A 144179-nucleotide genomic window follows, 5' to 3' on the forward strand; every position below is an offset into this window, starting at 1 on the left:
TTAAATGAGAAAAGAGTAAAAATGGTCCCTCAACTTTAATTCAATTGTAGCAATTATTATTCCAACATGACTTGTTTTGACAGAGTTGACGAAAAAAAACTATAGCCGCACATTTTGAGGAATTAAGAGATCAATAGTCATGGGTTTTTAGTTAGAAACTATTACTTCAATCAAGTAAAAATTGAAAGACAATTTCTACAATTTTCTTTAATTAATTTGACGAAAATTCTCACCAATGTCGAGGACAAATTTCAATCGAGGACCTGTTAAGTTGTTTTTTTTTCCTTGCGTAGACACAGATTCTCTCCGGATCTGAGCCTAGGAATCAATAGATCCAGACCATTAAAATTTGATTCAACGGCTACAAACAAGGGGCCCTCCTAAAAGTTATAATAATTGTAGTCATTTAATCAAATTTCAATAGTCCAGATCTATTGATCCCTACACTCAGATCCGAAGAGGATTTGTGTCATCCTTGCGTGATGTTTACATTTTATAATCTTTATATATGGGCCCCCTTCTCCTTAGTGGTGACTTTAGGGCTTGTTTGTTTATAGGTGAATTATGTTGACTTTGGTGCTTGTTTGTTTGTTTGTTAGTAAGTTATGTGACTTTGGAGCATGAATCCTGACAATTTCGTGGTTCATTGAACTAATAAGAATCCGAATAAAAAAAACAAAACCATTTTGTGTGCTACAACATTGGCAGAACGTCGGACATGTGATACTCGCCCACCATTGAAAGAGCGGAGCTACAGTTTGATGTACTTTGTCATTGGACTGAGAACGAAAGCATCAGGTTTGATAGGGAGATTCCCGAGTGTGTTTGTTTAGCCGTGAAATTTTGGTTAACCTCCTTTTCCTCCTTTTTTGGTTCAATTGCTTAAGTTGCTTGGGCTGACCTTTCCATATGTGGCGGTTTTAGAGATTCATGGTTAGGGTTAAGAATGATTTGTTGAATTATTGGGATTCTCTAACAGATTAGGAGATTTTTAGATTCTACGATAGTTTGTTAAGCACTGTTCTAAGACTGGTTGGTTAACTTAAGAATGTATTTTGTTTGGTTTGACCTCTTCTGCCACAGTGATTTTTGTCATGGATTCTTAGGAGTTGTCTCCACATCCATTTTTTTCCGATAACATCTACACATCTCTTTTTACTTACTAGAGACTATTCTTGATTTTTGGTTATTAGATCAAATGAATTGAAGAGAATCAAATAATTAAATTGATTTTTTTTTGAGTAATTACTCAATTTTCGGTCTGGTATTTTATGAGTAATTATTCATTAATTAAATTGGTTTTTTTTTTTTCATCTTAAATTTTTTACCAGAAGAATAATCTTACTCATGGTTCAGAGTTTTATGAGTAATTATTCATTAATCCAACAACCAATTTCCTCGATAGTAGTTTGGAAGTTGTAAATATTTTATTTTATTAAAATGATCAAAATGAGAGGTTTTAGGTTCGATTTAATAATACGGTCTAGTGATATTCCTTTTCACTTGTAAGTAAGAGATTTTAGGTTCAATTTTCACCAAAGGTGAATTAAACCAATTATTGTTAATTTATTGTGAGACTTAATCCACTATACTACTTCCTTAACGTAGATAAAATCGTTTATTAAAAAAGAATTAAAAAAAAAAAAAATCTCCCCATGAATAGACTCTCGCGTCACCACCCAAATAATTATAAAGCTTACATAAGATTCATTGTTGAATTTAATGATTAAACGAGTGCTAGAAACTTCCGAATTTAAAATGGTAGGATCTAAACCACTAAAAGACAAGGCATGATATAAATTGATCTCTGCATATTAGAGTGACGAAAAGTCAATTATTACGGTTGATAGTGATGGTTGATATGATTGCTTTTATTTTCCTTTTTTTATTTTTTATTTTTTTATAATTATTTTATTTTTTGGGTAAACTTTTGTTTTCCAGTTTACAGGTGAAAAGGAAGTGTGGGATATCATACCTGATATATTTGGTTTTTCTTTTTAATTAATTAATAGAGAAATTGGGTCCTCGGAGGAGGCAACATGGACGACATGCCAAGCACATTGCACATCATACCGTTTAAATGAGATTTCAATTATGCTTCTCTTTAACTTTAAGTAAGATTTGAAGCTTATTGAAAGAAAAAAAAAACGAATGCTTAAGGAGAATTTCTTATAAGTGGAATTATTTATAAACCTTTTATCATTTCATATTTTTTATTTATAATATTTTATAATATTAATTTAAAAATTAATGTTAAATTATGAAACGACAGCAAATTTCTCTTTAAAAGTCTCCTTAACATTACTTATGTTTTGCTCTTCCTCTTGTTTTTTTCTTTTCTTGACTTTCCTTTTGTTTGAAAGGTGAAAGATGAGGATGAAAGATGAGGTGTACGCATCACCGTGAGTGGTCGTTCTTGCTTCTTTTGGGTACACGTGTGACGTGTTGAACATTCCAATCTTCGGTTCCTTGTCGAGTTCAAATTTTAAATCATTTTTTCAGTTTGGTAAATTCAGGATTGGATAATCGTGACTCGTGAGGGTTCAAGTTCAATTTTGTTTTTTGTTTTCACCTCCTTTTGACTCCTTTTGATACTTTATGGTGTATGTTGGTTCGTGTAGTTTTTACTAATGGGAAGCTTTATTTGAACTCATATAATTTTTTTACACCTAATTTTTATTTTTTTTACATTCATATTATTAAAGGAAAACTAATAGAAATGACTTAAAACTTTGAGTTTTAATTAAAAGAACAAAAATGTGTTGTAAGTGAATAATACCAGGAGTGATTTTTTAGAGTAAAAATATCATTTTCGTTAAAAGTGAACAACACCAGAAGTGTTTCTTTAAAACTCTATATTATTAAAGTATATATAGTTTGATTCAATTTGACGATGGAGGTAAGTGTATTGTCATATTTTTTTTTGGTGTATATAGTTTGATTCAATTTTGTAATCTCCTTTCTTAAATAAATATCGTTACCTTACCATGTTAAAAAAATTGGTTTTGAATGTTTGATCCCGTTTTATGTTATGTTGTTTGAATTTATGATTTTACGCTTTGTTTTTGTTACATCACACATCGCCCAGTGGAGTGAATCCTGTAAGCCTTATATGTATATTTTCATCTCTACCTAGCACAATGCCTTTTGAGAACTCATTGGCTTCGGGTTACATCGGAACTTCGAAGTTAAGCGAGTTCGGGGGAGAGCATTCCCAAGATGGGTGACCCACTGGGAAGTTCTCGTGTGAGTTCTCAGAAACAAAACCGTGAGGGTGTGGTAGGGGCCCAAAGCGGACAATATCGTGCTACGATATACAATATTTGTTTTGCTTACTTTAATCCGATCCAACTTTTTTTTAAAATCCAAATTTACAACCTAAAGTACCCTTGCAAACTCAATTCAATATGTAATTTTATCTTTACACTTATTTAGAAAATAATCCCAAAATTAAACATTTGTTGGGTAGATCAATAAAGTTTGAATAATAACTGTAATTCCTTGAGAGAACCAAATATTGAGCCCTTATCTAGTTTATGGAGAATTTTACGGTTCGTGATTCTAATTTTTCTGGGAGATGTTATTGCTATTTTAGTGCAGACATCCCAAAATGAAACATTTACTGTGCAAATCAGTGATGTTCAAATAATAAACTGTAATTCCTCGAGACGAACCAAATATTATGCCTTATAGATTTGGAAAGATCTAGATGTATAGTTTATTTATAATTTTACGGATTGTGATTCCAATTTTTGTAGGAGACGTTATTGCTATTTTAGTGCAGACAGTGCATAATGATGATTTCCTGCGAATTTGGTGATGGTAGAGTTTGATTATTGGGTGTCAGTTTATTGATAAATTTTAATTTTATTGTTAATTTCATCTTGTACTTGATGGTAATTATGCAATACGTAAAGAAAAAAAACAATTCATATTTAAAATTTAAGTTGGGTGTAGAAAGAAGTTAACTGGGATCTTCTGCATCCATTTGTTTATATGGCTTCTCTATAGTTTGTCTAATTTGTGGGTCTATTAAATTTGAATTCGTATCAAAGGAGGTGAAACTTGCATGCCTTATTTAGAGTCAAATATGACTTTATAACTTTGGAACTTTTTTATTTTTCAGTGATAAAGTAAAATGACTAAATTATGAATTTGTAAATAAACAGTATCCAAGTACGAGATGCACCAAATCAATAAAAGAATATGGTTGAGTTTCCACAATATCCGCGAGAGGTGAAAACAATGGAAAGGGTAATAGTAGGCTTAGACTGATGACACATCATTTAATTTGCAAATTTAGTTTAAAAAATTGATCTCACTAGCATTACTTCATTAAGAATAGTAGGCGACTGGTGGCTAAATAACTTAGATGGGCAGCACGCGGAAACAACACGAGAAAAGAAACCATGGCACACAACACACAATTGGATATTCAATTCTAATTTCTCTGTGATAACCTTTGGGAGAGACGACGGGCATGTCGTCCTAATTTCCCTAAACTGAGTGGGCAACGTTGGAGAGATTTTTCAATGTGACCGAAACATGGGGTGGTACACCACGTGTCATTATATAAATAGTGAGATATGTGTCAAAAAGTTAATAACTTAAAAAAATGTTGTAGGCATAATTTACTAAACAATCATGGAGGCCAGAGCGAGAGGGAATGTGCGGCATAGAGAGAGAAACAGAGAAATGTGTAATTGTGTGATATGTTCTATTCCACCCCATTGTGCCTTTATTTATAGCATAGGATAGGTAAAATCCTTACCCTTTTAGGATTGCAACTCTTGATAGGTATATAAGAGATATTCCTAGATCTACTAGGATTTACATATTCACATTCCTAATCTAATAGGACTGCAACACTCCCCCTTGAGTGTGTAAATACTCAAGTAAATGACGCATTAGGTCTTCAGTGATGAAGCAAGTACAGTTGATGAAGTCGTCGACACAATGAGCAAATGCGAGTCTCAGATCAACGAAAGGATGCATAAAAAGTAAAACTCACAAAACCTCGCTATGGTAAAACCTAAGGTGGGAGAAAAACTCATAGACCAAGGAGAAAAGTGAGAAGTTGCATTAAGTTAAAACTATACGTCTTTTGGATGCAAGTAGAAGAGCTCACATGGGTATGATCAGCCTAGGTTGGGTGCCTCGTTAAAACCTAGTTAGGTAGCAAAAACCTAGTGGGAAAAATACTCCTATTCGTAGGGAAAAAGAGTACATTAAGATCAAGTGAGTATACTTCTGGATACTCCCCCTGAATTTGACATAACTTCCAAATGAGAACTACAAGCATTGCATATGATAGTTAGGCATACCAATTCCTCGGACAAGCTTTTGGAAGGTTGGCTTCAGCAGTGATGTCGTGTAGAGGTCGGCAAGGTTGTCTCAGATCGGCTTGCATGACTTCAATCTCCTGATGTTTTGCTGATGTAGATGTAGACGTAATATGTCTTGGCGTTGACTTTGTTGATGTATCATGGCTTGGTCGGGTTGATACATGCGGCATAATCTTCATGGATCGTCGTTGGGACTCAATGATGGATGAAAAACAGCAAGTACTTCGAAATGCTCAACAAGAACTCCTAACCATGTCTCACTTGTGACGTAGTGAAGTAAGGTGAGTCTTGGAACGATTCGAAGATTTCACAACTAAGCTCATATCATAGACCTCCAAGATATTGCGATATTCCTAATGGTAAAGACATAACCATTTGGGGATTTTTCCTTTTGCAAGTTTGATAAGTAACAAGCATCATCATAACAAATAAGGAAAGCATCATTCTGAGGATCGGGGGGTTGGGTTGGATCTGCTTGACATGCGTTGGGATTTGATTTGCCCAAATTTGTAGTACCTTTAGGGTACGTCTTTAATACCAATTCAATGGTTTCATGTAGGCACGGTGCTGCATCTTTACCAATAGATCAACATCGAAGGAGATGTCCTGTCTAATACAATGAGTTAAGTACAATGAAGTGCAAAGTTGAACTTTAGATATGAAATTTCGGATTTTATAACCTCTTCAAGGGTCTCATTTGCATATAATGTATGGACGATCATAGGTATACTCAAAGGTAACACATTCGGGGTGTAGTTCGACTGGTAGACCAAGGTACCGTCAGAATAATGCTTGAACTTCAGGTCAAGGCATAAACGAGTTTTCCTAAGATCCTTCATCTCAAATTCCATCTTTAGGTGCGAGACAGTTTTCTCAAGCTATTCCAAAGTCTTAGTGAGATGTATGTCAACGACATAAATTATAACTCTAGCAATTTGGAATACGACTTCATATTTTAACACGTAAAGGCATAATTCATATCCCTGACTAATCAAATAATCACTTAGACGGGTATACCACATCCGTCAGATTGTAAGTGAATGCCTCAAACAAGTTAAGAGGGTGTTCCGTGGTTTTGGAACTATTTGAACCAGTCCATGTAATTTTTCAGGAACTTACATGTTAATCTTTGTATCTATACCCCTATGGAGAAAACACTAACCACATTTCATAATGCTGCTATCAATCATAGGACGTTTGACAGAAACTTTGCACCGTAAAGCTTGCATCATATTGCACTATTTTATTCATCTCATAACGCTTTCTTTCCCACTTGTAACATAACATGGTTACCTTGGGCAGTGTAGGAATGAAAGCTCCAAACACACTTTGGTAAGGAATTTGACCTGGATTGTTATTTTGGTTGTCCAATCAGTTCTACGTTGTCACTTAATCAACGGAACACTGTTCGATATCGTCGCTTTTCATTTATGTTGGTAGCTACCATATAAGTGAAAACATCATCGATGGTAATCTCATTTCAATTCCATTTAGCTCATCCAAACTAGTATATTGGACCAAGAACTTCAAGTTTCGGGAGTAATATGGATTAATCTCATAAGATGGAAATGATTTGAGATATCGATTGAGTTTAGATTCATTGTTGTGTCGTGTCTTCCTCTTCTAGGGAAGTGAATCCTACGAATTGAGTGATCTGTCATGCTCCAGGCCAAGAAAGATTGATTGGCTATCCGCCGGTGTATCGGAACGTCCAACAGGGGCGGCACACCCTCTAGGGATGTTGACTCGACGTCCGTTAAGTACGTCTATCCTTGCAGACATGTTTGCAGCTGGTATATGATCTCATCGCTTTAGCTAGATCAGAGGAATGCGTCTGGAGCAACATTCTGAAAGCTAGAATTCTTTGCACTTGCTTATCACACTTGTGCGGTATGAGGATCGAGATAAGACATAGTGGGTAATGTCCACGTAACTTCGCGCCGTTCTACAGGAACGTTGACGTTCTTATCTCCTTCTAATAGCGGGAATACTGTCTCAATAAAGTGACAACTAGCAAATGAGTGGTAAAGAGATCATGTGCAAGGGCTCGAAGAGAGCAAGTGTGAAGGAGAATAATAATCGACAAAGATTCACATCCTTCTTTGAGGACCCATGTTGGTACGTTGTGGCGGCACAACTTGGCACATAGAATGCATACTCAAATGTGTAAATACGAAAATCGTCAGGTTCGTACCTAGTAACCAATTGTAACGTCAAACAGGTTAGGTGGCAATGGGCCTCAAGGCGGACCAACATAACTGTGTACAAGATTGCATAGGCCTAGGTAGAAACCAAAAAACTTGGTACATTCACCAAGATCCGGGCGATCATTTAAATTGCGCTTTATGATCGCTAGGTGAGGCTATTTGGGGTGAACATGAGAATTTAATGTTCAATTATAAACCCAAACTACATGCAGTACTTTATCGAAAGCCGTCGATATAAACTCTCTGGCATTATCTAGTATCCCAAACTTTATGGAATAAGTAGGGTGGTGAACCCTTAATTGGCCTAGAGGTTTAGCAGCAATGTGTGTGGACAAACATATGACCAGTTTGTAGATTCATCAACCAAAACCATAAGTATTTATACGGTCCACATTTTGGTTGGATTAGTCCACATATATTCCCTTGAATCTACTGTGAAAAGGGGGTGATTTCGTATCTTTGCGAGGAATGATATAGAAAATCAATTTCCCTAATGAGCAGGCTTGGCAAAGTGTGTTTGTAGGCACAAGATCCTTACTTCGGGTAAGGGGATGCATCGTAGCATCATTGTTCGACCTAAGTGTCCCACATGGTCATGCCAAAGCAAGTAAACTGCTAAATCACCCAGCTCCAGGCCGGCCATATATGGTGTGTGTCCTAGTTGGGAGACAACCCATTGGCCTTAAATCAAAGTTTCAAGCTCATTTTTGAAGGTGGTGTAAAGATATTTCACTCTATCTTCTTCAGTAATTTCATTCATGATCATTGTCATCTCAAATATCCTTTAAAACTCAACGACATAGAGAATTTAAGGTCCTTTAAATGGTAATTCAGTACCATTCATACAATGAGGAGCATGCTAATACTCTTAATCAGGTTGGATAGACCTGAAGTCGTTGTTAGAGATGTGATTTAGGCGTAAACTTAGTGTGCGTAGTATCGCATTCATCTAGACAACTAACTTCCCCACATTCTTACCTAATCAGGTGTTTAATTGAATTTGGTCACATGTATACAAGAAACATGATTCAATTAACTCATATTCGAGGACAATATCAATAAGATTATCCATAAATAAAACATACACCAAACTTGAATCCAAGAACATGGAAAAATGTTCAAAAAGTAAATGGTTTAATAAGGGAATTCGGCCAACAAGACCATCCATGTCAAAATTTTGCTCTTCCAACGATGTTTGGTGGAGCAAAATTAGTCTCATAGATTGGCTACGAGAATGGTACTCCTTAATGACATTGGTAGGGGCACGAAAATGTGTATAACCAATGAATTCCTTCGAGCTGGAAGTAGATTCTGCAGGGTTAAGGTTCGGGAATATTTTCCCTTATTCTTGAAGTTTTAGGTCTTAAGTGCCAAGGATCACGCTTCAGGCGTGGTGCCACACCTTGGCAGGCCCTGATTTTACCATATGTTGTAAAAACAAGCTCGAAATTGGATTGTGAAAGGGACAGACCCGAATTGGGTTTGGGAGGCTCCAGCCGAAGTTGGAGGGGTCTGTTCGGTATGTCTTTGCCGAAGCAGAGAAGTACCATTTGGTGCACATCTGCTGAATCATAGCATGCCCTTCGGTGCATCCCTACCAAAGCAGGGCATCACCATTCGGTAGACTCTGATCGAACTGGGTTATGCCATTCGGTAAACTCCAGCCAAACTGGGTCTATACCTTTCTTTCACGTTTATGGTAGTAATCAGATCCGAGAATTTTGGTAAACTTCCGCTTTCTACATTGCTGCTTCAGGGGCGAGTTAGAAATATGGAAGGACCAGAAAAGTATAGTCAAAATTCGATTAGATTTATAAACTTTAGAATTGTACTCAGTTATGTACGTAATCATGGTGTGCTTCAGGCAATGTCTTGTACCCCACATAAAGTGGTTTCTATTAGAAACGTCCAAATAAGGGAAATAGAATTTGTGATGGTTTGACAATCCATTGAATTTGGTGGGAACAAGATTGTGATTGGTGCTATGGGAATGAATTATCCATAAACATCAAAGTTAGAACATTCGAGTTCTAAGATGTGGTTTTCATGGGTGCATTGTTTTATGAAAACTTCGGGTTTCAAATGCACTAAATTTGAAACTACAGGTTTAATTTAGTTTATGAACGTTTAGTTCATAAAAGAGAGGTTCCTGCAAGGACACAGAATGCAATATGCTGATTTAAGTGTAGTGGATTTGAGTTGCTTTGGGAACTCAAGTGTGAGCGCTTTGGGACTATGAAAGTGAGTCAACGGTTCAAAGTATAAAAATAAATTATTGAATCGTTAATGTCCAAAAGTGATATTCAGGTCAATAGTTTTGGATTCATTTTCAGATTAATGGACTGCATGTCACTTTTAATTAATTCAATAGATTAGGACCAAACAGGGTTGATCGTAGAAGAAAAATATTGCTAAAATAATAACGTTGGGTCGAAAATACCATAGCCTAAAAATTGGGCTGGGTGCCGTGAGCAAAGGGCACAAGTATGGCTGCAATAGCAGCCTATGAAGTGTTTTCAGGCCACAGGCTTAATGACAGGAGCCCAGCAGCAAGCTGCTAGCAAGATTGGGTTGAGACCATAGCACAGGGGCAGGCTTAAAGGCCTACGGGTGCAAGAGAAACCTCAACAGCATCGGGGTTTCTGGTTTGGGTCAAAGAGAGGGCACGGGTCAGGCCTAACGAAGTGCTGGCCTACGGGTTTGTGTGCGCGAGGACTAAGTCCAGCCTCGTGGGTTGGCTGACTGAGGCACGAGCCGTGGGAAGAGACCTTGCCAATTGGGTTGGTGGAATGACTGTGGGTCAGGGCAACAACAAGGCCTAGTAAACACAAAGGCTTGCTGGTAGTCGAGCCAAAACGGTTTGGTGGGCGCGAGGCTTCAGGCCTTATCGAGATTGACCCAAGCTGAGGTCTGGTTGTTGTGATGATTAGCTAGGCTTCAGGCAAACGACTTTGCTGACGATGGTGGTGCCGTGGTGTCCAATTTCACACCCCTCTGCCCCAGCCTCCGCCTTTTTTTTTCTTCTCGAAATTGTTAGGGTTTTACAAACCCTATATTTGCTTCTAATTTATGAATATACTTTGACTCACATATTCCACATAGCAAATATAATTGCGTGATGCATGAAACAAATATATCTATATATTGACAAATATATAAACATATACAATATATATTGACAAATGTATAAACATATACAATATATACATATACATATACATATACATATATATATACACATATACATATACATATATATATACACATATACATATACATATATATATATATATATATTTATATATCGGAAGGTAAATATAAATGAAGGGGGTTCATGCATCATAGGGAATGTTTTCATGCTTCATGGTCGTTTCAAAAATCTTACTTTATTTTAAGCGTACCTGATTGACAGAAAACTACAAAAGCCTTTGAATTTGTAGAAGATCCTTCTCAGAAAGCCGAAATTGCATCTCTAGTGCGTTATATCATGTTTAACACAGAAAAATTAAATTGAATCAATAACATGTAGATCAATTCAATAACATAATAAATTAATCATAAAAGGAATGATTAAAATGTAATACTCCCCTAATTGAAGAATAAACTCTCTTTAGCGTAGAATAAAAAACATGCTAATAACATGTTTAGGCATAATTTATTGAACAATTATGGAGGCCAGAGAAAGAGGGAAGGTGCGGCATAGAGAGAGAAAGAGAGATATGTGTAATTGTGATGTGTGTTCTATTCCATCCCATTATGCCTTTATTTATAGTAGTAGAATAGGTAAAATCCTTACCCTTTTAGGATTACAACTCTTAATAGGTAATCAACTCCTAATAGGAATATAAGATATATTCCTAGATATACTAGGATTTACACAATCACATTCCTAATCTAATAGGACTGCAACAAAAATAAAAATTTCCACCACTTATATAAAAACACGTGGTATACCATCCGTATTCCGGTCACAATAAAAAATTTCTCGCAATGTTGGACCACCACCGCGGATGCTACACACACAATCACTATACACACGACACATACTGTATTTTAATGGTATTTTAATGATGATGTTTGACTCTTTGCTATCCACAACTTTTCTCTATGTCTTCCAAGCAACATGATCACAAATGGTTCCAAATAATCTGTGTATTTTTCCAGCTAATCAATGTATAGCTAGAGATTTTATAGTTCCAACATGTTTTCGGTATCGTTTAGAATATGAATCTCGTGTCAAGAAGATGAAAAATTTGCATGTGCTTACAAGTAGTTGAGTTATTCGTCAATTAATTTGATGGTGAACCTCAACTTCTTCATGACATGAATTTCACATCGAAAAGAGAAAGAACCTTGCATTACTTTTTCGGTACATAATAAAATAATCCCAGAAAGCTAAATATGTTAATACATTTTAAGGGCTAGTTTGATATTATTGAGTTTTTAAAAAAAGCTTATTCTGTTGTACTGTGAGAATAAATAGCTGTAAAATAAAGTTGTTGTGTGTTTAATAATAATTTTTTTTTTTTTTTTTTTTGTAAAAGTGCTTTTAACAAAGATAACAGTGTCTGAGCGTTTGGTAAACTTATATATAAATTGTTGTGAATATGTGACTAAAATGGATATGGTATTTAAAATAATTGTCAAAGACAATGATGTAGGGGTAAAGATTGTAGTTTTGTAAAATATGTGGGAGTATATTTGCCATTTGAAAATGTCATTAAATGGGCATTGATTTTATGCTTCGGAAAAAAAAAACATTTTTTTTTTAGAAGTATGGTAAACTCTGCTTCTGCTTTTCTATTGTCATTGGTAACAACTTTTTTAAAAAGTAGTTTTTTTTTTTTTTTTTTTTGTTTTACCAAACATATTTTACGTTCCATATTTTTTAATAAACTATTTTTTTTTTAAAGTACCACGATCCCAAACCAACCCTAAGTACATAATATATACAAAATTACAAGTGGAATCCCAATTCAGCAGCTTCTAGAACTTCCATAACTTCAAAAGGGTTCCCCACCCATTGGTTTTGGACGTCATGTTTTTGTGTGTTAAATTGGAGCTCATTAGTCTCACTCTCTCCTAATGTGTAAGAAAACAAGTCCACTCTCTCGTCCACTATGATTTATGAAGCAGCAAAACCAGAAAAGGAGTCAGTGCACTTTGTACACATTATAAAAGGAAGGGCATGGGAAAAGATCAATTAACATATTAATCTCTCAAAGCTTAATATGTTAATTAAGTTTGTTGATCCAAACCTTGAACTTATAGTGTCAAAGCTTTAATTCATTTGGTTTGAACTAAAGCTTGAACTTCTAGCCTCGATTGCAATGTTCGCAATTAGTGGTGGCAAGTCCACAACCGCCAATTGCAACGTTCGACTTGGAGCCTACTCTAAGGGCCCGGAAAACTTCGAGGGGTAAAAAGAACTGATGTGTTTTCACCTTTGAGTCAAGGCCTACATGTACGCAGAGCTCAAGATCAATGCTTTTACTAATTACTGCAGAAGCAAATGAGTGCAACGCTAAAATGTAGGCTTCAAGCAACTACAGTGCTCTGATGATTACGTTCTTCTTCTGTAGGTAGATCCGTTGACTGGCAATTGGGTTCCGTTTCACTTATTAATGCTGTGGAAGATATATGGGCATCGTCATATTCAGATGCAGACCTCGCATCCATGTCCTTTTCCGGTCTGTCAAGTTGCACACATTCAGCTACTTCACTCCCGTAATTTTCCAAGTCATGACTACTCCTGCTTGACAATGTTTCTTTCTTCACAACATTAAATACAATCCCATTATGTATCCTTTCAGGCTGCAAGAGATCGCCTTCAGTCACCGTAATGCTAGAACCGTTTACTGAAACCACGCTTCCAAACTCCCTCTTATCAAATTTTACGCCTTCAGGTCTTCTGTCAGGTATTGTACCGCTAGGGCTTTGATGGTAATGATTATTGCCTCCCATCTGAAGCGTCATTGAGTTCGGATTAGTCAGCACAATTATGTTCAATTCAGAATCAACATCCAAATCTTGGACAAAGTCGATTAGTTTATTTGCTGATGTTGTCCTCATCAAGGGTCCACCAGATCTTGTCCAAGAATTAAGATCAACGCTCTCGGATTCACTGTCTCTTCCATCATGCATATTACGGTGGGTTTGAAAGCTTTTACCAGAATGAACTCCACTGGCAGATGCACCAACACCATGATGGAATGAGGAACCACCGTCACCAATGTGGTATTCTTCAAGGGAACCGCTTGAATTCTCTTGAGCAATGCAATTCCAAGATGAAATTCTTCTAGATGCACTGAATTTGTATGAACTAGCTAGGCCATGAGAAGAAGAAGCCGCAGCTCTTTCTGCACTCCTTTTGAGTCTACGCATGTGGTTGAGAATTACGACACACTGATCAAGCGCAAGCTCAATGCCACAGTTTGCTTTTATGGCCGAGAGCTTCTCCCAAGTGCACCTTCTACCTTGGTTGGCTGCCTTTTGAAGCTCAATATATGTTGGATTTTGTATAATTTTAGAGTACCGGTAAATATGACGGTAAAACAAAACGCTACTTAGTCTCCATCAAGGATTATTAAAAAATGATCCAGATGATTAAAGAACTTTAATGTAAGTTTCCATGGAACCAATGACCAATTCTAATTCAGTAGTTAATGCCAAGCTGATACTCTGACCGTCATAATCATTATTTTCTCCGTGTACCTGAGCAAGTGTGGCCAGCATAACAACAGTAACGTCACCCTCCCAATCTTGAGCGAACAGCTTGGCAATTCCACCTAATGGAAAACCAAGTTCCAGGATGTGGTTACATCTATGCTTCACCTCCATTTCAGCAAGATGAGCAAGCTACACAGTTAAATACAAAACGGATTCATGTGCATCTCATCAGAAAGTTAACGTAACAAAATCATGTAACAGACTGAGCAAAATCCAAAGAATATGCAACCAATGCACAGATGACAATAAATTCTAGCTTAATGTTCCTGTACAGTCAATAAGATGCTTGCTAATTAACCAAGATGACAGGCTAATTCAATTGATCAAGAATGCTTTTTGCAAAGCCATTGGATAAGTCCATAAAGATATGGCCTGAAGCCTAGTTCAAAACAAATATTTCTTAAGCCGGTAAACCTAACCACATCTCGGTGATGCATCCAAGTTTTTTGCATCAGCTGTTATCCCAACTGAGGATCACCTATTTTTTTGGCTTGCTACTGAGGATACCTTTAGTGCTAGATAATCATACAACATTTCATCAGCTATAAGAAACATCACTTTTTCCTTCTAACTTCTACAAAGTTGTCAGGTACAGAAAAGAAAAAACAGCAATGAGAAGGCAGATGCATGCTGAAAAGCCTAAGACCTTTCATATTCCTAATTAACAAAATAATTAACATGACAGCGAGAGATGCCAAAAAATGGGACAAAATCATAAATTTCTAAAGAATCTGAATTGAGGTCTCACAAATTCCTTTAGCCTTAACAATGGTGCAATATGAGGATTTGCCTGGCTGACAATAAAATGATTAGCGTTGAACAGTTCTTTCAGCTGCATCATAGGTAAATCTATCTCCAAGCTACCATCCCTCCACCTACGCACTGTCATCGACCCCTCCTCTAGACCCAAATTAAATGGAGAATGATATGGAACAATCTCTCCACTTCTATCCTTTGCCATTAGTTCCTGAGCCTCAAAAAGGCCAGGAAAAGCACAAGAAGCTGTGACTGCACTCCATATGACAACATGAGGTGAAGTCAAGTAATTAAGGCATCTAGATGGCTCATGCTTCCTCGGGGAGCAAACAGTTATCCCAAGAATTCGACCTGTCATGTCATAAGCTTCTTGAAACGTCAGGTTACTCGTTAGATGCCTTAGCATCATTTTCAACTGCCTGATCTCATGAACTGCCCCGCATGTCATGACTCTCTTGACAACTGTAAAAATCCCACCCATCTGATAAAAAACTGCAATGAGTGCCAAGAATCCTCAAAAAAGCTCTGGAGCTCAGGCCAAGACCTAGTGGCAACAACAGATCACATAATGAATCCTACACTCGAACCAGCAATTATTCTCGGCAAAAGCTTATGTTTGACCAGTGTTTTAACCACACCAACATGGAAAGACCCAAGAGAAGTCCCCCCCACTCAAGAGCAAGGCAGTTCTCCCAAAAGCATGTCTCGTTTCATGCATGAAAGCCAGCTTTTCTTCCAACGAGAGCTCTTCCGAGTCTGAATCACAAACCATTCTCAACTGAGTTGGGACCTCATCTATGTATTCCTTGATGAGTTTAGGAACATGAAGTTTCTCCTGGTGAAGCTCAGGGTTGCACATATTACCGAGATTCTAACATGATCTGCTCGCATGCAGAACATGATATCTCTGAGAGAACCCTCTTCACGACGGTGGTGGAGCTCTTGAAGCTTGTTCCTAACTACTTCTTCGTCATAAAGGTCTGATTCGTTCATCTTTGGTGTCTCTTTATCAAGCATCCTAGTAGCATGAGCCCACTCCTCATAGGTCAATGCACTTCTCATCATATTTCTCCAAAATTTCCTTCGATAAGCCATTTCCGCCTTGACTTTGACATTCGTGTATCGTTTCAACAGAAAAAAAAAATGATTGTCACCCACCATTGCCAATATCCCTTGAGGGTTTCGGGGATGCAACCATGAAAACACGGGAGCCAAAAAGTTCTTGAATCTATAAACAAGACTCAAAAAGATACGAAATATTTGATGCCTCAAATGTCACATTGACTTGCAAAATAAAACCCTGAAAGCGATCGTCCGGCCAACAGTGGTTGAAGGTCCAATAGGAAATGGATCAACACTGGCCTCATTAGTCATTACTTATATCCATGTTTTTGGTGCAAGTAAAATGCCTATACTATCCATTTCTATGGCAACAAAGCTGAAGAGCTGTAAAACCTACAGCAACTTTTACAACTACAATACGGTTTTTGTTAGAGTTCATAGCTTTTGATATTTAATTTTATGAAGGTTTTGAGTGTTTGGGAAGAAGGAAAATTGCAGAGAAAATGCAGCTATGGTGCTACGAGAATGATGAAGGTTCTGATTGTATTTCACACTACACTAATCAAATATAACCGTTAAAGGAGAAAGAAGTGAGATTCTTCTCTAACAACTTTACACCAAGATTAAATCCTAGCCTTTGATTCTATCACCTTATGAGGTGATTACACTTGTCATAATCTATCACTTAAATCCTAGGCTAGAGAAGAGACCACTTGGACTATGATCCAATGGCTCAGATTACATAAAAAATTTAAACATATAAAAATGGAATTCAAAACTTGTGACTTTGGCTCCAAGATATCAGCTTAAAGGGTTAAACATCAACACTCCCTTCTAACCCTTTAGCTGATTTCACACCAAGCAATCCTCTTAGACACACAAATCGATCCTTTGGCAAAGCTTTAGTAAGAATATCAGCAATCTGGTCTTCTGTTTTCTAGTAGATCAGTTCGATTTCCTTTGCTTGAATGGCTTGTCTGATGAAGTGGAACTTTCGACTGATGTGTCTAGTTTTCTGATGAAGGACTGGATTCTTTGCTATTGTTATGGTAGAGGCGTTATCACATAGGATTGGTGTGCCTTCCACTTGTTATTCCCCAAAGTCTTCAAGCACAAACCTTAGCCATTTTGCATGTGATGTTGCTTCTACTGCACTCACATATTCTGCTTCTGTTGTTGACAAAGCTACTGTTTTTTGCTTGATTGAAGCCTATGAAAACACACTTGAGCCAAGTGAAAACACATACCCTGAGGTGCTTTTCATGTCATCCTCACTTCTAGCCCAGTCACTGTCACAGTTCCTTATTAGAGTAGTTGTTTTCCCTTTCACAAATTCAATTCCAAGATCAAGAGTGCCCTGAATGTATCTTAACACTCTTTTAGCTGTTCCCATATGTTTCTTTGTGGGATTATGTATGAATTTAGCAAGTATGCTAGAAGCAAACATTATATCCAATCTTGTAGCAATCAAGTATAGTAAGCTACCTACAATCTATCTGTATTCACTTTCATTTGCTGCTTCTGCCATCTTCCTTGCATAACTTCTCATTCACAGCAAGTGGTGTTACTGCAGATTTGCAGTCTTTCATCCCAAACTTCTCAATGAGTTTCATTGCATATTTTCTTTGGTGAATAAAAATGCTTTTATCTATTTGTATTACACCCATGCCAAGGAAGTGATGAAGTAACCCCAAATAAGTCATCTCATAATGTTGCATCATGTCATTCTTGAATTCTTCAAGTAATTTTGGACAGCTTCCAGTGTATACAATATCATCCACATAGAGTGAGACAATAATGATACCTGAAGCTTCACTAGTCTTGACACAGAGTGTTGCTTCACTAGAACTCTTCTTGAAACTTGCCTTGCTGAAATAGGAATCTATCTCATCATACCAGGCTCTTGGAGCTTGCTTCAACCCATACAAAGCCTTGTTCAACTTATACACCTTGGTTTCTTCATGTTCTTTCACAAACCCTTGTGGTTGCACAACATAAACTTCTTCCTTCAAGACTCCATTCAGAAACGCAGACTTTACATCTAATTGGTAGACTCCATTCAGAAACGCAGACTTTACATCTAATTGGTATAAGCTCTATTCATTCTGTGCAGCAAGGGCTATCAAGGTTCGAATTGTGTCCAACCTTGCCATTGGGGCAAATGTTTCATTGTAATCAATCCAGGCTTTTAGGAGTAGCCTTTTGCCACCAGTCTAGCCTTGTTCTTTTGCATAGATCCATCAAGGTTCAACTTTGTTTTATAGACCCATTTAGCACCAATGATTGGCTTGTCAAATAGTCTGTTAACTAGCTCCCATGTGCTGTTTTCCTCAATCATTTCCAGCTCATATTTCATTGCATTCTTCTATGACTCATCTAAAGCAGCTTCTTTATAGCTTTCTGGTTCCACTATGCACATACTGCATTGAGCCATGATCTCATTTATGTTTCTTCATTTCTGTGGTGTGTGATCGATTGCTTGAGAGCTTTCAAAGACATCCTCATTCAATGGTGTAATAACTTCATCCACTTGAGTTGGTGTATCCAAAGATTGGCTTGGTTCACAAACTTCAAACTGCTTATGTCCTTTATTGCAGTCTGCCATTTGATTCTCAGCAATCATAGGAACTCTCATTTCACTTTTATTTGTGTTCTCCCACTTTTATGAGGCATTTTCATCAAAGAACACATCTTTGGACAAGGAAATCTTTCTGGAGCTTGGATGAAATAATATGTACCCTTTTTCACAGATTCCATAACCCATAAAAATGCATTTGGGACTGTTTTCTTCAAGCTTATGCCTTAGTGCTGAAGGAATGTGCACATATCACAGTGATCCAAAAACTTTCAGATGTGCAATGCCTGGTTTTCTGCCAGTGTATGCTTCAAATGGAATTATTTTCTTGAGAGACTTAGAGGGATATCTATTAAGTATGTAGACTGTAGTGTTCACAGCCTCTGCCCAAAATGCATAAGGAAGGCCCTTTTCATGTCGTATGGACTTTGCCATTTCCACCATAGTTCTATTCTTCCTTGCAAACACTCTATTCTGTTGAGGAGAGTATGCCATAGTTAATTGTCTCTAAATTCCAAGCTCATTGCAATACTTGTCAAATTCATTTGATAGAAACTCTCCACCCTTATCACTACTTATACATTTCACCTTATATCCACATTGTAAATCAGTAATAGATTTGAACTTTTTGAAACATTCGAATGTACTTGATTTGTTCCTGAGAAGGTACACCCATGTCATTCTGGTACAATCATATGTGAACAACAGAAAATACCTATTTCCAGAGATAGATTTAGTTTGCATTGGTCCACAGATGTCTATGCGGACCAACTCCAATGGAAATTTAGCTCTCCAAGTGGATTCGGATGGAAAAGAATCTCTATGTTGCTTCCCCAGCATACATCCTTCACATACAACGGAAGTCTTCTCCAAATGAGGTAATCCATGAACCATTTCTTGGTCTTCAAGTAGTTTGATGCTTCTGTCATTTAGATGCCCCAATTTCTTATGCCATATATGCAAACAATGTGTTACACTTGCCTTGAAGGCCAACTGATTTGCGGGCATCATTGTAAGAGGAAAACACCTGTTGTTTGTCATTTGCACTCTAACCACAAGATTGTCCAGTGACCAACCATCAAAGATATTCACTACATTACCTCCAAACACCAGATAATACCCATGCTCCATCATCTGTCCAACACTAAGAAGATTCTCTTCCAGTCTTAGAACAAGCATCACTTCTTGAATATGCTTCCTTCGTAATTTGGTCTCTATCACTAGAGTTCTCTTTCCTGCCACCTGAACAATTTCTCCAGTTCCCATCTTCACTTTGGAAGTCAGATTTCTTTGAATATTAACTAGCAATCTTTCATCACTTGTTATGTGGTTACTACAACCATTATCAATGTACCATGAATGGTTCACCTTCACATCTGTCACTACATTACATGCATAAAACAAAGAACTAGTTTCTTCTATCTGATTTGCATAGTTCACCTTTTGTACACCCTTATTTCCATTGCAATCTCTGAGCACATGCCCAAGCTTCCCACAACCTATGCATTTAGTCTTCCATTCAAACTAACACTTGCCATAATGCAATTTATCACAATGTTTACAAGCTGTTTTGATTCCATCATGAGGGACATTCCATTTATTTCCTTTGGATTTCCTGAAATTTTTGATTTCTAGAATAACTTCCACCCTTAGGATTTTTACCTCCAACATTTAGACTTGTAAAAGCCCTATCTGTGGAGTTTTCAGCATGTCTATCCAATATGAGCTCAAAGCTTTTCAGAGAAGCAACTACCTTTTGAACCTCAAGAATTTCAAGGTCCTTAGAGTGTTCAATCATAGAGCAAATAGAGTAATATGATCTAGGCAAACTAATCAACAATTTATGCACAACTTTCTCCCTAGACAGATCCTCACCATAGGTCTTCATTTGATTCATTATATCAAATAGTCTAGCAAGATATACAGATAAGGATTCACTATCTTTCATATGTGTATATTCAAACTCTCGACGCAAACCTTGCAATTTTATGCTCCTTACTTGCTTATCTCCTCTGAACTCTTGCTTCAGAATGTCCCAAGCACCCTTTGAGGTCTCCTAGTTCACAATTTTGAGGAAGATTGGATTTAAGACTGCGTCTTGGATCAACCCAAGTGCGCGAGCATCCTTCATCAGGGTTTCAGTCATCGTAGGCTTCTCAACTTCAAAAATATTTTCTTTCTTATCTGTATCTTTTATCTTCTCATTCTCCTTCTTTGGATCTGAAGCATCAAACCCATTTTCAACAAGATCCCACAGACCATGAGATTTCAGAATGGTTTTCATTCGAATACTCCAGAACTCATAGTTTTCTCCATTGAAAACTAGCGTGCGAAGCTCAGCGGTGCTCGATCCTGCCATATTAGACATTGGATTCAAGAAATCACACCACCTCGATCGTCGAATGAGCTCAATCACAGCTTGAATCAATTCCAATTTTCCTTTCATAGATTCACGCCCAGTTTAGGCAACCGAACCTGGCTCTGAGGCTATGTTAGAGTTCATAGCTTTTGATATTTAGTTTTATGAAGGTTTTGAGTGTTTGGGAAGAAGGAAAATTGCAAAGAAAATGTAGCTATAGTGCTGAGAAAATGATGAAGGTTCTGATTGTATTTCACACTCCACTAATCAAATATAACCGTTAGAGGAGACAAAAGTGAGATTCTTCTCTAACAACTTTACACCAAGATTAAATCCTAGCCCTTGATTCTATCACCTTATGAGGTGATTACACTTGTCATAATTTATCACTTAAATCCTAGGCTAGAGAAAAGACCACTTGGACTATGATCCAATGGCTCAAATTACATCAGAAATTTAAACATATAAAAATGGAATTCAAAACTTGTGACTTTGGCTCCAAGATATCAACTTAAAGGGTTAAGCATCAACAATTTTTGAGCTCTCAAGGTTTTCAAAAGAACGACAAAACAATCTTGGATGTATGAAGAATTAAAAACACAAGTCAACAAGATATGATTCCAAATGTCCAACAAATAGATTTGTCTAATGCTTCAACCGTTTAGCTTAAATGAATTGAAAAACTAGTTGCAGGTGAAATATTAGTTACCAATTTTCCGAATCTTAAAGCTTTTCCAAATTCTAGATAAATCTTCCAAACGCAATCAAAAGACACAAACTCTGACCCCAAATCCCCAAATTTCCAGCACCCCTACCAGCTCAACAGCTAGGTGGGTACTTTCCAAATCCTCTCCAACCAAAAGCCCTAAGAAACCACCAAAATTTCAAATCCTTCAACTCCACCCAGAAAAACTTGTTCAGCAAACGAAACAAAAACAAACTTCCCAAATCAAAATTCCAATTGGGTTCCTTCCACCTCAAATCCCTAAGGCAATCACAAATGAGTTATTAGATTAGAACCCAAGTTTCTCAATTACCTCCAAAAACAACTCCAAGAAATTGAAACTCCAAATGACAAATAACAGGTAAGAAACGGATTGGATTGGATTAATGAACCCAATATACCATCCAATGGATTGGATTGGATGCCGCTTCGATCAGTTTGAATGGGATTTGGATTGGGAGAAATTTACAAAAATGTGGATAGGGTGGCAGAGAGAGGAGAGAGACATCTCCGCTACCTATCCGACAAAATTATTTGTTTGATGGAAGTTTCTATTTGTACTTCTATTTCTGGAAAGTTAACAAACAAAATGGAACGCCCAAAAAACCCAGATGAAACAAAAGAGTTTGCAAATGTTGGGATCTTCCATTGCGAAAAGTCTTAGATAATCTTCAAAGGATATGCCAAATATAGTATGTCAAAATTTTATTTGATGGCTGATGTGGCAAATTGAATATAAGTGCTAAATTTTCTTCTTTTCCAATGGATGTGTCAAATATTTATTTTATTATTTTATTGGGCCTAGAGTTACATTAACTAATAAAAAATAATCAAAATTAGTTTTAGTTTGTATTCTATTGGTTGTTAATGGGATCCATGCATTAAAAAAATTAAATTAAACATATTACTCCTACTTTGTTAGCTGTCACAAAAGGCAGCTACAAAGCAATGAGTCAAATGACTCACATGCCACATTATATATGACATATCTATTGGAGAACACTTGAATATCTTTTAATCATATTTGACATATTTGACATCTCATTTGGAGATGATCTTACTCTGGCTCTGGAGTACCAGATAATCCGAATTACCAAGAAAGTCTCGACTGATATTCAGAGTTGAGTTTTTGAATGAAAGAAAAATGCTTTTCGTTGCTTGCAAGATTAAAACAGTTGCGTCAATGATGACGAGTGAGCTACATTATAATATGAGATTTGATATCAGATGCGAAAATGGTTGATGTGCGCCATTGATGTTGAATAGTAGGACCAATCTCCCTCTATGCGGTGGCATCCGCATACCCGCACTTAACACCTCACAACTATCTTTGAAATAAGAGTGCGTTTTTGAAGAAAATTTTCATTGTGACTGAAACACAATAGACCACGTGTTTTTATATAAGTGGTGGAAAATTTTATTTTTAAAGTTATTAACCTTTTAACACACATATTCCACCATTTGTATAGTGACACGTGGTGTATCACCATATGTTCCGGTCACACTGAAAAATTTCTAGTGTTTTTGGGGTTTTTTTTTTTTTTTAAAATTTTTTTTTTATTATTAGAAAGAGGGGGAGATATTGAAAATATTATATTTACAATAATATTACGCATGAGTAGAAACTTAATACTCTATAGGATGATGGACCACATGCAAGAGTGCGCCCTTGCTTATCATCCTATTAATTAAGGTTAAAGACTTCCCATGATTCTTTTTTTATATGAGACTAATATAAACAAAGCCTTGCGTTGCTGCATTTTTAATATTAATTCCAAATGTGAGAGAGTGCTTTTTTGCTTATCATCTTATTAATTAGAGTTAATTGTTGTGACATTTGTTCTAATAGATAATGTGATTGTGTAAATCTTACGTAGAGATAAATTATGAATCCTTTGGGATTTGGAAGAATATTTCCTAATAGACTTTGAATTAATTGGAGAGCAAGTTTCTCTCCTCCTTATTACTATAAATAAAGGCATAAGGACTGGGGAATTGACACACAATTCCTCAAGCCTATTCTCCATCTCTCTCTACCCTTTGTAGCACCCCCTCAGTTAAATATAGGCCACAACACATTATCAGCATGCTACTCCGCTGTGCTAAGGAATCTAACGTGGTTATTCTTTAATCAGGGGAGTATTACATTTCAATTATTCTTAATTGATTAAATTTTGATTTTACTGAATTCATATACTTTTATTGATTCAATTTACACTTTTTTTTTCTTGAATGTGATATGAGCTTTGGAGATGGAAAGCCGAAATTGAAAAAATAATTTTCTGCATCAGACCAGTTCATCAACATCATCACATAATTAGGTTTTTCCAAAACAACGGTTTTTATCTCAATATTTTTGTAGTCCTGATAGCATGAACATTCACCATAATGCATGACCTAACTTTACATTTTTCGAATTTTAGATTCTACATAAAATGTGTATGCATTGTACTCATAATTTTAAATTATGTGAATTGATATTGCTATGAATTATATTGATTATGCATGAATTGAATTATATATTGTTATATGCATATAATTGAATTGAAAAAAAATTTAAAAACTAAGGTTTCGAGAACCCAACCCAGCGAGTTACAAGATTTGAGTGCGCCGCCGTGCAAGACATGGAGTTGCGATGCACTGGAGCACAGCTCTGCTATGCTGAGAACCCAAGACAACAACGTCGTTCTGGCGTCACCCCCAACCCAGAAAAACCTAGCCTCGCCTTAAGTCGAGACTACGAATTTGCTGCCATTCTTTTCTGGAAGCCACGACTTGCAATCGTGTTAGTTTAAGTTTTCATCATTGTCTGCAATGACGTTCTTTGAATTCCCCTTGAAATTCATTGAAATCGAAGATTCCCCAAATCGAATCCCGTTGGTTCTACACTTCCTCGACATCGAGGACCCTCCTCCGTCATTATGACTAGTTCTTGGATGAACCACCATGCATTTTGGCTCAACCCGAGGTTTTTCCTGACCTTAACACCACCGCTAAAAGCAATGGCGCTGGTTTTCTTCTCCGGTGCGTACACCTAGCTATGCTATGACGTTTCCCTTGGTCTCGAAGCCCTGTGGGCTTCACTATTTCCTTGGCTCGCAACCATGTTTTTCTCTATTAGGCTCGCTTGCTGCTGTGTCTCTAGCTCGCATCACACTAGCCCAATTGGGCTCTGGTGTTCCCGTGTCCCACGCCACAGTGGAACCCAGCCCGCGTAGCTGTTAAGAATTCCCTGCACTGCACCACATTGGATCCCAGCCTATGTGCTGGTACATCCATCTAGGCTCGTATCTACACCCTATATCTGTGCACATGGACTTGGCTTTTCCAGCCCAATTTTAGGCTTGCACCTTCCACCCGTGGGCTTTGTTCTATTTTGGGCCACTAATTTTAAACACCAATTTTTTTTTTTTTGGCACTACTGGTTTTTATTTTTCCTTCAAATTCTTCCTATTGGCCCAAAAACCAATAATTAATGAAATTAATGAAATCACTATCATAGGCCCTAAAAACCTACACGGATTTATTTGTTGCATATTTTTGTCTTATATATATTGTGTTTGTTTGCAGGTACTATGAACCTGAAGTTCGTACTTTCGAACCCGAAGTTTCGGAAAAGTGCCATAGAAACCTGAAGTTTCTTAAAATGCAACACTCGTGTATAGACCAAATTTCGATTGGAGTCTACTGAATGGTGGTGCCTTACTTCGGCAGGAATGCACTGACATGCATGCTCTGCTTTGACAGAGGTGCACTGAACGATATTGCTCTAATTCGGCAGAGGCCTACCAAAGAAACCCTTCTAGCTTTGGCTGGAGCCTACCAAACACAAGTCTGGGTCTGTCTCTCTTTCACAATCTAATTTGAGTTTATTTTACAAAATACGGTAGAATCAGGGCCTACTAAAAGATGGTATCATGCCTGAAACATGATCCTTAGTACCTAAAACCTAAAAATTTCAAGAATAAGGGATAGTATTCCCAAACCTCAACCCTGCAGAATCTAATTCTGTTTTTGACGAAATAAATCATTGGTCACATGTGTGGCTGTTATCCACAATCTGCCTTCTCCACACTAGTGGCTCGGATTAACAAGCTTAACGCTCACCATCATGATTATTTGATCAAATATATTCGATTGGGTAGTTGGAGAATTTACATCGAAAACTTTCGATGGATATTGCATGTCGGTTAGGTTTTGAAGTTGAACATCTAGTACCCTATGTTCATACCTAGAACGACCTAGCAGAAGCATTCATTAAATGTCTTCATATGATTGCATGATTGTTGGTTAAACGTACCAAGTTTCCGATCTCTGCTTGGGGCCATGCAATATTGCAATCGCTATGTTGGTCTGCTGAGGCTTGTCACGACCCAACCTCATAAAACGCGTCAGTAGGTTACCAGATACGAACCCGATGTATCATATATGCGCGTCTTTGGTTGTGTGGTCTATGTACCATTTGCGCATCCCTTATGTACAAAAAATAAGTCATCAGAGAAGGATGAAAATCTATGTTATGATTCTTCTTCTAATATTTGTTACTTTGAACCTTTAACAAGCAATCTCTTTATCGCTTATTTTGCAGATTGTCACTTTTATAAGACAATTTTCCTGCCGTTAGAGGGAGATACTAGACATTTCCTCTGATCTAGCAAAAGTGACGAGATCACATATACCAGTTGCAAATGTGCTTGCAAGATAAATGTACCAAATGTACAATGGAGTTTCGTCCCAAAAGCAGAAACGCCATTACTATGGCCGACCTTTATACATTGGCGGCTAGCCAATCAATTTGTCATACGCCAGAAGTGTGGCAGATCATTCGGTTTGAAGGATTCATTTCCTTGAAAATAGAGGAACATGGCACGAACGAATCCACCCCTCAATCGCTGTCTTAATCTTTTCCATCTCATGAGATTAAATCCGGATTACTCTCGAGACTTGAAGTTCTTGGTCCAGTATACCAGTTTGGATGAAATATGGAATTTGAATGAGATTATCATAGATGATGTTTCATTTATATGGTAACTACAGACATAAATGAAAAGCGACATTAACAAACTATTTTTCGTTGATTATTGTCAACATAGAACTGGTTGGTCAACTAGAAGAATCAATTCATGATGAATGAGATGAATGAAATAGTGCGATATGACGACTTGTGGCCCAAGGTTTTCTTATGCCTTGTGATTGATTGCAGAACCTTTAGGATCTTTATACGAAACCTACATGGAGTTTCTAAATGACTTACATGTACTAATTCAAATAATTCTAGACCACAAGAATACCTTTTCGGTTCTGACGAGGTCTTCACTTTGCGAATGCAGAACTATCCAGACGGATGTGATATATCTGTCTAAGTGAATATTTGATCAGTCAGGGACATATGCCCTTGCGTGTACAAAATTTGAAGTTGCTAGAGTTGAGAAAACTAACTCTCACTTGAAGTCGGACTCTAAGATAAATGATCTCGGGAAAACTCGACATTACCTCGACCTGAAGTTTCAAGCTAGTTCTAATGGTATTCTGGTCCACCAGTCGAACTAGACCCAGAAGGTGTTACGTCCCAGTATACCTTGATCGTCTATACGCTAGAAGCAAATGAGACCTTTACGGAGGTTATGAAGCATAAGGTTTCATATTAGAACGTGAGGCAACCATATCTAAGTACAATTGGTGTTTATTGTACTTAGCTGAGGGCACGATCAGACATCTTATGTGTTGATAATCTTTTGGTATAAAGCAGCACTACGCCTACACGCCACCACCAAATTTGGTGTTAAAGATGTTTTTCCGTTACTATGGATTTGGGCTTATTTGTCCATATGCATCTTAGAATAGATCACACCCTCTTGATCTTCGGAATGATGCTTACCTTGTGGGATTTGCTAAATTAGACTATCTATCTAACTGCACAAGGTACGCTTTCGAATGGTTATGTCTTTACCATTAATGAACACCGCAATATCTTGGAGGTCTGTGACATAGATCTTTAGTTGCGAAACCTTTGAATTGTTCCATAGATTCAATGTATGTCATCACGTGAGAGATATAGTCGAGAACTCTTGTTTAGCATATTTGAACTCCCTATGATTTTCATCTATTGTTGAGTCCCAACAACGATCTATGAAGATAACATCGTATTTATTGACCAGATCATGATACATCTAACAAGTCAACGCCAAGCATATTGTGTCTACATCTGCAAGAGAATCAGAAGATTGAAGTCAAGCAGTCCAATCCCAGACAACCTTGCCGACTTCTACACGACATCACTGCCGAAGTCTACCTTCTAGAAGCTTGTCCGAGGAATTGGTATGCATAACTTTCTTATTTGCGATGCTTGTAGTTTCATTTGGAAATACTGTCAAACTCAAGAGGAGTATCCAGAAGTATACTCACTTGACCTTAATGTACTCTTTTTCCCTACAGGTAGGAGTATTTTTCCCATTGGGTTTTTTGCTACCTGACTAGGTTTTAACAAAGCACCCATCATGGGTTGGTTATACACTTGGTGTACATTTTACTTACATCCTAAAGATGTATAGTTTTGATTGAATATAACTTCTCACTTTTCTCCTTTGACTATAGGCTTTTTGTCCCACCTTGGGTTTTGCCATAGCGAGGTTTTGTGAGTTTACCACCCATGCATTCTTCCGTTTGTTTTGGGACTCGCATCATCTACTTGTGCCGACTAGACGGGACTACTTCATCAACTACTTCTACATTTGCTTGAAAATCTGATGCGCCATCTACTTGAGTATTTGCACACTCAAGGGGAAGTGATGTGACATATGTTCTAATACATATATTGTGATAAGGAGCCACTTGCCCATTTTTAATAGTAATTTGTTATGTTATTCTTTTCATTATTATTGTTGTTAGTAGGAATTATGGAGTAGTCTTTTTCACCTCTCACTTTCTAGTAACACGTGTAACCCCTCGTTAAGGTAGGGGACCTTTGAACTTTTGTGTTTATTACCCTATTAACTAAGGGATGATCTTAGAGCCAATAAGTAGAATCATTCTCTATCATTTGCCTCATCTATCATCTCACAAGCGCACTTCCTCCTACAATTATCATCTCCACTCCTCCATCTTTTCACTGTTTTTTCCATACCCTAGAAGGGTGTTCTTGCGGTGGAGATTTGGACTATATCTTTTGTGCATATAAGTTTAAGTCATAAACTATTTAGTTCGATGTTGCATCTGGAGGTGACAAGTTTGCCCTGCGTTGTGTGCGATTGTTTGTCTGACTGCGAAGCAATCAAGCTGCAGACTCCTCCTTAATATGCTCCATTGATTGGTGCCTTCCACGCTCCATGTTAGTGCTTTGATTCTTTGATTTTTATTTCCTTCTTTTAATTTTTTATGAATTTTTACAAGTAGAAATCAATTGTTTTTATTTTCTTGTTTTGATTGTTATGAGAAACAAAGAAACGTTTATTTTTATTTGTTTTATTTTATGATGGGCTCATGTGCAATTGGAAGTTTCAACTATGTATTCATAAATTTTGAATTTGTTCTTTGTTGAGTATGATTTTTAGGTTGTAGAATTGTACTTTTTGATGTCTAAGCCAAGACGTTTCAAAATTTCACAACAAAAAGAATAAGGGTAAATCATCAAGTCAACACTCTCATCCATCCATAGATAATTCTAAGTCTCAAAAAGTTGAGTCTGAGTCTCCAACACCAATAGTTGATAGCAATTATCTTGAAGGTGATCCGGGCAATAGCAACCTACCCATTTAATAAAAGGGATAACATTAAAAGAAAATATATCCTAGAGGAAACATAACAACCCGAATTAAAGCCGTACCCACACACATTTGAGGAGACACAATTTCGTAGAATTCAAAAAGGTTGGTTTTGATAAGTTTCCTTGGCTTGAGTATTTTATTGTAAAAGACAAAATATATTGTTTTCCATGTTTCCTTTTTTATAACAATGCATAAAACATTCTCTATCTACTTCTCCAGGTTTAAATAATTGGAAGAGGATTGGCGGCGAAAATGAACGTAACGTTTTTTTCGCAAGTATGTAAGGCTTTCTACTTCTTATGACATCGAAGTTCAGATCAACATTCACTTACAAAGAGTTACAATGAACGTACTATAATCTTATATACTGGCTATGAATACTCCATCACGGATTGATGTCCTAGAAGGACAACTTGATAAAAAATTACAAGATTATTGGGATAAGCAAGTCTCAAGCTTGTGACCTTCCCTCACAAACAGGCGATGAGCTGACTGTGAAGAAGCTTATTGCAGCTTAGGATCATAGCTAGTACTGAGATGATTATATCAAAAGAACAGAGCTTGTTTACGTGTTTTGATAAAAAAAAGATTAACAAATTAAATTTGAACAAAATTTAAGATCTTAGCTAGCTCAAAACTCTTACTATAAGATTTTTCTTTCAACATAATTGAATCTTCCTCTAGATTGTATAGATATTGGTTTATATGAACTAACGAAAAGAAGGAATTGGTTTTAAAAATCAAAAGGTAATAGGCATCAGAAGGCTTATAAGGTAAAACAGAAGGCCAGTTGTAACATATATAAGGCTTCTATTATTTAAAAGAAAAAAAAAAAGACTCTCAAACTTGTGACCTGCTACAATCCGTAAACTATTTCAACCACTAGAACATATACTCTTTATTGCAAAAATTAGCACACAAAATACATAAATTGGTGAAATTCCAGGATGAGCCATGCCCTATTGTGGCCTCCCCCCTTGACCAGACAAATGTGTGATCCTTATCCAACGCTTCAAGACTGTTTTGTGCACAAAGTCTAGGCAAACCCATGACCAATACTCCTCAACGTACGCATGCATGCATGAGCTAGGCAGGATTGGAGATCGATCTGTGACCCAACCCCAAGCTGGGCACATCCTCCGACTTGCTAGCGACATATGCATCAGCCGTCATAGTGATTCGCTCGCCGGTGAAACTCTACACCGGTTGCCCATCCGAAGGTATCTCTCTCTTGCATGCGTCCTTTCATTTATCATCACCATCACCATCACCATCAACATCGATATCCTACATTTTGGTCAGCTTTACATAAATTAAAGGCTGCGTTAAAATATGGATTCGTCGTTTTTGATGGAGATTCAAATACCAAAGCATGCAAAAGGTGAGGGCTCACCCATGGTTCCCTTACTTCCCGTTTCACACAACCCTTATTCAAAATCCCATATTGCGACAAGGTCTACCAATGTCTCCACTACACCAACCATTGCCAAATTCACCTTCCTCATTTTTCCCTCCTTGGTCACTCTTGCCATTATCGTATTTCTACCGTTCATACACAAGGAGCTAACTCTAGGCCCCCAAGCCCCCGTTGTCCAACTTACCGCCTTATCCGTGCACAAATTCAATGTCTCCGACATAAACCTAACAGCCGAATGGGACGTCAAACTGAAAATTGCTAACCCTAATCTTGTCTCTTACATTTGGTTCAACCGGCTCGAAGGTTTCGTTCTGTATGAGGACAGACCGCTTGTCGTCAAGCCAGAGGAGCCATTCGGTCTGCCCATGAAGACAAAAACCGAACTGCATCTCAGGCTTAGAATGGCGAATTGGGAAGGGGATCAACCAGCGCTTAAGCAATGGATGTTGGAGAAGATGAAGAAAGATAGAGAATTGGGGGGTGTGAGATTTAGTGTTCAGATGGCCATCTGGGCGACGTATAGGAGTGGTTGGTGGTGGTCGGCGCAACATGTGATTATGAATCTTCAGTGTTTAGATTTGCAGATTGGGTTTGTGCCAGGCGCCACGGCTACAGGTTTTGGGATTTTGATGGCTGATGTACCCACGACGTGCTATGTTCCCATGCTAGCTGAGTAATAATTTAATCTTTTAGATGACCTGATTTTTCCCCCTTCATTTTTTTTCCTTGTGTATTTCTTTATTCCTTGGCTGAAGCCCTGTGAATAGGATCTTAATCAAATTTAATGTGTTAGATTTTCTATTTTGCAAATATCTACTCTGCAGGCATTGGACTTGCTATTTGGTTCTCTTATTTTCTAGTAATCTCTATTTAATCATTTATGCGGATTTTATTTTTCAACATATTTAATCTATTAAAACTTCAATGCCGGTATATATTGTAGAGATTTCACATGGATTTCAAATAAGAATCATTCGCTTCACTTGCTTTACTCCTTAGAATTGCTGGATTCTTTTGCTTTTGCTTTCAATTTTCTAAAATATTATTTTAGTTCATGTAGTTTGGGTAAAGTCCCATTTTGGTCCTGGTAGTTTCAATTATTAGTTATAGTTTGAAGACAACAGCTTAATCGTCTAATTTTTGTCCCTTTTTTGACAAAATATACTTGATACCATTTATATATATAGAGAAAGCTTTAAGTCATTATCGCTTGCAAAAGTATAGAAGGAGCTATTATATATCGAGTAAGTCTCTTCCGTGGAGACATAAATTCACATTCAATAGAAGAAGGACATGTGGACTATATGCTCGATATAATGGTTTTATTTTTAATATGTGAGCAGACCACAAACCACTTCAGAGAATGTGGCATATGTCTGCCCTTTATGAGGGACCGCACGTGGTAGTTGTTTGTCCGGTGAGTATAACGATTTTGGACCACCAACATATCCAGGGTGCTTTAGACCTGTGATAAGTCTTGGCACTGAGCCATACCTGACCCAACGATGGCAAGAAACCGACTCTTCAGAGTCTCCCTTTTGGGTGTCTGGTGGGTTTGCACTCTTACCAACAGGGACCTCTTGGACTACTAGCATGTAGGATTGCGTAGACTGGTTTGCACCATCACTAGTAGAACGTTAAGGTTTGCCTAGTATGACTTGCAACTTCCCCTTGCGGTTGCTTGTCAGGTCTATAAATAGCCAAGTTAAACAAGGAAAATAGTAATCACCACTTACTTCTTTGGACTCTCTTAAGTGCTAAGTTTCTCTCAAACTACTTTTCTGACTTAGGCATCAGAGACCCTTTGGTGGACAACCTCCCCCCTTTTTGTGTGTTCGTCAATTAGGCTAACAGTGTTTCTTATTTTGTAAGTGGAATTTGTCATTTCAACCATGTACGAAATTTGCATCCACATCTCCCACTCGATATTTACAAGGCTTATTTTTAACTATGCCCCTGGGACTCAGTTTTGATCTTAGTCTACCCCTGAAACTCAAAAGCCGGTATTTTATTCCTTGAAACTCAAAATTTGTTCCACTTTGACTAGTTTCCATTAAATTTTTAACATCTGTCAAATTTGCTTATGTAGCTTTGCTATCTATGTGGTGACATATTTGGGACCCATCACCCAATAAAACTGTACTATATATACCTACGATCCCATTGTCATCTCGACTCCGACCTTTCTCATTGTCGTCCTCCTCCGCTCCAACTGCGTCTGGTCTCTCTTCTTCCCTCTATCCTACAACAAACTTTCAATCTCCCACCGACTCGGAGATTTAATGATTTCAAATGATAGCGAGTTTTCCTCAAGTAAATATTCACTATTTTTTCAAGTAATTATCGAATGAAATCTGTGAGAAGAGCATAAGAAATACAAAATCAACCATGGAAACATGGGACTCCATTTCCTAATTTTTCTTTAGTCATTAATTTTTCACATCAATTTTCAATAGGATTTACATTTGTTTTTTAAGAAAAGAGTTCAACTGGAGTTAATATGTAACCCATTAGTTCTCATAAAACCCACAATTTTTGTTAATTGAGAGAGTTGGAGAGACACAAAGAGGAGAGGGGGAGAGAGAAGAAGATGAACAAATTCTAACGTGGACATAATATCCATCTTTTTTTGCACATATATGCATTTTTTAATCAACGTCAACATATTTAACGGCTTTTGAACGAAATTAACAAAAGTGAGGCAATATGGATCAAATTTTGAATTTCAACCAAGTTTCAAGAGATCCAGCTAAAAATAAGCCTATTTACAATAAATTGGTTAGAAGTAAGATGTTTTGGGCACAACAAAATATCAACATCACACTTATTTTACTAGGATTTTGCAGTTCTAATAATGACGTGTGAAATGAGGTTCCCATTCAGTTGCAAGATTTTTCTCTTATATTTAAGAAGGGGAATGTAAACAATGGGGTCTTATTTGAGGTTTACCCCTTGTTTAATACTAGTATTATAGGGAATATGACTAATGACATTCCTAATTTTTTAGGAATGTGACTCCTCATGGGGAGGAGGTGTTGAAAAAAGGGAATGAGAATCAACTTTTTAATACCAAAGCTATCCTTACATTATTCATTGATGAAATGTAAAATTTATTTTTGTACAAAGGTGTCTTAGTAATTAAACTAATTTTATTCCGATTTCTGATAGCTAGTAAATATTTTATTTGATTTTTACTTTCTTTGTCATTCTAATTGTACACGAGCAGTAAATATTTTAACGAGAATGCCTATTACCGATTCATATTCTTATGTTCTTTATACTATCTTTGAGTTTAATTACCAATTCGATTGATGAGAAGCTGACTTGGTTGGCCTCCTATTTATAAAACCAATAATGAAAAAGATAAAGAAACCTACGGTTATTATTATTATTATTATTTTTTTTTTTACTAAAAAGCCTTCCCAACTTAAGAATGTCATTTTAATTAATATTAATATTATAGTATAATCATCAAGCCTAATTCACACAACCATAAGGCCCAAGCCTTCAATCAATTTCCAAATGGTCCAAGTTCTAATTACTAAGAAAAGGGAATAAGCCTATATAAAGGCTAGTGAAAAAATACTGTTGACCAATGTGGGACAAGAGGGTCTCAAACTCCAATACCTACATCGTTCCGTGAGTATGTGTACGTAAGAAAAGTAATAATACATGCATCCATAAGCTAGCACGACTTTAGCCTTTGCCCTCAATCCGTTTCTCTTGGGGAACAAGAAATATATTGCCTACAGATGTCAGAGAATATTCAACAAAAACTCCAAACAGATAAAGAAACTAAAAAATTTCTAGAAGAGGGAAAAGAAAACTCTAACTAGGAAAAAGTCAATCCCAAAATCGACCAATGACGTATTCCTCAAGTTCAGACCTGATATAAATATACCTAATCCGACAACATATCAGACATAAAGAAAACAAACTTTCAAAGAGCTTTGCGACTGCGATTGTTTATAGCCATCCATGTCTGGCCTCCTCCAATACAACTTCTTTCCCACTGATTTCTTCTACCCTCGTCCACAACCCGTCGTCAACAGCGACAGTTCTACTCCCGGTAATTCTGTTGTACCTGTTCAAACCCGCCTGCGAAAGAGCGAAGAACATCGTGTTGATGATCAAAAAAGGCCTAATGTGACGGTTCGTTATGATTACAAGGACGAGCATCACAATAAGTTTTGGCAAGCCTCTTGCTCAACAGAGCTTCTACTTCCTCCGGCCGTAATAACCAAGAAGAGCCTTAATGATTAATTATGCGTTTCGGCTTTTAATTGTTCAGTATTTTGTTGAACATATTCGTCGATCTCTTCCGATTGATACTAATGTAATGTTAGAGGATTTAATTTTGGTCTGCTTTTTATGCAAATAAGGTTTGTAATAATATATAAGATATCTATTTGAAAAATTTCTGGAAATTATTATATATCTGTTTTCTCTTTTGTCAACAGAAAAAGGAAAATTAATGGCCTTGTGATTTAGGATTCTCCGTCATAAAGGAATGAAGCTAGGCCAGCCAAATTTAAGTTGCCTACAAGAAAATCCAGAAGGGCTTCTTTGAGTTCATAGTGCATTCATAACGACAGACTGACAGACAATTTTTATGAGGGAAGAGGGAAAATTGGCGAAACTACCGTGTCAATAAGAAGAAATCTATATATTTTCCACCTCCATTAGTTTCCGCAAAAACTTCCGATTGAAAAATTCTAAAAACACCCCCAAAAAGTTGTCTACATACCAATTCCCTACAATTTCATCGGCTTTTTTCTTTTATCGCCCCAAAATTTCATCTCGAACTCGAGTACTTTTCAAGAAGTCATTCGTCCTAATACTGTATCACCCAAACTCATGCGCTTATCTGTTACCGAATGAGACATATTAGCTATTACTAGAGCCATACCACATGGCCATATAAAATCGTAATGACCATCCTTGTGACCTATAATATGGCGTGACACACTACGCCTTTGTTGAGGCCCATGCCACCCCCTTCCATGGCATGCACGTCCAAGGTCCTGCCACTCGATCGGTTCCATAGATGCTTTGTACCCACCAAACCATACGTAATTATAAAAAATTGAAAGAAAAAATAAAAGTTTTAAGGAAGAATACCAACTTTAACGAAAACTATCAATCTCATCCCATTCTATTTGGATTAAGCCACAATTTGTGGGCCAATATATTTCTAAGAATAGTTACATGTACATTTTTGCTTTCATTGCACATAACCCACATGACCCACATACTGTCGGCGTCAGTGTTGGAAATTGTCTCCCAAAAATTTCAAATCACTGTTCAAAATGACATGAAAATAGCAATAGGTGCAACTTTTCCACATCAACTATGTTTTGTTGTGTGAGTTTATTGTCTTTTTTACATATAAACTTATGAAAAAATTCATTGTTTAACATGCTTTTTTGAAAATCATTGTTAGACAGTAACATTGAGATTGATCGGAATTTTTAATTGATCGGCAGCGGAAAGTTGGCTGGTCGAAAAAACGTGGTAATATTAAGTAGCAGTTATGTAATTATTTTGAATTATAGTAGTACTTAGAGAACTGATTTGATTGGCCTTTCCATTGGTGCCTAAATAAAAAAATGTAAAATTTTAGCTAAATTTTTTCTTAGAATTGGTATTTGAACTAATGGTGCAATTCATTCTCTCATCATGCATGCCTGATTTACTTTAGAAATGGATGCATGGCTTTTAATTCCATACTAATTGAAGGAATCCTTGCGATTCTTCTGCCTAATTTCCTAGTTCGAGTCCGGCACTGATTGAGAAAGAATATAAAATCTTTTTCTCTAATATTGTCGGTTTCAATTTGCGTTCATTGGACCTCTGATGCTTAAATTTCATTAAATTTGATCTTTCTCAATTTCGAAATCACTATCTAGGTTCGATTTTGGGAGAGGGTGATTGATTGACCGATTCTTATGGAGGAGAGAGGGGAGGAATAGTTTATTCTATTGAAATGGCAGAAAAGGAGAGGATAATTGATAGAGAAAGAAACGGAAAAGAGAGGAAGAAGATGATGGGTTAATACTTCTTGGGTTTGATGGAGGGGCATACCAGGGGCATAACATTATGGCTGTTAACTACATTACAATGTTTTGGGAATTGAAGAGAAAATCAAGAAGAAAGGATGAATAAAAGGATGAAAACAGAGATTTGAGATATATATATATATATATATATATATATGCTTTGTATTTAACTGAAAAAGGAAGAATACACAATTATGTTTTTATAAGAGAAAACCTAACCACTCTAACCAAATACTAACAAACTTACTAATTGTATTGCTAATTGTATTTCTAATTGTATTCCTGATTTGTACCCTTAATACTCCCCCTCAATCTCAACTGGGGTATCTCAGTTTGAGATTGCAGCAAAGTCTCAAATAACAAACATTGAAATATGGACAAATGGACGCACTGCAGAGTGTTCTTGTTCCAGTTTGAATTTGGTGATGCTTTCTGATTGAAAAAGGTTTTGTTGCCTTGAGATTGTAGCAATTTGAGCTTGCTTTTTTTTTTTTTTTTTTTTTTTTTTCTTTTTGCTCCTCCTTTTCTTCCCAACAGTGGTCTCCCTAGTTTTGCTCAATGATAACACTTGTTGATAATATGCACAAATGCTACTTGGTCATAGTTAAAGACAGAAGTTCTAGAAAATTGAACCCACAAACATGAAAGCTACATGAGCTTGAAGAGGTACCACCCAGAAATTCACTAAACTGACAAAGCCTCTTAAATTGATGTCAACACCTCTGTAGCTATTGCAAACTAAATAGAAGTTTGCACCTTTTGCAGATACAATCTTCCTATCCAAAAAATCCAATATTCCTCTGCTTCTCGCAGGAGCTTCAATCGAATAACAGCCTCTTATAAAGTTGTAACACGCCCTCATGCCGGTTATAACAATTTCTTGAGGGATTACCTTTGTGGGATTTACCGTCAACAATTTCATTTAACATTGGCTTTGCCCTTTAAAACAGAAAATTAACAATCTACAGTGTGGCATCGGCCTTAATTATAGTACCACGGGATCGCCCTTTGTGGATTTTACCAAAAACAACTACTCATAACAATGGCATCGGCCTTCACAATTTCAACAACAGAAAATCAACATCTATGTAGGATTACCCTTCTTGGGATTTACCTAATCACATCACGGAATTACCCTTCGTGGGATTTACCGTTAACAACTTCTTCTAACTTCATTGTATTATCGGACTTACAGTAGATACATGCTAACAACTGAGTTGGTGAGACTCACATTATAAGCTATAATAAGGAAAATACTGCACCACTCCTCAATTAGCTCTTGAACAATCTTCTCAAGCATTACATTTCCCATTTTGGTACAAACCATAAACTTGTCTGTGCTAGAATACAAGAATTCACACCAATTTCTCAAAACATATCAAGAGTTGACACTAATGAATTGAAGAACATAGAAACAATATCACTTGATTCAAGCTTGAATTCTCCAGAACAAAACACAAATCGCCAAGGGAAAAAAAAAATATCGCCATTGACTGCCATTGATGTAAATAGCACCTTTTTGATTCACAATGTTCATGTAATGTTCTTGTCCTTGCCATATTCCATCTGAGAAGGCCCTTTTTTTTTTTTTTTTTTTTTTTTTTTCTGACCAATACTCCTGAAGTAACGTCCTTAGCTCAAGATTAGCATCATCATCATCATCATCACCAGACCAAGCATGTGTCTACAATAGTATAAGTAGTTGTAAGGTCACTTAAGAAATCAAAACCAAGAAGAAATACAAAACCTTTAAGAGAATTAACACCACCTACTCTACTAGTAGAATATTAAAGCTTAGTTGTGCAAGAAGATCATCAGGAAGTTGATGAAGGAGATATGCTGCAACATCAGTTTGGTTGCCAATGGTGCACAACATCAGGAAGAAATCAATGCAATCATGGGTCTGGTTGAGAAGATTGTCACCAATGGTGCACATGACTTTGGCTTAGCTATTGTGAGGACTTAATTTATCGCATCGTGTGTTCAAGCTTTTCTTGACCGAACGATAAGTACTATTGCATGTCCAGTCACTGAAATGGTTCAAAGGTTACATAATTTTGTCAGGCTGATGAGATCCAACTTCAGTTATCAACATTGAAAACCATTCTAGATCTTGCTACCCAACAAAAGAAACAAAGTAGAATTTCAGTGAAGTAGAGAGAGACAAGAATCAAAACCATCGCACCTTTCATTCACATTTCACTACAATTCACCTTGTTGAATACCCAAAGAAAACTCAAACTAGTAGTGCCATTTTTCATAATCCAACAATATTCTTGAAATTGGGAGCACACAGAAACACGAATGCCCAAATCTTGAACAAATATACTTCCAAAAGACAACACAAACCACAACCAAGTAGTAGAACCCTAATTCTTAACCAGTAACAAAAAACTTGAAAAAAAAAATCCTGAAAAAATCCATTCTAATTGTTCAAGAATTTAGAGAAAATGGACTGAAAACATAACCTTAACATGAAACTTTTCAGTTGGGAACACCTGGACTGCACACATGTCTGAACTTTCTTCCATACCAGAGAACAAAGTAGAGACAAAGAAACTCCACTGGTTACACATATAATGGGAAAAGTCCACAGTATGGCTCAAATAGAGCAAACGGTTCATTTTCTGCCAATAATTCAGGTTCTGGAAACAATTTCTTTGGAAATAGTTTTAAGCAAGGAATCAATTAGAATGGCAACACCAATTATAAGTATACTGTATCACCTGAATATCAGATTTGTTCGAGAAGAGGCCATACAACTCCTAATTGTTATCAAAGACATACTTTCAATGGTCCTCCATCAAATGGCTTTCTTGTGTGTCAAATCTGTGGAAAGAAAGGACACACAGCTCTGGAGTGTTATCATAGGAACAACTATGCCTATCAAGGTGGGACTCCACCTCAATCTCTTGCAGGAGTGACAACACGAGATCAAATATTGCAAGTTCAAGCTTAGCTCTATTTGTTCCTGAGTTTTCAGTTGCAGACACTTGGGTGGTTGACACAGGTGCCACTCACCACATGACTACCAATCTAGATATATTAAGTCAAGTAACTCCATATACTAGTGATGCTAAAATCACTATTGGAAGTGGTGAAGGTTTGCCAGTTCATAACATTGGTTCATCAATCATTAACATATCTTCTAATTCTCTCATTTTACATAATGTATTACATGTGCCAAAGATAGCTATGAATATGTTATCTGTAAAAAAGCTATGTAAAAACGATGGTTGCTAGTTTATATGTGATGATTTGATTTTCTTTATACAGGACAAGGTAATACATCTGATTTTGTACCAATGAAAGAGTGATGATGGGAAACTATTCCAGATTCCAGTAAGTGTGAAAGAGAGAGAAGGAGAGGAAGAATTTTCAATCTCTAATATCTTTGTATTTGTTTAGAATGAATAGATACAGTATCATTACAATCTTCTTATACAGTAGCTAAACAAGCTTAGACCTTAAGCTAGCTGACAGTTACTAACTAACTAGCTAACAACCTATCTGAGGTGGCATAACATAATTGTTGAGATGGCATATGATGTAGCATTATCTTCAACATTCCCCCTCAATCTCAACTAGGGTTCCCAAGTTGAAGATTGTAGCAATGACGATTGAATGCTGGATTGTGCAACCCTTTTGTTAATAGATCAGCAGTTTGATCTTCAATGGGAATATACACTACTTCCAAATCTTTCTTTTATATCCTCTCCCTAACAAAATGATAGTCTGTGTCTAGGTGCTTGATCTGAGAATGAAAAATCGGATTTGCATTAAAAAACCGTAATTCTTAACCAGCAACAAAAAAACTTGAAAAGAAAAAAGACCAAAAAAAATCCATTCTAATTGTTCAAGAATTTAGAGAAAAGGGACTGAAAACATAACCTTCACATGAAACTTTTGAGTTGGGTATTTCGACAAACACCTAGACAACACACATGTCTAATATTTCTTCCATACCAGAGAGAGTACAGAACAAAGAATTCATTGACCCATTTCTTCAAACAGTTGGAGTGCACATAATCAGAACCTAAAGAGCTCCCAAGATTTGCAATCTTGAACAAACAAACACCACCAATGAATTCAGAAAGTGATTTGAGTAGACCACCAAAAAGAAAGAACTATATCGAAGACGCCTCTAAATCCCTGCACCGACTACCAGCACTTAGGAAAGGCGTAGATAAATGCGAAATACCATGAAGAAATCAAACACCCCAATAGCAAAATCATCCGAATTAGCATTGACGAAAACTCCCATCGATGCCTCCATTTGCTACAATCGGTTTCTGTTCCCAACCAGAGTTGTCCTAGCCTTTGAACATACCTTGAAATTGCCATAAATCTTGAATCATAGACCCCAGATAGCATAGCACATACTCTATACCCATAGAAGAAAATCTTGATTCCAAAGAACACTTTGCAAGAAACATCGACAAAAACACAACCTCATTTTTAGTTAGTTTGAAAAAGACCTGGAACTATTGTTATTGCCATAGAACTTTCTGTTATTACTGTTGAAATTATTCCTTTGCTGTGAATGAAAGTTCTTTCCTCCATTGCCTATATAGCCAGAACCACCATTAAAGCCTTGAACTTTAGAATTGGAACTCTCTCCTTGTTCATAATTTGGAAAATATCCCTGAACTCCTTGTGTATTTGATGACTCCCCTTGCACACATAAAGCAGACATAGAACTGGGAAGACTTGTCATCCTGGATTCAATATATCTTTCTACACCAAGAAGCTATGCTCAAAAGTCTTTTAATGAAATGCAAGAATCCCTTGCCAAGATTACTGTTTTAATGACTTCAAACTCTGGTGGCAACCCAGATTTGTAGCAATTATGAAATCATTGTCAGTGATCTTTTCTCTAGTAGAAACAAGTTGATCTCTGATTCCTTTCAACTTCAACAAGTACTTATCCACCTAATATGTGCCTTTTTGTATAGTGTGAAACTCAAACTACAAAATTAGATGAAAAACCCACAAAAGACACATACAGTTAACACACATTCCAAAATTTGCAATAAAGACTATTTATGGTCATTGTGTTGGTTTGGTTGTAAACTTCTATCTGGTTTGCAATAGCTACAGAGGTGTAGACATTAGTTTAAGAGGCTTTGTCAAATTAGGGAATTTTTGGGTGGTACCTCTTCAAGCTCATGGCTCTAATACCATGTTAATTACATTGCAATGTTTTGGGAATTGAAGAGAAAATCAAGAAGAAAGGATGAATAGAAGGATGAACACAAAGATTTGAGAGAGAGAGAGAGTGTGTGTGTTTAGAGAGAAAATATGCTTTGTATTTAACTGAAAAAGGAAGAATACACAATTCTGTTTTTATAAGAGAAAACCTAACCACTCTAACCAAATACTAACAAACTTACTAATTGTATTGCTAACTGTATTGCTGACTTGTATACTTAATAATGGCGTGACACAATACGCCATTACAAGGCCTGTGCCACCCATTTGATGGCATGGACATGTGAAGGCCTACAAATTTTATATGACGAATTCCTACAAGGTCATCCTAGTGCTATTTTTACCCAAACTCGCTTAAGTATGAAGTTTTGATGGGATCTTGTCATATGAATAGGTGTGATTACATCCATCATCTTATTAGTAATAGTATTGAAACCTTGCTTGGGCAATGCCATATGACCATATCAAATTGCCATGGCTTTCTCCACGACCTACGAATTGGCGTGATACGCTACACCTTTGTAAAGGTTCGTGCCCCTCCCTTTCACGGCACAGATGTATCACGGCCTTCAACTCAATTGATTTGAATTCGTCTTTGTGACCCACCAAACTGAGATAATAAAAATGAATTTAAGAAATTCGGCATCACTTTTTCTTTTTCTTTTTCAGAAAACATTTTTCAAGACGAAACAGTAGAGTTTTATTGATTATCATATAGTACAATCTTCAATAAGAACATCATGAATGAGATCCAGAGGCTGCTCAAACAAAAAGAAATTATGCTTAAAGTACAATGCCAAGAGAATTCTATTTCAACATTATATTATAAATTCTTTTTTTTCTTTTCCAACCCTATGCTCACCAGTTGATTAATTTAAACCTCATTTATCAAAATTCATGTATAAAGCTAGACGAGAAATACAAATTAATTGTTGCAAAATATTAGTATTTTAGGTATTTTGTTATTTGGATAGTGTTGGTAATTTTACGTAATAAGGTTTCTTAGTTTTTGATCTCTATAAATATAGCTTGTAATTTAGATTAAGAGAACAAGTTAGTCACAATGTAACCTTTATTTTATACATCTCAACAATTTTATTGTTCATGAATAATAGTTTTATAGTCTGTTGTTCATCTGTTTCATACTCTGATTTTCAACATAAGAACATACCAGGGCCATCTTAAAGGCAGGCAAGCATAGGAACGACTACATACATTTAAAAAGAGGTTTCTCCTCTAGCATAATATATCACGTATAAAGTACATGACTAGTTCTCTATACAAAAATATACAAATACCAAAAAAAGGTCGGGGTTCAATTCCCTATGTCCCGATTACTCCCTACTTAGTGTAGATTGTGTAGAATATCACTTGTAATTACTTAAAAAAACAAAACAAGACTAACTTATCAATAACCGTAAAGTAGTAATTGTAGGCTTGTTTGTCCTTGATGTAAACTAATTAATTGAGCAGCTACTAGCAATAGAATTAAGTAAAGCTTTCTCCGTATCTGCAGTAAGATGGCCTCGCTTGACAAGTGAGACCATGTAATTCATGAAGAATGAATCACATGACAAGATGATAGGCTCACTACTTGAGATTCCAAATGCTTCCTTGGACATCTTGAAAAGCTTTTGGAAAACGTGGTTAGAGAGGTAGGATAACGACAACACAAAACGTCTCTTGTCAATGGTATATACCACAAAATTTCCCCTTTCACTCACCATATTAGATGTTGTACTTGTGATTACATTATTCCCACATTCGTTAAGTTTTTCATTAGAATTTCTATTAACTAATGACGTGGCGCCCACATGGACAATAAACGGGCGCTATGTGTCAATATGGGCCCACTTGAATATTAAAAAATTATTCTTTTTAAATACAAAAAAAAAAAAAAAAACAAAAAAAAAAAACGCACCCGTTTTCTACCTCCCCCCAACCCCCTTCATCCCTTCTTTCCTTACAACCTGCACCCTCCATTCTCTCCTCTGCAACCCGCACCACCCACCCTCATCTCCTCTACAACCCACACCCACCTTTCCTACCTCATCTCACCCCTGCTCCCTCCCGTCTTTCCTCTGCGCCCACCCAACGCTATATACTTGACCTACCTCCACCCTCTTCACCTCCCATCCCTTCTCTCTCCTCCATCTTCTTCTCCACCCTTTACAATAACCCTAGTCCCCAAAATCTGAGGAACACAAATTCGAAATTCGAACCGGAGCAGCTACTGTTTGCGAGCTACTCGAGGAGAGAGAAGAACCAAAGCAAGGGAGCCACCACATGCTGTTGTTGGAGTACAATGGGGTGGCGGTAGGGGCTGGGAATGCTCAAGAATCGGTTAAGATAAGGGAATTTATCAAAATTAGGGATTTGGGTTAACTGGGTTTTTGATAAATTTCAGAAATTGGATGGGTTTCTTGTTGAATTATAATTCCTTTGGGTGGGATTTTGTTGGGTTGGGTGTGCGGGGAGGGTGGGTATAGGTTGTAGAGGAAAGAAGGGAGGGAAGGGGTGCGGGTTGCAGAAGAGAGAAGGGAGGGAGAGGGTGCGAGGGATGAGGTAGGAGACGGATGGTTCTTTTTTTTTTTTTTGTATTTTTTGTATTTTTAATTTCAAAATTTTTAATATTCAAGTGGGCCCATATTGACACCTAGAGTCCAATTATTGTCTATGTTGGTGCCATGTCAGCAATTAACAGAAGTTCTAATGGAAAACTTAATGGATGTATGAAAGTGTCCCAGAATTATAACTTTACGTACCAGACTGGGATGAAAAAAAACTTCATGTACCAAATGTTGAAAACAATAAACTTCTGGGTAGTAAACTGAGATTAACTTGAAGAGATATGATTTTTACCATCTGGAAAAGTAAGGATAAAAACACCTAAAAATACTTGTAATAGTACAAGGTTATTGTAGTATAGCAGCTTAAGCAAAGTTGTTTCCATAGGTATTGATTGAATAATTTGTATTTAAAGTAATTCTTAATTAACTATTAAAAACAAAGTTTCGAAAAGGTTGATTTTATGACCTAGAATATTAAAAATAAATTTTAAATTAAAACAATTAAAGAAACCAATTTGAAAGAGAACAATCTTAGAAAATAATGACAAAAGGACACTAGGGTTCTGCCATCACCTTGACAATCTTATGTAGTTTTACCAATTACTTATGAATTACACATGCAACTTTGAAGGTTGGGTTTTCCTTATGCATATTCTACTTGTCGCATTCAAGCTAGAACATATATCAAACATACAATTCGTATGTGGCATTCAGATCAAATATAAACATGCATGACTTATTACGCTTTGTGAAAACCCTTTGAAAAACCCTGCAACCCCTAAGACGTGGCATTCACCCTAGGTGAACTTACAACTATCAATCACAAGAAGCAATACTCAATCCTCCGGTGGCATTCTGACCGAATTGCATTCGAGTACTTATCTAAACATCCTAATGGTAGCTAAGCATTAATATATAGAGACAGTTTGAATACAGTGATTAATAACTCAAAATATGCATGTATAATATCATACGCAATTAAATAAAGACTACATATTTATGTTAAGGCTCAAGGCATCGCCCTAGCAAACAGAAATTAGTTACGAACAACTATAAAACAAAAGGAATTTTATTGAAATAGAATAAGGATAGAAAACACCTTGAAATATAAATCGTCAAAGCCTAGCTAAGTTCTCCAAATTGATTCGTTTTAACTTCTTCCCTAATAGCTAAATAGCCTTATTTATACTACTAAAAAAATAAAATCCTACCTAGAAAAGTCTTCTAAAAACTAGGAAACATAATAGAATAAGATAACTAGAAAATAGAAGGTATCCTATTTAAACTGAAATTTGGATTGCATAGAAAATCCATATTTAGACCAACCAAATTAACTCTGATTTGGTTCTGAAAGGTCTCTTTTTAAAGCTTGAGACGTTCCTAACAAATCCTCAGAAGGAATCTTCCTCAAAATATATCATCTTGACTTTCAAAATACCAAAACGTCCATAAATGTCAATTTGGGAAAGCTACGCGATGTGCCTTCTTTCTTCGCGACGGTGGCTTGGTAGAAAAATCTGAAACTTTGATACAATTATCTTGAAATACTCATGAACATCCTCTAATTGGAATCACTCCAAAATTTGTCTGTTTGTATACTTTTTCTCAAGAAGAAGTCCAATATCTTACATTGGAAATATAATCTAAAGTATCAAAATCTCACAAAATAATCAATAAATTAATACTAAGATTAGAATAAACTACATAGTATAATGTGGTCTCATCAGAGAGGAATGCAACCAGACCATAGTACTAAGCGGTTTGAACCTATTAACTTTATCTCGGTTGAATAACCTTGCAAGATGAAATACAATTCAAGAATGTTCCTATGAGAAGATTGCTAGTAGTCATCAACTTCCTTTAAATTTGAAAAAATAAAAAATAAAAAAGTTTAAAGTCCTGTTGTTGGAAGAAATAAAAAGCACATGAATTGGACTGTTATTGCGGTATAGGTGTATATTTTCATTCTTAATAAATTTACGATTTGATGATTTATCACTAGTATTTTCAGTGTGGTGAGGGAGCTACAAATTAAGTTCATACCGACAGGGAATAGAAATTAGTGATATATCAAAGAAATAATTAGATATAAGACCACTCATATAGTAAATTATTAAGTCTAATCTTTGAGATTCTTAACGATTTACGTCCATTAACTTTGATCCAACTAAACATCTTGAACTAATTAGAGTTTATACTAGACAATGCTAAGTCGTTGGTATGTATTATCTTCCTCTGGATTTCCAACTAACAAAGGTACAATTGCATGACATTATCTAAACAACAAAAGAGTACCTTTGGCACGTTGCCAAACATTGGAACTCAAGAATCATGTGTCCAAATAACCCAATTATAGAAATAACCGACTGCTTAGAGATGTGTCTTTATTCTACAAGATATAACGTAACACAATTCATAGTAATATCCCAAGATGCATATAGTTGCTGCACATACGGCTCTACATCGATAAAAAAAAATGGTTACCAAAAACTAGTATTTTAATCAAGTATCTTGACAAAAAATTGTTAGTAAGGACACAACTTAACATCGATCTATTCCAATATAACTAACCACATACGGCTCTACATTGAAAATTACAACCCCAAGAAAGCTACAAATATCATTGATTTGTCTATGGTGTCAACCGAAAATGTATAAAGGAAGGAAACACCACCGTTGCTCTCAAGCCAACATAATTAGCAAATTCTGCATTCCGGAAAATATTTCAAGTACTTGATCTCTTCTTTTTTCTCAAGTGTATATATCTTCATTTTATAGCATGGACTCTATGATGCTCAGCCCCAAGAAGCTCATTAAATATGCTAGGAAATGGGAGAAGAGAGCTTCTATTGAGAGGAAAAAGATTGCATACCTAAAAGACTCCGGGAACAATTTAGTCAAAAGCACAACATCTAATACGGTGACGGAAAAGGGAACTTTTGGGATATATACCACTGACGAGAGGCGCTTTGTGCTGCCATTATCCTATCTTTCTAACCACATTTTCCAAGAACTTTCAAGAAGTCCGAAGAAGAATTTGGACTCTCAAGTAGTGAGCCTATCACCTTGCCATGTGATTCATTCTTTATGAATTATATGCTCTCATTTGTAAACCGAGGACTGACTGTAGATACGGAGAAAGCTTTACTCAACTCTGTCAATACCCGTAGCTGCTCAATTAATTCTAGTTTACATCAAGGACAAACAAGCCTACAGTTACTACTTTGGGGCTACTGATCGGCTATCCCTTTTTTGTATGTGTACATTTTTGTAAATGAAAATGAACGATCGATTTCAACGTTCTTTTTGTATTGAGAACCTGAAATGTATTATATATTTGATATATTGGAAAATGAGATTGTCCTTCCCTAAAGTGCATGTAGTCGTCCCCATAGTCCTCTATATGTTCTTATGTATATTCTACATAATTAATTGTATTTCCCAGCTGGCTTTGTATACATTACGAACCTTGATCAATGAGCTTCGAATTTTCCAACTGGATAACAGCTTCTCAGATAATTAAATCGATCTTCTGCAACGGAATGAGGATATGGTTGAAAAGGGGAAAAAAATATAGAGGAAGGAAACACCACCGTTGCTCTCAAGCCAACAGAATTAGCAAATTCTGCATTCTGGAAAATATTTCAAGTACTTTTTTTCTTCTTTTTTCTCGAGGTGTATATATCTTCATTTTATAGCATGGACTCTATGATGCTCAGCCCCAAGAAGCTCATTAAATATGCTAGGAAATAGGAGAAGAGGGCTTCTATGGAGCGGAAAACAATTGCATACCCGAGGGACATTGGGAACAATTTAATTAGAAGTACAACATCTAATACAGTGACTGAAAAGGGAACTTTTGTGGTATATAACACTTGTTTGGATGAGGAAAATAAATTTGGAAGTTCGATAAAAGTCAGAATTTGTAAATTGACATATATCAATTCCTTTGTTTGGATTCATAAACATAAAAATTTAGAATTTCCACGTGGAAAAAGAATTTGGAATTTGGGACCTCCAATTTTCAAGTTTAAATTTCAGGTAACTAGGTGTCATTTCCAAGTTTCTACGAGTGAGAATTAAAAATAACAAATTTCGTATTCAAATTCCATTATTCTTTTAGATTAACCAACAAGAAAATTTACAAATTGTAGAAAATAAAATTCCGTTATTTTAAAGTTCCTTAGTAATCTTAATTTTCCTCGTCCAAACATAGTGTAATAGTATTGAGGCCTTGCTTGGGCAATGCCACTTGACTATATGAAATTGCCATGGCTTTCTCCTCGACCTACAAATTGGCATGATACGCTACACCTTCGCAAAGGTTCGTATTGATTTGAATTCGTCTTTGAGATCCACCAAATTTAAATACAGAAATAATAAAAATAAATTTAAGAAATTCGGCATCACTTTTTATTTTATTTTTCCGAATACGTTTTGTGAAAAAAACTGTAGAGTTTTATTGATTATCATATACTACAATCTTCAATAAGAACATCATAAATGAGATCTAGAGGTTCCTCGAACCAAAAGAAATTATAGTCAAAGTACAATGCCAAGAGAATTCCATTTGAACAAAGGACACATATTCATAAACAACCAAGTTTTAAGAAATCGTAGAGAATCAATGGAGCTTGAAAGAGCGAGAAAATGGAAAAACTGAATTACTTTCTCTTATTATAATTGCAGTCATTAGTTACAATAATATCCTCTCACACACTATATATAGTACATAGGTTGCTTAGTAAGTAAGCAATCCTTTAACTACCTAAGTCCACAAGATTATGACACATGTATTACACCAAAGTATGCTACCTGTCTACGTTACAGGTTCATTAGTCAATACCCCCCAATCTCAACTAGGGAACCCCAGTTTGAGATTGGAACAATGCTTAAAAAAAGCTGGACCATGTAGTCCCTTGGTAAGCACATCAGCTACCTAATCATGAGTGACAATATATTCAACTTGAAGATCACCTTTCTGAACCATTTCATGAACAAAATGAAAATCCATGTCTAAGTGTTTAATTATGGTATGAAAAAAAGGATTAGAACATAAAGCAAGTGTAGAGAATATTGTCATAGACTCATAGTGTAGCACTGGAGGATTAGGCAGAAACACATGTAAATCCTTCAAGATTAACCGAATCCAATCTATATCCGCAGCAGCATTTGCAAAAGCTTTGTACTCTACCTCTACAGAACTCCAAGAGACACTCCTTTGCTTATTGGCCTGCTAGGAAATAGGATTTTGTCCCAAAAAAACAACATAACTTGTGGTTGATGTTCTGATACTAACATTAGAAGCCGAGTCTGCATCACTATAAGCAGTTAAATCAAGAGAGGGAATGGAAGAATAAGTAAAACCACAATCCACTGTACCCTGCAAATACCTCAAGATGCGTTTAACAAGATAAAAATGAGCATATGTAGGATTAGACATAAACTGGCATGTATAGTTGACTGGAAAAATAATATTTGGCCTAGTGAATGTCAGATATTACAACGCACCAACCAAACTCCTAAAGACAGTAGGATTAGGCATAAGAGTTCCTTCATCCTTAAGAAGTTGAGTGTGAGGTTTGTAGAGAGTAGGACAAGATTTACATGACTTCATAGCTGCATTCTTCAATAAATCTTTGGTATACTTGTATTGAGATACAAACAGATCCCCATTGTTCTTATATGTGATTTTAAGTCCCAGAAAAAAATGTCAATTGACCCATATCTTTCATATAAAAAACTTCACCCAAATTATCAATCACCTATTGAACTAACATAGAAGAAGAGCCAGTAATAATAATTTCATCTACATAGAGTAACAAAATGACAACCTTGGTCCCTTGAGCCTTAACAAAAAAACTAGTATCATATTCGAAGACTTTAAAGCCCAAATTAGGTAGATATGTAGTAAATTTAGAGTTCCAAGCCCTAGGGGCTTGTTTAAGTCCATAAAGTTACTTAACAAGTTTACAAACATAATTAGGATGAGAAGAATCTTGAAATCCCTGAGGTTGCTTCATAAAGACTTCTTCCTGCAAATCTCCATGGAGAAATGCATTCTTAATATCTAAATGTCTTAGGGACCATTTATGTGCAGCAGCTGAAGTAAGAACAAGCCTATCAGTATTGTGCCTAACCACTGGGTTAAAAGTATCATCATAATCAATACCATGTCCTTGACTATACTGAGCAACAAGTCTGGCTTTGTACCTAGAAATGTGTCAATTTTGATCTTTCTTGATTTTGTACACCTATTTACTCCCAATAACATTTCTGTCAATAGGTGAAGGAATCAACTCCCAAGTTCCTTGCTTTTGTAATGCAAAAAATTTATCAGATATGGCATCTCTCCAATGTGTATGAGAAACAACAGCTTTATATGATGTTGGTTCAGTAGCCTCAACAATACTCAACACTGCAATGTAACCTTTAAAAACATCATGGAAACCACTAGAAACATATAAATTCTCATAAGATGCAAAAGCAAGAAAATATCCATAATCATTTCGAGATATAGTTCATGATTTCAACCTAGTTTGTGTAGGATGAACTGGTGAAGTACAATGTGTAACTTGAACTAAACTATCAGAAGAATCAAGAGATAAAATTACCTCAACATGTGTAGGATCTGAGACAGGCAACAAAGATGTTGACGCATAAGAGGAGGGAGAATGAGTATGCTAATGAGAGGTCTGTAATGGAGATACAATACCAAACTTGAACAATAGTAGTTGAATTATGTAACTCATATCCACTAGAAAAAGAAGAACTATAACTATGTTGTGTTGATGAACCAATAAGACTTAGAACTAGAATGCCTGGTATTATCATGTGATTAAGGTATAACAAAAGGAACAGTAATATGATGGTAATGGGTAAGTTAGAAACCCTGTGCAGTGACTGCACAATAGGCTTAGTGTGAAATGGAAACAAAGTTTCATCATGAATAACATGCCTGGAGATAAACAACCTTTGTTTCCCCCTATGAAAACAAATAACTCCTTTATATCTCTATGAATATCCTAAAAACACACATTGATAAGTTCTTGGTTCCAACTTATAAGAATTGTAAGGCCTAAGATAAGGATAAATAGTTGTGCCAAACACTTTAAGTGAACCTAACTCAGGTTGGATACCAAATAATTTAAAAAATGAAGGCTGCATGATTAATGACTTGCAGGGCATCATATTTATGAGAAAAATTGCATGGGAACAAGCATGGAACTAGAATTATGGGGTAAAGATGCAGTGGATAACAAGGTCACAACTGTTTCTATGATATGCCTATGTTTCCTCTCAACAATACCATTTTACTAAGGGGTATGAGGGCAAGAAATCAAATGTATAATGCCATGGGAATCTAAGTATTTCTTAAACACTATACTCATATATTCATCACCACCACTGGATTGAAAATATTTCACAATTGCTTGAAAATGAGTTTTAATAAAGGCCTGAAACTTCTCAAAAACTGAATAAACTTCAGCCTTATAAACCAAAGGAAAGATGCATGTAAACTTGGTAAAATCATCAACAAAACTAAACATAGTATTTATATCCTTCCATATACAACTGGGGATGGTCCCCAAACATCACTACGTATTCTCTCAAAGAGTTTTACAGAAACATGAGCATTAGAAGAAAACACTTGTCTGGATATCTACCCATTGAAACAGAAATTACAGATATGCTTATTTATATCAAGTTTATAGGGAGCAAAGGATGGTTTTTCTTTCTGGGTTTATAACAATCATAAGCAAAATAGCCAGAGTTTAGGATTTTAAAAGCATAAATAAGGAATGAAGCCATAAGTGGTATTTATAGGCAGATTAGGAAGAAGATCGACCGTCTCATATTCAAAGCTTGAGGAGTAAATCCAGTCGAAATATTTTTGCAATCATCACAAAAATAAAAAATCCAGGGAAGAGGCCGAAAAGCATGCAAAACGAGATTGCACGATTACATGTGGCGACGAACTTTAAGGCACAATCTTTATGAAGAGACGTTTTGACGTCTATGCACCTCGGGCGTAAGGCACATGTGTTGCCGAATCCAAACAGCTGTGACGAGAAGGCACCGTGTGTCAACCATTTACGATTATCAAGGACTGACATATAGTGGGAGATTGTGCGTGATAAATGGATTTGAGTGGATATGGAATATTCGTTTTTGCAAAGGTCTTTTAATCAACCACAAAGTGTAGGCCGAGGGTTTATTTCTCAGTTTATTCAAGGCCGAATTTCGGCCAAACACTATAGGTCGAAAACCTCATAAGTGAGAGGCAGTGTTTGGGCCCAAAATAACATTTAGGGCCGAGCCTAGAGTTATTCTCGGCCTAATAATGGATACAGGGAATATTCTTTCATAGGCCGAGCCCAGTGGAATTTGACCGAACCCTATCAGAAGATGGTTCTATCTAGATAAGGGTTAGGTGATTAAATCCCAATACAATAAAGATTCTCGAAAACTAAGGATGCTTTGAATCAGAAAAGATGACGAGAACCAAAGGGTGAATTTGAACGATTAGGGAGCTAGATTCAAAATTTTACAAGGATCAAGATTGTTCGAGATCTATTCAGATTGGGTTAAAGAATCCTAATTCAAATGAAGTTCCATTTCGGCCACTAAGCAAATCATTGCTATAGATAAAAGGGGAATTAATCATTCAAAACCCCTCCAATTCAACACACAACTGCCCTGTGCAAACTTCTCAAACATCTTGATATTTTTATTTTCTTTTTCCTTGCCAACATATCTTCAATTTGGATAAACAACACTAAGGTCGTAGAATCAGCTGACCAATGAGCACCTTCAGTTTGGATAAACAGCACTGCTTCGAGACTGACTGGTTATTTATCCAAGTCTCGATCAACAAGGATTTCCAAGTCCTTATTGGAAGAGGTCATCTCATTAACCTACTCGGTGAAGTGAGGTGTTACCAGGTTACTACATTCGGCACACTGAAAGCCGAATTTAATATTGAACTTCGTAGAACTAGCAGCCTTTTCTTTGTGCTCAAGAACCCGAAGGCCGAGATGTTTTCCTTCCTTGGCTTGGCCGCATTCGCGAGATCAAGAAGTCAGCAATACGCCTAACACCACATCAACATATTTTACTCCCTGGCCAAACTCAACCAATGAGTTGGCACGCCCCGCATTCAACTGAAGGACGTGGTTAGCTCATTAGTTATTCGGCCTACGAGCCATGTAGGCTAGGTAATTTTTAGGGTAAAAAATTATATAACAAAAATAATTATTAAATTAGTATAGTGCCACTTAGTGATAAGTCATCTAACATAGACTTCTTCAATTCATCCAACACCTTTTTCCAAGACGACCACTCTATAGGACACTTGTTCTTAATTACTGTCCCAACATCGTGCGCAAACATAGCGTGCGACTCCCTCTCAGATCCCCTAAAATCTTCATACCTTATTTGCCTTGGACATTCTCATTTTTTTTTTTTTTTTATCTATGGAAAAACAAAATTTCATAATCAAATTAAGTATTTTATAATCATCCAATAAATTTATTCAAAAATAAAATAAATAAATAAATAAAACTTTCAAATCCACAAAAAAAATGGTATTACCTTTTCAACGTCCTTCTCCCTCACATCCCTTAATTGAAGCAGCAGCGGAATCGGCCATCGTACAAACAAATAAAAAAATAATTGGGATATAAGGAGTTTGGGGAAGAAGAAAATGATGGGAACTTGAGGGTGTTGGGGATGAGTATGAAAGGAAAATGGAGAGTGAATCTGTTTTATAAAACCCGTAGGAACTTTTGACTAAGGTTTTGTTGCGCAAACAATACAGTAATTACTTAGCCTTAAATGACTCACTAACCATTTCACACTTTGCGCGACGCAGGATTCATAGTGCAAGATTTTGTTGGGAAAAAGTTTGTCGCTTGAGAATTTGGCCCCAAATCTCCCGATACCCATGTTTTTTTCTCAACCTTTGCGCGACAAATGTTTGGTTTCGCGTAGAAATATTTCTTGCACGACAAACGTTAGGTTCAATTCTCATTAAAGGCGAATTTGAACCACATTATAGCTAGCTCATTGTGAAGTTAAGTTCATCCCCCTCTTCTTTAGTGTAGATAATATTGTTTGTTCAAAAAAAAAAAAACAACTTAGAGGTCACAACCCATGCCCCTCAACCACTCACCCTAGTCCATTGTCCTCAGCCCTTGCCATTATTAAAAAAGAAAATGAAAATTAAATTATTAAAAAATATCCTTACCTATGGTCACTCCCGTGTCGTTTTCTTTAATTTCCCAAATATTGACCTTGAAAATGCTCGACCAACAAAACAATAAAGCACCTTGAAAATGCAAAGCCCCTGCATGCAGTATATATAAACCAAACTATTAGGTACCCAAAGGCACATGTGATCTACTCTTTTTCATCAAAATCCACCAAACCATCTTCATAAAAACAGCTTCTAACCCACCTAAATCCTCTGCTTCTTACTTTTCCATGGCTGGCCTTCAATACAACTTCTTTCCCACTGACTTCCTCTACCCTCGTGCTGCTCCTAAGTTGAGGACCTTAGAAAAAGCTACTGATCTTCCCCTGCAAACCACCAAAGCAGATCATGCAGCCAGCGACCTTGAACAGCTCAAGATTCAACACCGTGGAGTTCAAGTAGTCAAGATTGCAAAATCTCCTCCTGTAATGCATGGTTGAATATGAAAGGATTCGCCCCGTTCGATCATCGCTTACAAGAGCAATCTTTGTGAATGCTGATACTGTTAGGGTTGTGAAGCTTGTAAAGATCATGACCATGAACTTCAGGATTGGGTTATTTATGGGTTACCTTTTTGACCACTATGTAGTTACTTTGCTTGCTTGTCATCATGTATGATGTATAACATATATAATTCGTATCGCTTTGTAACATCAAGGAACTAGGTGGATGTTATATGAATTACTGTCATCCAGAAATGCATGTTCAGATTAATGCAAGTGTACGAAGATCATTGGTGTCCATATCTTTTCCCTTTTCCCCAGTAGCTACAATTTAATTAAAAAATTTCGGATTTTAAGGCCGCCGTTTACTTTCCAATACGTATAAATGTATAATCTCTGCTCTTGACCAAACAAAAATTGTAGTTTCTGCTACTGAGGATTAAAATAGAATTGTCTGTTCCTCTAAAATTATAAATATAAAAAAAGGAAAATTACATTAGAAAGATGTGTATATTCTCTCTAACTATAATATTCACCACCGTAAAACTAATAAATTGTAAGATATTTTGCCCCTGCAGAATTGTTCATTGCAAAAAATAATTGATTAAATATCTCCCAGCACCAATGGTTGGTTAAGCATAAGAGCACAAAATAAATAATCGCAACCTATTATTTGATTGAGGCTTTTTTTTTTTTTTCACCAATTTGATTGAGGTTTTAGACAACTATTTTATGCTCACTTTTCTTTTTATTCAGCCCGATATAACAAAGTTTTTCGGAAAAATAAAACATATTTAAGATTTATTTTTATCAAACATTTTATGCTTCAAAATCTTAGTGATGAAGTGTAATACAAAGTGTATTTTGACAACTGCAGCCAGCAGAAATGGAAAGTGATCGTGACTTAGATTATGAGAATGGCCCCGATTATGAACGATATTTTTTAGGAGTAAACAAATAACCTCCCCACTTGGTCAAAATTTTAAAAAGAGTAAGCTAATAATCTTCCTTCAAATTGTGTCCCATAGAATTACGTAACTTAAATAAAATAGTTTTGAATCTAATAACAATATTGAACTTAGCATTTTCTAATGTCCTTGAGTAATATTCATGTGGAGCAAGTGACTCTCTATTATGGTGGTAGAGAGAAGTGTTATCCTTGTACCACGGCATAAATTCGAACTTCGTTAGCTCACTAATTTAATATATAATCTAACAAATCTATCGTTTTAAAAAAATAAAAAATAAAATAATAATTCACGTGGACATCTTGTAGCTGTCCAACTTCGCGGTAATATAGGCAGGGTCATTGCTCGACCTCACGTGGAAATAAACAAAATGAATTTCTGTTCAAAGTTCAACAGTTTCAAACTTTCCGATCTATTTGACTTGCATAATAAATAAGAGAAAGAAGCATATACCATTGTGCCATGGCCTGCGGTCCACGATGGCTGTTTAGTATTTGGCTCATGGCTAGCTGAATATGCGAATATGCCCGCGTTGAGAACAGAAAATAACATTCTGCACGCAGCATATACCATTGACTCTTCTTTTGTTTTCTCCTCTTTTTAGATTTTGAATAGTAGTTTCATTTTTACGTGGGGATGCACATATTTCTATTTGTGAATAATGATTTGACCGAATAAATTTAACGATCTAAATCATTCAATTTATTAATTTTTATTTAACTTACCCGAAAAAAATTATTTAAAAAAAAATCGTTTAATCATTCGAACATATGAAATAAGTAACTAATATGCTACTTTGTACCTATACTATCAATTAATTTTATACATTTGAATGACTAAATGATCTCCGATTGAAATGATTTTTTTGTAGGGGTAGTCTTCGAGTGAAGATTAAGAAATTGAACGGTTTTCATTATGAAATTTGTGCGATCAAGATACATTTTTCAAAAGAGGGAATGAGTTCATGTCTCATAAGAGGGAATGCAAGTATCATCCTTCACTTTTCGTACTAGCATATACCCAATCATGTTCTCCTAGACACCAGAACCCAATAAAAATTGTAGTCACCTACCGTTTATCTTAAGTTAAAAGTAGAATTTTTGTTGTTATATTTTCTCCTTTATTATTAAATTAAGATTGAATGAATGGTAAGTGATCACAATTTACTTGAACACTAAGGTTTAAGAGAACAGGATTCGTAGCATGCCAAACACTTTGCTCTTAAGTCACCCTGCATGCCTTAAAATATTTGTTTGTTTAATTATTTGATATCAAGTCATCATGCATGCCTTGAAGTATATATGTTTGTTTTATTATTAGTGCCAAAATAGAATCTGTATTTGTTGTAACTAATAACTGGAAATTGATATACGAATCTCATCAGGCGTTATTCTTTTTTTAATGTCAACTCATATCACAAGTTATTCCGGCACACCAAATTAGACGGAGTGCAGGTAGCTGTGCATTTTATATGCTGTTCCTTTTTTATCAGTTATTGATGAAGCATATAAGAGGGAACCGTACGTATCAACATGAAGTTATCAAGTCAGAAGGACCTTTTGACAAAATATTATTTCGAAAATATTATGCTTGTGTGTAACAGTATTTAAGTTTTTACGCATTCAAAATTTCAAATACATTTATACTCTATTATTATGGAAACGTGAAAATATCTAAATTCAAAATAGTTTAATATAACAAAAGAACAACTGCGCAAGTGACCTTTTACCACAGTAATGAAAATAAATTGAGCATTTGCATGACCATGTGGATTCGAACTTCGTCGGTGACTAATCTAACAAAATCTATTATTTGACCCAAAAAAAAAAAAAAAAAGAACAAAGCAAGTGATGATAAATTTAAGTTTTTTGGGTCTTGAATTAGATCTAATAAGGATTTGATTTGATCTGAATCCAATGCTTTTCGGAAATGGATCTATAAGTCATATATGATGACCTGGTCCAAATACGGATATCAATACGTTTGGTTCGAATTCAATCCGTTTATAGGTCTATATATGTGTCATCATCGTGAATCAGACTTTGATTAATTGGCAATTTGACAAGTCTAGTATAGTCGTATTCCTCTCTTATATATAAGTTATAAGCGAGAGGTTTAGAATTAACTTATATGACATGTCCATTATGTAGCTCAACCCAAATCCCTTAGACCTTGATGTATAATACGTTGAATAAAATATATAAAAAGCCAACCTAGAGGTCACAAAAGTTTATTTTTGGGAAAACTAATGAAAAGAGCATAAAAACTTTGAGTTTTAACGAAAATGACAAAATAAAGGATAAAATGAATATGATCAGGATTGATTTTTTTTAGTATAAAAATGTGATTTTTCGTTAAAATGAACAGTACCGAAAGTTTAACGAAAAAGAACTTTAACGAACAACTTTGTTCGTCATCAGCCCATTGCATTATAAAAGACGGGTGGTTTCGTCTCTTATCTTTTTTCATTCCCCATATAAAGCATCTTGAAAAGCCGAACTATTTATTGGTACCCAAAGGCAAAGGCCGCCAAACCAATTCCTTCATATAGCTTCTAATTAACCCTAATTTCTGCTTCCTACATTTTCATGGCAGGCCTTCAATACAACTTCTTTCCCACTGACTTCTTCTACCCTCGTACTACTCCTCAGTCGATGATCTTAGAGCCAACTAACAAAGCTGCTACTCTTCCCCTCCAACCCACGAAAATAGAAGATGTCGCCGGCATCATTGAACAGCTCAAGATTCAACACCGTGGAGTTAAAGTCGTCAAGATTGCAAAATCTTATCCTGCCATGCAAGGTTGAATGTGCACGGATTTGCCCAGTTCGGTCATCACTTTGTTCGATAAGGGCGGTCATCGTGAATGATGGTAGATGGAGTGCTGAGTTTTTACACATGCATCTCAAGTTCGAAACTCTCCATCTCTTAAATTATTGTAATAGTTTCGAACCTTCTCTCATTCCTTTAATAATAATAATAAATTTTAAAAAGTGAATGCTGACACTCTTAGGGCTTGTGAAGCTTGTGAATATCAAATCTCATTTTATTTTATTTTTTGTATGAAACTATGAAAGGAGAAAATGAACGTATCTCAATTAAGTTATTATCAAATAAAAGGACCTTTTTTTACCAAAATAGAAAAATAAAAAGAACTTCTTTTTCTGAAAAGTTTTTTTTTTTATATGTAGATTTAGTGTATCTTTTTGAAAACCATAAATATGGTTGGGTGAACACTTGTGGTAAAATTTTGGCCTCCCACCATACCAATTTTATTATACATAATCCAAGTAAAACAAAAATTACAATTATTCTGATAGAATCATGGATATCATGGATTGGTATATATTGCTTTCTTAAGTTCTATTGATTCTTCTCATGCATTGTGAAATAATGAAACCACAAGGGAAGATTTTTCTCCAGTGAGGCCCTTCCGGACTATTGGTGCAATTCAACCCTACTCCAATAAGGACTCTTTGTGATGTTCATTCCGTCCGTAGTTTTTTTTTTTTTTCAACGACCTAAACCATCTATATTTTAGTTCATCATTCATAGATCATACTTGCAAAAAAATTAAACAAATACAAAAACATTAAGAAATCTAATTGTAGTGATGAAAATGGCCAAGGCCCCAATTGACAAGAGTATGCATGCAAATAATATACGTATTTGTGCTTATTAACAGTATGAAGAGATTTTGTTGAGACATGATTTTTTTATAGGTGTCACATCCCGGCCCGGGCCACCACCACATTCTGGGCTCGACTCCACCGTAGCACGATATTGTCCGCTTTGGACCCCAACCACACCCTCATGGTTTTGTTTCTAGGAACTTACGAGCAACTTCCCAGTGGGTCACTCATCATGAGATTGCTCTCGCACGAACTCGTTTAACGTCACCCATCATGAGATTGCTCTCGCACGAACTCGCTTAACTTCGGAGTTCCTACGGAACCCGAAGCCAGTGAGCTCTCAAAAGGTCTCGTGCTAGGTAGAGATGGGAATATACATATAACGCTTACAGGATCCACTCCCCTGTGTGATGTGGGATGTTACAGTAGGGGTTTTTGAACCTTAATCCTTGAAGAAGATTAAAATTCAATAAAAACCTGGTATTAGATTAAATATTAATTTTAGTCCTCTAATGTGTACTTAATTCAAATTTATATTATATTTTTGTTTTAATATTTAATAGATATCTTGTTTAATGTCATTACATTAAAATTAAAATTATTTATTATTATACACATTTTAATTCATTATATTTATTTTACTTCCTCTAATTAGTGTACCTAAACGTCTTTATCATAATATATTTTACTAAATTAGTATATCAAAATGTCTGTACTTAAATATATCCTAGTGAATTAATGGCACATAAGAAAATATGCAAAAACATAAATGTACCAAAAAATTCCGTACCTAAATATATGATACTAAACTAGCGTACCGAAATGTCAGTACCTAAATATATTATAATAAACTAGTGTACTGAAATGTCCATACCTAAACTTATTATACCGAAATGTTCATACCTAAATATATTGTAATGAATTAATGGCACATAAGAAAATGTGCAAAAACATGTGTACCGAAAAATCTTTACAAAAATATTTTCTTATATAAGATACTTACCATAATGAAAATTAAAATTTATAATATTTTCATAAAATTATAAATAAAAAAGAAAGACATGTTGGCATTAAATAGAGTCTAGGACTAAAATCAATTTTTAATCTTGTATAAGACATTTTTCTAAACTTCATCTTATTTAAGGATTAAAATCTAGTTTTCTATTTTTTTTTATACATAGAGCGCTTACGTGGCAATGCATCCACTCATTAAAACTCAAAGCAAAAGAATGAGCAGAACAGCAGGATGAGGAGGTTGAGGAGGAGGAACTCAAAGAACGGCATTCCAAATTCAAAGACAAACTACGCAATTTGACACCAAACTTTAATTTTGTCTTACATAAGTCACTTCAGTATCAGCGTCAACCCGAGTGACTTGCAGTTGCAGGCGATGACTCCACTGAAAGGAGGCAAGCAGTGTTATAGTTCGATCCATCCCAGTTGAACGATCCTCACGTCTGTTATCAATTAACTTAGGTCAGAATCAACTGGGATGGATCGATCACCAAGAGCAAACTCTGTTCGCCTGAGAATTAAATCCCTATGCTTGAATCACGCTAATTACGCAATGGAGCAGACATATTAGATGAAACAGATGAACAAAAACCTTCATCCTACAATCCTTCCAAATTGAATCAGATACATTGCCTGTACGGGCCTGAACAAGTCGATGGACCTCAAAAATGGTTTACATGGGAGAACAAAATTCCAGGTTAGGTTAAATAAATGCAGTTAGTTGTTAATGGGCAGCAGCAACACCGGTTACATGTCACGCTCTATAGTATGCAAGAACTGAATCGCGACAGAGACGCCAATACTCTTTGTAGGAGATTAGCATCCACGGAAATATTGGAAGATCAGTCCCAATTGTAGATGGAATCCTGGAACCAAATTAAAAAAGATAAAACAGCCATGAAAACGATCAAATTTGAATTCAATTTTCAACTCACCGTCTGCCAGTGAGGACTCCATAAGCTGCAGTGGCAACCAATGTCTGAGGTTTCCCAGAAAGAACCTTTTTGTAGTGAGGCATGACGATTTGCCCTGGTACGTATATTCCATCAATATAGTTACGAGAAAAGCCAGGCCCAAGTAATTAACATGTGAAACTTTCAGACTTGAGATACAATCAACTAAACAAAGATCAAGCTCTCACCTACAGTCAAGAAGTTACTATGAAGAAATGAAACCACAACAGAAGATTTTTCTCCAGTGAGGTCCTTTTCGGTCCGCAGTTTCTCCGATGGTGAAGTAATATCCCTAGGAGAATCAACTCCACCACTCCAAACAGATACCATTTCAAACCATATCCCAGATGGAAATCTTCTCGGCCTGACCAACCAAAGGAAAATTTTGATATATGGTGTGGCATGAATAAAAGATATAGTGACTTCAATCAGTATACACATAAGGCTGATAGTTGTGTTCATAATGGTAAAAAAGATGTAGAAAACAGAAGTTGTCGGTAATAGAAGTAGAAGTGGTGTGAACAGAAGAGATCCAACGATGTGTTGCTTGACAGTGTAGTCATAGCTATCTAATCTCTGACGAAGAGGATTCCACTTTCGGCCCCTGAAAAACATTCAGCAAGTACATTAGCACCTAGATGTTGTAAAACAGCAAAACAATTACGGATAAAGGACATATTTTACTTATACCCTCACCAGCTATACACAATTAAAATTCTAAATTTATCATTGACTGTGACCAGGTGCACAATAAAACTGGAGCTCTTCTCAGAAAATAGCAATTTACATCAACTAATTATAACAAAATTATCTTCGCTGCAATATAGACTAGCACATCTTGTATGGGCGTACACTTTATGCATAGACGTTAGTACATACATATATAAGTATACCAACAGATAAATAGATACAAAAAGCACAACAATCTTCTAGAATCAGGATTTTTTTACGCATACTAATATTATAAAAGGAAATATACAAGAAGTTAGTGGATCCACAGATTTAACATTTTAGCTTACACGAACATGACTCTGCTACGGGAATCAAGAGGTGATAATAATAAAGTGACTGCAGTTTTGAGTCCACGCTGATTGTTAGAAGGATATGTTGTAATAAAGTATGAACAGCATAAAGAGCCTAAATGCAATGCACTTAAAAGTAACGTGATGTCGGACTGATGCAAGAGATATTACTGTGGTAAACTTTGACTGCATGCATAAAAACAAATATTATGCTTCAAAGCAAACTTGTTACGGGATTTCCAATTTCATTTTCTAGCATTATGGGCATTCATATTGCAGATGGCAGCTGCATATATGAAAATCTAATACGACTATATAATCAAATCCCTATTGAAAGCACAGTACCAACTAGCTAGACAAATAAAAAGGTCAAGGTTAAACCAACGAGTAAAGTTCCACAATGACAGTAATCAGGGACAGAACTGTCTCTTTATTGGAAGGTTGGCTACTGAGAGCTCTCCAGCAGTCACCCAATTGCAAGGGGAATTGGGTTGAACTGCCCTTGGCCCAGAAAAATCAGCTCGAATAGTGGTAAAAATGGACGGCAATTGCAAGGAAGGCAGGTGCTTTGGCAGCTGCCCTGCCAATTCTTGCAAGGGCATGCGCCCGAGTGGAGAAGCATCAGACAGGAAGGGGGGGCACCCCACATGAAGGACCAGAGCCAAACGGCCCCATTTTGATGCAACAACAGGGCAATCAGGACCGTTGGATTCTAAAAAATTGCCCAAATGGCCAGAATGTAACTCTAAAGAATTCAAAAAACTTACAAAGTTCACACTCTAAAAATCTTACAAAGTTCAACACACTTGCAAGTTAAACATTTAAAATTACCTAAAATTCTATGGAGATAATAATATGTTGGGATAAGACAAAGAAAACATTAAAAAAAAATATATATATATATATATATATTTGTGAATAGCAATAATCCTTGCCCTTGGCCTTCCTCATTCCAAACGGGTGGACTTGCACAAAGGCAATTACTATTTAGAGTAGTGAGGGCAATTTTTATTGCCCTTGCCCTCAATTGCCACTGCCCTCCACCAACTGGTGGAGATGAGAACCAGTCAAGTTACAATTCCCCTGTAGTTTAGCCTGATTTCGACATAAATCCCTGTGCTTCTAAATCTTTTCAATTTCACACCTGTCCCTTTGTTACATTTGCAATTGAGAACAAAACAACTTCATTTAATAAATTAACCGAGCTATGATGTGGGAAGGAGGTAGATGTCTCTATACATACCTATTGTATAATATTCACGTTGCCAGACAGAGTCGATGTTTTGTCCTGGATTTCAAATGTAATCAAAATACTAGGGTACAATTGAAACATATTTAAATTACAGGGAATTGGAATATGGGCTAAACTGCAGGAACTACAGGTGTAATTTGACTGAAGAACTATGTATTAAAGACCTAAAACTCCAACGAACAAATGAATAAACATATGACATGTTACGGGATAGAAAATAGGTTGGTTAGAAATATGACCCTATCACAAGAATACAATAACCAAAGTAAAAACGTTTGTATTTAGTTACTGCAGTTGGTGTCATGTTGAAGTTTTAAAAACTGAAAAAGAAAGAACATGACATCACAAAGTAATACCTGAAAAGGCGCCACAGAGCTGCTAATGCCTGTATCTGAGTTGAATATAAAAGCGATATCAACCAATGAAGAGTAGACACATGCAAAGTTGCTAGTGCAATCAAGTCGATTATCAAAGCAGCAGGTATAGTCACCCCAAAAATGATTCCTGATATAGCAAGTCCTCTAATGAAATAAAGAAAGTGGGACCCCAAAAAGATCCAAATGGTAGACCAAATCTGGATAGCAGTTAGAGAAATCATCCCAAGAACTTCTGCCAATTCATTGTTTAACTTAAAACCTGCAGGTACCCCCATCAACCACACACAGCCTGAGCGCAATAACTCATTTGTAATGTTACTGGAAAATTTCAAGATCCATATGCAAGCAGATTCTACATGATACAACAGTACCAAACCAAACAAGTTTCCCAGAAGTACATCAACAGCTAAACTTGACCACACGGAATGCTTATGCAATGCAGCTTTCTCCGCGTATTCCACACTTGATAGCGACCTTTATCCAGAATAAGGTGATGAAATAATTGCAGTGTATTCGGGAAAGAAATAAGAGGAGCCTACTACCAGAAAGAAAGAAACAAATGGCAATGGAACAAAAGAACACAAGACGAAACAGACTCATCAGTAAATGTCTATTGGATATAAAAGGTTACATGTAACACAAGAGAAGATGAAGGGGTTATTGTCAATGCAGTGAAGTAGATGATGGAAGAGATCAAGTGAACGGGTCAATCATGGGCTCAAACAAACCTAAATCTCAGCCTACAAAAGTACAGATAAAGAAAACCATGAACACTTGCAGGGTAGAAAATTTATAAATGCGAAAAATTTCTTATAAACCAAACTAGAGTAAAATCTAATAACATGTTTGGATTTTTAAATTTTATCCAAAAATTAGAATGCAAATGAAAGGGGAATTAATGCCCAACTTATCAGTCAGATAACTCCACAGGATTCAAAACATATTCCATATTTGCAGTTGAAATTTTCATCTTACCTCATGCCATTATCTTGAAGAAAGATTGGCCAATACAAGATCTGAGAACCCCGGATTCTGATATTTATCCTTGAGGTGCTGAATACCTTTACTAATATAAGGTATATCGATGAGTCTGATGCAAAATTCAGAAGCCTATACAGAAACTGAAGAATGACATAGAACAACGCAGATAATGAAGCCATAGATATGGCAAATAGTTGCCATATGAATCCCAGAAACCTGAAAAGCCACAAAATCGCCATTTAAATACTGCAGATAATGCCAGGCATAAAAAGAAAAAGTAGTGGAGAGCTAAATGTGTGAATAGATACATGTAAACAGTAGAAAAGCGCACAAAAGATGTCATGGGACCCGTGGATCTCTCAAAAACAATTTCAGCAGTAGCGGAGCTATTAATTGCCAGAATGACTGTATCCTGCATTTAAAGAATATAAATGGTGTATCCATACACAAACAAGTCCTAATCTACAAAAGAATTCTCACAAATTCTCACCAAATCAAGGAGTTGATGTTTTTGGTGAAGTTCATCAACCCACTTGGGTTTTCTCATAGGCGCACTCGCTTGCTCAAACAAATTCCAAGGATGTAATGAGAAATGGTGGGCACCATATGTAGGAGTCTCATATAATATTAGCTAAATTTGATGAAATCAAAAACAGGATATTAATCACCAAAAAATAAAAATGATGATCAACTATAAAAGTTAACAGTTAAATTAAGTCCAACAGCATGCCATTGAAGCATTCACGATTCACAACTTACATACGTGAACATCACATCGAGACACGATTTTCCCATTCCAGTGAACGTGATGCAGTTTAGGAATCCAAGCAATGTCCTTTCCAACTTGTTCTTTAGGATCACATAGCATCTGAATCAAATAACCGTTTCCCTCGAAATTATCCCTACATTGTTCTACTGATCCACTGAGCTCGTGGCACCCACAAGAAGAAGAATGAGGTTGATCTTCTTCTATCAGGTCCTTAAATATTTGACCCACTACACACAACATAGACTTATCCTGTAGCAACACAGGCATTCTTCCATTCGTGTCGCGAAGAATTCCCTGAAAAAAAAAAATGTACCAATTTCCCAAAACAAAATAAGCAAAAATTCAATGCATCCCAAAATTCAATCATTAAAGAAGCAGATTGAAACCGACCCACATAAATTGCAGACATAAGTTATCGAAATCTGATTAGCATTGATTATTTGAAGAAGTTTATGTACCTGGAGGCTTGATTGGCAACCAGAAAGCGCGAATTCGGTGTAGGAGAAAGCGACGACGACGTCAAGAGAAGATGGAGACGAAGAAACAAACCAACCAAGCAAGAAATTGGAGGATGATGATGGTTTCCTCAATGAGAGTTGCTTTGGCCACCAAACCCTACATCTCCTTCCCATCATCGTTGTGGGTATGATTGCTGATCTCTTGGAGAACAGAGACAACACAGGGATGTGGGTGGGGATGAAGACGAAGTAAAACACAAAACAAGGTAATTTTGATCCAAAGAAGTAATTGGTTGTTTTTAATATGACTAAATCACTTTATGTGAGAGTGTTTTCAAGTTTTACTCGGATATTTATTCAAGGGGTCTAGTCAAATTAAGATCGAGGGCTTTTATTTGAATTCATATAATTTTACTCTACATATATGAATTGTCAATTTTACTCTATTGTATAATTATCATCACATACATGATAAAATTAAAAATAAAACTAAAATTTATCAATAAATTCACTAATCAATCAATATACACACCGCCGATTCCAATGACTATTGTATACGTGTGTATGAAGCGGCAATGAGATAAACAAACGGAATCCAAATCAGATAAAGCACACAAGCATTAAAACCAACTCGATTTCTATTGTAAGAGAAATAAGCATATTGAAAAGCACAAAAATTCGTAACATATGAGTTAATTACTTCATCTAATTTTGTCTGTTCACGTAACTTCCCGATTGTAGATTGCTTGTTTAATCAATTCATCAAACACGACTCCATGTACGTAGGACATTACAATTCATCAAACACGGAAGAGAACCTGCCAACCTCTTCATTTGCATCTCTACCTTTTCGATATCTCATCGTTCCTTTCGATTTCATCTTCTTCACCCTGACCCATCATGAATATTTATTTATTTATTTGCAAGTTCTAATCGTAGGTTTGAATTTCTGGAATTTTCCCGTTGCATAACTTAAAAGGAGTCTGCACTTGCGTTGTTGAGATAGAACCCTTTCTCCAGCATCTCAAGAGTATGAATCAATAACAATGGTGCTTAACCAAGATGTTGGCAATGCATGTATTTGGCTTCAAGTTAAAATTCTTTTTCAAATGCGTGAGAAATTGCTGGCTTGTATTTGGCTTGATATTACGATAGGTTGATTTGCTGATATGTCAACATTGTGTACAAAATATTACATTAGACTAGGTGTGTGTTTGTTTCACCTTCTTAAGTGGCACTGGACTAACTAGGATTATTATCCCTTGTTTGGGATGCCTTAGTCCGGACTCGTGTGGACTCCGAGCCTCGTTAGATTGTCCAAACTAGTCCCGTACTGAACCATGGGATTGCCAAGCGCTTTCTGATAGGTGTATTATTTATCATATTTCTTATTAATTATCCCTAAGTTTTGTTAAGGAATTGATTATAAAAGAGCCTTATTACTTTCCTTTTCACAGTTTTAGCCATTTTGTGCACTTAGGACGTTTTTGGTGATAATTCGACTTTCCAGAGGATTTTTTATGCAAGGCCAATTAGAGAAGGAAGCTAAGAGGCTGAAGATCGTTGTGTCCAAATTTCATAATTTTCCATGGAGCCATTCATTCCAGTTTTACAAATGAATCCTGCAGAAATTGTTTTCCCGTCAGAATCGCGTAGCTGTGGCAGAAAGAAGATTTGAAGGCTTTTCCAATTTTTCCTAGTGGCATGTGATGTATGCTTGGAAAGATAAGAGATAAAGCTACGTTTTCCATATTTTTACAGAATTTTCCAGAAGATAAATCGACCCCAAAACTGGCATGCAAGACAGGCGACGTGTTTCCCAAGTCAAGAAGGATTCTTTACTAGTTTGTGTCGTTAATTGTTTAGGAGTTTGTTTTATTTTATGAGACTTTCTCCCAGACTTTTTAGGGTTTTTCTAGTATAAATAAGTGCTCTAAGCTCTCTTTAAGATATCCATCCATCCATCCACCACCGCACCATATTACCATTCACAATCTCCGCAATTTGTGAAGAAGAGCTTAGGGACGTGCTTTGCCATGGATTCCGGATTCTATCTTTTTTTTTTTTTTTCTATGTGTAAATAAGTTATTTTCTAAGGTTTATGATGAAGCCATAACATGAATATTTGCAAAGTACTTTGTTAATTATTATCCTATTATATGTCATGTTAAATTCTTAATCTTTGTGGGTATTTTATTCTCAGTTCGAATTTCTAATGACTGATCACCTTTAGGAATTTTGCATCTAGAGATTTAGATAAATCTATGAGGATAACCAATATCAATTAGGTTTATTGGAACTAAGATTAAGAAGAGTAGACAAACTAGTGAGGATAACCAATATCAAGCGAGTCCTACTTGGTTGACATGATTCTTCTATGCTTAATGGGTTTTTATGTTTTTAATTGTATGCCTAACCAATAGGATATAATTATCATGTGGAGATACAAGAGTTGATGCCTGACCACGGATTAATTCATACCTTAGATAGAACAACCTTTAACATTGGCATGGTAATTGGATAGCAATTGGCTCTAGGAAAAGTAAATAGGATTGTTATTGGTGGATTCATAACCTTAGGTTTTCTTGTGTCATGTGTTTGATTTAGTTAATTGTCTTTTCTTTTTCTTGTTAATTTTAGTTTTAATCAATTACTCAATTATTCAATTCAATCTATCCTTTGTTTGTTTAATTAAGTCTAGCGTGATTAATCGGTTAAATTGGTGTTAAAGTAATCCCTATGGGATCGACCTCGTATTTACATATATTACTACAATTGATTCGTGCGCTTACAATTTTAATTTGATTTAAATTAATCTATTATTTAGGTTAGTTTAAATATACATCACTTTCCTCACTCACTGTCTCTTTCTTCGTCTTTCCTCATCTATCTCTGTCTCTACCTCTCTCTCTCTGCTAAATCAAGCTCGTCAGGAAATTAATCGATGAGTTCCTCTTGGCAGTCGCCTTTGATGCGAATCTCAAACCGGATCGATTCTATAAACTCGCGATTTCTTTGCCTGATCAAGATCGGCTGTTTGACGACGACCTTTAGTCGTCGATGGCTATCTTCAGCCGCATACATGGCCATGGGTATAGGAATCTGAGGGAAAGAAGGATGGTGATTGGGTATTTTTAGGGTTCTAGGTACTTTTTATTTGTAATAATCAAAATATTTGGAAATTTGGGAATTTGGTCTTTAGCAACAGAGGTTTATCTTCAGGGATCAGGGGTAAGCCTTCTATTATTGGAAATTTTGTAACTTCCAAGTTGTTGAGGAACACCAGTAATTTGAAAAGAAGATATCCTCTTTCTTTCATCTATTAATTTTTATTATCTTAATAGAAAAAAAAAATATAATATAATAATAATTTATTGTTAGTCCAGCTTAATTTAGTCTAAGTCAATCCAGGGTAGTCTCTGAACTTAGTTTAGTCTGAAATAATCCGGTGCAACAAACACATCATATACGTTAAATTATAGGTGTGAGACAAACTTAGGATGGGGGCTAACTCACATTGCATACGAGGGTACTGCACTTGGTACCAAACTAAGGAGGGCTCTTACGGCAGTTTAGGTTCTCAAACCCTCAGTTGCACGGTCATGCGTAAGTGCATATGACATATAGAACCTCATGTTGGCAACTCTAAGAACTTTGATCGCGATGACCGATTGAGCTATGCCGGTCGCGATAAGATCAGCATATATCACCGCTTGTAAATGTTTACTCGTGTATATTAGTATATATCACCGCTTGTAAATGTTTACTGTGTATATATCACCAGCACATATTAATGCTTGTAAATATTCACTTATGTATATATCAATGCTTGTAAGCAACAGTGACAACGCAAACAAAGTCAACTTCGTGTTTAAATCCCATATGAACCCCAAATCCGACCACAAACTTTCCTACTTGAAAGAAGGTATCATGTACCGCACGCGTATAAGATGAAACATACTCACTTGTACTAATACAACTCTCTCAATGGTATTTAGAATAAATTAATCCAGTGGTCACTAAACACATAGACCTAGTTTGGTGAATCAAGCTCAGCTTCTCTTTTTGTTCCTGAAAAATCAAAGAAACAAGAATGTCAATTGCCCCATCCCCACCTTGCCCTTGCATCCCCACCTATTTTGGTGCGTCAAGCTCAGCTTTTCTTATGGGCCATATCGACGTCAGATGCCGATGATATTTAGGCCCAATGCTCAGAGATGAGTGTCAACAAGATCACATTTGGACGGGGAGTTCCGGATGATCTTGGATCAGTACTTGATCAAACGCAAAAATTGCAGACCACATAAGTATCTTGTGCACACTTGTATACCCTAATATGATTATTATAAATACATTTTAATGGAGAAGAATAACAAAATGTATTAATTTTTTAATTACAAACGATATTCTACATTAGAATGTATGCTAAAGAAAAAGGAAAGTCCACAAAGCCATTGGCTATTATTTTTCTAGCTACCTACTGTTTAATATATTTGATAATACTAGATAGATTAAATTTGCAAACTAAATAATACGTCATCAATAAGTAATAAACATGCTAATCAACACTTAAGTAATAATCCAATCATCAACTTTGATATCATTTGGTTTACAAAATTTAGTCTATTTAGGAGTACATTTTTGCTCACCCACATTAACCTCGGTGTATGCTCACCATACACCTATATGCCTGCCATCTGTCTTATCTCCTAACTATAGTTAATTCCATTATTAAATATTCTTTTTCTAATTTAAAACACTGAGATTAAACATAAATAAATACAATCTCATTGCACTTCAAATTACACACCCAGATAACTCCGCAAACACCTAGCACGCCGCCGTCGTGACCACCTCTCCGTCGGGCGGCCGGATAAACCATCTGTTCACTATCTCCCTTTCTCTTCTTCACCCTTCTCCTCCTCTCTTATCTCTCTTTCAATTTCTCTTGCCTTTTTAGGTTCTGCAACTCGTTTTGGCCAACCTGTGGTCCAATAAGTTGGAGAACTAGTTATCCGAGTCCTACTACCCATCACTTACCACCGATGTAGCAGTAATCTATGTTTTGAAGGAAAGACCGTGAAGGCTTGGAAGTTTTTCAATTGGGTTTGTGAGAAAAATGGATTTAGGTTGAGTTCTTCGGTTGAAAGAGAAGGGTTTGGGATTTTTGGATTTAGGTTGAATTTTTCGGCTTGGGATTTTTGGACCCTTAGGGAAATAAAAGAGAAAGGGTTTTCCATTGATGCCCGTGAAGTGGAGTGGCTTTAAGTGATGGGTAAATAAGGAATTGGGGTTGAAAGGGGGTCGCCGGCGACGACGGCATGAGTGGTGTTTGTCTGGGTTGGCTTGGCTTGGCTGAGTGGGTGGGTTTGTATTTATTTTTGTTTTTGTTTAATCAGTATTTTAAATTACTTTTAAAATTTGAAAAAGTATTTTAATAAAGAAGTTAACTATAATTAGGGAATGAGACAGATGGCAGGCATATAAGTGTATGGTAAGCATACGCCAAGGTTAATATGGGTGAGTAAAAATGCACCCCAAATTTAGTCTCATTACTAAATTGGTTAGTTTATGTATAATTAATTGTATAGTGTATAAACCAGTTGATAGCTACACCATAAGTTATACCTAGAGGGATTGACAAAGCATGTATACCAATATGATTGATACACATAGCCTCTCTGATAATAACACTCAGCTACTCATGTGTATATATATGTGTGTAAGGAGTTCACTGCTCAAGCGTTAAGAAATTTGCCTCTAGACTCGAGGTTCTTGGTTTGAATCTACTCTTTTTTCATAATAAAATAACAAGCTAGTTACTAATCTAGGAAAAATAAGGTGGTATTTTGCTTTTCAATGTTGAAAATGGGAGCTGATTTTCACTTATTTTAGCCTCGCACTCATCTCTCATTATTTATTATCATCCGTTTAAATAAATCAAATAAAAACAACATATAAAATTAAACATAAATATATAGGTGGAAAAATAATTAATTTCTTGTGAAAAATATCTCAAGTTCGAAAACTGTATGTTAATGGTAAAAAAAAAATACATTTGTAGATAGTATATAATGGTATGTGTTTTACCTTCATAAGAAATAGCAGCAGATCTGGTGTGGTACCGCTGCTCGATATTATTCCTTTCGAACGTACCGATAAGATTTTAGTGGCAGTGATTTTCCAACATGCATGTGCAATTATTGTAAGATCTCACATTATATAGAGGTGTGGATCCTGTAAGTTTTATATGTATATTCTCATCTCTACCTAGCACGAGGTCTTTTGAGAGCTCACTAGCTTCGGGTTCTATGGGAAATCCGAAGTTCAGCGAGTTCGCGCACGAGCAATCCCAGAATGGGTGACCCACTGGGAAGTTCTCGTGTGAGTTCCTAAAAACAAAACCGTGAGGACGTGGTCGGAACCCAAAGCGGACAATACCGTGCTACAGTGGTAGAGCGGGCCCTGAATGTGCTGGACCCCAGGCGGGGATGTGACAATTATACATGTAAATATATGAATGTGTTTCGCTCTAAAAGATTCTCGTTACTTTGTTTATTGCATATTACTTGTTCCTGTCTTTCTTGGTTTGCATATTTTTGGTTTCTCTGATGCTGTCCTGAGAATTGCACTTCCTTCCAATGCATGCTTCATTTTCTTACTTTGTTTTCTACTGTATAATGTATAGTTGGTGAAGCAATAAGACATGGAAATTTGAGTGGTCTCCCGGCTACTACTCTCTTATCTGCCCACCCTATATATCGTGAAGCCAAATAATTTGAAACGAAAACTCATGCAAATAGAAATTATCATTTGTCTTAGAATTTAAGAAGCAACAAATAAAATCCTTAATTGTGTGAAAAAAAGAGACGGTTATATTTTTTTTCTTGTTACAGGGTAACAGTACAATAGTCTTTCTAAATGAGAATGACAGCCAAAAATATAGAACAAAAATATCTCGTAACATCTCCTGTAAAGACAAACTACTATAAAATCACTAAATAGTGTTTAGTATCATATGAATATTGAATTATCTACGATTTCCTAACTTTTCTTGTGATAACACGTGTATCATTATCATAATAATGATTGAATGGAAAAGTAATCCAATAAGCAATTGTGATTAGAAGTTTCATAGTCCAATTAAAGCTGTGATCCTTAATCAAACTCCGGAACTACATCGAGGCCAATTAGAGGACCTCGTTTCCATGGAGGAGAGCATTACTACTACTTTACAATGGCTTTATGTCTATGTCATAACTCACACCAAAGCTACTAAACCCCACCAACTTATCATGCAAAAATTATCCCACACCAAAAAATAAAATAAAAAAAATAAAACCAAAAAAAAAAAACAAAAAGGACAAAAGCTAGAAAAATCATCAAAATCCCGTGCTGATTAATCCACCATGTGATTTGTAAACCGACCAAAACCCAAGGGACATAGAAACCAAAAGCAATTGATTAGCCTTTTGAGCATTTGATAATGATATTTGCTTGAAAGGGTAGGTTGGTCATTGTATTGATATGCCCTTGTGACAATCGTCCACCACTCCTTGGAGGAGACCGATAGAGATGTAATCCAATGGAAATCACACCGTGATGGTTGTGTGTAGAGATCACAACCATAGTTCATTTGGGACCAACATATAGAGCACAGGGTGTAATTACATGCATAAGCCAATGTTGTTGTGAACTTAATGAAGTTTGGAACCTTAAAGTGAAACTAGTAATGATTTTTAGAGGAAGAAAAAGTTGATAGACAGGGTTGACAGTCATCAATGAGCGAATACGTGGTTTTTGTTGATTAATTGTGAAACTCTTTTATCAACAGTTGACAACAATCTATAAATTAGGACGTAAGTGATTGTTTCTAATAGGACTCGTAGTTCATATTTAATCAACCCACTTATATATGTATCTGAAATTGTCTAAGAAGAGAAAATGCCTCCTATTCACATAGCATTGAGAGTTTTCTTTGGCGACTCTAGTGAGTGTATAATTGATGTCATACATTTCAACACATATATGCATTGCTTAAAGAAGCGAATTCCATTATTTTTTAACAACGATCAGAACCATCTTTCTTTTAAAAAGTTTATGTTTTTCTTATCTTTCTTTTAAAAAGTTTGTGTTTTTCTTATCATACTTTGTTTACTTGCGCATGATGAGGGAGCTTTTTTAGTTGTAAATGCTCAATTAAATCATGCATGTACCCTCAAAACACTGGTACCCCACCCACTTTAACAATCACTTGGCACACAGGGCATTGAAATAAACAGTCCCTTAATTTCTTATGCAAGGGCATAAATGTCATTTCATAGGAAAATATAAATTATAAGGCCTAAGGCATAGACAAAGTAAGTAACAACTAACAAGTGTGAGTGACACTCACATTACAAGCACTCGCATTACAAGGAGACGGTTCCAATATTGTACATGGAGAAACCACCATACACCGAAGATGACCCGAGCACCACCACCACCCTCCCAAAAGCTGACTCACAAGGCGGAGGCAGCCGCCACCCGGTGTACCGAGGCGTCCGGAAGCGGAGGTGGGGGAAATGGGTGTCCGAAATTAGGGAACCACGCAAAAAGTCACGCATTTGGCTAGGCTCTTTCCCTGTGCCGGAGATGGCTGCCAAGGCCTACGACGTTGCCGCCTACTGCCTCAAGGGCCGAAAAGCGCAACTGAACTTCCCCGAGGAAGTTGACCACTTGCCGAGGCCGTCCACGAGTACGGCTAGGGACATTCAGGCAGCAGCAACCCAAGCAGCACATACAATCATGAAGTCGTCACATATCACCAGAAAAAGTGACGAAGACGACAATGATCATCATCATCACGGCGGAATGGACGGTGGAGATGATTTCTGGGGAGAGATAGAGTTGCCTGAGCTGATGGATAATAGTGGGTGCTATTGGAATTCATGTGGCTGGAATATGACTTCGTTTTCAGGTGAAGCGGCGGCGGCGGCGCATGGCCAGAGGGAGAGGCTTGTCTCTGATTAAGAAGTGTTGGGTGTGGTTGGTATGGTCATCATATATGTGTACTAATTAATTAGTTAGGTAGATTAGGTTGTTTTTGTGTGTATCATTACTCCTATGTGCTTGTTTAGATCCTCAGGTTTCAAATAAAATCACATTTAAACTTGAGCATAATTCTATACAAAAAAAAATGAGCATAATCATCTCATAAATATATGAAATTCGTGATTTGTGTGCATGAGTAGCTATTAATTAATTAGTTGGTTAGAGGAGCTTCAACTTTCATTTCAACGAGTCAGAAAGCCTTTTCATCACAATCTCATGAAGAAATTATTAGTGATCTTTGATGCTTGGATTATATGACTTAATTCCTTAGTTTTAAACTCGTCAAATCGAATTGATTTTAGGAAGAAAAAAAAAATATAGTTCTTCCCCAAAATTACTATCGCGTTTCGTGAAATGTTTGTGTGTATCTACAACACTGTAACATGGTGTTATTATTTCACATTATGATAGGGATCGACGATAGGGTTGAATGAAATAGTACCGTGTCGTCATGTTCCAAGTATATCAAAAGATCTCATGTTTCACATTGCTATGTAAATTTGGCCTTCTTTTTTTATTACAAACGATATTACTACTTTAAGCTACACTAAAGAAAGATAGAGATTTGAACTTGAGATGCGATGGATTAAAGAGAAATACCCTAACCATCAAACAATGCATTCTAATGTTCTTGTACCGTTAATTTCATGCATCCCCTATGCATTGCATTCTATATTATTACCAGTCAAAACAGAAGCAATTCTAATGACTTGAAAACCCAGTCAGATGGATTTTGGAGGTTGATTGACTTGTTAATGATGCTTCCACTTAGAATTAGGCCCGTAATATTGGAGCTGATTGCTCGGTACCTGCATATATCAGCATGTGCAACAAAACAAAATGGACAAAGACATATATGATATATATTCCATGGAACATGTTAAGTACGCCCCCTAAACTTGACCAAATTGTTGAAATTAAGCAAAAGTTAAGACTTCCATTTGAAAGTAACAATGGTATTATGGTAACCTCAACGTCAACTAGGATTGGCTTGTTAGACAATCAGTGTCTCTAATGTTAATTAATTGTGTAAAGAAATGAAAAGCAGCGTATATCAAACTAACATCCTCCCTCATGCACAACCCAATTGTGCATCTCAATTGTGCGAAAACAACTAAAAACTGCAGAAGCGGAGTTTTGAATGATTGAATCCAACATCTCCCGATACTATGTTAGACAATCACTAAAACCCTAAATCCGAAACTAGAATACTTCTTTGTTCAACCACCAAACCTCAAAAAGCTGGCGCTTAATAAGTTGGAATTTGCCAATAATGTACTTGTATATATCAACCAGCGATGAAAGTGTCATACATGCCCACTTGAGAACTAGATACTTTAGGTTTAAAAAAGAAGACAAAGAGAGATGAAGCTAGCAATCGAAGCCATTGTCAATGCACGCGCATGTGAAATGAAAAAAGGCAAACCCCAAATTAAGGCCAAAAATCTGGTTCATTGCGATTAACCACATTTCTAAACTATGGTAATCGAGTGATATTGGTCACAAACTCATATGAGTTCAATAAATACAAATTTATTCAAGCGATATTATATTTTAAGGGCATATTAACTTATATGGTATGTATACATGAAGAAGTTAGCAAGAGGGATTGAAGCAAGTGACTCGTAACTCGGTTGGTTAAAAGTATTTGCACTTACACCCGAGGTCTCATGTTCGAATCTCTTTTCCAGTAATTTATATGAGTTTAGTGTAACTTTTCTTTTCACTTGAATAATCCACCAATTGCGCATGAGTTATAGATTTAGTTTATTAAGTTTTTATTGTAGTGTAGTAAATTTGACAAACTATTATAATATATATATATATATATATATATGTATATGTATATATATATTGAATTTTGGACAAATATTTGTAATTATTCGATACTTTTATTTGAAACGTTGCTATCTAACTATCTTCAAGGCTTTTCGAAGTGCTGTCTTAAATTCTGATCCACATGCACGTCAGTGAAGTGTCACCAACCCTGTAAAAAGGCTCAAAACATTGAGAAATTCTTCAAGTAAACTTTACTGTGAAATGCATATAATAACGAGTCCAAATTTGGACCACCGGCCTTTTGTTATATGTAAAACGTATTGGAATTGTCAATTCATATCTTGATGATGGCCGCAATGTATGCAATATTTTTGTTTATCTATGGTGATTCTAACCGTTAATACTACTAAGAAACATTTTACGAATTAAACAATGAAAAATATCATTCATCTAATAACTGTTAACATCAAATACAATACAATAATAGACATCTACAATAACATATGTGTCAATATCATGTTTTCTTTCTTCTTCGTAACAATATATCCAAGTGTTTTTTACTATGAAATTTAAGTTCAAGAGGCTTTGAAGGCCTTTTTTGTTCTACATGCTTGTCAATATATTTTTAATTAAAATAATTTCAAACACAAGTTGGGTGTAGTTTCAAATTTCTTGTAGCTATGCTATATGAAGGCATATATACAAATACACCCATATCTCTAATATTACAAAGTCAGAAGCACACTTTGGTGTCTCAAGGCTTCATCAAAAATAATTGGACTAAAAAGCCCCTAAAAAAAAAAAAAAAAAAAACTAAAATTGACCAAATTTGATACATAAAAAGCACAAGGGCAATTTTGTCAGAAAACAAAACATTTAAAAACACACTTAGAAATTTAAAATTGTTTTAAAAAAAACTCAAAAAAAAAAAAAAAATTAATGTGGGTTTAGGATCACCACGTTCGATTCCAGTTTTGCAACTGCTATCAACATGTTGCCGTGCGGTTTTAAGACTCCAACGTGGGATAAAATGAGTATAACCAATTTCTAATCACCTCGATCTCGATCTCGACTCGACCTCTCCAAGTACGTCTTCCCGAGTCATCGATTCTTCTTTTTTCAATTGTTTCGATTTTTTTGCTTTGCCATTTGTTGATGGAGGTGTGCGATTCTGAATACGGTGGAAATTGCGTGATATCAAAGGAATTATGTCACGTAATCAAAACTTCTGCCCACTAAGGTATGTGCTTTAGCTTTTGCAATTTGCATTTTTTGTGCTTGGATTATTAGATTGTTTGACTTACAATTCTATTTTTTAATAGTCGAAAGGCCTAAATGTGTAGGTTCGGTTGCCTCAAATTGTTATTGGTACAGGTACAATTCGATATGGAATTTGCTAAAAGAAGGGAATAGGTTTTTAGACATGTGAATTGGAATTTACACACTTATGCCCAATTCAAGCACAAGAGACAGATTTATGTATACGATGAATATTTTGACGTGTTAATTCTTTGTATTTGTGCTGCTTCACTTTGTTTTATAGCGTGTGGTTAGTTCTTACTAATGTGTATCAGTGCATAAGTTCCCCTTACTTAGCAACAGGGATTTACCCTAGTTTTTCAGGGTGTTGTAGCCTCGAGGTCATCTTTTCTCTCTCTGGATCTCTATTCTTTAATCATTGACTCATATTCCTCAAGGTAATGAAGTTAATTTAGTCTTCACTGTTCTGTGTTTTCTTTGGTTAATTTTTTTACTCACTCACTCTCTTCTTTTTCTCTCTTTGTCCAACTAAAAGAGTTCAGTATAAAACGAAGCCACCGCCGACTTTTTGCTTTTTGGTTACGGTTTAGGTGAGGGGTGAGTGTGGCGGAGAGACTAGCTCTTAGGTTTTGGCTTGCAGATAACCCTAAGTGGAATAGTTGAAAGATCAAACGGGTTGCAAAAGAAGTTTCCCATCAGTGGCTCCCCCTGGACAGAAATAATAACATCTAGGAACAATTCCAGGTTAGCATACTCACTTTATACCTCAAATCTTGCCACGCAGGATTAACTTCAAGGTGTGGGATAACCAAAGGGGCATTCAAAATTTTAGCAACAGCTATTGCATCAAAAATACCTTTTGATGAAAGAAAAAAAAAGACCAATTACAATAAATTAGACAATCTCATTTTGCACACCAACAGCTTGCTCTGTTGATCCACATGCTACACAAATTCAAAACCAATATGTAAATACATGTGATCAACTAAGGCATCACTTTTTCATGCACTATATACTTTGATTTACTGGTTGAATTATGAATTGATGTTATATTATGGAGAAGTATCCTCACACTACATGAAATATTAGAGTGAAAAGTAGCGGTTCTATTAAATGTATCTTTATCCTCTAACCTCACAACATTAACATAAATGGTAATGTACGAAATGTGTGACATAAATTTTTATTATTGATCACTTTCATATGTTACTTGACTAGTATATTAATTTTCCTCTCATGTTGTCTTTTCTTTTGTCAAATAAATTATATTGTGTCCATTTTTTTTTTAAATGTGGGAATCCAAAAGAATTTAAAGTGGACTTGAACAGATCAAGTATATAGGGAAATGATAGGAGCAACATATCAGAGATCATCTTCTTATTTGCGTTATTCCTTTTTTGTATCGATTAAAATTTTAGTGTGTTTCAATTACTGGTTCAATTTATATTTTGTTTATATTAGTATGGTTCATTTGCCTTCACAACAATAAAAATAAAACACTTTTCCACTCGAACCAAATGTGGAAGGGAAAAAATAACTCTGATTGTCGCGCATTGTGCGCCAAGATGTAAAAAAAACCTTTCACACGCGCAACGCACGTGCAAAAAGGCTAGTATAACTTAAGGGAGTGAGTTTTGCATTCTCATTATCTTCAATGCACTCCTTTTTATAGTCTATGAATATAACAAATTAAATGAAAATGAATAATTAATACATATAAGCAATGAAGCGTTGAGAAGAAAAGAACAGTGCGGAAATCAGTAGTTAAACAGCTATGGAGACTACTAGCCAGAATGCATTTGAGATAAAATAACACTTGAGAATAATTTGGCAGAAAGTGGGAGATTTTTAACACGAGGAATTTCTGCCATGAAAGATGGGAGACAAATATCTCAATGGTGGGACTGCAGCAGCAGGCACAGATATCACTGTTACAAATGTGGAAAACACCATATTATATATGAGACACTGAACGAAATAGATATATCACTGCAGTATAATTTATATGTATGGGTTTGTCTGTAAATATTTGTGGACCCATAAACATGCTCTCTGCAGAGATTGATTTAGAATTTCTAACCTTTTCACTTTCCATTTTACAGAAATGACACATGATCATAGTTTCCTGCACTTCTTACTGATGTTCTGAGACAGCATTTATGGCTTTTATATCTGCGAACTTCTTTTTAATACTTTAACGGTTAGATTTTGATTTTAATATTTTTAAATAAATATTTAAAGATTCAAATATATGGAAGAACAAGTACTCCGAAGTATTCGATAAAATCTTATATATTAGCTATGATCAAAGAATAGTTTCATATGGTTCCTCTCCTTTTACATACTATTAATAATTTGTGTCTCTTGATTCTCTTTTGATTTATTCAATTTAAAACAAAAAATAAACAAAAGTGTTCGCAGGAAAAAAGGGTGTTGAAAAACTAGTTTCCTTAAAAAATTACAAATTTTATGTTATGTAGTATCTCTTTCTCCTCTTTCCTTTTCTGTTTCTTAAGATAACAATAATCAAACATGAAGAGAAAATAAAAGCCAATACTTTTGTACACTAAAGCATTGGACGACCTAAATTTGTATGACCAAATTTTGACAATTCCAATCTAACTGCTCAAACACCGATGTTTTTCGGTACTTTCTATACACCGATATACTATAAAGAGAAAACCCTATAAAAGAGAATCCTAGAATTTTGTGTGAATGAGCAAGTATATGCAAGAAGACATAAACAACCCCAAGGAGAGGGGAGGGGGTGGGGTTTGCTAAATTAATTGCTTTGTTGGGTAGTACACCTTTATATGTTGTTATTTGGACCACATAACACACCAAGTCCAAGTGTAACACGTCAAGAAATGTTTTGGAAGAAAGATGTGGAGGGAAATACAAGGGGGTCGATCTATGTCTATATCACAGTTTTAATTTTCGGCCAATAAAAATTATAAAGAAGTAAAAGAGAAAAATAATAAGAGAGGAAAGGTGAGGCGAGCATACATGAGCAAAACATGTGGAGTAAAAAATAATCAAGAAAAATATGATGGCGATAAGTGAATTTTTGGGTGAAAAAAGATAAAATTACCCTTAAGGCATACCGGAACTCCCACACGCAAGTAGCGGATAATCACGACTCAATCAAGGTCAAAAGTGATCAAAATAGATATTTATTCAAAACCTATTTCATCCATCCTCATCAAATTCTTCCCACAAGGTAACCCTCAATTATTCATTCAATTTAGGATTAATTACCTAAATTAATTGATATTTTTCCTAATTAATTAATTAATTTCCTAATTGATTGCAAGATATTATTTTGACATAATATCTTGCAATTAGAGTAAAAAACCACCATAAGTGACCGAACCCTTTCTCTCCAAAGAGGGCCGGCCACACCCCTATATAAACACCCTCATTTCTCCAAAAACCTGAGTCGAATTCTCTTCTAAAATTTTCCAAATTTCTCTAAACATTTTCTCTCTCAAATTCTAACTTTGGCATCAGAGGTTCTTTGGCCAAAGCCCCCCTCCCCCATTCATCGTGGGCGCGTGAGACTCTTGGCCTTGACCTAAGGTGTTAATTGTTTTGCAGGTGCATTTTCATCCAAGAAGAAGAAGACGGAAGTTTGCATCCACAAATTGGTGCTTTCATTGAGAGTTTGATTCACACGCTCAAAGAAGACTCTTGCATTCAAAGTTTCTCATTTCTCATTCGTTTGTAAATTTTCATACTTTCTTATTCCTAGAATTTTTTTAATTCTTTAAATAGAGGTAAGGGAAAAATACAATGATAGGAAATTCAGAAACCACGACGAACGAAACTTTCTACGTTCAAAGATCCGGATCAAATGATGGAGGATGAGACGTAGCCCCACCACGATGATCCACAAGGTTTAATGCGATGGCAAGAAGAGCAACTTTGCCACCACGGAGCACCACCACCATGGCAACCGCAGGGACCACCGTGGCAGTGGGGAGTGGGCCAACTCCATGGCAACCAGCCCATGGTTAGCAGGGAGCAATTGCATTAGCAGCCCAAGCAACCCACGTCGCAAGGTAGCCGAGCTAGGCCCTTCACGAACCGGCCCAAGCCCTTGCCCCAGCAGCGCATGCCCAAGCCATGCACGCTTCCACTCAGCACACGACCCAAGCTGTCCAAATCTAAATAGCTGAGGCAGATGGAGCAACCCAACACTCGTGGGCCCAAGGCCAGCGCGAGCCCAACGCGCTCTAAAGCCGAGCCTAAGCCCAGTACCCAGGCACACCGCATGCGGGCCAGCCTACGTATGTGGCCCAGCTCACTCTCATAGCTCACCTAGCATCCTACACAGGTCCAAGATCGGTTCAACCGTCCCGACTCCATATTTCTGGACCGATGATTGAACCGGGGGTATTTTCACCTTAGTTTTCCGCATATTTAACATATCCTAACTCAAATCTCGCACCCGGAGTCCATTACACTTCCACTACTCAAGAAGACGTATATCGTCCAAACTCTTCCACCCTAAATGGTGAACAACACTTATCTCGACAAGTCATAGAGTTGACAAGCGCCCTCGCGCAGCAGACTACATTGGTGAATCAGTTCTTGCAACATGCCCCACACGAGGTATCTCGAAGTAGGACAAGGGCAAACGAAGAATCTCTCCAGCAATGTCCCGGTAAGCAGCCCCTCAACCAACCACAATCTGAGCGTTCTAGTAGTTTACGTTCTCGCCTGGGTCCTTGGGATAACGTATATTCTCGTCTTAGCGCTTAGAGGAGTATGCACTCCCACTCAATCCCACATACGAGCATACATTCACGGTTGAGGCCACACTCTGATTATCAACATGGACAACCTTCCAAATGAAGAGTTCTTTCACAACTAGGTTCGCAAGGAGCATTCTCCACCTCACATCAGAGTAGGCATTATGGCAGACGGAAAAAAGCAATCACTTAATCCATCTCAAGTTCAATGGGCAGCCTACGAACAGCCCGTTCGTTTGCTAGGAATGTGCCATATGCATCGCAGCCACGATATAGACGAGTTGAGCATAGAGAAGAGCGGTCTAGACCAATAGGTCACAACCGGGGGCAACTGTTAGTTCCATTGCCCCAGCAGAGGTAAATTTAAGAAGAAGTTGAGAGGCTCTTAACTAAACAATTGCGTAATTTCCAGCGCAACAAGGCTACTGACGATGCGATTCGACGAGACATGACCAATATAAGTAGGTCACCATTCGTGGATAAGATTGAGCAAACAAATCCACGTCGCGGGTTCACTATGCCTCACTTCACTCCGTACAAAGAAGATGAAGATTTGGACCAACATCTCAAGCATTACCGCATTACCATGATCTTCTATGGGAACAACTATGCGCTTATGTGCAAAATTTTTGCCACAACTCTACAAGGCGAGGTGCAAGATTGGTTTCACACCCTACCGTCGCAGTTAATCCAGAGTTTCAACGAACTTTCCTTAGTTTTCACTAAGGAGTATTCGTCTAACCACTTAATCAAAAAGACATCAAACCATCTCTTTAGCATCGTAAAAGGCCCTTGGGAGACAATTTACGACTATGTCAAGAGGTTCAATGTGGAGAATGCCAAGATTGTTAGCTGCAACGAAGATATAGAAATGGCAGCATTCAGAAATGGGCTTCCCACCGAACATCCTTTATTCGGAAAATTGATCATGGGAGAAGAACTGAACCTTGCAGCTTCGTATGCTTTGGCGAAGAAGCACACATTATAGGATGAAGCCAAGCAGTCTAACAAAAACAAGTTGGAAAAGAAGCGCATGGAACGTTCCCCGACCAAATAAGACTCAGCGCCCAAAACATTCACCAAGTTCAAAGTTCCAATCAGCCAAATTCTCTGTAAGCTCAAGAATGAACCTTGGTTCGAACTGCCGCCACCCATGAAGGGCAATCTTACCAGGTTGGATCAGACAAAGTATTGCGCATTTCATCAAAGTAAGGCCATACTACCAACGACTGCTAGAAATGGAAGCAGTACCTTGAGAAGCTAACAAGTGAGGGCCGGTATGACAAGTATCTTGACAGGTAACGACATGGCCTACACAAGCAAGGGAAATCTCTATCACCCCCTAAACTCCATTAGGGCTTTTCCAAATAAGTTTGAAGTCTCAAACAACTCGATGAACAAGACCTTGCAAGCCAAAAATTATCCAGTTTGTTATGCAGTTTCTACCTTCCAGCATAATTGATCCATTTCTTTATTCTCAATGAAGATTCAAGAAGTTATTCATAAGCCAGGCTCAATTGTTGTCTACAACAACTGCTCAAACCCCTATCTGGGTAAGCTCTCCATTATCAGATGATAAACTAATTGCTCTCCAGTGCAAGAAGGTAAACTAATTCCCCAACACCCATATGGATCTGCTCTCTAGTGCGAGAGGTTAAACTAATTGCTCTCCAATGCAAGAGGGTAAACCAATTCCCGGACACCCATATGGGTTTGCTCTCTAGTGCGAGAGGTTAAACTAATTGCTCTCTAGTGTAAGAAGGTAAACCAATTCCCCGACACCCATATAGGTAAGCTCTCCAGTGCGAGAGGGTAAACTAATTCCCTGACACCCATCTGGGTAAGTTCTCCAGTGCAAGAAGGTTATATAGCTCAAAAGATCGAATGCTTGAAGACCAATTAAGCAGCAAATGGTCAGGGAGCAGTGGTCACTTTACACTCAACATTTCACTCATCTGACACTTCATCTTCAGCAGCTTCGATCTTAGCAGCTTTATCCTTGACTGCTCCATCTACGGCAGTTGAGAAATCACACTCAAGTATATTCCTTATTTTTTGGCAAGCAAACCAGATGTGGCAGCCCAAACCTAGACCCATGCCATGCCACTTCCTCGGCCCATGTCGAGCAAGTCCTTGGCTTTAGTTAAGCCGAACAACACAAGCAATAGCCATTGCCACACCTCATTATTGGCTCACGCCAAACTGACTCCTGGCCCTTGCCAACCGACATGCCGCAACACCCCGACGGCTGCCCCATGGCAACACCACCTAAGAAGAAGACAAGGAGAATTAAGTTTTTCTTACATTGGTGCAGCGCGAATAAGACAAAGAAATCAGCGGATGACAGTTCTTTGCATGGGCAAGCAAATAAGAGCGCTGGGGAAAAGGGAACAAATATCCTATAGTTTTCTCTCTTTCATGTAGGGATAAATAATTGCTCTTTGAAGTTGATTTAATCCCCTACTTAAGGTAGGCTTAAATAGGCTTTGGAGGCGATTTTTTTCCCTTTCCTAAAAGAATTTAATTCCAAGTTCAAGTGAGAATCTGCATAAAAGTTGGAGATCTCTACACCTAATGCCCTTTACTGCGAGCAGTCCAGCAAGTGTGGGGGCATTTGTGGAGCCAAAAATAATCAAAAAAAATATTGGTGGTGACACATGGATTTTTGGGTAAAAAGACAAAATTACATTCGAGACACATCGGAACTCTCATGCTCAAGCAGCGGACAATCACAACTCAATCAAGGTCAAAAGTGATCAAAATAGGTATTTATTCAAAACATATTTCATCCATACTCATCAAATCCTCCCCACAAGGTAACCCTCATCATTCAAATTCGGATTAATTACCTAAATTAATTGACTAATTTCCTAATTAATTAATTTTCTAATTAATTTCCTAATTGATTGCAAGATATTATTTTGACATAGTATCTTGCAATTGGAGCAAAAATCCACCATAAGTGTCCGGACCCCTTCTCTCCAAAAAGGGTCGGCCACATCCCTATATAAACACCCTCATTTCTCCAAAAACCTAAGTCCAATTCTCTTCTAAAATTCTCCAAATTTCTCTAAACGCTTTCTCTCTCAAATTCTAACTTTGGAATCGGACGTTCTTCAGCCAAAGCCCTCTCCAATTCATCGTGGGCGCGTGAGGCTCTTGGCCTTGACCTAAGATGTTAATTGTTTTGCAAGTGCATTTTCATCCAAGAAGAAGAAGACGAAAATTTGCATCCACAAAACATCCTTTGTGCTGCGCGCAAATTCAAGCATGACATGCTGCCCAGCAATCCAAGCTTTTCTTTGAGACATTTTATCAAGTAGTTAACAGGCATATGTGAAGGGTAACTTCAACTTTCACCAAGTCATCTATAGAGATTCACCGAAGTTCAGAAGGTCGGAAAATAATATAATTACAACCAAGTGTAAAATATTTAATACTTAGACTTACCAAAGATTATGTGAAAATATAAATTTTAGCCAAAATGAAAACAAATATAAAACTGAATCTAGGAACTAAAAATAACACGAACTTCAGAAATTTTTCACCCAATCAAGCTCCGTTGTGTAAGTCATAAAAAGAGAGAACAACATGAAAGTTAAATTGTTATCGTGAAAGTGAGAGTAAGTACTTTGCCGTTTGTAGGATACGAAGAAAAGTTAAACAATGTTTGAATCCCAAATGATGAATAATGCATTTTCTAGCAAGATAAGAGGAACATCAATTGGAAATATTCTAGAGCAAAAATATATGATCAAGCACATCAGTTAATTTGGAAGGAAAGAGTTTTGTGGGTCTTAAACTCTTATTCCAAAGTTGGGGTTGATTTGGGTCAGCTTGAGGAAAGGCCTATTGTAAAACGTGGCAAATGTTGAGCTTAATGTCAGGCAAGGCTTGTTCGCTGGTTATCATGGGCTACAAACTCAAACCATTACATAAGGACCAAACAAGGTACACTTTGATTGAATTTTTCTAGTGCGCATCAAATATACACATTTGAAAGTCTAGTTGTATTCAAATTCACTTGTAAGTGATGTTAAAATATTCCACATCGACTGTATCTCTGATAAAATTCCATACCTGTCGGACTGTACATATGGTAATAAACAAGTTGGAGACAATATCAATGTTGTTGGAAGTGAACATTTAGCCCATCTTTGTACTAATTCTACACAGTATCAGAGCTAGGGAGATGGCTCATACTGCCACCTAATGGTGGGTCCCTTGGCCTCTCCTCTTGGCTCCACATGGTTGCAGATGTGTGGATCTCCCATGTGTGACCCATAAATTGTGCCCCACATAAAGGGGTGTGTTGAAATATCCCACGTCTACAAGAAGAGTTTAAATATCTTAACCTCTGTGCAGGTGATAATTAACAAGTTGGAGAAAATATCAGTGCTGTTGGAAGTGGGCATTTGGCCTGTCTATTTCATAATTTTACATGTGAAAAGGCTTAAGTTCGATTCCCGCCAAAGGCGAATTTGAACCACATTATTGCTAGCCCATTATGAAACTAAGCCTATCCCTTTCCCCCTTAGTGTAGATAATATCATTGTTCAAAAAAACAAAAGTTACACATTGGAACAAGAGTCGTGAGAGCTTGTTAGGTTAAATGATTTAACAGCTCTTGTACAGATGTGTAACTTAAATTTGCACCAAAGAAAGGCTCACACTTTGATATGGTAATTCATTTCTAAATTCATTTTTGTATTCTATATTTTCTTCATTCACATTTTTTTTTTTACAATGATGTTCCACTCTAATTAGACATTCACTAACTAGTTATCAAACTCCACACAAATATAATACTTCATCGCCATTCATATGAGTTAAACATAACACCTATTACTAATAAGTGAATAGGAATATAACTAAACCGTAGTACTAATTCGTTTGTTTATTCACGTTTTGTACATGTTAGTTACGTCACAATTTTTTTTTAAAAAAACAATTGAAATAGAGAAATATCTACATTAACGATGATAATAAATTTCAATTTATTAAAGTTTAAAACTAAAGATTGTTGTGACATATGTTCTTATCAATATTGTGATTGTGTAAATCCTAAGTAGAGATAGATTAGGAATCCTTTGGGATCTAGAAGATCTTTTCCTATTAGACTTTGTATTACTTGGATAGCAAGTTTCTCTGCTCCCTATTACTATAAATAAGGGCACAAGGACAGAGGAATTAACACACAAGTCCTCAACCCTATTCTCCACTCTCTTTCTCTCTATGCCGCACCCTTCAGTCAAATATAGGCCACAACAAAGATTACTTTTTGAATGTCATTATTATTTATGTAGGGATACCAATAGGGCTGTTTTGGTCAGGAATTGTCATTACCGTAACTAGCCCGCCAAGTATATAGGGTCTCCATTTGGTATAGAGGGCTCCATTACATTTTACTGAAATATTTTTCCTAATAACAATTAAGTATTTAAACCAAAACGCTACTACTTTACTAATAAACTTTGTGATGTCATATGCATAAAACATGGTAAGACACACCATATAATATTTGTTGGAGGACTTTTAGGCCGAGCTGAACTTGGGCTTAGGTGGATGCCTTTTTGCTTCCCCTGGTTCGTTTGAGTACCAAGTCTCAGGATACTCTAAAAAATTAGCGTTCCTTAGAAAGCATTGTGGTTAGATCAATGATTCAAAGATGGTGTAATAAGGCAAATAATGACTTGCTTACGCAAGGCGTGGTGTGGAAGCTAGAAATTTATCTAATTTTTACCTGAGAGAAAACTTACATGGTTGCATGGTCGTGAGGGATGGATGATCTAGGTTCTTTAAAATTCTAAAGGTGCTTCTATTGGCTAAAGAAATTCAAATGAGACATAAAGAAACGCTTAAAGCCTTAGAAGGATGATTTTCCTAAGGATTCAAGACTACCTGCACTTAGAGAAGGATTTCCCTGCTTGGTGCGATGCAATTTTGAGTCTCCTCATTTTCTTTCTTTGTCATGTTCTCCCTCTTATCTATATTGCTTTCCCTTTTATAGATGTAGAGTGTCTTTCCTAGGTTTCCCTCAGGAATCCTTTGGTTTCATTACTTTTGCTTATTTTGGCTTAGTCTTCCTCTCTCTTTTCCGTAGCGCATCTACGACTTTCCTTTTTAGTGTAACATTAATGAAAGTCTTCACAAGAGCACTTTCTTCCCTGGTCAGTTTTCCCCAAGCACTACTTCTAATAACGCTTCTCTTTGTTTTCCTTCATCATTCTTCAGCGTGAGCTAGGAACCGCTATAATTTTTTGAACAAAAAAAACCAATACATTGCTGAAGAGTGTGAATCCAACAACAAAGAAATAACCGAATTTGCATGTGCTTATAACCAAAGAACAATAAAACCTAGATGTTGAAATATTCTTCTACTTGAATCTTCCAAAACCCTAATTCCCAATTGCAAAGAACCTGCAAAAAACATTATAATTGAATCTCTAATTCTCTCTTATTTCTTTAAAGCAATAGGAATCAAGGAAAAACATATTAGAAATTGACATTTTCTTCGATTCATTCCGTTGTTGCTGTTCTCTCAGTAACTTCTTCCCATTGCAATGTTAATGAGCTTTTCTGTTACAATATTGATGAGCTTTTTCACTTGCCTTGGAAAACTACTATGTTTTCAATATTATTTTTTTGGGTTAATCTCAATTTACTACTCTAAAGTTTCGTGGTTTTCAACATTTGGTATATGAATTTTTTTTCATCCCAGAGTCATACCTTAAGTCTTAATTTTGGGACAGTCTCATGCATCCATTAAGCTTATTGTTAAGTCAGCTGTTAAATTGTGACGTGGTGCCCACGTGGACAATGACTGTGTGCCACGTGTCATTAAGGGTCCACGTGAAAAATTAAAAATTAAAAAATTAAAAAAAAGAGTGTTGGCCACCCAAACGGGCCAAACCCTCCCTATTAGCCCATGACCTTACCTAACCCTCCATAATCCTCATAACCCCATTGTCGGTGGCGAGAGCAACAACCCATAACCCCATCTAATTCCGACGAACTCATCCATATCTTTCTTTCCCTCATTCTCTCACTCTTATCTCGAAAAGGCATCGATTAGAACCCTGGCGAAGCCTACGCCAAAAACCGGGCCAACAAATCAGAGACCTCTCAAGCGAATCGAAGTCGACAGAGTCGGCGAGGACGTTGAAGTTGTATGGAGCAGAAGTTCTGGGCGTCGGAGGGGGTGAGACAAGTGGTACCAACGAACTTTTTGGCAAACATGGCAATTCCTACACCAGTGCGCAGGTCTTGATGGAAAGAAGGATGAGACACAAGTTGCGAGCGGGTTTAGAAGGAAGTCCAGAATTGGGTTTTATTACAGCGTGTGTGCGAGCGGAGGGAAATGCAAACGGGAGGAGAGGAGGACATTACCTTCAGCCTCAGAAATGGCTACATCTGTTCTTTTTTCTTTTTTTTTTTTTTTAATTTGTTTAATTTTTTGATATTTTTTTAATTTTCCACATGGGCCCTTAATGACATGTGGCACAAAGTTATTGTCCACGTAGGCACCACGTCACCAATTAACGGCTAACTTAACAGCAAGCTTAACAGATGTCAGAGACTGTCCTAAAATTAAAACTTGAGGTATGACTCTGGGATGAAAAAAACTTCATGTACCAAATGTTGAAAACCATGAAACTTTAGGGTAGTAAACTAAGATTAACCCTATTTTTTTTTTCTTATAAAACAAAATTTGGTGTTCCACGAGCCTTTAGGCTCTGGGATGCACCCTATTTGCCTTGAGCTAGGACCGGCCTTGTATCATTGACTAGCCATAATAATTGGATATAAATTTGTTTTTGACGAAAATTAAATCTAAGATCTCTCGCTTATAAATAAAGAAAAATATCACTAAACTATATTACTAAGTGATTAAAAAACCATAAATGTTAAATTGTCCAAATATGATCATCACAAAATCGTATATAGTAGGACAAATATTTCAGTCAATCTTTACACTTTTCAATACATATCCTCCTTTTGAAGAAAAAAAATTATGATATTAAGAGTATCTCCACCAATTGGTGGAGGGCACTAACAATTAGAGTGCAAGCGTAATAAAAGTGTTCTTATTATTCACTCTAAACAATAATTGTCTTTGTGCAAGTCCACCCGTTTAGAACGAGGAAGGGCAAAGGCGATTACTATTAACTAATATTTTTTTTTTATGCTTTATGCTTTGTAAGTGTGTACTTAGTAAGTTTGTTCTTTGAAAATAAAAATCTATATTTGTAAGTTTGTTAAGTGTGTTTAATTTTTAAAAGTTTTTTGAATTTTTTTACCTTCAAATTAATCCTAGATTGTGCAACAAATTATAACGGATGACAACAATTTATAATTTTCAATTATTTTTAAAGTTAGAAATGCAACGGTCTAAATAAAAGGACCTGTTGAAAATCTAAGGGCCTGTTTAGTACTCTACTTGAATCCAACTTTTTAAACTCAAAAATAATTTTCAACTTTTAGGCCTTAAAAACTTGTTTGGTAGAACTATTTTCAAAAACTGATCTCAAAACCAACTCAAAAATATAGTTTATTCTCTAAAAACTTAAAATTTGAGTTTTTAGAGTTTTTAAACTTAAATTCACTCATTTCTTTTCTCTCCCTCCTCCCCTCTCACTCCAAATCTATATCTCTCTCTTTTCTTCTTTTTCTTTCATCTTTTTTTTCTTTACCATTTTCGGCTCTCCTCCAATCGGCTTTCTTCATTCTCTTGGTTCTTTCTCTGACTCCTCTTCCTCTCTATCTCGTCCAATCCTGTAACGACCCAATTTCTTAATTCAAAAGATAATTACTATGGTATGCCCAAAGAAATTAAACCTTAAGATTTATTTTTAAATTAATCACCCAATTCCTTTTCTTAGACAAATTTTCAATAAAAGATTAATCTCAGTTATTTTATGGTTGCATCTAACTTCTCGTTAGACTGCCTACGTACCCTCAATAAGGATCAAGCCATCCGTAGTTCACCTTTCATTTTAATCCATTTCCTAAAATATTCAAGTGGAGGAAATATTAAATACCATATTTAGCAATTGAAACACATCAAATGGATACCCAAAAATGAATTTAGAATATCGAAATCTGCATTAAAAAGGCAGCATCGGCCCACTGGCCACGTGCCGCTGCAGGTGGCGGTTTCCAGAGAACAGAAACCCAATTTTCCGATGAACTCCAAAAATTACCAAATTTTACAAACTTGTAGAACACAACAAGAGGAACATGTTTCATACCTGGGCCAAAGTCCAATTCGGCCGAGAAGACGTTGGAAATCGCCTCGACCTGCCGGAAATCCAGTTTTTCGAACTAACTCTAAAAATTACCAAATTTTACAAAGATTTATATCTCAATAAGGGAAACAACTTTCATACCTGCGCTGAAGTTCAATTCGGCCGGGAAGCACCTGAAATTGGTCTCGCACCATCGGAAACCCTAGAAATGGATGTTCTTGATTCAATGCCAAAGGCCCAAAACGAACTCCGACGCTACAACCAATTCTTGGGCCTTTCACCTGGGATTGAGGGGAGTCTATTGGTGGTGGGGATCAATGGTAATCGTTGTCGGAATCATCAGAAAAGGGTGAAACCAGCTGGACAAACTGGAACTTTGTGGCTTTGATTTGTAAAATTGGGTTAGAAATTTAGAAATCTAACACCACAGGGACGTTGGGCTCGCCAAGATCTTTCCATGGACACCAAGTCACCCCAAACGGAAGTCAGATAAGGGAGATACGGTCAGGTCGAGTCGGGGGGTCAAAAGGAAATCTGGTTCCCTATTCCTCTTCTCCATCATTTCCCCTCCTTTCCCTCTTCTCCTGATTGGCCATCCCCCATCCTTTTCTCTCCTGTAACTCTCTCTTTTTCCCTCTCTCATGCTGCCATCTGGCAGCTTCTTCTTCTTCTTCTTCTTCTTTTTTTTTTTTTTTTTTTTTTTTTTTTTTAACACTAAAACGTCTCTAATTTATTCATTATAACTCCAAATTACACTTTGTTTGCACCCACACATTCGTATCAACGAGTACTACCCAAATATGTAAAGAAATCTGAAAAATCATGAAGGAATCAAATATGTCCATGAAGAATCTCATTTAATACAATGGGGTCATTTTTGTCTTTTTCACTTATCGACAAATTTTACGATGTAAACTATAATAATTTCTAGTAACAAAAATTTTAAATTTCTCGATTAAATTTTCATAATCATAAATCGATCTATTTTCGATTTTCTCCACATATTCATATATTTTAAATTTTCAGGGTATTACAGATCTTCTCCATTCTTTCTCTTTCCTTCAATCATCTCTTACTTTCTTTCGTACTCTCTCATCTTTCTCCCTCTCGTGCGATCCTCTCTTTTTAGATCTTTTTGTCTAGTTTAAGTCGTAAGATTTAAAAATTTTAAATCGCAAACCAATCAAGTTTTTGAATCTTAAAGAAAATTGCTTTCAAGAAATGTTTTGAGAAACTATAAAAATTTTCAAATAGGAAACCAAACAGCCCCTAAAGGTCGTGAAAGCAATCCAAACCGTTTAGCATTGCATCTCTATTAATTAATGAAACCCTCTTTGTCAACCAAAAGAGGGTGAAAAGACAACTTAGTCTTCTATCACACAAAAAAAAAATGATGGGCAATAATGTAATTTCACAGGTCCAAATTTTACTGTTTTTTATTGAAGCCTCACCTACAAGTGATGTTAAAATATCTCTAATATTTAAAATAATAAAAATAATAAAAACCTCCCACTCTCCCTCTCTCTTCTTCTCATTTTCCAAAAAAAATATGTTCATACACACAAATTATGTAGGCAAATGCTAGTTGCACGTTGAAGGAGGCTCTTTTAGCGCCTTTTTTTTTTTTTTTTTTTTTTTTAACAATCCATACCAAATGACAGGTCCAAAGAGAAAAGAGAAAGTGGAGGGCTTCTTAGGGCTTTTGGGGTGCACGTGGGTCGGCAGTTTCTGTAGTGGAAGAGCTCAAGCCCAAGCAGTTACCGCAGGGGCAGCCCTAGACCCAATCGCCTGGAGCAACTTTTTTTGGATTGGGGGGAATTCAACCCAATGGCAAGGGCAATTCAATCCAATTGCAAGGGCTACCAAACGAGGCCGTTTGAAGGGGGAATAATCGGCAGTGCTTGCTTCTACGGACCAAAAATTCCCAAATAAATTGGAAAACAAAATCCCCAAATTAAAATCCCCCAAACTCTTCGATTTTCCCTCTCCTCTCTCTCTCTCTCTCTCTCTCTCTCTCTCTCTCTCAGTTATTTCACAAACACCTTCCGCTCGCTTTCAAAATCTCCACACATCGCATAAACCCTAGTCCCCCTTTTTCCCCCGCAAAACCCTGAAGACCGCGAGAGCTTCATCGCCCATCAATGGAGTGGAACCCCGAAACCCTACAGCACCTCTCTCAGTGCTTTCTCCACACTCTCTCTCCGTCCCCCGAACCTCGCCGCCGCGCCGAGGCTTCACTCTCCGAGGCATCCCTCCACCCCAATTACGGCCTTGCCGTCCTCCGCCTCGTTGCCGAGCCCACCGTCGATGACCAAATCCGGCAGGCTGCTTCCGTCAACTTCAAAAACCACCTCAAGGCGCGATGGGCTCCTAACTCTTCTTCCGACGAGACCCCCATCCCCGACGCTGAGAAGGAGCAGATCAAGGGACTCATCGTCTCCCTCATGCTCTCTGCGACCCCCAAAATTCAGGGGCAGCTCAGCGAAGCCCTAGTTCTCATTGGCAAGCACGATTTCCCTAAGCTGTGGCCCGCTTTGCTTCCCGAGCTTATCTCCAGCCTCCGGACGGCTTCACTCGCTGGAGACTACGCCTCCATTAACGGTATTCTCGGCACTGCCAACTCCATTTTTAAGAAATTTCGTTATCAGTACAAGACCAATGATCTTTTGCTTGATTTGAAATACTGTTTGGACAATTTCGCCGCACCACTTTTGGAAATTTTCATAAAAACCTCGAATTTGATAGAGTCTGCTGCTAATTCCGGTGGGCCTGCTGTGCTTAAGCCGCTCTTTGAGTCACAGAGATTGTGCTGTAGGATTTTCTACTCATTGAATTTTCAAGAGTTGCCTGAGTTTTTTGAGGACCATATGAATGAGTGGATGACTGAGATGAAAAAGTATTTAACCACTAGTTATCCAGTACTGGAGAGCAGCGCTGATGGTCTTGCACTGGTTGATGCGTTGCGTGCGGCTGTTTGTGAGAATATTAACCTTTATATGGAAAAGAATGAGGAAGAGTTTCATACGTACTTGAATGATTTTGCGCTTGCTGTGTGGCATTTATTGGGCAATGTGTCTCAGGTGTCGAGCCGTGATCAGTTAGCTGTTACAGCTATTAAGTTCTTGACAACAGTTAGCACAAGTGTGCATCATAATCTTTTTTCTGCAGAGGGTGTGATACCACAGATTTGTCAGGGCATTGTGATCCCTAATGTGAGATTAAGGGAGGAGGATGAAGAACTATTTGACATGAACTATATTGAGTTCATCAGGAGGGATATGGAAGGTAGTGATCTTGATACTAGGAGGAGGATTGCGTGTGAGCTTCTTAAAGGGATTGCTAGCAATTATAAACAACAGGTTACTAATTTGGTTTCTCTACAGATACAGAATTTGCTAAGCTCTTTTGCTACAAACCCAGTTGCGAATTGGAAGGATAAGGACTGTGCTATATACTTGGTCGTATCACTTGCTATTAAGAAGGCTGGTGGTACTTCTGTTACAACTGATCTTGTTGACGTTCAGAACTTCTTTGGGAAGGTAATTGTTCCAGAATTGCAGAGTCAGGATGTCAATGGGTTTCCAATGCTCAAGGCCGGTGCACTAAAATTTTTCACTATGTTCAGGAATCATATACCAAAGCCTATGGCATTGCAATTTTTTCCGGATTTGATTCGGTTCCTTCGTGCAGAGTCAAATGTTGTTCACTCTTATGCTGCAAGTTGTATTGAGAAACTTTTGATGGTGAAGGACGAGGGTGGAAGAGCGATATATACTTCAGCAGATATATCTCCTGTTCTGCCACAACTGATGAACAACCTCTTTGAGGCCTTGAAGGTTCCAGAATCTGAGGAAAACCAATATGTAATGAAGTGTATTATGCGAGTTCTAGGAGTTGCAGACGTATCACATGAGATTGCTGATCCTTGCATTAAAGGGTTAACATTAATACTCAACAAAGCTTGTGAAAACCCCAAGAATCCAGTATTTAACCACTATCTTTTCGAGTCAGTGGCTGTTCTTGTGAAGCGTGCATGTGGGAAGAATGCCTCTCTAATATCACTTTTTGAGACAAGCCTATTTCCCAGTCTCCAGAAGATATTGGTCGAAGATGTGACCGAGTTCTTTCCTTATGCATTTCAGTTGCTCGCTCAACTAGTTGAGCTGAATAACCCACCTATTTCACCGTCTTACATGCATATTTTTGAGATACTTTTGTCCCCTGATTTATGGAAAAAGGCTTCTAATGTTCCAGCTCTTGTGCGTTTGCTTCAAGCATTCCTTCATAAGGCACCCCATGAGCTCAACCAAGGGGGGAGGTTGCAGCAGGTGCTTGTGATATTTAATAAACTCGTCTCCACTCGTAGCACAGATGAACAGGGTTTCTATGTGCTAAATACTATTATCGAGAGCCTTGAATATAATGTAATTGCACCTTATATTGGTGGCATTTGGAGTGCCCTTTTCACGGTGCTCCAAACCAGGCAAACAGGAAAGTTTATCAAGTCTCTCTTGATTTTTATGTCACTCTTTCTGGTCAAACACGGCTCTCAAAACCTTGCAGATACAATGAATGCTGTTCAGGGAAACATATTTCAGGTCATCTTGGTGCAGTTTTGGATTTCCAATCTTAAGCTAATTACAGGAGTCATTGAGACTAAGTTGACTGCTGTTGCATCAACCAGACTTCTATGTGAATCTCCAGCCCTTCTGGATGCTGCAGCTGTTGAGCACTGGGGGAAGATGCTGGACAGCATTATGACCCTTCTTTCACGCCCTGAACAGGACAGGGTTGAAGAGGATCCAGAAATGCCTGATATTGCTGAAAATGCAGGTTACTCTGCCACCTTTGTTCGTCTTCACAATGCTGGGAAGAGAGAGGACGACCCACTGAAAGATATCAGGGATCCGAAAGAATTTTTGGTAAATTCATTGGCTAGGCTTGCTGCACTTTCCCCAGGCAGATACCCTCAAATCTTCAGTCAGTATCTTGACCCAACCAATCAGGCAGAACTACATCGTCTCTGCGAATTTTATAAATGCCCGATTGCTTAAGTGAGTATGTGTACAAAATATTTTCTTGTTTTGTAGTTGTGCACCATTCCTATTATTTTTTATGGATCTTCATGAAGCATGTTTTAATTACGTCTGGAATTGTTTGTGATATATTCATATTGTAGCAATAGTTTGGTGACTAAGCATGTGATACACAATGGGGGGTTGTAGCTGTGAGATATGTTCTGATACAGAAAGATTGTTACCTTGTTATTTCTTAGTCATTGTCTTACACTAATTAGAAACTGATTGAGTGCACTGAACATCAGCAATGAGTAACTTGCAGTTTGATTGAAATGTATTGGGCTATATAAGAAATTATCTAATCATATCCTCGCTATGCCATTATATGCTCTTCTTCCCTTGGATGATAAGCAATCAAAGTTGTTTTTTACAATATATATGGATCGGTCTCAGTGGTATGTACTCATAAGGATTTTTGTATCTAAAAAGATGTATTGTCTATTGGAATGCTGATAACCGCCTAGAAATACATCTTTTTTAGGTAATTGTTGTGAGTAGCTTAATATTTGATTAGTGGTGCAAATACTACCACTTAGTAAACTACAGATTAGAAGTTGGATGGTAAGAAAAAAGTATTACTTGTTTTGGAACATTTATTGATTAAAAGTGTAAAAAAATTTGTTGTTGAAACTGAATGGTGAATCTGGGGTATTAGCTGCAACCTGATAACAATAGGCTTTAAATGTACGATGATTTGTATGTAAATTTATTTGGTGAGTGGTTTTAGTGTTTGCAGAAACAATCTTAGGTTGAACTGGGACGGGTTTGAGTTTTGAATATTGCCAAAAACTGGTTTGCTCATGGTGTGGCAGGAGGAAAACAACGACCTTGGGACTCTTAGCCAGTTTTGGTTGTGCGTTTGTGGAAAAGATGAATGGTTTTGATTTTCTTTCTGTAGTAGAGGGGTCTCTACGGTTTGATATTTAAGCCTTGTTTGTTCAACATTCAAGGGGTTTCTTCAAGTTACAGTGAAAGCTTACTTGGTTTAAGTTGTGGCTGTATTTGTTTTTATTTCTCAATCTAGGCATGCTAGCACTATATATCAACCCATGGATGAGTGTTAGCACTATCTCACATGTATGAATTTCCTCAATTCCCTTTATGCATATCTTACACGTATATGGCAGATTTTCCTTTTGTTTTCCTTAATTCCATTTTCTCCTAGTGGTAAAATGTTATTAGGCACCCTTGACTATTAATTTTATTGTAATTGCTACTTCTTTTTGGTAATGATACCTTTGTTTACTATCTCAAGTATTTTCTTTGTTTATTATCTCATCTTCATGTGTAAACTTGCAGGATTTTCACATGGCAATGAAGGTACGGGCTTTTCATTTGAAGTTTCAACGAGTCTTGGTCAGCATGCATATACGAGCAACCTATAGTGCCGTGCAGTCTACAGGTTTTGATGATTGTCATCTTCATCTCTGCAGCATTTGAAATTTTTCTGCAGAAATGATGTGGGATTTTTGGTTACACTTGTCCTGAGTCGGCTACCATACACAGCGAGCACCCAGTAGTTAACTGGATTTTAGTGTTGCAGTCCTATGTCAAGTCATCATGAATGCGTCTTCGCAGCATCCTGTCCTGTGTCAGCATGCATTCGTCTAAATTATGGTACATCTGTATTGTTGTCATGTAAATCTGTTTTTATTGAATATTACTGTTGTATGTATGCATATTGTTGCACCATTGTCTTTTCCAAAAGAAAAAGAGAGGAATTATTGCGTCGTCGTTATTGCAGTTTGTCAAATCCCTTGTTGGTTAAGTGAATTAAGGTTTTAGCATTTCCCCTATAAAGCCTTTAAGGCAGTGGGAGGGAAAACCGGAAGTTTTAAGGTCGGAGGAAGAAGATGAAGCTTTTTTCGGGTTTGTCGGTGTCGAAGTCAGAAGAAGAAACGGAAGGTTTAATGGATGCATTCTTGCAGCACTTGTGCAATATACTTTTTATTAATATATCGAGAGCACACAAAAGATTGTGCGACATGTTTGTTCTGATGGAATCTTGTTACAAAGTTTGCAGGTGATGTTGGTTGACTTAATTATAATTGAGCACTAAACCCTTGTTAAGTTTGCTACTCTAATTAAACATATGATTCCACTGACATCATGCATATGGCATGCCTGCGTAAGATGTGGAAACTGTAAAACCTTAATCCAACTATCCTTGGTTATCAGGAAAAAGATTTTATGACACGAGTACACTCCAAATGTTATTTCTTTTGTGTCAATTTAATAATATTGCAATCTCTCTTGTGCCAGTCCTGTAATATTGCATGTAATATTTTTACAATGAACAAACAGAATATCAAATTTTACTAATTGAAATGAAGAGATCATTATAGATCGCGAAAAATACACATAAATGGAGGAAGATGTGAAATATTTCAAACATATGTACTTTTTACTTTCGGCCCATGACTCTTGAGAAAGCAAATTCATAATCTTATTGGACCAGGCCCAAAAATGGTGTCACCTCGATAGATAATTGGTTATTTGTTTTTCGTTTCTTTTTTCAACTTGTTCAAAAGGAAAAAGGAGATTCGAACTTAGATTTTCGCTCTTTTTGTATTGAATATCTAATCTATCTAGAACATAGTGCTTTCCCGTAAACTCGAAGTTCCTCTGTAATTTACAATAGATTAAAATATCGTTTTGTCGAAGAAATTTTAATCATCTATTGATTTTCCTACACAAGCACTAAGTACATCCTAATAACCATTTAAATAGTAATACAAATGATGCTAACCCTAAGCATTGTCTAACAAAAAGTGTACATAATATTAAATCAGTAATCAGCCAATGTTGTGAATTATTCTGGGCTTCCTGCCTAACATCCACTAAATCATTTTTTTCTTTCTCTTCTTCTATTCTCTATTTTCTTTGAGGATTACTTAGTTAGGAGAAATGCTAAGGAGGCTCTTTTAAAGCGGGATTCTCTATAGATTTTCCGTCACCTCATAGTTTAACTTAATTATCGTGCCAACATTATTAAACACTGTGCCAAAAACATAAGGTGACAGTAAATCTATGAAGAGTTCTGCTTTTGAGATGATCTCTTTAACATTTCTCATTAGTGTATGATTGACATAATTGTATGGTGTTTCTTACCAAGAAGCCTTCTCCAATCCAAACTTTGGACCCAAATAAAATCATGATATTCATGTCTATGGGAGGACCCCACCATGTTAACCTACCATCATCACTCACTAAATTGATGGTCCAAGGGCCAATTGATCAAATGACCAATAAGAAGAAGCCACTCAATTTTTAGTATTTTAATTTTTGGGTAATCTACCTTAATGGTGACTTTACCTAATTTGACCAATCTTTTTCCATCTATGTGTGATGGCTTATACTCTTAATGTTTTTCAAGATAAATGTTGAGTGAGTGTGATGTTCCAAGGCATTTTTGTTGCATGGTGGAAACAAGACATTGGACCTCATAAGATAGATATATCAAAAAATCTCAAAATATGATGATAGTAGCTAATTACTATTTATTGTTTAATCAAAATTGTTAGATTATCATTAGACCAAAAACAAAACTGAACTATTGGAGATCAACACAACAATGCATATCAAGTTAAGACTATGTTAGAGAATCATTAGACTCCAAACATTAGGTGTTAGGAAACAACACAAACATGTCCATCAATCTCACAAATTGAAGTATTACTAATATGAAAATGTTTGGGAGAACATATTTAGTAGACCAGACTAGTATCACGTTTCTAATAAAGGTAGTACTTAATTGTACTGATGGGTCATACCTTTATCATAGATGAAGTTATTAAATTAATTTTGTTGGAGATCTTATGATTTTTATTTTATATATATTGTTGAGTAAGCAAATCAAACTTAGGATATCTTCAGACATTTTGACGAACTTGATTGCATAACATGTATACATACATGCATCGTTTGGTGTCCAACATTGAATTAGTTTAGACAACTCATTGTAATCAATGGAAATAGATAAGTTTTTTTCATGACTAATTCATCTTCTTCTTTTAATTTGGGCAACAAAAATTAAATTTGACTTGGCTTGAATAACTCATTATATTTAATGAAGAATGATAGGTCCTTTTCAACGAACCCTCTTTCTTTAACTTTAACAATATTTGAAAATTGACATCTATTTCTTACTTCAACGTACATTAAATTTGAGGTTAAAAATGTGCAAGGCTCTTGCAGCTGCTCTCAGTCTCTATTTCATTTCCAAATATATTAGGTTTCCTAAATAAAGTCAAGAAAACAAGGGAAGAAGGCCCCACATGCATGTTTTTTATTGTCAATTTCCACAAAGGGCTCACCTCCTTTTCTTCTACTTATGTAAAGGTGAAATGAAATGAGCTTGCTTACCGAAAAGTACATATAACTAGGTCGAAAGGGCAGAGAAAGCATACGAGGTCCAAAGGATCTCAAAGATTTTTGACTAAAGAAATTTAATCCAACGGCTACCAGAATTCCAAACTTTGTCAAAAGTGAAACATGATTTGTACGGCCATAATGGACCAAAATCTCACTCAAACTCCCTGGTATATTTTTGTGTTTAAAATGTTGTGTGATTGGAGAGAGTTGGGAACCTCCATCAAGGTTATGTAGTTTCTATCCAATCGTCTATAAAAATGTCACTTTTATTATTTATTTTTATCATCATTTATATCATTTGTCTAATAAATATGGAACCAATATGCGTTGGCGAGCCCTACCTTTATTAAAGAGATGAAACAAATGATAGTACAAATAGGTAGTCACATTACTCATTTTTCTAACATGTTGGACTCATCGGCTCGATCAGTGCATTGTTGAATTAAGTTTGGATCTAATTTAAGCGACGATAATGTTCCGATCAGCTTCAATTGCGAGCTGTTAATGAGAGAATCTTGTTAAGTAATAAACTATGTGTTATTTTTTGTTTTCTTGTTTTATTTAGGTTTTATGTTTATAATAACTCAAGAATTTCACTATGAGTTGTCTGGTCTCGCGATAAGCAAGTTTGGTATTTATGTGAGTTTGATAGTCTCTCTATAGGTGAGTTTGGTTGTGTTGTCAATATGATGGTTCACCAAAATATCAGAGGTGAATTGTTGAGTTCGTTGGATCTATTGTTAAATGATTTTTTAATCAACATATGGTATTTTAGAGTCACGATATTCTTCTTTGCAGAGTCTAGATAAAAGTATGACGTTTTCATATCTCCCAATTGGTTTAAGAACTTTCATCTCTCACATGATCTTATAACCCTGGATGCATTGATTTCTATGAACTCCTCGGTCTCTTACAGTTTCTTGCTACATCTAGGATATTATTTGTAATTTCATATTTTTGTTTGCAAGTATCCTTCTATAAGGGATCATGTTCTTCATTTTGTATAGAAAATATGTCGTTCCCATAAAAATAATTATCCTTTTGAAAGTGCAAGTTTCTTTTAGATATGTAAATCTAGGTTTTATTGCTATTTATTAAACCCCTATTAATTTAAGGTACAAAGAATAATATGAGACAAGCAACAATCTTTGAACCCAATTTATACCCTACTCTGTTTGTTAAGGAAAGATGATTCACAACTAAGAAACAATATATCACTTAGTAATGCGGTCTAGTGGTATTTCTCTTTATTTATAAGTAGGCTTAGATTCAATTCTTACCAAAGACGAATTTGAGCCACATTATTGTTAGTATATTGTGAGGCTTAGCTCATTCTCTCACTCTTGATAATATCGTTTTTTCAAAACGAAAAAAATCAATATAATCTTCAATGATACGTAACACTGCACATAATTTATTTGTGATTAACTTATATAAAGGGATTTCATTAAATTTTTTTGAACGTAAGATTTTTCATTCATTGCATAAAGAGCATTACACCGACATATTCATAAACAATTAAACTCACCGTAATTTAGTTACTCGTTATTGTTTTCACATGAATTCTAACCTCAAATGCTCACTTCTTTTTAAAAATTTATCTTGGCACTCGGATTAATTTAGTTAACAATTCTCAATTATTTTATTTAGGGTGCACCTACATCAAAGCACAAAAAAGGGCAAAGGACTAGGGTACCCATGCCTCTGGAGTGAAAGTACCTCCTTAATAATGTGTTAGGCTTTAGGGCAAGCCAAGAAACACAAACTGAATTGGTCTCCATGTGGGGTTTGCAGTCGAAAACAATTGTCCCACCAATCATGCTTTCTTCTCAATATTATATGTCTCGCAACAAGGGCACATCCCTTAACTTTAAGGCCTCTCTCTCTCTCTCTCTCTCTCTCTCTCTCTCTCTCTCTCTCTCTCTCTCTCTCTCTCTCTCTCTCTCTCTCTCTCTCTCTCTCTCTCTCTCTCTCTCTCTCTCTCTCTCTCAAGTTTAGCATGCCAATTATCGATGTGGTGTTATCAAAACATCATCTTTTACTAAAAAAAAAAAAAATGTATGAAAGATAAAAATAGATGCTTGGATAAAACCGTTCTTAAACTTTAGCATGATCTCCTATAAGAAAAGACTAATTATTTAATTTTAACCCAAAGAAATGAAAACAATTCAGAAGATTCTGGCAAGATACCAACTATTTATACAAAAAAATTGTGTCAAATGAAAGCAAAGGAGATGCTTAGGTAAAGATCACGACGACAGAATAAGCCATTTTCTTAGCATTTAGTCACCAATGATCATCCATGTTTTAATTTTGTTTGTCAAATTGGAGGGATCTAATCTCCAATCCAAATGGAATCTGCAGATCTGATGGATAATATTATTCGATTAGGGTTAATTCAACTTTAAATATTATTTTTATTGGAGTAATTATTAGTAATGGAGGAGATCTTAACCCTTAAGAGGTGGGAAGAGTCATTTTTATTATTTTAAGCCTAAATATCATTATTGATCAGAAAATTAATATTGTAAACCATAGCGTTTCCCAGTCTGGAATAATTAGGATCAGAAAATTAATTAATAGTTGTTACTTCAAGTGTCAAAACTTTTCCCTAATTGTTTTGTTCTTTGGATTAGTGGGGATCGAGGAATGAAGATTATGAGTCAAAAAGCTTGCTTAATGTTTGAGAAGATGCATAGCAAGAATCAAATCCTCTTCTGTTGCCTTAATTTAAAGTTGGTTTCTTAAAACATATACCCTGTCATTATCGAATGATTTTTCAGTGTGTTGGAAACACGGCTTGATCAACCAGTTGTATTATGACACTTGATGTACCGGATCATGTTTCTAGCACACTAAAAATTTCTCCTCAATATCATCTAATTGTTATCCACCCAAAAATGCATACACATGAGTCTATACATGATGCATCACTTTCATTTGCCACTTTAATGATATCTTAAAAACCAAGAAATAAACATTTGACGTTGATCAAATGCATCCCAAAACGACAGAAGAATGCCAAAAATTATGGGTTTTTCTTTCATTCAATTTTAAGAGTTATGTTTTTTATGCTTGCTAATATAGCTGGAGTCGCTTTACCTAACCACATTCAAAAAAATAAGTAGAGATGGGGAGAAAAAACAATATACTTATATGAAAGATTAGTGAAATTAATAATTAGCATAATATAAGAATCATTTGGTGCTATATAATAAAACAATAGTGTAGAGCATAGACTATAAATTGGATCCTACTCCACCATGAGCTTTTCTTAATGTATGAAAAAAAATATTCTCATCCGTGGTCATTATTTGCTATATAATAATATTTTGTAAATATTTAGTGGTTGGTTTGGAAGCAATGGTTCTCGTTAACCTTCAAAATTACATTAAATAAATAAGGCTTTTTAGCTAAAATAGTCTCTGAGATTTGCATAAATCTTCACTTTGCTCCATGAGATTTGAAATCAATAGAATTGGTCCATGAGTTTGTCCACCATTAATCATTTTAGTCATTCCTTGGAAAATCTCCATTAAATAAAAATAGAATGACCAAAATACCTTTAATTTTTGTCAAATAATTTTGACTTATTGTTTATTAAATTGAGGGCATATTTGTCATTTTGATCCTTTTAATATAATTTTGCACGAAAAGACCAAAATGATTGATGATGGACAATCTCAGGGACCACTTCTATTGATTTCAAATTTCAAAGACTAAACTGATGTGTTATACAAATATCAAGAACTATTTTGACTAAAAAGCCTAAAAAATAATGACTAAGCAACTAATAACGATTCCCTCCATGGCTCATCTTCCCTTCCCTATGTGTGGTCAAAGAACATTTCAAGGGCAAAACAAACATAAATCTCACACGTGCATGCATACGTATACACGTTCAACTACAAACGTGTTAGCTTGCTATAGGGCGGCTCACTCGGTGGCTTCGTATTTATCCGTATGAGGGGCTCATAGATGGGGATTACTGTTTTCTGAATTTTTACTCAATATTCTTGCTGAGGATGTAAACACTATTATTCGTATTGATTAAAAAAATCTATCATTTTGGAAAGAAAAAAAAAACTACAAACGTGTAAAACTAACCTATATATAAGATCTTAGAAGTATCTGAATTTTATTTCCATGACATAAGAACCACGACTGTTGACTGTTGTAGAATTTCTTACTTGTTTTCTTTAAATTTCCGTACTTTAATTGAGTTACTTAGTCTTCAAATTTGAAAACCCTAGCAACGCCCACCAATCATTTTCCAAATATACAGGAAGCTAATTAAGAAGAATAAAGAGGGTTCTTAGCATCTAATTGGTGAATATTTGAAAAACATTATATGTTGTATATTATTATTATTATTATTTTGTCGTTGTATATTATCTATATATTCACACAACGTGACGTTTTGTGCAGAACTGGTGAATTTATATGTTATCAGATTATCAACGTGAAATCGTCCCTTAATGCTGAGAAGATCACGTATTATATATATTCAAATAATATATTACTTTCATTTCATAATATCACTAAATACTAAAAAAAAAAAAAAAGTTGGACTATATGGCAGATTTATGATTATTTATTTAAAGAAAAAAATGGCAAGATCATGATTAATTAATGGCTTGTTTGGATATACTTTTAAAATGACTAAAAGCGTTTTTAGATAAAATATTTTTTGGTTTAAAAACACTTAAGGTGCTTTCTGCAAGAAGCACCAATTATGTGCTTCTTCCAATAAGCACTTTAAATGTTTTTGCAGAATTTACTTGCATTTTTACTAAGGATTGATTCCAAAAATATTTTCACCAAAAATGTTTTCAATCATTTTAAAAGTAAATCCAAACAAACAATAATATTCCTGGAGATAAAATGTTCTTACAAGTCAGCTGAAAAAGCTCAAGCTGCTTTTGGCATTTTTCTCTCAATTACATCCAAACAAGCAATAATATTCCAGGAGATAAAATGTTCTTACAAGTCAGCTGAAAAAGCTCATGCTGCTTTTGGCATTTTTCTCTCAATTGATTCTTATATATATATAGTTGAACGACATTTTTTGTTACAGTAGATGTTAGATTAGTCACTGACAAGGTTTAAACTCACTCCGTCATACAAGGTTTAACATTTTTCTACCACTGTGATAAGGAGTCACTTGCCAATTGATTCTTATATTCGGTATCGTATGAAATTAATTTATATTAATTTGTTTTTTTTATCTTAATCAATTCTCATCTCTGTACAAGTTGCCAAAGAATATAAAAATTAGAGGAAGGTAGAAAAATATAGGTCAAAATTTATAGTTTAGGGCATGCGGTCCACTGCAAGAGCTGTCTGTGGTTTATCAGCATCAACTTCATTTTAATATTGGATTTGGAACGAAAATAAGATATTGAGATGTTAGATTAAAGAAAATGTACCTCAGTATGTCCGACGATTTGGGACAACATAATACGCACATTAGTTCTATATAATTACATTACATACATACATATATATATATATATATATATATATCCTGTCAACCTGTGTTTCTCATCGATTGATCACTGTCGAATTTATTAGTTATGAAGTGCCCAGTATTTAAGCAAACCATGTCCAAGAGTTATTTCCTTTTTTCTTGATCCATGTGTAGTGGTGAGGAAATCAAATTTATCACTAACTTTTTTTTGTTAAGTGCGCACAGGGGCGAAGCTACAAGAATGTCGAATAAGCTAGGGTCCATCCTGAAATTTCATCAATTTATATATAATGTTTGCTAGTTCATACAATAAAGAGTGTATAGTCCATCAGTGGAGTAGAGTTTAAAGTTTTCAGCAACTCATGAGTTTGAGACTTGTTTATGCAAACAATTTTATGATTTTATTACCATATCTAACCCTTATAACTAGCCTTTCGTTTTACCATATAAGCCTTCTGCCAACAACATTTTGATTTTTCATAACCAATTCTTTTTTTTTTTTTTTTGGTCAGTCCATATAAAACAAAGTCTATACAATCTATAGGATGATCCAATTATGTTGAAGGAAAAATCTCATAATATAGTTTTGAGCTAACCATGACTTTAAATTTTTTTCAAGTCTAATGTGTTAGTTTTTTTTATTTTTTATTAAACCTCGTAAACAAGCTCTGTTCTTATGATATAATCATCATAATACTAAATTTTGCATACAAATTCTAAAGGTCCATCTATCTTGTTTGATTAAAATTTTACATGATAATACAAAAAAAAAAAAAAATCCCTTTGATTGTTCTCCAATTAATTGTACTTGTAACTATTTTTTTTCTTTCTAATTTCTTTCATTTGGCTTGAAGGCCCATTCTGTGAAGGATTTATGGCTCTGCCACTGAGTGCGCATGTGTTTTTTTTTTTTTTAACAAACATGTTAGTCTTACCACATTTATACCATGTTTTTTACCCTACCTCTATTAAAAAACAAATGTGATATAAAAAATCTGATAAGTATAGCATTGTTTTTTTTTTTTTTTTTTTTTTTTCCTTTTTCCTGAAGTATTTGTTTTGCTGAATATATAGCATACGTGCATCCGTGTAATCGGAGATTAATCCCTTAATCTACATCCATTAACTTCATATATTATCAAAGAAGTGCAACACCAAGGAAAACAATAAAGTGCCAAATTCACCAAGGATAATACTTGCACACACATACCCCAACAGGGGATACACATATCTCATCCTTTGCGAATAAGGTATCCTCACTCATGTGTCACATCCCGGCCCGGCGGATCACTTCCCGGGCCCGCTCCACCACCGTAGCACGATATTATCCGCTTTGGGCTTACCATTCCCTCACGGTTTTGTTTTTGGGAACTCACGAGCAACTCCCCAGTGGGTCACCCATCATGGGATTGCTCTAGCCCCCTTCTCGCTTAACTTTGGAGTTCCTACGGAACCCGAAGCCAGTGAGCTCCCAAAAGGCCTCGCGCTAAGTAGGGATGTGAATATACATTTAAGGATCACTCCCCTGGGCGATGTGGGATGCCACAGCATGAATTCTATAATTGAAAATGTTCAATTTCTTACATCTATACAAAAAATCATTTTGAATAAAAAATTGTTTAGTCTTTCAAATATATCAAATAAATGAATAGTTTATCATAAATATGTTACTTGGATGACTAAACGATTTTCAATTCGAGTGAAAGATGATATTACTCCACACGATATGTTAAATTTGAACTATTAGTTATTACATTATTTATTTTTCATAATTGTAATAAGTATTTTTAAAACAAAAAATAATAATAGAATGATGAAAAGTTAGTCACATAAAATTGATTTGAAGCTGTTGTCAAATTTGACGGTAACTCTCTTGCTGCCATTTCATGTCATTCTACATAAGAATTGTTATTTCGGTTGGAAAGCACCAATACTGTCTTTTTTTATTGTTTTGCTAATATGGACTTTTTAACTCCTCATTTAGACCACTCAAACAATGCTAACTATAATTTTATTAGTTTAGTATGAAAATCATCCAAAAGTTATTATAACTAGCCAGTTTAATATGAGCATCTCCAAAAAATGCTAGCTATCCATTGTCCAAATTTTAAGTTTTTTTTCTTCAATTTAAAAAAAATAAAAAAAATAAAAAAGTCTTATTTTTCCTCCAAATTATTTGTTGGGTATTTTATTTGTCCAATGACTTGGAAACAGAATGTCCTGCATCGGAGAGGAAGAATCCGTATCTTTGTGAAAATTTCACAGATTTGTGAATAGTGTTCATTCATCGTATATTATGCAGTCAAAAATCATTTTAAATATTTTTATTTAAAATTAAACACAAGCAGTATCTGATAAAAACTGATCGTACAATATACGATAAACGAACACGATTTATAAATCTCAATGATCCTTATCAAAAGAATCCAGAGCATTGGGGAGAGGAAATACTAGTTGGCTCATGAACACGTGGGTACGGAAAGGTACAAACCACGTGGCTAAGCTTAATGAGACGTGTACGGTGAGACCACACACAGTACTTCATATATTAATGTTTTTTCATCTTTGGGAGTAGGACCGCCAAATAGATCGATTCCATCTCTGATCAAAAAGGTATACTTCAGTTATAATTTATCTCTTTGACAAGTTTAGTAAGCTAGATTTGTGGTTAATGGATGTTGAAATGTTTTTATGAGTCTTTTCGGTTCTTAGAAGGGATGGATAATCGTGACTTGCTATAAGTTGCCTTCCTTTAAAAAAAAAAAAAAAAAAAAACAAGTTTAGTAAGCCACATTGGCCAATGCCCTCTTTGTACCAAGTGCGTTTCACAGCTTAAATCTCAATCCAAAATTTAATTTAGAGTGATTGTTAGATGCAGTTGGGTTTGATTTTGTAGCGATTAGGCTTTAAGCTTATGATATTATTTACAACATTGGTTCTATTTAAGCTTATGATATTTTAATATGAGTTTTAAGTAATTTTCGAATAATTAGTAGGGTTTCATAACTTTCATTGGTTGTGTTTGTGAATAAGGGGGCGTTCTATTAAGGGTTTACTTCTTTTCAATTGATCTGCGTTGCTCGTAATATATGATTTGCAGGTTACAAGAAATGATCGTCTATAGACTAAATTCTCTCTCTGCTCATTCGTCCGACCCATTTGCAAGAGATGTTCACCCCTTATATAGGCCCTCAGCGTGCCTAGAAAGTCTGAGGCTCACCTACTTTACTATTCTGGCATTAAATGAGCAACTTACATAGACTAGTGTGCTGGCTATTATCTCATTCATCAAGACACGTGGTAATGAAGCGACAGTTGTTCAGTCGATATTATATGTTTTTCTGGGCCAATGCGATCGAGCAGTAAGCGCAACCTTGACTAGTCAAATGTAGTCCCCTCGAGTAAGGATCCAATTGCCCATTACATCTTGTCCTAGGCTTCTGCCTTCAAACGGTGACCGACATGTGGCCTGAGTTGGTATTTGAGTAGACTTGTTCCGGAAGCCCTGTGCCATAAAGTTGTCGATTTACCCATATATCATTGTCAGTCAGAAAGTACTTTATGTTGCTTAGTCAAACCAAACTGGCGGGCGGTCGGCTATAGCGGTCAGAAATGCTCCTTTCTAATTCCATTGGGCCCTAGACTTCTTTTTCTTCTTTGGGCATTGATCTCTCTTCAGCTATTCTCGGTCTTTTTTTCGGCCTGTACTATTTTGATGGTCGAAAAAGACCTTGCGTTAACAGTTACCTAATGCAAACTAGTACAGGCTGACATATATAATGGATTTAATGTGAGCATAATGATGCATGTGAACATATACGTGAAGCTGGTCCTAGCTCCAGACAGTACTATACACACTGTGTAAGCATACATGATGAGCGGATAAGTCATATATAAACATGCATGGATAAACCCACGTTCGTTGCGGTGCGGCGGCGCCTGGCTGTGGACATGGGCTTTCGAACGCTCAAAATCACAAGCGTCACAAATCATAAGAGCATATAAAGTTTTGGAATTCTCAAAAATAATGCACGGTAGTAAACATTTCTCAATAGAGGTTCTCAAGCTCATAAATCACATCGTGGTCGTCATAATAATTAATTGCATATTCTAAGTAAAAGCAAAGAATGATATAAAAGCATCATATAAAACCAGTACCAAAAAAATATATATACACACACATATATAATAAGAAAAACTAATAAAAAAGATTCGAAAACTTTAAGTTTTAACGATAAGGACAAAATAAAAAGTAAAATGAATAGTACCAGAATTGACTTTTGATGTAAAAATATGATTTTTCGTTAAAATGAATAATACCAGAATCTTTTTGTTAAAATTCCCTATGTAATATTGTTTAAATGCAAAAGCTCACTCATAGATACACTGTATGGTTGTAACCACCTTGCCCTGCATGCTTTTTGTAATCCTGAGGATAACACTCAAAGTAAAAGAACCTTTATCTAGTTAGTAAACCAATTGAATACTGCGAAGACTACCATTTCAAGCGTTCGAAAACCCAGGTTCGCTGCCATGCGCCGTCGCACGCACCGGCAGGAGATTGGCATGCGCCGTCACGCGCTGGTATAGGTAATGGTCGCCGGCGGTAAAATATTATGACGCCGTTGGTTGGAATCTGAAAGATTCCAGTCACCAGGCATTTGATGAGATTCTGATAGGGAATATACCTAAGAATATTTTGACTCGGATTTGAAAAAAGGTTGGCTTATCATATCGGCACCGGGTTTACCCATATCTAGATTTGTCGAAATCTGGCCTACTCTTCACGTCTGATCCAAGGGCATATTAGAACTATTGGGATTTAGATGAACACGATAATGGTGGTCTCGAGGGTTGATTCCTTGCCGTTCTCTCGAAATCCCCTATCAGCCCTCTGTTTTCTCGCCGAAAACTAGGGAAAACTCCTCCCTCTTCTATCTGCATCATTTGTTCACCAATCCTCACATGAAACAAAAACTACTTAACATAAGGAGAAGATTGGTGGTGGTTTTAGGCCTTACCTTCACCGATAAAGGGCAGGAACTTGCCAGGAAGTTCGGACCTCATTAGTCATTAGAGCTTCTCAAACGATATCTTGGCTTCAAATCTCGAAGGAAAGTGACAACGGTTAGCTCCACGGGAAAGATTAGGTCACGATAGTGATGGTTTAATGGGATTGGTTTGCCGAAGAACGTCGGCTTCGCCATAGTTGTTATGTGTGCAGGTCGGGGAAAAAAAGAAGAAGAAGAAGAGAGAAAGAGACAGAAAGAGGATGAGCCGAGTGAGTGAAAGAGGGAGGTGAATTGTCTCTCCTTCCATTTTCATACTCTTCATTTTCTATGTGTGTAGTCACGGTTAAGCCACATTAATATTTTATATTCTTATTACCTTTTATTTTATTATTTCTATAAAAAATTAATATAAAATATTAACGTAACTTAACCATAATTACATATCACAGGAAGAGCACGAGAAAAGTATGAAAATAGAAAGCCAGACAATCCATTTGTAAAGAGAGTGAGTTGGGGAGAAGTGAGAAAGTGGGTCCCAGTGACCAAAAATCCAATCAGAATAAAATAATAGAAGTGTCCCTAAATGTAATAAAATTACAAAAATACCCTTGAACTCTAAATTCTGTTCTGCTTATGTTCGCACATTTGTATCAACGAGCACTACAATAATATACTAAAAGGATAAGTCACACGTGTCACAACATGGTGGTCAACAAAAGTCAGCATTCTTGCCTCTAGGGATATTGAAAATAGAATAAAATCATGGATGAGTCGTAACAAAAAGACTTTAAACTTTAAAAAATATACGTTTGACATGTTATAGTGTCAGATTGTCAATTTAGATTATTAAATATGTGAATTTTTGTTTGACTGCATGCTACCAATTTACAGATGTACCATATTTCCATAACACTAAATTGTGGATTATAATTTTTGGCCAGGCATGCTACATTGCCAAACTCTCAATCTTAATCATGATTAGGTAAATTCTTATTTCGTTGTGTAAGAAGGAGATGCAACACATTATAATCTTTTTTTTTTTTTTTTTAATTCAACAATATTGCCTGTAATAATTATTTTAAGGATTTTATTTTCCAAATGCCTACATACAATTTTTTTGGCCAACATTAGTACAAATGGGTACAATACTTTTATTCCTTTTATTTTTTATTAGGTCACCAAACCCACACACCATATACTGATAATCACCATTGCAGTCCCAATATCTCACACAAACTGTGGGGTGGTCCAATTATTGGTCTAGGATTTTATTTTATTTTTATTTTTTTCATTAGAGGTATAGGTCCATCTTTTTTTTAAGAAATATTTTTGAGTGTACAATTGAGTTTTTGTTATATAAATTCTTTTGTACGGTCCAAGGTTTCATTTGGATGATTAGTCACCTACCATGTACCATCACTACAAAAGACTGTAACAACATGTCGTGATATGCGACCTAAAAAAGAAATAATTTTCAAACAAACTTTATGTATTTGTGTCACTTGATTAACGATATATTTTTTTGTTTTAATCAACTTTGAGAATTTAAAATGTACAAAAATCACTTCCCAGCTTAAAACATCAGTCAACTCATAGTGGGATGGAATATTATCAAGCACAATTAATTACTTAATTAATTTCTTGAATTTTTCTACTTCTTTGCAGTGGGATGTACTGTCATAATATAATAAATCCCACTAATTTATAAGAGAATGGGAAAGAAAAAATAAATGGGCATATGATAGATAGATCCCATCCCACTCCCAACACCCCCCAATTATATGAGAATTGGAAAATAACATTGGGCTTTTAAGCATTTTGTAATTATAATAATAATAAAATTACTTGAAAAAAGAAAGTAGTTTTGGGGATTTGGAAACGTCGATTCAGTCGCTTGAAAAAACCAAAAACACTCACAGAGGAGGGAGAGAGAGAGTGAGAGAGAGAGGGAGGAGTAAGGAAGGACACCAGGGGTATTAAAAATCACAGTCGTTACAGGGAAAAAGAGAGGAAAAAACTAAAGAAAAAAAGGAGACTAGTACAAGAGGCACTAGCAATAATGGCTGCTTGCATAACCGTTCTGTCCGTTTAGCCTTTTTACTCTCCTTCTTCTGGGTTGCTTCTTGTTCGTAAATGGGGCACGCTATTATGGTATTTTCACCCATTACTGCCCCAGCCTCAGCACCGAAGACCCTGCTCTTTTGAGCTTTCTTCTTCTTCTTCTTCTTCTTCTTACAACTCCTCTGCTCTCTGCTCCTCCGCTGCCCTGAACGACGTCGTTTGAGCTCTTGAATGGCACACCTTGAGTGTGACTCCTCAATTTCTCGTGCGGAAACGGGTGGGTTTGCTGTCTGCTTGGCAAGTTTAGCAGAGTTGGGATAAATTGGAAACGAAATGCAAATGCTAAAAAAGTTTCCATTTTTGGATTCTGGGTTCTGAGCAAGCACAAAAATGCATTCACTGAAGTCTCTAATTTTCTATAAAGTTTTAATCTTTGGCATTTTTAGCCTGTTTTAATTTCTGGGTTTTCCTTTTTAGAACAATATGTTTGTTTATTTATCATTTATTTATTTTTTTTTCAACGGTGTGCATTTTGTTTGATAGATTTGAGAGGTGATGATCTGTATACAGAGCTATGGAAGTTGTGTGCAGGACCTCTGGTGGATGTGCCAAGGCCTGGAGAGAAGGTGTACTACTTCCCTCAGGGTCACATGGAACAAGTACAATCCTTTCCATCCCTTTTGCTTTAATTGTCTCTCAATGGATCAAAATCTGTGGTTTTTTTTGTTTAATTTGTTTTCTTATCCGGGGTTTTGATATTTTCTGGTTTTTTGTAGTTGGAATCATCAACAAATCAGGAACTGAATCAGCAAATCCCTCTCTTTAATCTTCCCTCAAAGATCCTTTGTAGTGTGGTTCATATTCGATTACTGGTAATGCGTTTTGGAATGTAGTTTTCGTGTAAATCCACGGTTTTGGGCGGTTTTTTTTTAATGGTTTTTTTTTATTGAAATTGAAGTTTTTCTTTTATTTTATTTTTTTGGTTTTTGGGATGGTTAATTGAAGTTTATTTTTACTTACAGGCAGAACAAGAAACAGATGAGGTTTATGCTCAGATCACTTTGCATCCAGAAGCAGATGTGAGAAACATGTTTTCTTTTTTGTCTTATTTTATGTTTTGTTCCAACTTCCTCTGTTTGGTTGCTTAGAAGATGGGGAAAAGAATACATAGTCACTAATGTTAAAGTCTTTTAAAATCAGTTGGGATATTATCTCAAATACGAATAGGGGAGATTTCACATTTTCTTAACCTTTTGCACAATTTTCGTAGTAACTGAAAGTGTTTCGTAATGAAACTTTGAAGTTCCAACTCCGAGAGAAGCCTGTAAAGTTATTTTTCCCGATTCTCTTACTCATCTTCTTTTGGTTGGTTTTACAGCAGTGTGAACCTACAAGTCCTGATCCATGCAAACCCGAAGCTCCAAAGGCAACCGTTCACTGGTTTTGCAAGATTTTGACCGCTTCCGATACAAGCACCCATGGAGGGTTCTCAGTCCTTCGAAAGCATGCCACCGAGTGCTTACCTCCATTGGTATTTACTCTCGTTTTCATGCATTTTTGTTGTTTCTACTATGCTAGTGGTCAGTCAGCATTTTCTTCTCATATTTTCATGTGTACTTGTATTTTTATTTCATTAGGACATGAACCAAGCAACTCCAACTCAGGAGTTAATTGCCAAAGATCTTCATGGATATGAGTGGAAATTTAAGCATATCTTTAGAGGTATCCTTTCTGCACCAAAAGCTTGGTTTGTGATGGAATGTGAATGTGGTTTTATATTTGACTGTTGAAATAAACTAATTGAAAGCACTAGTATTATTAGCCATGTTGAATGCTAGGAACTATCCTTTTTTGTGTATGATTGATGGGCTTACATTTCACTTCAATTTTGAATGTTAGGTCAACCCCGGAGGCATTTACTTACCACAGGATGGAGTACATTCGTCACTTCAAAAAGATTGGTTGCTGGTGACGCCTTTGTGTTTTTGAGGTATTTGCTTATGATTCGTTTATCACAATTAATAGGAATGCTTTCATGGTAGAATGGGTTTTTGTTAACACGAACCTGTTTGTAGGGGTGACAACGGGGAATTACGAGTTGGGGTTCGGCGTCTAGCTCGTCAACCGAGTCAAATGCCCTCGTCAGTGATATCAAGCCAGAGCATGCATCTTGGAGTGCTTGCAACTGCTTCACATGCTCTTATGACCAAAACACTGTTTGTTGTGTATTCCAAGCCAAGGTTTGGGCAACGGTTTCATTTTATCTGTGATACAAGATTCTTCAATTAATTGGAAATCCTTTTATTTTATAGCTTTTTCCTGTTTTCTCTCAGGACTAGCCAGTTCATTATTGGCTTAAGCAAATATCTGGAGGCCATTAACAATAAATTCTCCCTTGGGACGCGCTTCAGGATGCGATTTGAGGGTGATGAATCTCCTGAAAGAAGGTGTCTCCATGTCTGTCACCGGTTATGGTCACTAATGTTCTTAATACTCAACTTGATTGTAAATTTCTACATATTTTAATTGCTCAGGTTCCCAGGCACAATAGTTGAGGTTGGGGATTTATCTCCTCAGTGGACTGAATCTAAATGGCGATCGTTGAAGGTTAAGTTGCTAACAAGCTACAGATCAAATGCTGTTTTATTTCTTCCCGTTCATCTACATATCTTTAGTTGTATTTCTTTCAGGTTCAATGGGATGAGCATGCTGCAGTTCAAAGGCCAGACAGGGTTTCTCCTTGGGATATAGAACCTTTTGTAGCTTCGGCTCCATCAAATCTTGCTCAACCAGTGGTAAAGAGCAAAAGGCCTCGGCCTGTAGAAATTTCTTCATCTGGTATGAGAAATAACCGCACTGGATTATTTATTTATTAAAATTCTTTTTCAAATTGTTGGTGGTTCTGAATGTCTTCACTTGTTTGCATAAATTGGACTGTAGAAGTTACCACCAATTCAGCTGCTTCAGCTTTTTGGTATCACAGCTCACCCCAGACCGCGGAGTTAAACCGAGCTGGTGTTCTGGAAGTCCAAACCTCTGGTAGTCAGGTTGTCTGGCCTCTGAGGCAGAAAGAAAGCAATATTAGCAGTTACTCTAGCGCAAGGGTCTGCTCAGAGGGCATCTGGCCTTCTTCCCCGCACGTGGACGTTTCTTTAAGCCTTTTTCCGGACTCAAAGGAAAGCTGCAAGAATGTAATTACGGGGTCTGTGCTCTCTAGCTTTGCCTCCCCAATTTCGTCAAAGCCAAATAATGTCCCGATACATGCCCAGGTGGAAAAAGGGAAAAAATCTGATAGTTCAGGTTTTTGGTTGTTCGGTTGTAATTTGTCAAACAACACTAAAACAACTTGCCCCGAAGAGATAGAGCCAGTGTTTAAAACAATGCCGTCTGGTGCCAAAGGACCAATTCCAGCTGATGCATTTGAATCTGATCAGGGTCTGGATGTTTCAAAGCTGTCAAAGGAGCAGAAACAAGTAATCTTGGAGGCATCACCAAAAGAAACACAAGGCAAGCAAGGATCGACTCTTTCAACGAGAACTCGCACTAAGGTAAAATGTGGACTATTGCTGGTTCTATTTTATCAAAACCACTAGTGAAAATCAGTTGTTTCTGATGGGTAAATTGTTTTGTCTACTGAGAAGGTGCAAATGCAAGGGGTTGCTGTTGGTCGTGCTGTGGACTTGACTGCGTTGAAAGGCTATGATCATCTAATTGATGAGCTAGAGAAAATGTTTGAGATCAAAGGAGAGCTTCGTCCAAAGAACAAATGGGCAGTTGTTTTTACGGATGATGAAAATGACATGATGCTTATGGGCGATGATCAGTGGCCGTAAGTAACCTAACATTCGGTCTTCTGAATTCAATACAAATAAACTGGGTTCTAACTACTTAAAACTTTTTCCAAATGCAGGGACTTCTGTAAGCTGGTGAAGAAGATATTTATATATTCAAGTGACGAGGTACAGAAGATGAACAGATGCAAGCTTCAGAGTTCATCTTTGGATTGCGAAGGGACAGTTAGCGTGGATTCTGAGCATCGATTGGAAACATGATTGGTTCAAATTCCCTTTTTTCGTGTTGCGGTTTTATTCTCTCCCTCTTCTTCTGGGAAAGATAGCTGGTAGTTGGTTTTTCTCATAATAATGTTAGAGCATGCTGTAGGAAAACAGAAGGGCTAGGTGGGATTTTGGGTTTTGTTTTGGTTCTGGGTTAGCAAAGCAACTACTCTTAATCAGGATTAGAAAATGGAAATGTGTCAATACTTGGTGTGGTTGTGGTTAGCATGAGTTGGCCTGTAAAAAACACATAATACATTAAGATGTATGTTTGCCATTTGGTTTCAATTTAGTCCCTTGGTTCTGTTTTGTGGAAAGCCCTTTAGGGGTAAACCTACCTACCGACGGAGATGATATTTTAAGCCATTCACATACTGTCACAGTAGCATCCCCGTTGTGCGGTCAAACGCTAAAGCGGAATAAAAAGGTATTGGAAAAGGAAGAAAAAAGGAAAGAAAAAAAAAAGCTATGGCGAGAAGGTGTGGATGTGTAGAGCAAGAAGTGGGGAGGCAGCAACTTTTGGTCTAAGATGTCTGAAATATGGAGGCAAATGTTGTTTTCATGAAGACCCCTTGTTGCTACGTGGTAGTGGGGAAAGGGTGAAAAAAAAAGCATCAAAAGGTGTAAAATCCAATTGACAAGGACATGGAAGATATGAGAGGATTATCATCATTATTTGTCTTTCAAAATTTCCTTCACCAACTCTCTTTACCAAAAAAAAAAAAAAAAAAAAAAAAAAAAATTCTATGGAAGTGTTGGGTAGAAAGCCACTCTTCCGATTCAAATGTAACGCACACACTGAACAACAAAGATACTAAAATTTGATTAACAATTCAATTTTGCACTTGAGTTCTCGAGTCCAATTCCTCCCTCTCGTCTGTCGCTTGTAGTGAAAAGAAAAGATGTGGGGTTTTCATGCTTTTTCTTATTGCTTTCCTAACTTTTCCAAACTTGGCTTATGTGATCTTTTTCTTGTCAATTGTTGTTATGTCAGATTATTTGCTAACTTAAGCTCAAGGGTACTTAAGAATTAAAGTATTTTAGTATCCATGAAAACGTAGGAAGGAGCTAGGGAAAATGCACCAAACATTAGTCTAAACTTCAACACATTTCAAGAAGGCTGGAAGAGACCCTTTTGTCCATTGCTAATATTGATGATTTTAGTATTTGCATGAGCTATCAGCCGCTGATCGGTGTAAATCTAAAATTGAATCCGCATCCCTCGACGGCTTACCATCCTTGGCCTTCGAAGGTACTAATGAGTGCTAAATTCTTTGAACATTTTTCATGTAATATGGCGTGGTGAAGAACATGTAACATCATAACATTTGTTGCTTTGTTGAAGCAAACAACGTAAATAGAAGATTGATAGTCAATACAAAAGTTACGCGTTTTTGGTATACATGCTATACATATTGAAACTATCCTTTTATTAACATGTTATATCTTCAAACTGTTAACGAAAACTTGAATTTAGTTGTTTAATATAAAAGAGTATCATGTATATGCCTGATTTTAGGGGAAATGAAGTTGGGGAAGATTGTGTCACAGCTCCATGTTTGCTTATATTTGTTGTGCAAAGAGTAAGCAATTATTTGCTTTCGAGCAAGTGATGTATAAGTCATAATAATATTAGTTAGGTCAGCTGATTAGGTTAATTTATAAACTTTTTATTCAAGTTCGAAGTTATATAAAATATTTATCGTCCTGTAAAAAAAAACATAAATAATATAGTTGGTCAATCACCTAAGCTGTCAGAATTCATCCATTAGTGAGATGAATGGATTGGCTTCTAGTGTTTTACAAGATCTATATGCTCACTTCTCTTTTCCCATAAATACGAAAGAAATTTTGGCTATTTTTATGTTTTTTAATACAACGATATACACTAAAGATAAGGTATTTGGGTCGTAAATTATACAATAATTCTGCCATAATAATTTAGATTCGTTGTACATGAAACTCGAATCTAAACACCCAACCCTCCTGGGGCGCCAAAAACCCTTATCATTAGATCAGTAATAGTGAATGACAAAGAAGAGAACCCATAAAATCATTTCTGGATTACAATAGCCCAATGCTAAGAAGCCCTTATTAATTAGCGTAAATACTTTGTGGGGTTGTTTGTTCTGTCGTAAGCATGACTTGTTTGTTTCCACAGGAAAAACGTGTGTGTTTGTTTCTTCTGTTTTATTTTTTTTTAACTTTTTAGAGAGGCATGACATAATTACACTTTAATTATTGTTATCTTACATTCTTATGACTTGTTTATTTCCACTGGAAAAACTTGTTTGTTTCTTCTGTTTTTATTTTTTTTATTTTTTTCATTTTTTAATAACTTTTTAGAGCATAATTACACTTTAATTGTTGTTATCCTTAGACCATCTCCAACCCTTGTGCTAAAACCTAAAATTTTTAGCCCATAAAATTTAGGTTTTAGCCCATAAATAATTTTTCTGCTACTACCTTTTTGGGCTAAATTTTTTAGCATGAGATTATTAAAGAATAAATTTAGATTAATTTATTATTTTAAAGTAATTTAAAAAAAAAAATTATGTACACTATCATAATTTAATCTTATGAACATTTTAACCAAAAAATATTTAAATTTCGATAAATATTGAAAAATCACTAAATTTGGATGAATTTTGAGTTAAATAATTTTTTTTAATTATTTTAGCTGTTGGATTTAAATTTGGGCTGTTAAATTTGATTATATTCAATCTCAACCGTTGGATTTAATAAATCTTGGGAGACATGCCAATGTTGGTGGGGTCCTATTGGTGGTGCCCACACCATTTTCTGGGCTAAATCCTTGGGGGAATTTGGCTTTTAGCTTTTAGCACACACATTTAGCATGAGTTTGGTTGGGTTTGGGAGGGGAATAAAACAAAAAAAATAGCATTTAGCCCAGGGTTGGGTTTGGTCTTAGATTCTTACTTATTGGATTTTGGCAATAATTATGGGTTTAGTGAGTTTTTAGTAATTTTGCCAAACAAGACAAAGCAAATTACATCGACATTGATTATGCTAATTTAGTTTATGAATCGGGATTTATGATACAACGTATTTCAATTTACTTTTACAAAAACTAAGACTTCAATGAGCATTTTGCAATTACGCTATTTTGTTTTTGTTAGCTGTAACGTTGATGTAATGAGAAATAAATATACATTCTTGTTACATGCAAGTTTTACTGCTTTAGCAGTGAGTTGGAGGGAAATAAGTACTTATGAATTTATTCAATTGCAATTGTGCTTATACTATACATGGTCACAGGAGAGATAAGGGGCTTTGATCTTTTGTGATATCACAAATCTGCTTTTGAGCAAAGCTAATTCTGAAAATGACATGCTTTCTGCTTTTCCCCCTTGACTTTTGCTCCTGGATGACATCGCAGCAACAAACACGCCATCCACAACACCTATTAGCCACACAAGTACTCCTAATGCCACTATCCTAATTCAAATGTCATCATTGGAACCAAAAAAAAAAAAAAAAATAGCATTAGTATTGTTTGAGCAGATTTGTCATTTCTCATAGGGTTATAGGTAAACATTCCTTTACTATTCATAAATTAATAAGAGACTTCGGATGCGATTCTTAGTTATCAATATTTTTTTTTTTGGATAAAAAGTTATCAATATTCTTTAACTAAAGCCTCATTCATTTTCAATTTTTTATTGAAGTTCTTGAAATTAGTGTGATACTTTATTTCTATGTATGATACTATATTTTTTTTAAGTTAAAAATTATAGTTGTTTATATTAAGGAAAACTAATAAAAAGGACTTGAAATCTTTGAGTTTTAATGATAAAGACAAAATAAAGGGTAAAGTGAATAGTAACAGGTTTGACTTTTTAGTGTAAAAATGTAGTTTTTCGTTAAAGTGAATAGTATCATGGGCTTTTTGTTAAAACTCTCTTTATGTTAATGAGATTTTAAATAAAAATCCATAATTTGTGAGATTAAAATTATTAGAATATAAATTATACTATTGTGTGTATGTATATATAAACATGGGTACATTCATAAAAATTAACAAAAAAATTATTGTACCAAAACATGGGTACATTCTTCAAAACCACACAAAAAAAGTAATAGATATTAGGCTTAATAACATAAGTAAATTTCTTCGATTGAACTTGACATGGATACATTCTCAAATCAAAAGAAAAGAATGTACCCATATAAGTTTAAAAATGGTTGGAAAAAAATTGAGTAGATTTTATATAAAAACAAAAGGGTACATTTTACATATAACAAATTGGTATATTTAAGAATGGATACATTTTAAGATTAAAAATTGAAAAAAAAAAACATGAATAGGCGCATATACACTTAAAAAATTGAAAACATTTTTTAAAAAGCTAATGGGTGCAAACTTATTCTAATTTTTTATTTATTTTGGAAATGTTTTGAATTGAAAATTAGTTAGGAGTTTAATAAAGGTGTGAGTATTAAAATCCTAAATCAATTATTAATTTTTATTTTAAAAAATTACGTAATTGACATGTAAATTCATTATTACATTAACATTAGGAACTTGGATCAAAATCTGAAAACTAATAATGTTTCAATCAATGAACATTAGTAACTAAGGACCGGATATTAATTTTTCCTAAATTAACCAATCCAATAAAAGAAGGACACGTGAACTAAACGCTCAATAACTATTTTACCCTTGACATCGTGAGTAAATCACAAAATTACTCTAAGAAAATAAGATGTAATCAGCCCTAAAGTAAATGGGCTTTTACTAATGACCCATGGGCTCTCTAGCTGCCTATAATACATCACACCATCGAGCCATATCCGATCCAATGATGGCAGGGCCACGACTCTCCAGAGTCTCCCCTTGGAAGTCTAGTGAACCAACACTTTTACCAACATGGATCTTAAGACTACTAGTGGGTAGGATTGCAAAGACTAGCCTGCACCATTAATGGTTGTCTAGTATGCTTTGCAACCTTCCCTCAGAGCTGCCTGCTAGGGTTTCTTCCCTACAAATAGCCAAGTCAATAGGAGAATAAAGTAATCGCCCTTACTATTCACAACACTCCCAAGTATGTTCTATTTCTCTCTCTACTACTTTTTTGACTTAGGCATCGGATAGCCATTGGCGGGCACTCTCCTCCCTTTTTAGGGTATTCATCAATTAGGCTAACGGCATGTGTTCTCTTATTGGTGGAATTTTTGTCAAATCAACCGTGTAAGAAATTTGCATTCACAATTATATTACTTCTTGCTCTGTGTCACACAATGCCTAAAAATGTGCTCCAAAATAAACTAAGATTTTGTGTTGTTCAGTTGACTTTAATTTCATTAGAGTTGATTAAAAAAAATAGAAAAAGTTCCTATTATTTGCGTATGAATCCTTAGGTGCTTCTTTACTACTAATCCTTAGTTAATGGCAACACAATTTAATGTATTTTGATTAATCAATATCCTAATCAAGAATCCAACAATTTAAGGACATAAATCACATTCTTAATAAAATGCGAATTTATACAGAAGAATTTCCTCAATAACGAAAAAGTTTTGGGTGCAATCAGTGATATATCTCTATTCTCTATTTTTCTTATATTAATCATATAATGAAGGAGATAGAAAAAGACATGTCCAATTATGCACGAATCCCCCTTATTACATCTGCGGTCAATTGGAGGCAGGTTTTGTTAAGTCTTTCAAGCCAGCTGGTATCATTCTCTTAGTGCCAACCCTTCAAACTTCAAACACTTTTAGCACTAATTGAATATGTGTTTCTCATGCTTTGAACCTTTAGATTTACAAGGACATAATCTGCATTTGCCTTGAGATGGGATGATTTTTAGGGCTCGTGGCACAGAGGAAATGGCCTTTTTGGAGGGAACTTAACTTTGATTGACAAACTAAAGTCCAAAAAAAGGGTCAGTAGTACTTCTGAAAAGGGTTGGAGGGGGTCAGTAGTACTTCTGAAAAGGGTTTTATTCTCCATCACAGGTTGGCATCCTATGCTTTCATAACACCAATCTGATGTTCTCACGTGCACCAAATTTCACCATGTGGCTTTCAAATTTGGTAGAAAATATCTAACTTCCTCCCATGCTTTCTGCCAAATGTCCCCATTGATTGGCACAGTACACAGGACTACCACAGCGTACAGTGAAGATAAGATAAAAGTCGTCAAATTGTTTGTTCTGGTGTTCCCAATTACAGAGGAGATAATATAGAAGTTGGTTTGCTTTTATTACTATTAAGACTGAAGAGGAATGCTGAAATCAGTCGTTTAAGTGTTCGACATTGATATTGGTCATTCCAGTTTTTGCTTTGATTATTATTTAAGAAGATAGGATTAGTTGCGAACGCATATAAAAATAATCATGATCAATCATATTTTACTTTTACTATTACTTAAAAGGAATGCTAGAATCAGTCGCAAACAAGTTCAACCGAAGCATGGTTTGCTTTTAATGCTATCCAAGGGGAATAGTAGGAACAGTCACAAACGCATATAAAATTGATTTTACCCGATCATTCGTTGTGAGTTCAATTAACATGAATAACCAGAATTAGTTAACAACGCACGCAAAATTGATATAACATTTTCTTACTTTGTGAGTTCAATTAGCATGACTGATCTTTATAGCAAACTCACATGAAATTGATATAGTCATTCATATTTTGCGAGTTCAATAAACATGAACGATTCAAATCAATTCAAAAGTGCACTTGCGACTGATCCTCTAACATTTTCCTATGCCCAACAGTAATTCTAATAAAAAACAAGAGAGTAGGTGCACTGGGGGCACGCCATCAATTACCATACGTTGGGTATTTCCTATCAATGAGCAGAGCAATAACACGAGAGCAGACCAAACAAAGCAATCCTCTATTAAAAGATGGATGTGACTTATAAGTGCTTTTGGCTTTCCTTTTTCCTTTGAGGACTTTTCTTTCTGTCTTCTCCTTCTCCTCCATTGACCCTTCCCCTTCACTCCCAAAACTGTTACAGCAATGGGGCTGGGATCTGATGAGGCAGAGCCGCCACAACTGCCCTTATTTTCTGCCCCACCATTTCACTCCCATGAGCCTTCAGGCACCCTAACTCCACCACTCCACTCCTCAGTCTCAGTCCCATTCCGCTGGGAAGAGCAGCCCGGGAAGCCAAGGCCCTGCACTGCCCTGGCCACCATTCCAAACCCAACTGACTTTTCCCGAAAGTGCTTAGAGCTCCCTCCAAGGCTTCTTCTGGAAGCCAAACTGCTTTCTCCCACAACAGTGTTGGAGGGTCCTTATGTGGGCAGGTCAAAGCTTCAGTCTTCCTCATTCAGGATGGAGTGTTATGGCGGTTTTAGCCCTGAGAGAGGAGGGGAGCTTGGTGCTCTGGTTCTGAGAAGGAAAGGGAAGGAGAGAGGGTGGTTTGACTCATGGGGGAGGAGGGTGTTGAAGGGAAAAAGAGAGGTTGGTGGGGCTAGTTATGTCTTTCCATCTTCTGTGGATGGAGAGAGTGACGGTGGGGGCAGTGTGGGAGGAGAGAGTGGGAGGTTGAAGATGAAGAAGAAGATGACAGGGATTACAAGGGTTGGGAGCTTTTCTAGTCTCTCTCATGCCAAGCCTCATTTCTGGGTAAATATTTCTTTCCTTTACTTGGTTTCTACTTTTAGTTCGCTTTTATATTTTGTATGAGTTCGCTGGAGAAAGTAGGAACTCTAGTTGGTTTTAATCCAAAGCCTTGTGAGGGTGCGAGGAGTTGCCCTTTTCGGAAGGCAAATTGATGTAGCTATTTCCTAGAGAAAGAGACAGATTTTTCTGGCATACACCGGGATATTTAGTCGTTAGATCTTGATTGTTGAAGTTTTGGCGCATATCCAGTCCTCTATTCATCCGGTGTAGGCCATACATCGAACGTGGTCGAATTTTCAGAGATGCCCAAAACCTCCCATGTGTGCCCAACTAAGCAGGTCTCTGAGTACGACAACATATATTGGTTTGTGTAGGGTATGCAAAGGAATGGAATGAGAATGTGAGGACATGCTACGTTGCTGGTTTGGCCAAGGCCGCGAGTGTATGTACTTATGAAAAAGTCATTACAGCCGGACAGAGATCCACTTCGGATCTTACCGTCCGAAACTCAAGGACTAGGCAATCTGGATCACTCAAATTGAATCTAACGGTCCCAATTAACTCATTTTGCCAGCACACCTCACACAAACCAAGGGCTCTAGACACTAAGGTTTGGAGATGATCCAAATACGTAACCCTTTCAAAATGCTTTTGTAAGAAGCACTTCTGCTCATAAGCGATTTAGCTAGAAGCATTTGGAATTGCTTTCTTCCAAATTCTTATATAATGATCTTTGCAACAACATTTTTAATTATTTCAGCCATGTGTGCATGCATTCTAAAAGCAGTTCCAAACAGACGCCTAAATTTTCGTTTAGAAATGTTGAAGTTACTTGTATTTGAAGTAAAAATGTCTTTGATATTTGCAGGCAACAATTAAACAGAGCTTGAAGCAGGCGGTTCCATGGAAGAGCAGAAAATTCAAGAAAGATGGGTTTGCGATATGATGATTTAGACTTGCCTATGTGCACCGGTAGAGTGTATCCAAATCAATTACCTGTCAAATGCTCTCGTCCTGTAATATTCTACGTTCTCTATACTCTAGCTAAGACTTAACAAACACGGCGTCGCCCACGGGGGCGGAAAACAGGGATGGTCCTGAATTGTGGGGGACTTTGTTACGGGTTAGGGTTAAGGGTTTAGGGTTAGTCCCCGTAAGGACATGTAAAATGAAAAAAGGCTCTAAGTGTGTTTGTGTAAAATTTAGCCCTTATTTTACTGTTTTCCATTCATCTCCGGTAGCTTCGACAACGGTAAAGTTCTCTTGTTGGAGAGGTTTCTGTAAGTGCTGTTTTCGTAACTGTGTTTGGGTTTAAGTAATGTTTTGATCTCAGTTTCCAACTTGACCAATTGGTTTATGTGCTTTATATCCTGTCAACAATCTTAGTACATTTTGCCTAATTTGATGTTAATCGGTCTTGCGTGAGCTTCCACGTCTGCGCATCAACACCGAAATGAGACGGAAATGACCAAAATTGTTAACAGATAACTCAGGAGACCAAATTGGCCAAATTTAAAACACGAGAAAAACATGGGGATCAGAAAGGCATCAAAACTGTGAATCTATGTTTTATATCGGGACAAATGAAAATTTTATACAAGACAATTGAAAGAAAATTGAATTCATGTGCAGCAAGCATAAAGAATAAAATGGAAGCAGGCACTTATATTCGGCATGCCTTCATTAAGCTTTAAATTGGGCTTCAAATCAACAAGAACAGCAGCAGCTTCGGCTAGTCGAAGTTAACGTGACAAGGAAACCGGTCACATGCTTACAACAAAAAGGATAATATTCAACATGCAGCATCGCTATGTTCTCCACACAAGATTGTCAGGCTTATTTCAATGCTCATGAAAAATGGAAAAAATAAAAAAAAAGGGCAATCGTTTGCCTGTACCAATGAATCATATCGCCCCTATTTTTTACCCGTCATACCTGCAACCACCTGTGAAAAATACCCAGGTAATTCAGAAATACGAGTGATAGTAAAGAAACAAGATAAAAGATCTTGTTAGAGTGTTGCGACTTGTGAGGGCGCACAATTTCTGGTCAAAAGAACAAGCGGACATGAAATCTATATTGAAACAAACTTAGGTCCTGTTCTCTCTCCAGATGGATATAGAGTTTTATTTAAGAATAGATCAAGATGAACTATAATTGAGCAGATAAATGGACAAAATCAAATCATGACAGAGCAAGTTGAGAGGATCCAATTTTTCTATCTTCTTTTCCTATCCTTGTCAAGTTACATGGTCATGGCTGTGTAAGAGCACATAGCCAACCCACTTAGACCTATTGGGAGAGGGCGCAAGTTTTGGAGGTTCATAAGAATTCCATGCAGACCACCAATCTAACTATGACGATGAAGAACACCATGGACTCTAATAAGATATGAGTTGAGCAGTCACTATATCCAAGTTAGATTAAGTTCAAATCCATAAAGGCATGAACCAACTGTGAACATTTTCTTTATGAACAACATAACACATCCAAGTGCTCTATGTAAAGTGCATAATTGGGCAAAGAATGAATGAAATTTTTAACTAACGTGTCGTTTAACACTCACATCGCTTAAAGCAGGCTGAGGGACTTGCTTAGAAGCTTCAAAGGAATCAAGAATTGGCCTTACTACAGCTGGAAGAAAGAGACCTGAAATTCCATCATAATAACCAGTCAGTTGAATATAGCCATAAGCCCGACAGGAGTGCCCTTGAAACCTTAACAGATACTAATTAGATGCTTCTTAAAATGCTTGATCTATTAACTTGAAAACATTAGGAACCAAATTTGACCTCAGTCTCAACGAGCAACATTGATCATAGTTTCTCGCGAGTAAAATGGATCACTTATCATATTACAAGTTCTATAGGAGGAATAACTTCCCAATCGAAAAATACAAATCTAATCCATTAGGAAATATTTCCTTCGCGGAGAATGTAAAAAGTTCCATACGATTATCAAAATGAGTATCCCAACTGCAGAGCCCACAGCTGTTTTCTGGCAATGACTGTTCCAGCCTTGGAAGCATATTGTTGTTCTACCAGGCTGAATCTATTGGAGAAAAAGAACTCAAGTCCTAGATTTCCATTCCCAGACAAATGAATGCACACAGCTACAAACATGTAATTCTTTCCGTCACAACAGCATAAGCGTAATCTAAACTTGTAATTCATTAGAGATTAAGGGGGTGTATTCAATTAGGAATTTGAGAGATTTTAATGGATTTATAAATTCATGGATTTTTATCGAGTTTAACTAATTTGTAGAGATTCCATGCAAAATTTTGATTCAATTCCCTCAAAATCTCATCGGGAGAGGTGAGATTTGTGGATGCTTAAAAAAACTACAAAATTTCTTCAATTCCCTCTAATTCCTCAACTTTTCCAAATTCTTTAAATTCTAATTCTAATTGAATACACCTGGAATGGTATAAACTTCTTTAAAATTCTAATTGAATACACCTGGATTTCTAAGGATTTCTAAGGATTTTAATAAACTATCTTAAAATCTTGATTGAATACACATTGAATTTCAGAGAATCACCTAAAATCCAGATTGAATACCCTTGGGATTCATTAAAAGAATTAAAATCCCTCAAAATCCCAATTGAATGCACCCCACTAAGATATAACGAAAACTTCAAAATTTCAGCCAAAATATTCGAACTTTGCCTCAGAACATGTATGCCAGGACTGAATTGGCATCAGAGAGCTGTACAAAAACAAAAACTGCACCTTTACGGCTCAAACATTCAAATCAAAATACAGTGGTGCACACAACATACATTATTTAATCTGAGCATAAAAGCAAAACTCCCCCAAATCGGAAAGTTTGCACACGAAACCAAAACCCAGGTTATGAAAATTTCAACCTGTGCACCAATTTTGGGAATTTGAATCCCATCAATTTGATCCTAAATTTAATAGGGATTTTGCGCGAGAGAGAGAGAGAGAGAGAGAGAGTACCAACGCCGGCGATGAGGCAAGAAGCTGCGACGACAGGCTCCTGAGCGACGAACATCCTGAGCTTCTCCATCACTGCCATCTCTCGGGTGTCTGTGTTTTGGGGTTTTGTGTGAGTGAGGGATCCTCTCCGTCGTCTGAGCAACAACCTAGAAGCTTGAAAGCTGGAACAAAATGGAAGCAGAAACGGATCTGCTTTGCAAACCTGACCCGGGTGAAGGGAGCTGATTCTTAGCGATTCGGGTTCAGTACTTAATTTAGGGCTCAAACTTGGGCTTCTTAAATTAACTTGGGTTGGATAACTTGATTTGGTTCCCACATGGAGACGCAACTTTCCGAGGGGTAATTATTGTTTTTGCTCTACAAGTTCGGTCCTGCTATCCTAAGATACTCACTTTGAACACCTGTAAGCAGGGATGGACAAAATACCCCGGATATAGGTAATCGCGGTTATCCGCTTATTTAAATTTCATGATTACGGTTATGGGTAACCATTTAGATAAATAAACGGTTATAACGGTTATGTGTATAACCGTTTATCTGTGAAATTTAAATAAGTGGTCATGTATATTAACCGTGGTTATAAACGAATAACCGTTTACCCATTTATTTTATATATGTAAAATTAACACAAACCATGTTCTTTATCGAACAAAACTTAGATCAATGCTATTGACTATAGTGCATGGTTTATATAGCTAATTATATATATTATGTTAATACTTTACATTATAGGTTAAATAACTCAAGAATATTGTCTTCTAAACAATTTTCGTAACCAAAGATACTTAACAAATATTATATTACCTTCATTGATAACATGGATTAGTAGTAATAATTTTTCCAAAAGATTAGGAAAATAAATAACAATTCCCCTCAACCCCACTCACTCAATTCAACCCAAGACCTGTTCCTCAAACATGTTGCAACTTGCCATTTCAGCTAATCCCTCACTTTTCTTAGCATTGTTACTGTAATTTATATATCCTATATTCCAATTTTGTTTTTTAAAACTAATTTTCTTGCTTTTTCATTCTCTATCAATTTAAAATATCGTCCGTAAATTATTATTTCAATTATTGGAATGATATAAAGACTTAAAAAATTAAAATATGGAAATGTATGATGAATGTATCTATAACGGTGTTTAATTGTAAAAAAAAAAAAAAAAAAAAATTATGACAATATTTTTTTTTTTTAATTTTCAAGTTGTTAAAAAACATGTAGACGGGTGAAAAATGGGTAATGGTAAAAAAAGAAAAAGATAAATGGGTTAAAAAGGGTAAATGGGTAAACGGGTATTAAACGGTTATGGTTAAATAGGTATGCGGTTATGGGTATGGTCAACCGTTTATAAATGGTTATAGGTATGAGTATAACCATTTAGGCAATTACCCAATGGGTAAACAGTTATACAGATATGAGCATAAACGGTTCTAGGTAAATAACTGCGGTTACCTACCCGCCATAACCGTTGCCCATCCCTACCTGTAAGAATCAAATGCATATTATTTTTTGTCTTCCGCTTAACAAAGTCAAAGTTCGATGCATTCAGATTGCCTCCAAAGTTATAATAAGAGTAAACCATAAGGTTGCTCGAGTTTTAATGTTGAACTTAATATAATATGAATAGATAGGTTATAGGGCTACGTGGCAATGTGACAATCACACGAACTACTTCTCATCTCCAAAAATTCTTAGGTGCTTTGGAGTACCCGGTACTTCATGTGTTTTAACCGTTAAATATTGAGTTTTATATCTTTTAACAAAGATATAACTGTTAAAACATCCGAACTACAAAGTAGTCTTCTATAGCACCGAAGAAAATCCCTCCTCTCTCTTGGATGGCAGACATAACTCTTCATTCAACAGGGACAGGACGGCAAAATTCTCCCTTCAAAATTTATAGCTGAGACGCCATTGACTTCTGAGACTTACAGGATAAGTCTCCTAAACCATCATACCACCAGAGTCAAAAGTGCAAGTCATAATCACAGCAAGTGGTCTAACGGTAAATGCGCGAACTACCACTCCCAATAAAACAAAGAAAATGTGAAAGGTTCGGGTTCGATGCTCTGATCTAGTGAGTCTGCTTAACTGTGGTCATGGGTAAGGTGATATTTCCCATAACCTCTTCAAGCCCAGAAGGAGTGGACAACCGTAATTTACTACCAGTTGTTTCCTTTTTAAAGAAAAAAAATAAAGTGCAAAGTCCTGAAAACAAAAGGAAAAATAACCAAGACTTGTGATAATTTACAAACGTAAGGTGGAAGAGTAACCAAATAAAATTTATACAAAATCTCATCCCTCCTCGCAAAGAAACTAACCCAAAACATCGGGGTATATTTACATACGAAATCTACGTAAAACCTGGACGAAATACACAAAGAAACTAACCCAAAACACACATTCCCTTTTGAACAATCATTACAAGAGGCATGAAATGGTCACAACTCAGAACAACTACACAACCTAGAAATGGGGTAACATCCACCCCACAGTCCATCCCAGGAGCAAGCCAGCACCAACGAGACTGAACCCCAATGCAAAAGCAACAGCATAAGTTGCAATGTCGTGCCTGGGTTCGGCCCTCCTTCCTCTTTTACCCTTGGCACCCTTACGCCAGTTCCTCCGCAGTTTCTTGCCTTTGGCTGGCATCCATAGAAGTCCCTCCGGAAAAACAGTGGCACTTGGAGGTTGTTCATTGTTTTTAATCTGGAGGTAAAGACTTTCCAGTTGCAGCAATTGGAACCACTGCTTATAGGCAAAGAGTTGAGAGGCTTGTCGGAAGAAGAGCTTAAAGATGTGCTCCTTCTCGGCATAAGCTTGCTTTGCTGCCTTCTCGGCTTCCCTTGCTCGTGTTTGAGAATGGCAGAGTGCTTCCATTAGCTGAGCTTTTGTAGGCTCACCCTCAGAAAGTTGTTGTATCTCCATTATGTCTCTGCAAGTAGAAATATAACTGATCTGACTGCTAGTCCCAAATTTTTTTTAAGATTGCGTACCAAGTGTGCTCTTAGAAATGAAATCTAAAATCTGAATAATTCTTAAATAACACGAGGACCTGGAATGTCAATCTAATATATAATAACCACCTGAATGACTTTTCGGAGTGCCCTTCTCCAGATGCTTCTCCCTTTCCAGAATCAGGATAGCCATGTGCAGGAGTGGTCATACTGGAAAGACCGGTTGCTTGGGCCTTTGCATCTAAAGATGTCCCCAATATCACATTCCGGTCAGAACATCCAATATCAGCATATGGATGTGTCTTATGATACATTTTCTGAGGTGGGGGAAGGTCGCAGTTCTCAATATGGTTAAGCGACTTCTGAGCAACCAAGGAAGCCAATTCATCTCTGTCCGTTGTCCGCCACCATGGTTCAGCCCTCCCACCTCCAATCCAAGGATAGTCACAACAAAACTCCTTGGGTTGATTGGAAACTGGGCAATCAATGGTATCCATCCCCATTATTTCATATTTTTTCTTCATTTCGTATTGAAGAGGTTCCTGCATGTTCTTACTATATTTGGCACTTACATCTTGCTTTTGGACTTCGTAACCTGTCTTCATACAATCAGCGGAGACTGCGTCAGTGAATTCTGCTTTTTGCTGGTGGACCTCGCTAGTTTTGGGTGTTGATTTCACGAACCCAGCTCTCAGTGTTTCCATGTCAGCCTCCAATGCACTTAACTGTTCGTATGTAAAATCTTTTTGGTACCCATAGCTAGGTTGCATTTGCAGCCACCATCTTGTATCCGGGGGTAGACTAGAATATGAAGGATTCCGATTGATAGGCATGAAACCAGTGGCAGGATGATATGGCCCTTCTGCTACATTTGCAGGCCCAGCATCAACCTGCCTAGTTGTCGAAGAAGAGGATTGGCAGCAAGCTAACTTGGGAGCTCTTTTGGCATCCTCCTGGACGAAACAACGATTAGCTGTTCTCTGCCACACAGCCCTTGCTTCTGCTGCCGCCATCAGCTTGCTATGCTTTTGTACATTTTACTTTGTAAAAGGAAAATACACTACACATGGTTAACAAAAAATAAAAAATATATCAGAATCTTAATCCAACAGAAAGGGTCGTACTATTTCACTACCGAAATCCCACTAAAGAAGCAACGAGAGAAAAACAAAACAATTATTCGTTCGAAGCATCCAAGATAGGTTCTAAAATTAAGATCAAGATAATGCAGGCTTAGCAAGCCAAAAATAAAACTTTACTATGTTTATCATTACTTCCGACCATGTTTATCATTACTTCAATATATTTGAAAAGTTCACAGTTCATTTGGAGAATGACAACTTCTGGAAGCTGCTAAAAGTCCATGGTGCCACTCGAAGTTCAGTAATGGGACACCGGGTATCATGATTTTACGCACTAGAAGTAGCTGAAATCCTTCATTACCAGAAAAACTATAACATACGCATCAAATTATAAAGCTTGCTATACTTTATATCATGATAAGGTGGTCAACCCAGCCACTTTGACTGGTGACAAATTCTTCCATAAAAAGGATGTTGATTTAAAACCCCGAATCTCCTTACAAGTCATACACAACTATGATCAAAGCGGAAATTCCTAGATTCCAACTCCACAACCTACTTCCCTTTCTATCAAGCTCGCTGCGTGCGCGCTTGACTTTATGGGAAGCTCACTCGAGGAGAATCACAAACCCCGAACCCCTAACCCCAATCACCATCATTCTTTTTCTTTAAAGCCAATGAGAAACAAATGTTACTCCTTATCACTCAAAACATATACAAAACAGAAGTCCAAACGAATCGAAACACCAACAGAATCAGAAGAAGAACAGAAACCAATGGATAACATAACTAGCAATTGCACGACAATTCGAAATCACGAAACATTAGAAAGCTTTAAAAACATTGATACCAATTAAAGATGTTGAAAAACTATTACCTCCACTGGATCAGTACAAACATAAAGAAGCTGAATATTCCTTCACCTGTCCTTAATCAGTTAATCCAACCCTTCTTTTATTTCTCTAAGATACCCAAATGCAGATGCCAAAGGGTTCTGAACGACCTTAATAACCCTTACACAGCCGGCAAATAACACTTACCATAATCCTGCCAAATTAAGCACCAAACCCCACTAACTTAATAAAAATATTCACAGACTAGGAATTAGCCAAGTTAGCGAGAGCAGTGTGCTCCGCCTCTGCACCCAAGTTCGATTCCCCTCCACGAAGTTTAGCATATATTAAAAAAAAAAGTACTTCATAAAAAAATTAAACAAAATGAATGACTCAGTTATGAAACAGAAAACCAGATTGATAATTTGACCACTATTAATTTATGAGCAAACCCAGATTAGCAAACAAGATGAAAAACAAAACCCAACCAAAAAATCTCTTAAAAAAAAAAAAACAAAAGCACCCACCAATTCAGTTCCATCAAACAGAAAGAAGAAGAAAAACAGAGAAGCAGAACAAACCTCTAAGATATTCGTTCAACGAAACGAACCGTTTTGTGGTTGTAAAGAGGGAAAATCAGACAGGGAATCTAAGAGGAAGCGAGAAGAAGATGACCCATGTTAGAGAAGAGCTTTTGTTTTCAGTTATCATTTTCCTACTTTTATGTTGTCGGTTTGCAGTTTTGCACAGCCACGCCACGCTTGCTCTCGCGACATCTACGACGCCGTTTTGGGGATACCAGCTTTGTTTTTGTCATGTGGGCCCATGTTTCATAATTTGGGTTTGAATACTGATATTCTCTCCAAGATGAGGGTGGAGGATGGGTCCATCCATATATGACGTAGGATGGGATTTGGCTGACTTGACCATTTGGAGTGTTATTTTGTAGTGTTTTTGGAGGGAACATTGTCACGTGGCAAGGCAAAATGGTATGGGTGGGGTGGAACCGTGGGAGAATTAAAGTGTCTGGTATTTAAGCAGTTACTCAACTGTTGTTAAATAAGTAGACATTAAGTATTTTTGGATTCATTAAAAGTATTAAAATTCTTCAAAATCTTAATTAAATACATTCCCTAAATACTGGTACGTGGATTTTAGGTCTAGAGCAGCACGATCATTTTTTTTTTTTTTTGCTATGGAAAAGCATGATCGCATCGTGCGTTTTCATCCTCCCCTCTCATGCTGTAGATTTCAGTTTTTTGTGGCAGTTTTTTTTGTGTGGTTTCAGTTTTGACGTCATTTTTTATTTTTTTAGTGTTTTCTGTTATTATCTAAAACAAATTAAAATAAATGTGTTTACGGAAATACCCTTGGTATTATATTCTTTTTTTATGGGTAGTTGTAAATTTTTATTTTGTTTCAGGGGCTTTTGTGTCCAATTATTTTTGGTGAAGCCTTGAGACACTAAAACTTACTTCTAGCTTTCTAATATTAAAGATATACTGTAAAATATATTATTTTTTCATTAATCTCATAGCAAATGAAATAATGTTTGAATACTCGATACTTAAAAAATTCCTCGTGGGTGAGGGGCTCGCCTAAATTAACCAACAAACCCTTTCAGCTTCTTCTAAGTAACAGATATACACTTAATGGAACGAAATTTAGAGGTGAAATTTTGTTCAATCACTTTACTTATTATAATTAGATGAGTATTCATCCAACAACAATAAATAAAATAGTCAAATTGACTTCACTTGAGGATGATGACAAAAAACATTCACGAAATTTAGCATCTAGAGTGGCCCCCATGATCAATTGAGAGAGTGACTCCATTTTGGGGCATATGAGGTGGACCCCAAGCGTGTAAGAGCTAAGGTTTTAGTTTGAATTAGTCATCAAGATTTGGATTTAGCCTGCTCTGATATGTAAAGCCGTGCTACCGTTTATGTGATGTTATCATAGTTGTTGATGTGGGTTGGATATATTGCACAACTTATAATCATCAATGACCGTGTTAGTTGATGAGCGCAAATTGTATTCTTATTTTATCTTGAAAATTACATTTACTTGTGATATATTGAATTTAAATGGAAGGAATTATATGTCATTTGTATTTTTATGGTTAAAATAACATGATGAAGAAATATATCATAACTCTTTGATCTTTAAAGCTAGTCAAGTGAGTCTGATACTTATTTAAAATGGCCATTTATCTAGTGCTCTAACTATTTAACCATTTGTGCATTTGAGATATTAAAAGCCAAGACCACCATGTGCTAATTGATTTCAATGTGAATTGGATGCATGATGAGAAATATAGAAGAATATATGGCCATAAAGCTCACGAAAAGTTGCTCTTATCGTTTCATCTACATAGAAGAGAAAAAAAAAAAAGAAAAAAAAGGAAAACTGCTGCTATCTTATTAATTTCTAAGGAGCAATCAACAAGAAGTAAAAGCAATAAATCAATGTTAAGTATTCGTCGGTTATGGAAAAGAAAAGAAGGAAGAAGAAGAGGGAAGACAAAGAGAAAAAAAAAAAAAAAAACAGCTGGGAGTTTTGTTTTGGTATTAAGGTATCAGTAATGGGGCCAAACATTAATGAGGATTCAAGAAAAGTACACATAGAAGCAATCAGATGATTCAAAAGGAAAAAGGGGAAGGCTGAACAAGAAAAGAGAAGTGTAGTGCGGCAAAGCAAAAGATTTTCAGGCTTTTCTAAACTTAGTTTTCTTTTAATGAATTCAATAATATTTCCGATTATGTTCTGGAACTAATTTCTTTTCGCTAGGGCTACGATGTAGCCTAACTATGAATTCTTAATTTCTCAGTTTAATTATTTATGAAGTTTCATTCACTTTGAGTACCATTTTGCTATGCTCATGAGCTTGATTTTAATATTGGTGATTGACCACCACTTTGGTTTGGGTTGAGTGTATTTGATGCGAGTTAACGCAGATGCCATGTTGTTAATTCGGTTTTAGCATCTTGCAAATGGTACCATGAATTCCTTGATGTAGATGCCATACACTAGGTTTCATGCAGCCTCTTAAGTAGTTCTCAAATCGTTAATGAACTTGTGTGTGTTTAGTAATCTAGATGCCATAGATTGTTAGCACATATGAGTATACATAGTAATCTAGATGCCATGGATACTATATGAATTAGAGGAACTAGACCGTCAATTTGGATGATTACTCATTAATAATTAGCTATAGGAATTAAGTTGGATTGGTTATGGTGAATCGGATATCTAGTGTCTTTCGAAATTGATTTATAATTTGATTTCTTTGTTGTTCTTGTCATTTATTTAAGTTCATTTGATTTTTGTTAACGTTTACAATTTCAATGTTCTTTCTCAAATCATCAATTTTTCCATTTCAATTCAAGTGCAATACAAATTAAGTTAGACAATTAGAATTATTTCAATCTTAGTTGGAAAGATCTTGTGCTTGCCTACCATACTATTTTACGATTCGTACACTTGCGAGCAATAAAGTTTGAACTTAATTTGGTTGATTTCGGTTAATCTAATTTTGGCAACAAGTTTTTGGCACCGTCGACGAAGATTGAATTAGTTCTATTTCTAGCTTATTTTCATTGTTATTTGTGTTAATTTTAATTTTTGTTTTTGCTTTCTTTTCTTTTCAGGTACTTTTTGAGGTTTATGCACGGTCGCCGTTCTCGAAGTCTAGAGCTTGTACCGTATGATTCATAATTGAGAGAACCTTTCCACAACTATGGAGAGCACACACAAAGCCACAAGGACCAACTGAGGAAATGGCTCTCCCTAATTTGAATGAGAACCGAATGTTGATGGAGTATTCCACTCCTATGGTGACAACCTCTCCTTCATGCATCGTTTGTCCGCAAATCGCTGCTAACAATTTCAAGTTGAAGCCATCATTTTCAAATGATGCCATCATTTTATAGCTTGTCAACCGAAGATCCCAATTTGCATATCAATGAGTTTCTTGAGATTTGTGACACTTTCAAGGTCCATAATGTGACAGATGACGCCGTTAAATTGCATTTGTTCCCTTTTTCACTGAAGACAAGGCAAAGACTTGGCTCCAATCCTTTCCACCCAACTCGATCACAACTTGGAATGACTTGGCAAGCAAATTTTTGCAAAAATTCTTCCCTCCTTCCAAGACTGCTAAGTTGAGGAACGACATAATGACTTTTGCTCAATTCCATAGCGAGCCCTTTTATGAGAGTTGGGAGCGATTTAGAGATTTGTTGTTGAAGTGCCCACACCATGGTCTACTAGAATGGCTGCAACTTTAGAATTTCTATCAAGGTTTAAGCACTGATAACAAGAGGATGATAGATGCTGCTAGTGGGGGTGTTCTAATGACAAAGATTGTTGACGAAGCTTCTGCACTATTCAATATGTTGGCGGTTAATTCTCAAAGTTTGTGTACCGATAGAGAATTACCGAAGAAGGCCGGAGTGCATAAGATTGATGCCATGTCGGCTATGGCTGCACAAATTTCTAGTTTAAATAAAAAGTTTGATAATTTGATGATTGTTAAATTTGTGAAATCATTTGATGTTGTTTGTGAAATTTGTGCAGGTATACATTCTAGCATCGAGTGTCCCATAAGCAGTTCTTTTCCGGAGTTTATTCAAGAACAATCCAATCAAGTGAACAACTTCAATCGCCAACCGTTTGATCCATTTTCAGACAAATATAATCTTGGTTGGCGTCATCATCCAAATTTTGCTTGGAAGAACAATCAACCGAGTCACGTGAACCCACCTATACCATTCTAGAACAATGAAGCCAAAAAGAATTCCATGGAAGATATGATGGCTCAGTTAGCTCAAACTACCAACACTATTGCTTAGAACACCAACAATTTCATGCAAGCAACTCAGACTTCTCTACAAAATCAACAAGCATCCATATGCAAGCTAGAGGAATAGGTTGGTCAATTGCCAATGCAATGGTTGAGAGAGAGAAGGGCAAATTTCCAAGTCAAATTGAGATCAATCCCAAAAACCAAGAGCAAGTCAAGGCCATCACACTTCGGAGTGGGAAAATTGTAGAGAAAGAGTGAAGGAAAAGTGGACCTGGTTGAAAAGTTGGTAACTGGCATCATTGAACCGCAAGAGGAAGAGCGAGTACACGAGAAAAAAGTTTCTCCATCTATTATGTATCCTCAACGGTTACAAAATGCTAAAAAAGATCAAACTTTTCTGACATTTTTGGATTGTTTAAAAAAGTGCATATTAACATTCCTTTGCTTGATGCAGTGAAATAAATCCCAAGCTAAGCAAAATTTTTGAAGGACGTTCGCACCAAGAAGAGGAGATTCGCTAAACATGAGACGGTGATGTTATCTGAAGAATGTAGTGCGGTGCTACAAAAGAAATTGCCACCTAAGTTGAAAGATCCAGGGAGTTTCACTATTCCTTACACGATTGGAAATACTTATTTTGATAAATCTTTGTGTGATTTGGGTGCAAGTATTAATCTAATGCCTTTCTCTATCTTTAAACAATTAGGTTTGGGAGAGATGAAACCAACATCGTTTTGTTTGCAACTTGCGGATCGGTCTATCACATACCCAAGAAGAATTATTGAAGATGTGTTGGTTCTAGTTGACAAGTTAATTCTCCCTGTAGATTTTGTGGTTCCTGATATGGAAGAAGTTCGTGAAATTTCGATTATCCTAGGTTGGCCATTCTTGGCCACTGCGGATACTGTAATTGAAGTTCGAAGGGGCTTAGTCACATTGCGAGTACAAGGAGAGCATGTGGTGTTTAAAGTTTTTAAAGCTGTTAAGTGTTAGAATGAGGCGAAGTGTTTTGAAGTCAATGTTCTGAACAAGGAGGTGAATGTGGATGTCAAATCTGATGCCACCAATTTTGCACCTCTTCTCACTGATCCTGCTTAAACTGTTTCGTAGTCCAGATAAAGACTATAAATTTAGCGCTTTTGGGAGGCAACCCAAATTTTCTTTTCCTTTATTTTTCCTTTGTTTCCTTTTATTTTATGTCATTTTATTTAGTTTTGAATTTTGTTTCTCTCTTGCTCGGCTACTGATCCTTTCCTTTTACCCTTTGTTTTTGTAGGTTCATGTTGCTGCCATCCAATAGAAGTTAGAACTCTAAAACATCGAAGTTTGGGGGTGGTGATTTCTTAGGAAATTGCATTTACAAGTTGGAACACAAGGACTGCCATGTGGTGCATAAATTAGGGAAGTGTCTTACTCCCAATGCTTTTCCTCGTTCATGTTATTTTTTTCTTTCTTTATTTCATGTGTTGAAAGACATTAGGGACAATGTCTAGTTTAAGTTGGGGGGTGAGGATAAAGAAAGAAATATATATATATTTTTTTTCATATCTTTCAACAAGAATTGCGTTGTCTTTACGTTGCTTTGCCAATTTTGAGTTAGGTTGTTTTATCACTTTAGTTTTCTTTGTTCTTAGTGCTTTAAAAAAAACACACCAAAAATTTGAAAATTTGAAAGAAAAAAAATCAGAAAAATTGAAAATTCAAAAACATTTTCCTATTTTCTTTATTGTTTTGCATTAGGTTTTTGTTAGTTTCTCGACCCAATGATATGATTGGTTGAATGCGAAACATGGTGATCGAGAAATTAGTAGGCACGTCTTATGTGAATTTCCTTATTCTCTTGTTAGTTTGTACATGTCCAATCATCCTTGAAACACAAATGCACATAGTCTTGTTGATGTGAAACTAGCATGATTTAACGCTTCATATGTGAATTTAGTGACCAAATGTGAACCTTGTGAGTTTTTGAGCCTAATATGATTGAACTACCATGCATCAATCACATTTATTCTCGTGCTATGATCTCATTCTTACATGAATCTCTAGAACTTGCCTTATACCTCTCGATTCATTCATCAATTCATGTAATAACTTGGAAAGGATAGAGGTCATTTTTGGATCATTTGAGCCTTTCATGCCTACCTTATAAGCTATTTTTATCACTAGTAGCCCATTGAGCCTTAAAATAAGCCTTTTCTTTGTTAGCCACATCTCCCTACCATGCTCCGATATTGGAGTTGAGCCTTTATGCATATACCGATCCTTTATTGTTTTGAGAAAATATTACAGAGGTTATGTTTTTGGGGTTTTGATTATATATATATATATATATATATATATATATATATATATAGAGGAATTGGATGGAGAGTCTATGCTACATTGTAAGCAAGAATGAAAAAAGGAAAAGAAAATTGGAGTTCTATGGTGTTGCAATGTGTTATGTACAAGCATACTTGTATTCTTAATGTTCATTGTTATCATATGTAGAAAGCTTGAGTACAATCGCATAAGTTGGAGGGATAGCTTGTGATGCAAATTTCATATTTTTCAGTCGAAATTGAGATGAGGTGCTACTATTTTTGGCTTGCTCTAATATATACTTTCTCAAAATTTTTGAATTCCATATCCATTCTTTTAATAGGCAATAACCCTTAGCCCTATTACAACCTGACAAAAGACCTTTTGATCCAAGGAATTACTTGATACCGAGCTAGGTTGATAAGCAAGCATATAGAGGCATGTTTAATGAGATCATTTGAGTGAAATACATAATCCAGAAATATGTGTGACTGAGTGTATGCCTTGTGAGAAGCTCATGAGTTTGCATATGATGATTTTAAAAAGCTTGGAATTGCATTGGCATGCCTATTATACACACTACACCTCAAGGATGATTGAAAGGTTTCGGATAACACTTGGAATATGGTTGAATCACTTGCTTTGTGCTTATGAAAATTCTTGATTATTATGAACTCTTGATTGAGATTCTTTGGGGTCATAGGAGGAAGCTAACATTTTCCATGCTATTACTTTTCATGTTTTTCATTCTTTTGCTCAGGGACTAGCAAAATGTAAGTTTGGGGTATTTGATGAGCACAAATTGTATACTTATTTTATCCCGAAAATTACATTTACTTGTGATATATTGAATTTAAATGTAAGGAAGTACATGTCATTTGTATTTTTATGGCTAAAATAACATGATGGAGAAATATATCATAACTCTTTGATCTTTAAATTTAAAGCTAGTCAAGTGAGTCTGGTACTTATTTTAAATCACCATCTAGTGCTCCAACTATTTAACCATTTGTGCATTTGAAATATTAAAAGCCAAGAGCACCATGTACTAATTGACTTCAATGTGAATTGGATGCAGGATGAGAAATATAGAAGAACATATGGCCATAAAGCTCACAAAAGTTTGCTCTTATCATTTCATCTGGATAGAAGAGAAAAAAAAAGGAATACTGCTGCTATCTTATTGATTTCTAAGGAGTAATCAACAACAAGTAAAAGCAATGAATTGATGTTAAGTATTCGTCGGTTATGGAGAAGAAAAGAAGGAAGAAGAAGAGGGAAGACAAAGGAAAAAAAAATGGCTAGGAGTTTTGTTTTGGTATTAAGGTATCAGTAATGGGGCTAGACATTAATGAGGATTCAAGAAAGGAAGTACACGAAGAAGCAATCAGATGCTTCAAAAGGAAAAAAGAAAAGGCTGAACAAGAACAGAGAAGTGTAGTGCGGCAAAGCAAGAGATTTCCAGGCTTTTCTAAACTTAGTTTTCTTTTAATGAATTCAATAATATTTCCGATTATGTTCCGGAACTAATTTCTTTT

The 144179-nt window shown here is 36.2% G+C and overlaps 9 protein-coding genes and 1 pseudogene across 16 annotated transcripts; 6 read left to right on the forward strand and 4 right to left on the reverse strand.

The window, feature by feature from the left end:
- Positions 1–13090: 13090 nt before the first annotated feature.
- On the reverse strand, positions 13091–16414 carry LOC137734355 (triacylglycerol lipase SDP1-like; annotated as a pseudogene).
- Positions 16415–30852: 14438 nt separating this feature from the next.
- Positions 30853–31614, forward strand: LOC137734356 (uncharacterized). Its single transcript, XM_068473632.1, has one exon. It carries the CDS (start codon positions 30853–30855, stop codon positions 31612–31614), a length of 762 nt encoding a protein of 253 aa, XP_068329733.1.
- Positions 31615–61656: 30042 nt separating this feature from the next.
- LOC137735472 (uncharacterized) lies at positions 61657–67214 on the reverse strand. 5 transcript variants are annotated; one of them, XM_068474899.1, is made up of 10 exons: positions 66902–67214; positions 66438–66737; positions 66165–66305; positions 65983–66086; positions 65669–65890; positions 64673–65167; positions 62231–62646; positions 62025–62118; positions 61841–61955; positions 61657–61750 (listed from the first exon to the last, which is right to left on the reverse strand). In XM_068474899.1, the coding sequence occupies exons 1-9, from the start codon at positions 67076–67078 to the stop codon at positions 61844–61846; spliced, it is 2061 nt and encodes a 686-aa protein (XP_068331000.1). In that variant the 5' UTR covers positions 67079–67214; the 3' UTR covers positions 61657–61750; positions 61841–61843. The 5 variants fall into 5 exon arrangements, with proteins under 5 accessions (XP_068331000.1, XP_068330999.1, XP_068331002.1 ...); XM_068474898.1 differs by having other exon boundaries at positions 61657–61955; XM_068474901.1 differs by lacking the exon at positions 66902–67214 and having other exon boundaries at positions 61657–61955; positions 66434–66607.
- Positions 67215–75187: 7973 nt separating this feature from the next.
- LOC137735417 (ethylene-responsive transcription factor ERF023-like) lies at positions 75188–76057 on the forward strand. Its single transcript, XM_068474839.1, has one exon. It carries the CDS (start codon positions 75341–75343, stop codon positions 75911–75913), a length of 573 nt encoding a protein of 190 aa, XP_068330940.1. The 5' UTR covers positions 75188–75340; the 3' UTR covers positions 75914–76057.
- Positions 76058–84235: 8178 nt separating this feature from the next.
- LOC137734357 (uncharacterized) lies at positions 84236–84775 on the forward strand. The gene has a single exon (XM_068473633.1). It carries the CDS (start codon positions 84236–84238, stop codon positions 84773–84775), a length of 540 nt encoding a protein of 179 aa, XP_068329734.1.
- A 10240-nt stretch (positions 84776–95015) lies between these two features.
- LOC137734064 (exportin-2-like) lies at positions 95016–100288 on the forward strand. Of its 2 annotated transcripts, none has more exons than XM_068473325.1 (2): positions 95016–98093; positions 99413–100288. In XM_068473325.1, exon 1 carries the CDS (start codon positions 95177–95179, stop codon positions 98087–98089), a length of 2913 nt encoding a protein of 970 aa, XP_068329426.1. In that variant the 5' UTR covers positions 95016–95176; the 3' UTR covers positions 98090–98093; positions 99413–100288. The 2 variants fall into 2 exon arrangements, with proteins under 2 accessions (XP_068329426.1, XP_068329425.1); XM_068473324.1 differs by having other exon boundaries at positions 95016–98089.
- A 14616-nt stretch (positions 100289–114904) lies between these two features.
- Positions 114905–119370, forward strand: LOC137733790 (auxin response factor 18-like). Of its 2 annotated transcripts, none has more exons than XM_068472976.1 (14): positions 114905–115307; positions 115574–115689; positions 115807–115902; positions 116053–116109; positions 116412–116561; positions 116668–116752; positions 116930–117020; positions 117106–117270; positions 117364–117477; positions 117565–117637; positions 117721–117868; positions 117971–118578; positions 118672–118859; positions 118941–119370. In XM_068472976.1, exons 1-14 carry the CDS (start codon positions 115262–115264, stop codon positions 119080–119082), a joined length of 2079 nt encoding a protein of 692 aa, XP_068329077.1. In that variant the 5' UTR covers positions 114905–115261; the 3' UTR covers positions 119083–119370. The 2 variants fall into 2 exon arrangements, with proteins under 2 accessions (XP_068329077.1, XP_068329076.1); XM_068472975.1 differs by having other exon boundaries at positions 114906–115307; positions 116409–116561.
- Positions 119371–125818: 6448 nt separating this feature from the next.
- Positions 125819–128035, forward strand: LOC137734645 (uncharacterized protein At4g00950-like). Its single transcript, XM_068473898.1, has 2 exons — positions 125819–126693; positions 127559–128035. Exons 1-2 carry the CDS (start codon positions 126082–126084, stop codon positions 127634–127636), a joined length of 690 nt encoding a protein of 229 aa, XP_068329999.1. The 5' UTR covers positions 125819–126081; the 3' UTR covers positions 127637–128035.
- Positions 128036–128335: 300 nt separating this feature from the next.
- On the reverse strand, positions 128336–130899 carry LOC137734646 (uncharacterized). Its single transcript, XM_068473899.1, has 3 exons — positions 130656–130899; positions 129257–129339; positions 128336–128635 (listed from the first exon to the last, which is right to left on the reverse strand). The coding sequence occupies exons 1-3, from the start codon at positions 130732–130734 to the stop codon at positions 128606–128608; spliced, it is 192 nt and encodes a 63-aa protein (XP_068330000.1). The 5' UTR covers positions 130735–130899; the 3' UTR covers positions 128336–128605.
- Positions 130900–132881: 1982 nt separating this feature from the next.
- LOC137734466 (uncharacterized) lies at positions 132882–136239 on the reverse strand. 2 transcript variants are annotated; one of them, XM_068473728.1, is made up of 4 exons: positions 136112–136226; positions 135575–135744; positions 133745–134675; positions 132882–133593 (listed from the first exon to the last, which is right to left on the reverse strand). In XM_068473728.1, the coding sequence occupies exons 3-4, from the start codon at positions 134626–134628 to the stop codon at positions 133125–133127; spliced, it is 1353 nt and encodes a 450-aa protein (XP_068329829.1). In that variant the 5' UTR covers positions 134629–134675; positions 135575–135744; positions 136112–136226; the 3' UTR covers positions 132882–133124. The 2 variants fall into 2 exon arrangements, with proteins under 2 accessions (XP_068329829.1, XP_068329828.1); XM_068473727.1 differs by lacking the exon at positions 135575–135744 and having other exon boundaries at positions 136112–136239.
- Positions 136240–144179: the final 7940 nt, after the last annotated feature.

Source organism: Pyrus communis, chromosome 5, assembly GCF_963583255.1.
Source record: "Pyrus communis chromosome 5, drPyrComm1.1, whole genome shotgun sequence".
NCBI lineage: Eukaryota > Viridiplantae > Streptophyta > Magnoliopsida > Rosales > Rosaceae > Pyrus > Pyrus communis.

What these genes read in the sequence shown, in the direction of transcription:
- LOC137734356 (XM_068473632.1), top strand. Translation starts at nt 30,853, where the DNA reads ATGGATTCGTCGTTTTTGATGGAGATTCAAATACCAAAGCATGCAAAA.
- LOC137735472 (XM_068474899.1), bottom strand. Translation starts at nt 67,078, where the DNA reads ATGATGGGAAGGAGATGTAGGGTTTGGTGGCCAAAGCAACTCTCATTG. An exon ending in GCTCTGTGGCGCCTTTTCAG is followed by an intron (nt 62,647 to 64,672) that starts GTATTACTTTGT and finishes AATGTTTTTCAG; the next exon opens with GGGCCGAAAGTGGAATCCTC. An exon ending in GGAGTCCTCACTGGCAGACG is followed by an intron (nt 61,956 to 62,024) that starts GTGAGTTGAAAA and finishes ATTTGGTTCCAG; the next exon opens with GATTCCATCTACAATTGGGA.
- LOC137735417 (XM_068474839.1), top strand. Translation starts at nt 75,341, where the DNA reads ATGGAGAAACCACCATACACCGAAGATGACCCGAGCACCACCACCACC.
- LOC137734357 (XM_068473633.1), top strand. Translation starts at nt 84,236, where the DNA reads ATGACCAATATAAGTAGGTCACCATTCGTGGATAAGATTGAGCAAACA.
- LOC137734064 (XM_068473325.1), top strand. Translation starts at nt 95,177, where the DNA reads ATGGAGTGGAACCCCGAAACCCTACAGCACCTCTCTCAGTGCTTTCTC.
- LOC137733790 (XM_068472975.1), top strand. Translation starts at nt 115,262, where the DNA reads ATGGCACACCTTGAGTGTGACTCCTCAATTTCTCGTGCGGAAACGG. An exon ending in CTCAGGGTCACATGGAACAA is followed by an intron (nt 115,690 to 115,806) that starts GTACAATCCTTT and finishes GGTTTTTTGTAG; the next exon opens with TTGGAATCATCAACAAATCA. An exon ending in CAACGAGAACTCGCACTAAG is followed by an intron (nt 118,579 to 118,671) that starts GTAAAATGTGGA and finishes TCTACTGAGAAG; the next exon opens with GTGCAAATGCAAGGGGTTGC.
- LOC137734645 (XM_068473898.1), top strand. Translation starts at nt 126,082, where the DNA reads ATGGGGCTGGGATCTGATGAGGCAGAGCCGCCACAACTGCCCTTATTT. An exon ending in ATGCCAAGCCTCATTTCTGG is followed by an intron (nt 126,694 to 127,558) that starts GTAAATATTTCT and finishes TGATATTTGCAG; the next exon opens with GCAACAATTAAACAGAGCTT.
- LOC137734646 (XM_068473899.1), bottom strand. Translation starts at nt 130,734, where the DNA reads ATGGCAGTGATGGAGAAGCTCAGGATGTTCGTCGCTCAGGAGCCTGTC. An exon ending in TTGCCTCATCGCCGGCGTTG is followed by an intron (nt 129,340 to 130,655) that starts GTACTCTCTCTC and finishes ATGGAATTTCAG; the next exon opens with GTCTCTTTCTTCCAGCTGTA. An exon ending in CTCAGCCTGCTTTAAGCGAT is followed by an intron (nt 128,636 to 129,256) that starts GTGAGTGTTAAA and finishes TATTTTTCACAG; the next exon opens with GTGGTTGCAGGTATGACGGG.
- LOC137734466 (XM_068473727.1), bottom strand. Translation starts at nt 134,628, where the DNA reads ATGGCGGCAGCAGAAGCAAGGGCTGTGTGGCAGAGAACAGCTAATCGT. An exon ending in CACTCCGAAAAGTCATTCAG is followed by an intron (nt 133,594 to 133,744) that starts GTGGTTATTATA and finishes TTCTACTTGCAG; the next exon opens with AGACATAATGGAGATACAAC.